Source organism: Phycomyces blakesleeanus (genome assembly GCF_001638985.1).
Source record: "Phycomyces blakesleeanus NRRL 1555(-) unplaced genomic scaffold PHYBLscaffold_13, whole genome shotgun sequence".
NCBI lineage: Eukaryota > Fungi > Mucoromycota > Mucoromycetes > Mucorales > Phycomycetaceae > Phycomyces > Phycomyces blakesleeanus.
In genome coordinates, this window is record NW_017265146.1 from 1018810 (window position 1) to 1140782 (window position 121973).

Sequence of the window (121973 nt, forward strand, 5' to 3'; positions counted from 1 at the left end):
TGTCAAGGTTGGCATTGAGAGTCTTCATTTCTTCTGCATTCTCCTGTCTCAACTTCTCCATTTCTTTCTCGAACTGTAGTCTTTCCTGGAAGAACTTGTCCTCGATCTGCTGAATGGAAGATTGAGCGATCTCCAATTGCTGCCTGTATACCTTGTTGTCATACTGGAGCTTCATCTTTTCTTTCAGAACCAACTCCTTTTCTTCTTCGTAGGCTTTCTTGTGGTGCTCAAACATCTCAATGTCTTCTAAGAGCGGTCCCTTGTCTGTGCGTGGTTTTTTTAAAACAAACCTTTTCTCATTGATACAAGTATCGGCCACCCTAGTGCTCTTAACATCCTCCTCTAGGCCAGTCTTCTTCTTGTTTTTGGCGGCCTCGAGTTTTATTTTGTTGTCTAGTTGTGAGATGCAGTTCTTAAGGCTGTCAATTTTTTCATTGAGTGCCAGGACCTTTACTTCGTTTGCTTCCGCATGGTGTTTAATCTCGTCTTGGAATGTGTTGTGGGCACCATCCATCTTGTGTTTGAGAATCGTGATAATGCTTTGGGATTGTTGTAGTCGCTCCTCGAGAGTTTTTTTGTCGGCTTCGTAGACTTCCTTGTTTTTGATGATTTCTTTCCCCAACTCACGGTGTCTTTTATCAGATAGCTGGGTATTATTCTGGGTAGTGGTATCAGAAGCCTGATTGAATTGTCCGTGATTATTGTTTGAGAGAGTAGATGGAGGTACCGGTGTAAAAGTGGGGAAGACTATTGAGCGGGATAGGGTTGCCTCATAAGCTTTACTGTCTAGCAGTCTTTTGAGTTGAACCACCATTGATTCTGAAAAATCAAATTTGGATAGCAATGCACTGTTCTCTTTGGACGCTTCGTCCCTTGCTAGCTGAGCTTTTTGTTCTGCGATCTTACGCTCGATAATAATCTGATTACTGAGTTCGGCGATCTTTGATTCAGCCTCAAAGATCTTTTCGGACGCCTTTTCCTTGTCTGACAAGGCCGCTTTCTTTAATAGATTGATTTGGACCAACAACTTGGTCCTTTCGGTAGACAGATTTTGCTCCAGGTTTTTCATGTTTAGGTCCGAGGCAGCTAATAAGGATCTTAGGTTGCTTTCAGTGTCGGACGCCTGTTTGTGTAGGGCCTCGATATTGTTCTTCATTTCGGCTTTTGCTTGCTCGAGCTGTGCGTTTAGCATCGCTTTTTCGTTTCCATTCGCCTTTTGCGAAAGCTTCAGGGTCTTTACGGTTTCTTCGATCTTTAACTCGAGGTCGATAGAGCTTTGGCGCAGTTTTGAAAGCTGGTGATCTTTTGCGACCAAAACTGCTTCGGAAAGTTTTGCGTGCTTCTGCATGTCTTTTATGGTCTTGCTATAGATCCGGGTCATATTCTTCAATTGGAGCATATCGGTAGAATTTTGTTCGACTGTATTCTGTGCCTGGCCGAGGACCGCGCGAGTCTCTTTTTGGCGCACAGACTCGGCGAGTCCGTTCTGGATGCGTTTGAGAGATTCTTGGTATATGTCCAGTCTTTCTTTCAGTTGTTCAATCTCTGCCTTGAACTCTTGATTTTCAGCTGGGTCGAGCTCTTCTGTTTTGATAGTGACACAGTCGAGTTCTTCTGGAGTACTGTTAGATTGAACTTTAAATTGAGGCTGGGACTGGGATAAAGACCGGGACCTGGACTGAGGTGAAGAAGGCTGAGATTTAGGTTGTGATTGTGGTTGAGGTGTGTGCATGGGCGTGGAAGTGGAAGTAGTTGGAGTTGGAGGGGAAAGGGACATCAGCTTTTCCCATACAGTATTTGTCGAATCCATCTCTTCGTTTAGCTTTCTTGTAAGATCTTGCAAGAAAGCTTCTTCATTTAACTAGAGTTTAGATTGGTGTCAAAAGAAGATATAAATATACACAAGTTAATAAACATGTATAGATTTTTAGAGTGTGTAGTGTGTATATCAAAATATAAGATAGATGGTTATTTTGAAATTCAAATCAAATCTCACCCGCTTTTTTCGCTCTATGTCAAGTTCCATCTATACACACAGTGTAAATATATTTATTTAATAGATATATATATATTGTGGTACGATAAAGTATATTGTTTTTTTTTAAAATATTTATGCCTTACCTCAAGGATATGCTTCTCTCGAGCAACTTCTTCCCTAGCTTCAGTGAGTTCTCCATACTGTGCCTTGAGCCTTTTTATTAGGTCTATGGATTTATAAAGGTCAAAGTAAATTAAGTAAGAAAGTAAGATTTTTTTAAAAAAAAAAAATCAATCAAAAAACCAGAGGAATAATATAAAATATAGTCAGGAGAGTACTGCGTGTGTATTTTTACTTCTTCTTTTTTTCATTATTCATTCTCGTTTGGTAATCTTGGTTTTTTTTTTTTCATTCCAAAGATGATAATGATTGATAATAATAACAGTGCAAGGAAAAGGTATGGGAAGTTTGGCATGGAATCCGCTAAGCAAGAAGGAATAACAAAAAAGAAAAAGAGAAGGTATATAATTAAATACTGACCTTTGTATTCATGTAACATGATTGTAATTGTGATGTCAATTTCACACCGCAATTTTCTTCTTTAAAAACAAAAAGAAACAGGTCAATCAAAGGTGTAATAAATTTGATGCACATTTGCCAATAAAATATCATTTATCTTTTTTGAATACACACTGACCTTTAAATATTGTTCCATTTTGAGAGCGTGATGAGTTAGTCATTAAAATACCAGTTGTACTTGTGCTAGAGCATCTCCACCAGTCCCTTTTAACTCGACTTTTATCTTCAATTGAACAGTTGGTTGAAATGATTCTTTCTTCTCCTTTTAGCTAAAGTTGCAGTGTTTGGTTTTAAGTAAAAGTTAACTCACTGTTGGAGATGCTCTAAAAGAAAAAAGGAGATACTATACTACGCCTCTGTACCTTCCCAAGATCATTCCATTTAGTCAAGTGTAACAATACCTATGATTTATTTCTCTAATTATCTATGTATTTGTAGTTTCGATAAAAAATAATAATCGAATATATAGTCCCACCTCTCCCTCTTTCTTTCTTTCTTTCTTTCTTTGCTTTACTATTATGTTGGCTGCAGACCTGCCTTTTGAGATTCTTGTGCAATTGTCAGGCCTTCTATTAGCAGAGGACAAATGTGCTTGTGCTCTTACCTGCAAGAGATGGAAAACACCGTTTCAGGAGTCGCTCTGGAAAAGCATAGAGGTCAAGTCTATGGAAAATCTTATCAAGCTCTGTACTATTGCAAAACGTCAGGCTAGCGAGTTTCCCTACAGTGTAGTAACCCAAAGTGCGTGCATAGCTGGAAGCTGCACCTTAAGCGACCTGTTTCAGAATGATTTTCCCGGAACATTTATGAATTCGAAGCATCTCTATATGAAGTCTATATCTTTTGAAGATATCGACACACATATTCCAATCAATAATAATCCTTGGAAGTCACTGGTCAGACTTAGGCTCTGTATACAGCCTATGAGATATGAAATATCGATGCCAGCACTCATTAGCTTCTTGACAGTCGTTCCCAACCTCCAAGAGATAGAAATATTTCCGGTTTCACCAAAAAGTTTTCTTTATTTTAACTCGAATGATTTCAACACCCTTCACAAAAAATTACCCCAACTTACATCTATCAAGGCTGGTCTAATACTCAAGGATATTCACGAAGATGACGCGTATATAATCCCTAATACTACACAGGCCATAACAGTAAAATCGCTTGATGTCAGCCTCAAAGAGTGACAAAACCTATGGCTATACTATCTGTGGCTCTTATACTTTAGCTACAAGTACCCAAACTTACATACCTTGCGATGGAGAATTTCATGTGGATCTAGTGAATGGATTGTTAAAGACTTAAATGAAAGAAAACCATCACTCTCTTTTTCAATTGCAAATATTTTTCCGCACTTGGAAACAATTAATTTTCATACTAAAGATCCTACTGAGATGTCTCCCACTGTTTTCTGGGACTTCCTTTGTCAGTCCAGTCTTCCAATCAAGAATTTAAAGTACAGGACCAGATACAGCTATTCTGGAAGAGACTTTCTGGAAGAAATTCTTCGTCAATTTGCACGGTCCTTTTCGAACACTCTCGAAACTCTCTCAATTGAAAGGAATATATGTTTCAATCCTGAAAATATTGTAAAGGCAGAATTCTCTTATTTTCCACAGATGGTGGATCTTGAAATTAAAGAGTGTGGTGTGTCGATTGCATTTGATATTGTAATAAATAGTTGCACAGCCTTGCGACGACTGAAATTTTCTGGGGGACAGTTGTATATTGATCCGTCCACAACCATCAATTGAGAACGGCATGGACTACAAGTATTGGAGCTAGAGAGAGTTTATTCAAGTTCTCGTACATTAAGTTACATTTCCCACCGATGCAGATGTCTAGAATACCTGGATCTGTCCTTTTCAAAAATCAGTGGTCCTATTGCTTGTGGAACTAAAAGAATGTATATTGACATGGCCTACACCAAACTTCAAAAGCTAAAAATCCACCGCGTTCAATTCTACTCGTCCAGCGAATGCATGAATGAAAGTACTAGCCTCAGCCTGCGATTAGTGTCCCAGATAACTGGCTCTCCTCTAAAACAAAAAAGGAAGAAGAAGAAGAAGTAAACATAACATTTGATATTAATAACCAAGCTTGGCTTCACACATTCCGTGGATTTAGCTCTACATTTGCCTATTCGCAGCAGATCAGACAACTGTCACACCAAGAAGTTCTCAATGTTATCGATTATTACAAAGATTACCGGTTGAAAGAGACTACAAACGCACAAGAGACAGAGAGATCTTTAGACGTACATGGTATCATAGAAGACTGGATAGAAGATCTTTGTAGAGGCTATGTTGAATTGAGATGTAGGAACATAACTAAATGCTTTACACCTTCCCTTTTGAAATATATGCATATTGATGGTTTATGAAATCTATTTTATAATAGCTTTATACAAATATCTTAGCTCTTTTGTTCTTGCTATTAAAAAAGATATTACTAAGCACAAACCACTTGTATTTTATCAAAAATATACCAGACACAGAACTTTTAAATTTATCCTAGATATACCTTTGTTTTTTTTAATGAAGACATAAAAGTATACTTTAATAGTGAAAAGTATACAGCTTGAAAAATATGGCTATTTCTTTTTTTAGGGCATTCAGAAAACAAAACCAAAATTTCAACAGAGAAAACACAAAACCTTAAAATATAAGAGTGGGTGTTGTGCTGTGGCAAAATCAACTCAATTTAAGTAACCAGATTCACTCTTGTGTCTGCAAATCTGAGTCCACAAACCTCTATTAAATTATTTAAAATCTCTGGCGTCTTTAAGATGTCTAAAGCCATTGTAGCCTCTGTAGAACTTAAAACTCTTAAAGCCGTTAGGGCCATTAGGACCCCTATAACCCTCATAACCTTTATAACCCTTAAAGTATCAAAAATCTTCCAAGTCTCTAAAGTCTTTTAAGTCTCCAAGGTTTTCAAAGCCGCTAAATTCTTTGAATTATCTGATACTTTTGATATAGTCAAAGCTTTATTTAGTAGAAAAATAAAATTTTCATCCCTTTTTTTTTAAATTTAAATAGCAATTTAATTTTCAATGATTATTATACAGTTTCTTTAGTTGATGTGATTTAAGAAACAAAGTAGAAAATCAGAAAATCTTTAAATTTCTATGTTTTTAGACAATGTCATTAGATTCTTTTCAAACGAAGAAAAAAATTAGTCAGTGAACTACTTTATTCATACCTTTCAAAAAGTCATTAAGACATCTTTTTAAAATATCAAGCTAGTTTAAAGAAGATTATTGCTACTTTGGTTGCACCTATTGTTCATCTCAATTGGAAACACAATTGCATTGTAAGTCACCTGTGAAAGAGTAATTTATGAACTTGTTTTAAAAAATATAGAAAAACCAAATGTAAGTCATGTACAAAAATATTTCCTTTTCTTTTTAAAGATATAGAAGACGGTAATAATATGTATGATGATATGATTTGGAAATGTCACTATTTTGCACTTAAAGCCCTATACATTATCTATCTCAAACACTTCTTTTGTATTATCCTTCAACTACAGATAGGTTTGCGAGTATAGATGTGTAGATGTGAGTGTGTGTTTATGCAGATTTAAACTATGCTGTAAAGTCAATTGGAATATCTCGTGTTCTCCATTCTTTGCTTATGTGTTTATGTATATATAAAAGAACGGAAAATGAGAATTAAAGATATTTCATACATTAAAGAATTAAAAAGAAGAAAGAAAGAAACAAAGGAAGTAAAAAAACAAAAATATTGTACGATGCTCTTTAAAGAAGTCATTTCCAGGCATAAAATAAAGTATCCAACTAGAAATTGTGAAGCTCTCCTTGCAGTTGATGAATTAACCTACAAATTGTTTGATTAGCTCACCCATATATATAGCAAAACTCTGACTATTCAATTTCGACTCACTTCAACATCTGCTCGTTTTCGTCCTTAAACTGATCAAGCTGTACACGAAGTTTTGTGTTTTCCTCTTCCAGAACTTTCATCTTATCATCCTGTATCTTGGTTTTATCCTAAGAATACACACACACACAAAGGAGGTTAAAATTTTCAATTCATTTGTCTATTTCAAGTACCCAGAAAAATAATATTTCCTTCTTTACATATCTATTCTTATGCTTCTTATGGTACTTACCACTGAGATGGACATTTCCTTTTCAATAAAGCGCATTTCTGCGATAATAGACTTCAACTCTCTGTCCCGTCTACTAGCTTGCTCTTCGGCATTGGCCTTATCCGATTGATGAGTTTCTGTTAAGGTCTCGAGTGTCTTTTGGTGAGCTGTCTTGATAGTCCTCAATCTATGGGAGAAGCTGTCAAGCTCTTTATCTTTCAAATCAAGCATATACTGGAATTGAGTTCTCAGGACTTCCAGTTCCTTTTGGTGCTGAGCAACTACTGCTCGTAATCTTTGTTCTGCCAATGCCTAACAGTTTATGATCCAAAACAAAACAAAAAAAAAGGAAAAAATAAGCATATATATATATATAATGTGGGCTTATATTGGTATTTAAAGTAAGCAACTAACCTCTTTGTTTGCATTGTTTTCGCTGGCTGAAATATTGGAAAGAGCAACTAGACGTTCTTCAGCAGCTTTGATTTGCTTATCTTTGGAAACAATCATTTCTTCGTACGCACTCTTCATCTGCTTCAGATCTTCATCGTTGGTCTTTGTATCAACTGTGGGCGAAGTTTCTGGGTTATCCAGTTTCTTGGTGATGGTATCCAGTGCCATCTCCAGACGCTCGACTTCAACTGTCATCTTCTCAATCTCTGCAGACTTTGCAAGAATCAAGCCGTTGTCCTGCTTGATCTCTCTTTCTTTGGACTCCTTCATCAAATCAGAATGTTTTTTCTCGCTTTCCAAGACCTTTGCTTCCAAAGCCGCCAGGACCTTGATGTGCTCATCTTGTATACTAGTGAGATGCTCTTTATGAACAATATGTGTTCGCTATTTAATTAATTTTTTTTTAAAAAAAGAGTGTAGAATATGATTGATTCATTGTTAGTGAATATAATCTTTAAATGCTTGTTTATTTATGAATATCTTACCTCAGCTTCCGCACTTAATTCGCTTGTTTGGCTTAAGGCATTCTTGAGTCTTTCGTCTAAACTGTTTATTGCTTCTGTGTGGTCCTTTTGTAAGGCTATCAGAGCAGCGCTGTGTGTCACTTCCAATAGCTCCATCTGCGCCTTGTGTTCGGCTCTTAGCTTTGCATGGCCATCTTCGGCCTCTTGTTTGATTCGCCTGAGATTTTCTTCCTTTTCAAGTGAATTTTTCTCTTCAGCTAGACGCTGAGCCTCAACCTCGGCAAGGGATTCAATATGGTTCTGCTGGATAGTTTCGAGCTCCTTGTTCTTTTGGATTTCAATAGCCTGGCATTCCAACAGAATCTTCTCAAGATCAAACTCAAGTTTGGTTTTGGCTTCCGTGTGTTCTGCAATAAGTGCCTGGTTTTTGAGTTCAAACTCTGCAGCCAATGCAGTCTATTCAAACCAAAAAGTTTAAGTCATTCACATACAATGATTAAATTTACTCATTTATATTTTATCTTCCTCGAATAACAATAATTATGTAAAAAAAAAAAGTGTACCTCAATCTCAGTGCGTACAGATTCGGCGTAGATCAGCACAGCTTGTTCTGCTTGCTTCAGAGTCTCTTCGTGTTCTTTTTGAAGCTGAGCCATGGCTTGTGCATGTTCTTCCTTTAATTCTTCTACTTGATTCAAAAAACTCTTGTGTAGGGAAGACTTTTTTGTATAAAAAATGAAAACAAATGTTAAGAGGGGAAGGGTGTTTTTATATTTTATTATTAGCCAATATTCAATATTCAGTATAGATATCTTTACCTCTATTTGAGCCTTGACCTGCTCCGCATTTCCGCCAATTCTTGATTCTGCTTCAGCAAGAGCTGAAGTGTGAGCAATAGTCAACTTTTCAAGTGCTGCCTTGTGGGAATTCTCCAACTCCTGTCTGGCTTCAATCTCTTTGGTATTCTTTAATTCCATCTCTTCCAAGGCTTTGATATCTTGAGCTTGTTTCAACTCAAGTTCCTTGATTTGTTTATTAAGCTTTTCATGAAGAGCTTCTACTTCCTCTACATTTCTTGCGCCAAGATTAGACTAAATACAGTAATAATAAAAAATAAGAATTTTGGTTAAGAATTCCACGTATTACTTTTATTATATATAATCTTTATAACAAGGAAGAAGAATAAATTACTTGCCTCAATCTCTTCGTGTGCTTTAGCCAGCTTTTTTTCATGCTCGACTTGCAATTCTCGAATGGCCAAATTATGATTATTGTTTGCCTGTTCAAGCTCTTCTTGGAAAGTAATCTTCATCGTTTCATTCTCGCGATCACGCTGCAAGATATATTCACGCTTTGTTTCATTAATCTTAGATTCGTGTTCGGCTAAAAGCTTAACGACCTCAGCTGCATGCACATCTGCCAAGGAAACCTATTATTGTTATTAAGAATAATAAATACACATGTACATTCACATGAAAAATACTTTAATTGAATTCAACCGAATTCAATCCTAGATTTCTTTCAATAATATCCTACTACTCTTTTTTTTACCTCGACTTCTTTGCGGATCTCTTCCATATGTCTGTCTCTTTCAACTGTCAAATGATCCAACTCTTCTTGGTGTTTCTTCACCATCTCATTCTGCTTCTCTGATTCTTCCTTTAATGACATTTCGAGTTGCTCAATACGTCCAGTATGATATGCCTGGAGTTCCTCCATAGCTTGACGGTGGCCAGTAGTATGGGTTTCCAATTGTCTTTCAAACTCAGTTCTGAGCTCACGTTCAGTTTCTGTACGAGCCAAGGAAGCACTAGAACTCTTTGCATCATTAAGAGCTAATTCGTGAGCCGATTCGAGCTTTTGGATAGCCAACGTGTGCTCTGCTGTAAGCTTCTCGATAGCACTCGCGGCTTCTTCTTTGGAAATAATAGCCTGTTTGTCGACTGTGCCCTTGCATTTTTCTTCGAGTTCAGCAATCTTTTTGTCATGTTCTTCAATCAAACGAGCCTTTTCGATATTAATAATAAAAGCAGAATTATGAAATATTAGGTTAACTTTTTGATACAAGTAAGCTACCTAGCACACCACAATTTTTTATATATAGAGGTCTTAAAAATCACCTTTTCTAATTCTTTCTCGTTATCAATAGTAGTTTCGTATTGCTGGTTGATAGTTTCACGATCCTTTGCTTCCTTAGCTTTCAAAGCCTCAATCTCATTCTGCACAAGATCAAGCTCCTCTTGTTTCTTGGACAAAGCGGCCTCGTGACTGTCCTGTGTCTTTTTAAGGTCTTCCTGGTACTTGGCCAAACAGGCAGCCTACATACACAAATACATTATTAACATTAGTAATCTTTTTCTCCTATCTATTTATAATGTTTTTTTTTCCTTTAAAAAAACACGTACACAGGCTTGTTGTATACAATTATTTATATCCACAAAGCTTTGAAATCTTACGAACCTCAGTCTCTGACTTGACAGCATCAATTGCAGCTACATCTCTGGAGAGTTTGATCTGCTCTTGCTGAGTTTCGTGTTCTTCTATCATAGCCTTGAGCTTATCGTTGTGGGCTTCTTCTAAAGCCTGGATCTCTTTCTAAAAATAAGATAAAAACCACGATTTTCATTAGCTAAATTTTATCCTAAATATTACTAAAGAAAAGAAAACTAACTTGAAAGGATGACACTCTTGTATCTTTTTCTTCTCCATGCTCTGTGTTAAGGCGAGTGATTTCTGTCTCGTATTCCAACCGTAACTCTGCAAGTTCCTTTTCATAGACAAGCTTTGCCTCAGTAGCGTGTGATTCCAAATTCTATTTATCAACCAAACCAAACCAAACCAAACAAACAAACAAATAAAAAAAAACTTAGTATGGGAAATGCACTCAAGCCCTTTTCCTTGTTGGTTAAGTTCAAGTTCAAGTAAAATACCTCAATCTTCTTTTCAAGCTCGGCCCTTTCCTTTTCAGCCTCCAGTTGAATACTAAGGTTAGGATCTGGTAATTCTTCGAGCTTGTTCTGAAGTTCTTTGATTTGCTCTTCGTAGTCTGCTCTCAACTCATCGGTTTGTTCGGCATATTCTTGCTTCAGCTGGTTGGTCAGCTCTGTTAGACGACTCTGGTGTTCCTTGTGCACATTCTTTTTTTTTATCATTAGAAAAAAGCATAATAAAATGAGATTTGCGTCGTTCATATTAGCTTCCAAAGCATTCTTTCTCATATTTTGTTTGTCTGCTATTTTTCTCTACCCTTTCTTATACACATTTCCAATAGACACACAAAAACAAACACATATATGTGTATCTGTCTGCTTGCTTGTATAGTTATGTGTATGATTCTTACTTGAAGAGAGTCACGCATGGAATCCATGTCATTTTTGAGCTTTGATATTTCGCCTTCCTTGGCTAATATCTGATCCTGAAGTGCTTGTTTCTCTGTCTCCAATTCCTCTCGCAGAGCCTCCATTGTATTACGCAGAACTCGCTGAGCCTCTTCCTGGGCTTGGACCAGTCCAGCCTTTTGCTCGCCGAGCTTAGCTAAAGATGTTTCATACGTCAACTCGGCTTCTTTAAGAGCCGCAGATGATTCGGCTTCCTGTTCCTTAAGGTCAGCTCTGAGGGATTCTAATTTAGCCGTTTGCTCTTCATGTTTCTTTTCTTCTTCGTCCTTTTTAGCAAGCGCCAATCGACTGGCTTCTTCGGCAAGAGCAGATTTCTGGGATGCTTCTGATTCAAGAATGCTAATCTTTTCCTTGAGCGCTACAAGTTCTTCTTCGCGTGCGGCAAGGGCTTGTTCGCTTGCGGCGAGCTGACTCTTGACCTCTTGATGCTAAATTATATATACAAAAGAAGAAGAAGTAAAAATCAGTCCAAAATATATTCAATTTCGTTAATATTATTTCTTTTGTTTGTTAAAAAGGAAATTTGTAAATATGCTGCTTATCTCTTCTTTCTTCTATTATTATTATTATTATTTTAAAAAAAACATATGGTTGTTTCGGAACCAAATTAAACATTTCTTTTTTTTATTATGTTTATTGTAGAAATTTACCTTGTCTCGCAGACCTTCCAACTCAGCGGTTGTGCTGGGTGAGACAGGTCTGCTTCCGTTTGTGGGTTTGGAGCTTAGAACAGGAGCGCGCGAACGAATAGGTGAAAGGGTGGATGATCTCTGTGTTGACAATGACGTCGGAGGAGCGGATGCTCTGTTGCGGGTGACAGGTGGTTTGGTTGTCGAAGATGCTGTGACGCTGGGAGAGCGACGGGCAGTTGATGCGGATGTGGGGGTGGGTGGTCCAGCTGTGGAGGAAGTGCGACTGACGGTAGATCTGACTGTCGAGCCACTGACGGCTGGTTTTGTACCCGTGCGAGTCAAGGTTGGTGATGGTGGCGAAGGTCGGACGGATGCGGAGGGCTTTGTAGCCAAGGGCGGTTTGGCAGGAACAGTAAGAGGTCGAGGTGTCGGACGCGTAGAGGCTGTCTTAGCTGGCGGAGTATCGAGAGAACGGACAGGTCTTTTTACAGGTGCTCCTGGAGAGGTGGGGGTAAGGACAGAGGGCCTTCTGGCAGATGCGATGACGCCTTCGGTCATTAGGGAATCAAGAAACCAAGAAGAAAGGGGAGAGAAAAGGGAATAGATTTACAGACGCACAATATCGGGTCTTTCTTTTTAAGTATATATTTTCCACTTCAAAGGTTCGAACTGAGGGAAATGAAGGGTATATGAAGATGAAAGATATTAGATTCAAAGAGAGAAAGTAGAAAGACAAACAGAAAGAAAGAAAGAGAAAGAAAGAGAGAATAGAAGAGGGGTTACTTTCAAGGGAAAAAAAATTAGTAGATTTCCTTTCTTGACATCGCACAACTTTTATAGTTGACGGGCATCGAATTAGCCACGGACAACGTGCGACCCTTGTTGTCTCTTGTGTCTCGGTAATCTCTAGTTCTGATGCTTAAAAGAAATGAAGACAATAGCTGTTGATCGCCCAAGATACTTCAAAGAAAATCCTTATGTGTATTTTGGGTTTTTTATATCCATTATATAAAAACACAAGAAAAATAAAGACAAGGGAATCAAAAGAGAGTAAGAGAAGGGGTTTAGTTACTAAATTATTGTCATTATCCAGATATCACACTCTTTTTTTTTCTGTCTCAGAAAGGAACTCTAAATCAAACAAATTATGTACGACCAGGTGGTCAACAAGATAAACCGATTGACATGTCAAGTCCATCATCTCTCACAATCAGACTCATCAGATCATACAAGCTTAAAACCAGAAATACTCTAAAGCGCCATAAATTGTATAGGTAGTGCTTATTCTTTGCATAAATAAGAATAAAACTAAAGAAGTGAATGTCTTTGTTTTTTTTTTTTTTTTTGGTTGCTTGGTTAGTTGGTAGTTAAAACGCACCTGTATGATTTTCCTCTATCTATCTTTAGTTGCTTTATAAGGATCTATAACAGTCACTACAGTGTGAAGTTGAGGCGCAGCCCAAGTTAATGTTTGAATACAAATCTTGTATGGTATTTTCAGTAATAAAATAAATAATTCACCAATTGTCAACGAAAATTCCAAGTATCGGTACACAACGGTTAAGCGATTTACATGCATATACATACATATATATATAAAGGACTTCGTATTTTACACAACGACAATAGTATAATTTATGTATTTAATTAATTAATCATTAGTATTACAACAGGGTGCTTGAATTCAATCAACATCAGACTAGCAAGGTATATTTTATATGTTTCTTTTTCTTTCTTCCTTTCTTTTGGTGATTTCAGCACATTTACCATCTTGTTTGCAAAATGCTTAGGGCTGTATTGATAGTACAAAGAAATTTGATCTGGGTGGTGGTGGTTGTAAAGGCTAATTTCTGTTCATGCTAAAATACGATACAATTAATGCAGTCCAAGTATTCATTTTTTTTTTCTGTTAGCTTGAAAGGAACAAAAAAAATTGCACTTACATAAAAGTAATGCTGGTAAAGCTTATAATAATCACCGGTAGCAAGAGAGTCCATAGAAATAAGTACATAAGAACTTGCAAACAAAAATGTTGATATAAAAAACCAGTCCCAATGTTGTTGGATAAATGAGATACTGGCACAGCTAATATGAAAGGCGAAAAACCTGAAGATCGGAAGATGTGAAAAAGAAGTATGTTACCAATTACAAAATAAAATCCACCCAATCACACACCCACTCACACACACACACACACACACACACATTGGTTATGCTAGATTTACAGTCGAAAGTAACAGTGTAGGAGTTAGCGACATCATAAGAGCTGGCAAAAGATTCAAGGAATATGTATTGGGAGAAAATGGCTGTAGGGTAGTGTGACGATCTGAAGCTGTTCCTGAACTGGTTGGTTTAAGAGACCCCCGGTGTTTCTAAATGACAACGTAAACTAAATCCAATACGTGAACAATTCGACCCAAAATCTTCCTCCCTTGGTCTCGATTTTTTTTTCACAAAAACAGAACAAGTACTTCTTTGTTCCAAAAAGACAAAGCCAGCCTACCATACTGTGTCATATTAAATGTGGTGAAAAGACAACCCATGAAATTTTAGAGTTTAACCACTGGACAGCTCAAATCACGGTTCTCAACCCCACATTGAAAATCTTTGGTGGACGCTCGATAGATGTATTATTGATAAGAAGTGTCAGTACCAGCAGCATTTGTGCTTTTAAGGATGTGATGTAATGAGAGTGGAAAATAATATGTATCAAACTCGCATTTGCTTTGGCAGGCAGCATACAACATCAGTGTCGGGTTATAATGAAGGCATAAAGGAGGTCATATTCTGATGAGTAATTGCATGTTGAATACATGCCTTGATTTTTGTCATATTTTTATGGTTCAGAGGTTGAAATGTTTTTGACTGTGACTATATCACCATTAATATATATATATAATAACACTTGAATATTAATCTGTCAAGTAGATCTTGTATTAGACAGTGTTTGTATATGTACACGTTTTAATGTACACGACTTACTAATCTTTAATGCATGAGATAAAGGTGATTGATTAACAAAGCTGAATATCGATTTGCTTTGTTTTACTGATAACTTTATTAATTAGTTTCATTATCTTTTATATGATTTGAAACTGATTAAACTCATGGCTGTTATTTATTTATTTTTTGTTTAAAATTGCCATCAAATTATTAAATTACTTTGATGTTTTAAAGTGACCAAGACAGTAGTGAAGTCAATCTATAATTACATGTTCACAGCTAGCCGATAAATTACAGGGCTATATATATATAAAGAGGTAAGAGGTGTCTTGCTCTACCTCTGAAATTCAAATATCAACTATTGGCTATAACAAAGCCTCAGAGAAAGAAAGAGAAAAATGGGCTGGTTGTTGCAATGACTGATCTTTCGGCTATGCGAAGAGAGAATTCACTCCTATTTTCTTCTTCTTTCTTTTCTTTCCTAGTCTTCGTTTATCTATTTTAGCCTTTTACATATGCATATAGACATATATGCATTAGACTAATGTATATGTATACTGATATCGTCTAGAACATATCGTATTAGGTTCTTTATTTGATCCCAAGTCCAGTGCTAAGATAAGAGGTAATTTCTACATATTAAAAATCAAGAATAAGAAATTAGAGGTTATTTCTTTCATTAATTCTTTCATTTATTCATTAGTTTCAGTCAATTTGCTGTTACTGAAATAATCAAAATAAAATACAAAAAAAAGGGCGCATGTGGACGAGATCCAATCACAATAGTGTAATTGTGAATGGGTCTATCTCGAGTTGAAATCACGTATTGTGTGGCTACTGACCAATCAGCACAAGCTGGGCTGCAATGATAGACTGGAGTTAATGATGTGTTTTATCGCATGGTTAACCTAAATTACCTATACATATTATTATTATTATTATTTTAAAAAAGAAAAAGTATTTGCGATTTATTTAGAGAATATACAGGATAATATGTGAAGAAAGAAAAGAAAAAGAAGGTGAAGTAGTGATGATAGTTGCAGTAATAATATATATTGTTTAGCGCTGTTTGTTGTAGATAAACACTCCGGTCGCAATGGCAGCGACACCAGTAGCCAAGGCACCCCACAAAGCGTAGGGTCTGGGACCAACAGAGTCATTCTTCTGGCTAATCGAAATGAGCTTATTCGCCTGCGAGAGCTCATGAATCTCATCAAACACTTCGATATTGAAAGCAAAGCATTTGAGAGCTTCTTCGATTATAAGATCTGTGTATGTAAAAAGTAGATTTTTAGTATTTTTTTTTTCTAATTAAAAAGGTAAAATAAAGTTGCTGCGATATACACTTACCCTTGGTCTTCTGGCTTACTTTAGCACCGTCTAATCTCTCACGGTAAAGCGCCTTGAATTCATTCTGGTTACCAATGTGATCGAAATAGTAGAATTCTAATCCCTTGGTTGAGTCCCATTCGCTGTCCTTTTCATCAACTTTGAGTACTGACTTCTTCAGGCGCTTGGCCAGGATCTGTCCACCTAAAATAATAGAAAAAAACAGAAGCGTGAGAATCAAAAGTCTATATTATTGAAATATATATATATATATATATATATAAATTACCACTGAGATCACCCAAGTAACGGGTGTAGCTGTATGCTACCAATAAGGCAGGATTTACTTTACAGGCTTCTTCCATAGCATCCACGTAAGTCTTGATAGCAGGTGTCATAGCAGAAGGCGCGATAATCTTTGCAAGACGCTCTTTGCCATAATAGTGTGTAAGATCTATATAAATATATGCACAAACACAAACACACATACAGAAATTATTAATAATTGGATTCAATTATTATCTAGTCTAATCTAGTATATATCTATCTATATATACCTTTCAATAAGACCTCCTTTCGATTAAGCTCCTCAGGGAAATAGATATTCTCAACTGCAGGGTCATTCTTGTACTTTTCCAAAAGTGACTCCATAGAACTGCAGCACATTAGTGTTAGTATTACCAAACAAGACCATTAGATGGTTGCACGCATAATGAAGAATTATGTAGCTATATAAATAAATCTATGTTTTACCTGTATACATAATACAAAGAGTTGATATATCTTCCGTACTCGTCAAGGGTGATGTCTCCCTTTAAGAACTTCCTGAACACAATAAAGAAATATAGATATAGGAGGTTAGAACTTTTTATCACATTATCATGTTATTATAATATATATATATATAAAGAAATAACACAATAACTATCAAATTAACTTACTTTGTAAATACACTTTCTTCAGCAGCCTTATGAATTGCCTTTGTCCCCTCGCGCATAGCACTGGCAAGCTGAGGGTTTTCAAGGATAGCATCCTCTATTATAGTGAATGAGATTCCCAATTTTTTTTTGGATGTTGTACCTGGATCTCTAAATAGAAAATTTAAAAGAAAAAAAAAACTTTGGGATGCTTACCATCGAATGGGGATGAAGTAACAGGAATAGATCCAATTTCCTCGACGGTGGTAGTGGTCTCAGTGGTTGTGGTCTGGATAACAATTGTTTCGCTCATAATGAAAAATAAAGTGTGGATAAAGTAGGAAAATAAGAAGAAGAAGAAGCAGCAGAAGTAGAAGAAGTCCTGGAGATAACCTTTACTCTACTCTCGATTCTATTTGAGTAAAATGTGACAGCGAATCTGATAAGCGTAAAAAAAGAAAAAAACATTCAACCCCCCAACTTCCGCTCAAAGTTAGCTTTCCCCCCGCAAACCTCCGCGAGACAAATTCCGATTTCCAAACATCTTGGTAACCAGCCCCACGTTAGATTATCAGTCGCGTTTCTTTATTATTGCTTCTTGTTCTTTGTTTGATGATCAATGAAAGAAGGGGAACCTCAAGGGTACTTGTCACTACACGCGCGCACATACAAAGGAAGAAAAAAAAACATATATTTAAGTAGTACACAAATAATCAGTTTTAAGATGATAGACATGATATAATGATGGGTACCATGAGGGAAGGTCAATTGTTATATAAGAATGTCACTGGATCCCATTTGAGAATCAACGGAAGGCTTTGGTTTTTCTATAATCTCCCAGACTCTTTTGATGTTCCGCAACCAATTTGCTCCAGTAAGCATACACAAAAAAGGTTCCATGAAATAAAATAAAAAACACACTTTTGGTTGTACAATTGTTCCTCAAGTTCGTCACCTCCCCCTTTTTCTTCTCATGGCATGGCAGCCGACAGGAACATATGACTTTATATATATCTTTGTATACATGAAAGTGGTAGAGAGAGAAAGACAACCGATAAAAACAAAATATATGTATATTTAAGCAAAAATAATGAAGTGCTAATCAAATTAAATCTTTTAGCGATATGGTACAGATTTTATAGGCTAAAAAAATTAGGTTACTCGGTTGACAGGGTAAATGGTTTATGGCATTTATAATAAATAAATACATAAGAACATAAATCAAAATAATGTGTTTTCCTGCACAAATGGCCTGAATCACACTTTATTTATCTATTGACCTGATTTGAAGAGCTTATCTTTTCAGTAACAGCAATAATATAGGTGTAAATTAAATATTAGTATGGTGTATTTGCTGTCTATGAAAAGATGATGCAAGATAGCAAGGGTAACAACAACCATGGGAATTCGGTAATTTATTGGGCTAAGCTACAAAAAAATAAAATAAAAAAGGGTCTCCAGGCTAAGTTTGGGATCTGATAACGAGTTTGTCATTCTTAAATGTCAAGCCAACCCAAGCCAGCAAAATTAGCCCAATATATGTATATATATATATGTGTGTGTGTGTTTATTTCAAGGCATTTCCTTTTTTTTCTATAAGTGATGCACAGCCTTTTATTCTATTCTCTTGGAGGTACAAGAATCTTATGGCTATTTCTTACACTAGATTCTATATAAATTATTCATAGTTTCCTATCTTGTACTTTTGTAAACACCATGGCAAAGATAAAAATAAAAGTAAAAATAAAAATAAATAAAAGATCAGATAAGATTATCGTATAAATTACATATTCAAATCTGTCTGGAATGCGAAACATATATAAATATATCAGATCCACCCTTCTCACTCTAATACAAACAAATATTATCAACAGTTAAATACATACATACATACATACATACATACATACATATTTATAGGCATAGAGGCCGCACTATAGTAATAATAAAAAGAGCAACTTTGGTAGAGGATATTCGCAAGTATTTATTTTTATTTTTTTGCTTCTGTGTTTCCAAAGGTAGATTTATGGTACTATTTCTTCATTTTTAATAGAGAACCCGTTGGGATGTGATATTTTCAAAGACTGCTAAAAAAGAATTATTAGTGAAACCCAGTCAAAAAAAAAAAGAAAAACTCAACCACAGTTGATGAAAACATAAGTACTGTGACAAACATAAGAGAGAAGAGAACCCGTTGTCGAGTGAAAATTCTAAATTTTCACTTACTTTTGCTTTACTCGGCGATTTAAATTCCAATGAAAATATGTAAAATTTTATTGAGGGAGGCCATTTAGTGATGAAATGGAGTGAAAAATTGGGAGTTTTCTAGTTTTTCATTCCATTTCATCACCAAGCCGTTATTAAGAATTGAGCTCGTTTTTTCAACTTCAAATATAAACATAATATAGTCAAGAGTCGTCTCTATATATCTACTTAAGAGAATAAGTCTTGGAAAGCCAAGTTTATTAAGATCTTCCCCCCGAAGGTTGGCACAAGAACTAAGGTTTCCACCAACGGGGGTTGAGTTTTTCTTTTTTTTTTGACTGGGTTTCACTAATAATTCTTTTTTAGCAGTCTTTGAAAATATCACATCCCAACGGGTTCTCTAGATACATCTTAATAAACTTGGCTTTCCAAGACTTATTCTCTTAAGTAGATATATAGAGACGACTCTTGACTATATTGTGTTTATGTTTGAAGGCGGAGAAACAAGCTCAATTCTTAATAAAGACTTGGTGATGAAATGGAATGAAAAACTAGAAAACTCCCAATTTTTCACTCCATTTCATCACTAAATGGCCTCCCTCAATAAAATTTTACATATTTTCATTGGAATTTAAATCGCCGAGTAAAGCAAAAGTAAGTGAAAATTTAGAATTTTCACTCGACAACGGGTTCTCTATTTTATTTTATTTTACTTTATTTTGACTGTAGTATAGTGTAAATTCATGACTCTTTATTTCATTTCACAATTAAGAGTTTGGTTTTGCAAAAATAAATATCATAATCAGAGTTTCGTAAAAAAACTTGTTAAAGGACGAGTATTTTTTGCTGCTTTTCTTTGGTCCTCAGACTTTTTGGTTTTCTATTATTCAAACCACAAAGGTTATTATTTCTAGAATACCAAAGTCTTCACAACTTTATTACAACTCACCTTGGGAGGAACAACAACTTCTGTCTTTGTTGAAGCAGATTTAAAAAATGCTGATGGAGATTGGTGAGTGGAGTCCTGTGCTGTGTACTGCTCGACTTCTTTAACTTCTTCTATTAAACTATAAGCATTGTCAGTACAAACAAATCCAATTTTAGTGATATAGATAAAGGAGTAAGCTTACTTGTAACTATCCAACAGTTTTTGACGCCATGCTTGTTTCAAATATCTTGCTAGTATATTGATGGATTCCCTTTGGAAAACACTCGTTTTATCTTTAAAGAATACAGACAGATACAAACAGAAAATATGAGCTAAAAAATTATACTATGTTCTTCAATCGCGCATATATATACATACCTGTTTTATCGTTTACTGATTCTAATTCATCTTCAACAGCATCAAGAAGCACAGGTATTGTTGAAAAATTATCAACAAGCACATCTACTTTCTTACGTAACCAATCAAGAGCTTTTTGATCGTTGAAGCGATAAACAAAAAAGGCACCTTCTCCAACATCTTATCAAAAGTATTTATTAGTATAAACCCAAATAAGTTCAACACCGTGTCTTATTTATTATTATTTTTATTATTTACCTTGAGTATCACATAAATGTTTGATTCCTTCTTTTAAACCAGAAATATCACTCAATTGATGAAGCCCAGTATTTTTCACTGTCATTTTTATATCCTCATCAATGTCGTTCAAAATGTTTTCACTGCTAAATATGTCATCGAGTTTACGAAAGTTGCCACTATTGCTAGTATTCTATTTGCAAAAGCCCCACGTTAATATATATATATATATAGAATATTATATATATATATATATATACCTCGCGAGCTTGTTCCAATAGTGGAAGGGCGATAAACAATGGGTCCATTGGTGTCAAAAGTCTAAATTTTCCATTCTTGTGAATAGTATTGTCGATCATCCAGCATGTTTTTCTTCCTGGTCCTGTAACTTGCTGTAATTCGAACAATTCATGTTTGTCATTGTACAAATAGGTGATCCATTTTCCAGATCTAGGACAGGGTAATTGTAATGGAGTAAGATCATTGAGATCTATAATCGAATCGAAGTTTGTTTTTTTGGTTTTTTTTTAAAAAAAAAGAAAGAATTCTGTTCTCATAGATCCTCAAACAAAGACAATTTTCAAACCTTGATCTCGATTATGGGTAAACACAACTTGAGTCATTCTTGGTAAGAAATCAAATAACAATAAGTAATTATAAAGTATTTCTACCTTGAATTCAGACAGCTAGTTTTTTTCTAGACGAATCAAAATTAATTTTCAGACAGTCTGTCTACCTTTTTTAGACAAAAAAGCACTGTAAGAAATGGCGGACTTTAAAACAAAACCCTTACAGCTTTTTTTGGCCAATAGAAATGTAGTATTTAAGCATTAGTATTACAATAGTTTTCATGTACATCTGGGAATCATATCCTTATTAGAAAGTTACAAATACTCGAATTCATTTTAAAAAAAAGAAAGCACCATTGAAAAATAGAAAAATATTAGTGTAGTTAAAAAGCACTTTGTGTTTACTTTTGAGAAAAAGAATTCTAAGCCGCAGTACGATAACTGAATATCAGTATTAAACCATCGTAAATTCTACCAAGTTGTTTTTTACTTCTAGGATTGCATTGCGCTTTCATCTATGAGTATTTGTACGTTACAGCATGTTTTATTAAGGTGATTTATTTTAGGGAACATTACGGACATGCTGGCGGGGCGCCGGCAGGACATGTTAAAGAGACCAAATTGAATAATGATGCGTGCTGTCACTCGAAATTACTTTTTTTTTGAGGTGAGGGTCATACTTTGATATTTGGTAAATGTTTCAAAAAATCAAATGCTAATCCTACGAGGCCAACATTAGAGAGCTTGCTATCTAGCTTTAAATACTGTATACCAAAAGTAGCAAAATTCTTATATCTGTGTTTAAATTATTCATCGACTTAGAATAGGGAGACGATGGTTGTGATGAGAGAGAGAGAGAGAAAACAACCATAATGACCTTGTTAACCTACATTTTTACGAATAATTGGCAAATATAATATCTATATTTTTTAGCAGCCCCATTTTTTTCCATTAGATAAAACCTCCTCTAATAAAGATTGGACAAACCCAGTAAAAAACAAAGCACTCCGGCAGCAGTTGTGGAAACTTATCAATTGATGAGAACATTATACTGTGTCAAATATAAAGAAAATAAATCTTCGTAAACTTCAATCTTTTTTTTTTAAAAAAATAAGCTCGATCTTTAAAGATCAAATAAATTAATTACATATATAATAGACACTCCTGGCTACCCTATCCCTTGATTTGAAAGCGAGAGAATAAGCTTTATTTCGAGGAAACATTTAATGGAAAATGTATAACAATTATTGGAAATTAAATCGCCATTTACATTAAAAAGGGATAAAATATTCTATTTTCGATTAGATAGCACCTCCTCTATCATCGACGATATAGGTACTGAAAAGGTATGCAGTAAATATAATTTACGAAATAGGCTTAGTAACAGCTAGATGTGTGCATAGAATACAATCGAAATATAGCAGGTATTCTTGTATTTAGCCTAATAATGAACCTGGTCCTCTAAAGAGCAACATTGCTGAAGAGCACCATTACTCAACAAGATTTTGAGTAGTACCAAACGTCTTCTCCTTTATTCGGAAAAGAAAAATATCAATTCACAGAATTACACAGAACAAAGAAGATTTAGACCTATCATATTGCATTGGAGCGACTAGCTACCATAATTGATATTAGAAATCCTTTGTGGTGAAGGAACCAAACATGCATTCTCTTTCTGGTTTTTTTATTATGTACAGTGTTTCACGGAAACGGGGTTAATTTCAAATGTGTTCCTCTAGTGCAACACGGCTTACCACACCCAAAGACTTTTGATCTGTTTATGGTAATTATTTCTCCAAATTTCAAATACAGAGCGCTCATTGGCTATAGTAAGGTGCAAGCTCAAAAATAAAAATAAAAATAGGAAAAACAGAAAAAAAAAATAGCTCTAAACTATTTTGGATGGCTTTTGTGACAAAGAAAAAGAAAAAGAAAATAATCGCGATAGAAAAAAGAAAAAACCGAAGTTTTGCAACAGAGAGAAAGAAAAAAATCTATTTTGCGACAGAGAAAAAGCAAAAAAGAAAAAGGAGATTTTATTGGCTACATATATTCATATTGGACCAAAGACTGCCAAACTTGTGAACATTCAGTAACCTGCGTTCAGCATAACCTGTGGGATGGAACTTGGAATGCATGTAAAAGGGTTGCGTCAGCTGAATGTTTTCTTTAAAAAACTCAGTTTCTTCAATAGATTTCATAAATAGGTTATTGTCTAGTGTGATCAGAAACTGGTAGAATAAAGGACTTCTGTAACTACAAAAATAACGGGAAGAAATTGCAAGGTCAAATGTTTCTATGCCGTATTTTTGGATAGTATAGTTATCCCTGTCCACTCTTGTAATCATTCCGAAGAATGAGTTCGTTCCATTGACTGTATTGACGAGAAATATGCCAGATATCCCTATACGCATATTAGTTCTTGTAACCTTCTGGTAATCATTGTCGGCAGTATTTTCAGATCCATCGAGATTAGATACAATTTCTTCTATCCCGGCCAAGCCATCAAAAGGAGCGATGTTGTTAGCAGTTGTGTCAAAACCAGCAGAAGTTTCATCAAGGGCATAAAACATATCGGTCATCTCCTCGTAAAAATCCTCATTTTCGTCATCAAAGTCAGAACTGGAGGAACTAATAAATTTGCATAATGAGATTAGTATTTTGCGCTGTCTATGTTAACCCAAAAATATATTCTTACTGTTCATCATTTTCAGAAAAAGGAGGGTCTTGGGGATAAGCAGCAATAGAAAGGTCGTCATCAGGTACATTGTTCAAGCTGTCTTCAAAGTAGTAGTCGTCAACTGTGTCCACATCAATGTCGTCATCAAAAACAGAGGCAGATGTAGAAGCAGTAGCGGGGGGAAAACAGACACAGAAGAAGAAGAGGCAGTTGAGCTGTTTAAAGAACAAAATGAGTTACTCATTAGTTAAATGCATCAGTTTAGTCGTGCTCTTACATCAGTTGGTTTTTAAAACTTGAGAGAGCTGCATTAGGAGCGAAGCGAGTGTTACTTCTTTGCTTGCATGTCTTCTCATATGCATTGACTTTGTATTTCTGTGAGTTGCTGTACACTTTGCAGAATGTGCAAAAATATTTGTCAGGTTTCTTTTTCCTACAATTAATCACGCCAATTAGGCCGTGATTATTTACACTCATAGTAAAGTTTGTTGTAATGTAGAAAGAAAGTCTATGAAAAAAAAAACCCCAAGAAAATGCTAAGTTACCAAAAGTGTCTCACAACCGATGTCACGCACTTGGCGTTTTAAACGAAAGACTAGAATTTTCCTTTTTTCCCTATTCTTTCTTTCTTCTCGTTTTTAGTTCAAGTAAGTTCTAGTAAATATGACACATACTTATTTTGTTTTTAGATACCCTTTTACTTTTGTATAAGGTATTTTGCTCAACAGACTAAAGTACCAGACTTATAAAACCTTTACTAATACTTTTTCTCTAGATTACAGTCATTTTGAGGAGCTACATCGTGTGGTATAACAAAGGTAAATATCTTTATTTTAATAGCTTGAGTTTTATTCAATTATTAACTTTTTGCTTCTTTTTGCTTTAGGTAAGTCATAGTGGAATCTACTCTTTATTCTTTACCAAGAGGTAACTTTCAATGATTGAACACGTTATGCTTTATCAATAATACTAATCTTTATTTTTATTTATATAGCCCTTGGTATTTTCCATCTGTTTCTACTTCCTTACTTTCTCTGTCCCTACCCCAGTGTACTACTTCTATTACCACACTTTTCTGCCTATTATTATTAAGCGCTACTTTTTTGTATTGCTTTCATTATTATATGGTATTGCAAGGGTATTTTTGCTCATATTTTACTGTTGCGCTTTTTTGCGCTTTTTTTTCAAAAATAAAAATCTCAAAAAATTTCAGAGCAAATTTTACATAATACAAATTTTACAAATAAGGAACTTTTTTTGCCCATTTCTCAGAATGGGGGGAGTAGTGAGGGAGGTGGGGGGTCCTCATGGTTGCTGTGTGCTATATATAAGGAAGGTAAAACCTACAGAAAATGTACTGTTTATAGAATTGTACACTATTCCGAAAACAATGTTAAGGCTTACAAAAAATCTTTGGGTGGGACAACGATAAAAAAATAAACCCCCTCCCTTTTCTCTCTTTTTTATATCACTGTTGCAAGCTGCCACGTGTCATATGCATTTTTTCCCTCTTTTTGACCGGCCTTTCTTTGCATTCTTAACCTCCATTAGATCGAGGTCCAGCGCGTGCTCGAGGAGAAGAAGGAGAAAAGTGAAAAAAGGATGTAGTTAAAGCTGGGCTTTACATTCGTGTGACTGTTCATTGCAATTACAGTGAACAGACTGGGTTGATGAGTAGAGCTTCGAAAAGAAAAGAATGGATAGTGAATAAATGCAAGTTTTGTTTGTATAGAAGAAAAAGAAATGAAATTCAAAATTTAAAATTCAAAAGATTGAAGACTTCATTTAACTTGCTTTAAAACATACAAGGAAACTGACTCCTATAATAATATAGAAGCAAGTGTTATTTTTGTCCTATTAATATTTCTTTAAAAAAAAAAAAGGAATTTTGACTATTGACAGTTATTTATTAACAAGGGCATTTTTTGATATGTGCAAATGTTACCAATAATACAAAAAGTTGGGATAAAAGAGAGAGAAAAAGCCAAACATGCCTTTGGCTTAGGTCTTTTTAATTATTTTTACTCTATTTTCCATTCTTGCTCTCGCTCGCTACCTCTCTCTCTTTCTGTATGTCTATACACATATGCATATATACCTTCCTATTCGCTTGTTTTTTCTTTCCTATTCCATTTCTAAGTGAGTGTGCGAGATGCTGTGCCAGTTCCAGTTCCAGCGAGTCTGTGTGCCTTTGTCTTTTTTGGTATTTTTTATGATTTTCAACATCGCTCCACCAAAGGGCTTGTCCTCTGTCTTTCTTTTTTTCTTTCTTTTTTTTTCGGACCCCTTTTTTGTTGTTTTCGGAACCTCGGTAGCAAAAAAAACTCCCTTATTTTTTATTCCCTTTTCTTCTCTTCTCCATGGATACAGTACGTGCAGAAAACGGAAACTACATGCTGCCGTCGGCTCGAGCGCTGCTTTTTTCTACAGCTCATCAACCAGAAAGAAGACTTTCTGCGGAGGATGGAAACTCAATGGACCGAATGGTCATCGATGAACCTTACGAATCATCCGAGACCAATTTAACATCCTTCAATCAAGGTAGTCTCGAATTGTACCTAGAAATAATAATAATAATAATAATACATTATAATAAAAGAAGAAGAAGAAAAAAGAAGAAAAAGAAAAGGGTCGATGGTAAAAACAAGGCCTTTTGTTTGGTTGCCTTGGTAACTAAGCACAACAATTGGATTCACGCACTGGCCCTCCCCACGCCCAAAACACACACACACACACACACAATATATATATACATATACATATACATATACATATACATATACACACATTCAATTGATGATTACATTCAGACTTGGGGAATTATAATAAAAATACAAAGCGGAGTGGAACTAAGCAGCGTTGTCTTTCATAGAGAACACACCCAAGCCTCACCTACCGCCCATCACAAACATACAGGCCTACCCCTCCAGCGCCCACTCTCAAATTCAACCTTCACCTTACCATGCCTCAACTCTGGGAACCCACACATCCGATGAGCTTCTTCGTCATCGCATGTCCGACATGTCTGTCTCTGGTTCCCATCATCGAGCATCTGTAGGAATTCGCAGTCCACGAGGCATGTCACCCGCACGTGAGGCAGCTATTGCCAGAGCACTCTCTCCATTGGAACCAAACTCACAATATGATCTATATTCCCGGAGAGGATCGACTGCAGATACCATATTTCCATCTATGGAATACAGACGACCCTCTATCACAGACATCGGTAGTCTACCACACCCAACCTCGGCCAATGTGAGTCGAAGAGGTTCGGTTGCTACGGTTGCAACCGAATACGATCATCCTTCCCGGTCCCCATCGCCCTCTCCGTTTGGAAAACGGTTCAGCCATGAGCCTGCAGACTCTGGATATTACATCAACCGACGCGACTCTCTTCCTTTGGCTCCTCACCCCGCAGTTGCACAGGTACAAGCCTATGATCCTTTTCAAAGAAGACATTCGATTGCCACAGCCGAACCAGCTTACTCAAACGGTTCAAATGGCTTACCAAACGTACGACCGCCAATGAACAATCCCAAAATTCGAGGTTTGATTAATATAATATATACATATACGAATGTAGATGATTTAAAACTAATAAAAGCAATGTATAATCTTTGTAATTTTTTCTTTCTTTTTTTGTATAAATTAATGCACACACAAACGCACAAACGCACGAACACACAAAACACAAAAAACATAAAACACATTTTTTCTGTTTGGTAGCCAGCTTCAGATTTCCTGCGACAATCCAAGAAACCCCTCATGGACCGTATTCTGCTCCCTCTAGTCCTCCCCCTTCTTCTTCCACGCCCACTCTGCATGATCCCAGCAACACTACCCTACCGCAACCCCCAAAAACCCCGGAAGCAATCAGCAATGCCACTCGCTACCCACGCCATGGCATGCGTCATATCTCCTCGTCTGGAACCGATAATCACTACCAACAGCAGCAGCAGCAACAACGTAACCACGCCCACCCTTATGCTCCGACCGGAAATCCTCTGGTACACAACCGTCGCAAATCCATCATGACTGACGAGGCTGCCTTGGATTCCAGCCCATCTCTAGGCCGCCGTGCGTCTATGCCAGTCGTTACCATGCGACGTCACCCAAGTACCCAGGATCTCCCCCACCCCCACCCCTATCCCCCAACCCCTACTCGCCTTCAGCACAAGATAATACACGACGAATCACCTGAACCTACAGATTCAAGTCTTGGATATTATCCCGACAACTCGGACTCATACCTAAACCATGATGACATGGGTGGGGACCCAAGTGAAGAAGATAAGTCTGGAAACAAATCAGAGACCCCGTACTCTCGTAGCCCTGAATTGCGTGTCAGTCACAAACTAGCAGAGCGAAAGAGACGAAAAGAAATGAAGGAATTATTTGATGAATTACGAGATTCACTTCCAGTCGAGAAGAACCTCAAGACAAGTAAATGGGAAATCTTAAGCAAAGGTAAAATATTTTATTTTTAGAAAACAAAGGAAATGAAAGACATGATTACTTGGGGGGTTCGAACGAGAGGGGGGGGGGGGGTATTCAAAATATTTTATATTTATATTTATATTTATATTTATATTCATAATTATAATTATAATTATAAATTATTAGCTGTCGAATACATTGCTCAGCTTAAGCATCGTGATTATAATATGGAAACCGAACTTGCGGGTTTGCGCCGGGAAGTAGCATCGATGAAACGGGACCGAGGGTAAGAGTTACAAGATGTTTTCTCAAGGAACTTCCTGCTTATTGTTTATATGTTATATACATCTGTGTATATGTGTGTTTATCTTTTGTATCTTTAAATTTTCTGGGGGGTCTTTTTCATTTTCTTAGAAGCAGCAGTAATTATGGTCCATCTTTTTAGCCAAAGAAAAAAAATGTGGACCCAAAAATACGACCCTTCTTTTTGCTTTTGCCATTGCTTTTGCTTTTCATATATATCCTCAAAAAGAAAGAAAGAAATATTATATATATATAAAAAAAACAATAATACGACAAAGTGAAGAGAGACAGAAAGAGAGAGAGAAACAACCAGATCAAAGGAGAGAAAGAAGGAGAGAGATATAATGGGCCTTGTACACAAAAACGCCACTACAAACTACCGATTACCACCTACGACTAAACAGATCAACCACCACCAGCCACCAATTCACCTACCAACCTACCAACCTACCAACAAATCAACCAACCAATCAATTGCCGTAAACCTTTTTTTTTTTTTAAAAAAAAAAAAGAAAAACAACCAATCAACCACGACGACAATGGTAAGAGAAAAAAAAAAGAAACAGATTGTATTGTCCTATAGTTCCTGACGTCCATTTTTTTATTCTCTTGATACCCTTTTTAAAATTTTGTTTCCTCTTGTCCTTTTGCATTTACCTTTGCGTTTGTATTGTATGCCATATTATATCGATATATATTTGTGTGTGTGTGTATTTTTGTTTTGACTGTTGAAAAAAGAAGTGCCCTTTTTTTTCTATATTTTTTTTTTGTTTTCAATATATTTCATCTTCATTTCATATATATTCTTTTCTTTCGTTTGATAAAATAACTATAATAACTATAATAATAATATTAATACTGATAACAGCGACAACAATAATTCCTAATTCCTAATCCCTATTTCAATATTTCAATATCGTTGGTAATTTATGGATAATTAATATTGGTTTTTTATTAATGATTATTGTTGTTATTTTTTTTATTATTATATTACTATTACTATTACTATTATTAAATATTGTGTACATTTGTATAGATATATATATATATATATATATACATAGATTACAGGGTGAATTTGAAATCTAAACGATCGCTGCCCTTGTGCTTAGTGGTCTCAGAGTAAATTTTGCGCTCTTCTGTAGTCATACTACTCCACACACGAGCACGTCTCTTGTTGGTAATAGAGTATCTAAAGTACTGAAAGATGAAAAGAGCAGCAGCGAGTGTAGTCAATCCAAAATTGATCCAATTGCCAGTCTTAAAACGAGGAGAATCGCTAGCCTCTGTAAGAAAGAAACAAAAAAGAAAGAAAGTCTGTTAGTATGGGTCTAAATAAAATTCAAATAATCATAGTAATAGTAAAAGAGAAAAAAAGATAACCTACGATAAATCTGAGATCCAGGTACACCACAAAGGTTAGCAGCACCAACAACTGCTCCTAGAGCAATTGTACGTTTACCAATCTACACAATATATATTTTAGTTAAGCTTTCTTTCAAATGTATATGTCTATGTGTAATATAATATTCTTACTGGTGCAAGATTCGATGACATCCAAGCAATTTGCATGCCGTGCCACACTGGGAAAGAGGAAACGAACAAAACGACGCCATAGAATGTCCATCGACCAGAATCATCGGGCAAAAATTCGAGGGCCAAGAAACCGGCCATTGACCAAAAACATCCAAACAAGGCATGAAGAGAATAGTTTCCATGTCGCTCAGCACTCTTTGCGACAAGTATGGAAAAGAACAGTCCGATAAAGCATGCCGGGACTGTGAGAAGGTTACTAGTAGTTACAGGGAATCCAAAGCCTCTGATGAGAGTAGGGAAATAAGTTCCGATCTTTAAAAAAAAAGCATAGATAATAAGATGAATTAGTATTCTTTCTAGAGTATACACACATGTATTCTTACAGGAGTATTGGGCATAAGTCTAAGAGATTCGATAAATGAAAAGTTAGATTAAAATGAAGTAAATGGTTTTGTTTTATATAAACTTACCCAGAGAAAGTAATAATTAAATGAGTCCACATCTTTGAATCGAAAAGAGACTGTTTGACATCCTCCCAATGGAGTACATCATATTGCTCCTTTTTGTAAGTATCATCTCGGATGATTCGAGTTACTGCGATTTCACTTTCACGGGTCGTAAACCACCCCTTTCCACGAATCAGACCAGCTGTTCTGCATGCATTGACAGGTAGATAAAAGCTAAAAGTCAAAAGAGAATTGTTAGGATTTTTGTCTTTCTATATGTATATGTATATTTATATTTTACACATACAATGCAACGAATCCAACAATTTGAGTAAAGATTCCATCAATAATGAACAGCCACTTCCATCCAGGAAGACCAGCTACACCAGAGAGACGAAAGATGCCGAATGAAATCAATCCCGAAAAAGCAGAAGCAAGGGACTGTACACCCCAGAATAAGACAAGTCTTGTAGCAAGCTCATTTGTCTTGTACCATCTGTTAAGATAAACAAGCGAAGCTGGGACAAAACCACCTTCTGTGATAGCAATAAGTGTTCGAACTGCAATAAACCCTTGAAAGTTCTAGAGTAAAGTAAAGTAAAATGTGTATCAGTTTAACTATGCTTGTGTATGTGTATATTTTGTTTGTCTGTTTGATTTCTTACATGGATCAAAGCATGAGCCCAGGTAATTACAGCCCAAGCGCTCATCAAGACTGGAATCCAGATATGAGGACCAACTTTCTTTACAATTGCATTTGTTCCCAATGCCATTACAGTAAAGACAAAGGAGTAGACGAGCGTTCCAGTATTGATACCAGTAATACCAAAACCAAGGTCACCGGCCAGATTATCGGATATTGCGTTTGCTATTCAGTATTATTCAGAATTCGCACTCTTTATATACTAAATAAGTATTAATATCATCACAAACTTACCAATATTGGTACGGTCAAGATTAAGGACAAAAGATGTGAGAAGCAAAAAGCTGAAAAGGTAAAAATCGATCTTGTGAACCACCTTTCGTTCTTCTTCGACTGTCCATTGGAGATCATTTGAGAACCCTTCAACTGAAACATCCTCAATCTGTTGAATGGCCGTGGTTTCGCTAGAAGTCTCGGAAGTTTCATTCTTTGATTTGAACTCGAGGACAATCTTTTCAGAAGGCGGATCCACCGTTCCTTGTAGCTTTTGTTCTTTAGACATACTGATAATATGTTGTGGGTTAGAAGGGGATAGTTTGAATGTAAGTACTTGTAATGGTGATAGTAATGGTAATGATAATAAACCGAAGATATCAAACTCGCCCTTATATACTTATTTTTACAAAGTACAAGACAAATACATCTTTGAGTAATCACAGAAGATGACGCATTATTTCGTTTGTGTTGTGTTCAACGGATAGATGCTTTGTACACAAGTTAGAACAGTCCTACGGAGGTTTCTTTAAAAAGCTATCACCAACCAACAATTTACTAACCAGAGTACGATAGAATAAGGGAAAAAAAAACATAATTCTAGATAGTCTGATGAGTAATTTGAAAACCAAATTGTGCAATCGCTGAACTTGAGATAAAAAAAAAGAAACTTGTGAAAATACAAATATTTTTTTGTACTTGATTATATTCCGGAAATTTGTGTTGGCTTTATAATTAATGTAGTCCAATACATAGCTTTCATAGTAGTAGTATTGGTATAGATTATACTCGGCTCTTGATTGCTATAATTTTTCTGTTACACTACTCTTCATGAATCCTGATATCTACTTGCTGACAAACACAGGGGATCATGTATTTAATTTTATTTATTGAAATCAATGTCATAAACATTTTGTAAAATTTTATCAAGAATATATTATTAAAGCCAATTTTTTTCTGATTAGGTTTATTAATCTGTAGGTAAGTGGCTATATATCTAGATAAAAGATATATAGAAACAGGGGAAAATAAAAAACAAACAAACAAACAATTCATGTCGTGCTCGATCAAAATTATGTGCGATTTGTCTGTCATTGGATTCAATTTTTTTGGTATCTAGTGTTCAAATATCTTTGACATTTCCCCAAAAATCGCGAACATAATCAATATCGTAGGCGTGCCTAGGCTTTTGTCTCACTTACCAGAGACCACACATTCTCTGAAAGGGAGATGATATTATATTATAATATGGTGTAATTGGCCTACGATACCGTTTTTTTTTGGGTAATGAAGGTCGACCATGAAGAGAATGGCGCAATCTGTACTCTAGGCTGTGTACAACGTAATTTCATGGCTCTATTATGAACACAAGCTTGATTTGGGCAGTAATGCATAGAGTACCACTAGTTGATGGTCCTAAGTAAAAGATTTTTGGTTTTAAGTATCGACTTTTTTTTTCTTTAAAAAGAATATATATTTATATAAAAATATCCAAGTTCAGATAAGTACAAACGATAAGCTCGAGTTTATACTTATAAATACTATTTTATAAGCTCAGTATATCATTATGTACTGATTGAGTATTATATAGCATAGTTTGTGTTAATATCCAATCAATCTGTAAACCATTTACTGGCTCAAAAAAACATGCTTATGTATCGACATAAAGTTCTTTATTTGATATTTACACTTTTGTAATGGATATATCCAGCAATTGTGTTCAGCACAACCAATACGAATCTTCCCACTCATTATGATTATCGGGATATATTGCATCTTTTCCACGGAAGCAATTGATTTCAATTGGATAAAGTCTTGTAATATTTTTTCATATATCTAGATATTAGATCGTGTCGTTAAAAGTTTTAACTTATTGCTCCAAAAAAATAAGGACAATTTCATGTTTCACATAGTTTTCCTGGCATATTCTGTTCATCTTTCCTCCATGATACATTAAATAAATAGACTGTATCTCCATAGGAATATATTTAGAGTATCTATAAATTATGTTTAATATAGGGAAGACATACACTGTAGGAAATGGCAGCACTTAAACCCCGAACCTGCAACAAAGTTGCCAACCTGCAACTTTCTTCTAGGCCAATAACATGCCAGACATTAACTTATAAGCCTTACTTTTGGGCAGATACTATTTATGAGATTTCAGATTATGTCAAATATGATTTATGGAATTTCAATTATTTTTGCATCTAATCCAATCAAATATTCTAAATATGGCAAGTCTATACCTTTTTTTAGATATCTCTATTCTTATAATTGGTTCAACAAATACACGGTCTTATATTGGAATTTTATAGTTTTTATTGATCAAAATAATACAAGTTGAATATAAAGAAGTATGGAAAGAAGAAGTACTATTTTTTATGATATTTAGTAACAGTTTAAGCTATAAAGTTACTAAATAATATACATATATCTATTTCTATGTAATACTTTTTACATTTTTTATCTAAAAAAAAAGGCTATTCTCTAAGTACTATGATATTGATGAAGATATGTATATTGCTTAATTAATTCTTTTTATCAAAGAGTATAAACCTGCTTTGTGTTAACATTGTCATGTCTCATTCCTACTTTTGAAAAACAAGAAGACACATTCCTTGCAATTCTCAAAATCTACCGAGATCTCTAATGAGCATGTGAGCAATCTTGACAACCAAATTGTACTTGATGCAGATATTTTTCTGTCAATTCTTCTCAAGTTACTTTCTTTTGTCAACTTCGCTGATTCGTATTTTATTAATACTAGCCTTGATAGCTATTAAGTATGTTTCTTTTAAAGACATTTAATAATTTTAGACTTTGTGAAAAAAATAGAAACAAGTCCTTTTAGATGTACCAATCTAAATTATTTGGAGAACATGGACGGGTCAGAGGTTATGCATCGTTTATGGAATCGGGATCTTGCTGCTGTCCTGAACTTCCGACATATACTTAACAATCTGAGATATGATGGGATTATACCTGTAAGGTTCACTCGCGTCATTCGGATTGGACGTATCAGAAGACAAGCAGAAGAAGATCTCCAGGAGGGTCGTCGTTTGAGACAAAAACTGACTAGAATTCAAAGATGAAAAAATTCCGTCCTGGTCACCGCTTAGGACCCACCCAAGCTACCGCTGGTAACCCATTAGATTTGAATAACTTGGTATTTAGTTTTGTAACGGGTTGAAAAAAGCTAAGAAAAAGATGTTTTGCTTTGACTGCAAAAAACATGGTGGGGTAAAAAAAAAAGTAGAATATAAAAGAGAGCGAGAGAGAAATTGGTGCTTAATTAAAACTCAAGTACAAGACACTTTAAACCCCGGAAAACTTGCAACAATTCACTAAAATCGCCTATTTTTTTTCTATAGGGTAATTCAGGTTTACAACAAACAAGGATCTTATCTGTAATAAGTGTTAGCATTACATAATACTTTCTAGAGACATCATTGTTTTTTTCTTAAAAAAAATAAGGTTTTAGAAAGGCCTTGGCTGAATAAATGTTTTAATAAGTATTCATATTCATTACAATCTATATCAATTAGAAAAGGTAGCATTTAATACGTTTGTTTCAGACCTTTCAATTTATTCTAGCCTTTGAAATTTTGTTAATAATCCATTGGCTCCTTTCATTTAGTAAAAAGTAAAGCTCTTTTACGTTTATTTCTTCTCACTTTTTTTTCTTGGAAAATTAAGAATGAAATAGTGCGAATACATTTCTTATAAAAAACAAAAATGAAAAAGAAAATAAACAGCAAATAAATTGATCAAGTTAAAGAATCGAATATATTTTTCCAGAATATTTCTGCATCAGTAAGTTCAGAGCCTATAACGTACTTTGCTACATCACCACATTTCAGTACAGCATAACCTCGAGGAAGATCCTTTTTCCATCCGTATCTAGTGGTTTGTCCATCTATAGATCGTATATCGTCTAATTTTTTGGCAGCGCTCTTATTGCGTTGAAAGTGACGATAATATTTACGAGCTTGATTGACTTCCTTTTTTCTCATTATTCGGGTTGTATGTGCTCCTTTATCCATATCCTTTTCATCGCAGTATAAGTGAAACCACGTTGATTCTGTGAATATTTTTGACTGCTTACTGCCAAATACAGTGGCATTTGATGTATCGTTTTCGGGCTTTTTATTGCCAGGTATCGGCCGAGAAAAGACCATGATATTGACGACAGTGTTGGGATTAATATTGTCTTCTGAAGGGTAGAGCTGTATGCCAAAAATATGTAAAATTTCAAAGGAACTGTAGGACATATTCAGGCAAAGACTCCCAGTCTTTGGAGATACTTTTCCAATTGCTTTGATATCGGTTAGGCTCAGGTAGTTTAGATGCCTACAGTGAAAAGAAAGGTAGTCAAATGTGTCTGTATCGATAGTTGAGTCATATATCTCTATCATCCGTAGTCCATGCCTTCCTAGACTGTTGTGCGAGTCAGGACTGACAGAAATCCATCCACAGGCAAACCTTAATCTCTTCAAAACCACGCACCGATCTAAAAGTTCGTCCAGTATTATAGAAGCATCTGACTGATCAATATTTAAATAGACCAGATGAGGAGAATAGACAAACAACTCTGTAAGCTTGTGTGGAATATTGAATCGATATCGTCCCTTAATAGATAGTGTCTCCACTGTTCTTGAGAATGAATCCATACACATCCTAATGATCTCTTCTAGAATCTCAGGCTTTCTTGTTTGTAAATAAGGCCTGCATGAAATATTTCTGATTTGTAAGCTAGAAGGACAGAGGATCTTCCAAAAGAATAGATGTAGCCAATCTGAGGATCCTGCACTGTGTACGTTAAGAGTTTTCAAGCGCTGAAATGCATATCGAACACCCTTGAGTAAAAAACTTGTCTCTTCTTGATAATCGTCTGTCACTCCGTTTTTATCATATGGTTCCCATCTTAGAGTGTGTATGTTAGGGTACTTTTGAGCAAAGTAATATAGCCATCGGTGGTCTGCAATTTTAGTGTCAACCTTAAATACTGTAAGATTTGTGGCAGGATCTACAGTTCTGGCCTGCAATAGTTCTTCTCTTGATAGACTACCAAGATCGACACTGAGGGTTAAGTATTCTAGCCGTGGTAAATGTTTGTGAAGAGTCTCGAAATCTTTCATTGTAAATGCAAGCTTGGTTTTCCATGAGTGCCGTATAAGATCAAGCCGTTTAAGGCGGGGTAGGCATGATACAATATCGAGAAATACTTTCTCTGTGTCTTCAATCCGTAACTCGTCCAGGACGATACATAGGTCTTCCAGGTACTTCCACAGGTTCCAATCCGCTTGCTTTCCAAAGTCAGTCTCATTAAGGCAATTCCGCTTAATGTAGAGGCGCCGTAAATTCTGAAAACATAGCTGAAGGGCATATAGTTGAGAGTCGGTTGCTCGGATCTTTCCGTTCAGGTACAAGTCTCGTGTGTTGTGTCCGTTTAAATATATATTATCCTTAATAGCAGAAGTACTACAGATAGCCTCTAGTTTCTTTTTATCCAGTATACACACTTTTCTCCACATGGATTCTTGAAATGGTATTTTCCATGCTCTGCAAATGAACATGCAATGAAACTTGTCTTTGGTGTGGAGGAATCTTGAGATATTTAGAAGGATCTCAAATGGTAATTCGGATGCTAGCATTATAGAGTGATCAATGTCAAAAGTAATGAGGCGATCATCAGTAGCTTTTTTAGACTTATCCTCCAATAGAAGGACAACTAACCAAAACGGTAATGACGTGGTCTTTGACCTGACTTGTGGTGTAGTACGGTTTGACAGAAAAATGAATTTTATGGTCCTCTTTTTATAGAAGTAATATCCCCCTTTAATTTATTTTTTATAATTTTGCGTAGGCACCTCATTAATGTAAATATTAACATATGAAAATATCTGTGAAAATTCAAAGATTTATAGTGATAATAAAGATGCCTTGTGAAAAAAAAAGACAAAAAAGAAGAATATATCTTGCTCTTCAAATACAAATTTCTTTTTAACTAATGTTTTTGTACTAAAGATATGATCTCTAGACAGGAATCATTACTATCTGTGTAGGAAAGACCTTTATTTACTTTTCTTCTTGTACTTGATTTTATATATGTTCTCTATAAAGGCCCTAAAGGAATATTTATATAACTTTCCAAAGAGATATCTAATTCGAAAAAAAAATTAGGTTTATATTAAAGTCAAACAAACTATAGATATATAATCCACCACATATAATGATAATAATTTAAAGGTGAAGTCATTCAAAGGTATCATATATCATTTCCCAAGTATAGTGATTAAATTCATATCCAGGGCTCATATCATAATTAGATATGCTACCACATTTAAGCACAACGTACGCAAGAGGGGTATTTTTGGTACACCATTCTTCTGGGACCATTTTGAAGTCAAGGTATTCATTCTTTCCATTTATAGTATTGATATTCCCGGAGTCTTGGCGCCGAAGAAGCTCAACTACGGTTGTGATGTCCTTTTTAGACATAATCCATGGAGTGGAGCTCCATCCTTCTGAGGTAAACATTTTGTAGGTAACAAAATACCAAGTATCTTCCATCGTAATGTCCGAATATATATCCCAAGCAGAGTGGTCATGGTTGCTGTCGGTTATCTGGTAAGAAGAACTTGGTTGCGACAAAACTACGTAATTGGCATTTCGATCTTTGTTTCCGTCTTTGCCCTCAGAAGGTAGAGTAAACCGAGAATCATTAAGTTGGAGTTTCTTGAAGTGAGTGTAGGACATATCAATAGAAATGCGAGAGTTGTTACTAGAGTGTTCTCCGGATATTATTGACCTAACGAGGCACATGTAATTAAGACGTCTGCAACGGGCTGATAGGTATTCAAGTGTGTTGCAGGTGGTGATAGAATCCAAGCCAATTAACATTCGTAGTCCATGATTTTTGGGGGTTTCATATTCATTCGTACTAAGAAAAAATTTGGAATCGACAACCTTTAATACCTTAAGTGATACACACCGATCCAAGAGAACGTCTAATTCAATGAATGAGTGTGGAGCTTTGATGTATAAATCTACCAAGGCAGGAAAATATTCGAGATGCGTTGTAAAGTCCCATGATTTCCGGTAATCGAAATCGCACAGAAAATGAAACGTCTCTATGGTCTTTGAAAATAGATTCATACACTCTTTAACAATGGCCTCAAGGTATCCAATATCAGTCATATCACACCACACAGCCCAGGTTATGCGCTTGAGCTTTATATTGAGAAAATAAAACTGTTTCCATATATCAAGATGTAGTTGCTTTGGATTTTTTTTTGTAATCACGTCGATCCATTCTAAGTATTGGAACGCAGGTGGAGATAGAGAAGATATAAATGCTTTTTCTTTTGGATACTGTTCAAACTCTCCATTGTCAAGGAGCTGTAATGTCACCATTACTTGTAGATTGGGATATTTGATGGCAAAATAGCACAACCACTGATAAAGCGAGTTAAATACATTGAGTTGCAAATGTTTTAGTTTTGTTGCTGGCTTCACATTTACGATTCGTTCTAAGGCATCTTCTTCGTTCTCGAAAGCAGCAGGGCGCATATCTAATACAAGATATTTCAGTTGAGGCAGGTTGGAATGAAAGCTTTCGAGTTGGTCAAGGGTCACTACAACCGGTTGATTTCCATTAAAGCGGTTTAACATCAGTCTTTCAAGATTGGGTAGTCCCAAAGAGATATTGAGGAATGCATCGGCTGGGTTGTCATGGCACCAGCCTGTTATATCGACATTTAATTCTGTGAGTGATCCCCAAAGGTTCCAATCAGCAATAGATCCAAAATTTGGTCCACCCAAGCAAGAGTGAGAAATAATAAGACAATTGAGATTTGGAAAGTGTTGTTGGAGGGTAAATATTTCTTGGTCGTCTATATAAATGTTTGGCCAAATAAGTAATTCTCGTACGCGGTACCCATTTTTTCTGTAGAATGCATGTACTCTGGTAGACACGTCAGACATCTTGTCCATCATCTCATCATTTTGTAAATCGATCACATCCCACATTGAATCCTGGAATGGAATCTTCCATGTTCGACACACTAGGCATGATTCAAGTTGGTCAGGTAAATAGAGAAAACGTCCAATATTACGGAGAATCTCGAAAGGTAATTCAGATGCCAGCATGAGGAGAACAATAAATAATAGTCCAATAAGAAGAACAAAAGATGGTTGATGGTATCTTATGATCTTTTAGAGCCTTTCCTTTTATTTATATTTTTCTTTTAATTTGGCGACTATCAAGAGAAAAGGAATATACTTTGACTGAGTGGCCTTAAAAGACTTGAACACCAAACTTGGTGATTACAGTAATCTCTGCCTGTGAACTCAAAGCTACATAATGACCAAACATGGTTATTTTCACTTACACAAAAAAAAGAAAGAAAGAAAGAAATAAAGAAGAAATAAAGGCTATTATTAGGAGAAATCTAATACAAGTCAATGTCCTTTTTACAGTCCATTTTACACCAACAGATTTTCCTTGTTTTGTATTGTACTTTTAACATCTTACTCTACCCTTTATTTTCTAATTAATTCGGTTCCAAAAGATACTATGGGCAAATAAGTTATTCTACCATTAGATTTATATTTATATTTATTTAGTTTTGATATATGTAGAAATCAGTCTATATATTATCATACAAATTCTGCCAATATTCATTGCTGGCTATTTTAGATTCTTGAAAAGCATAGTCCACTACTTGCTTACATTCAAATGAGACATAGCCTCGAAAGAAATTCTTTTTCCAGAAATGTTCACGACTTGGGTTATTAAAACTACTGTAGGAAGAAATCCAAGCCATGTGTGAAAAGTCCTCTGTGTGCTTGAAACGATGAAAATATTTGCTGACTTGGATGCATCTTCTTTTTGATAGTGGATATGCAAAGGTAGAAGACTCAGGCTCGTTTATTTTTTGGAAGTAGGTCAGGAAAAACCAAGCGCGGTTTATATTGTTTTTCTCCAAGTTGGTTATGGAATCAAGATGGCTATGATATTGGGTTCGTTTCGCTCATTTCCCAGATTTGGACCAAGAAAGAAGAAATAACTCAACCTTTGAGTCGTCTCTTTGGGAACATTTGTTTGAAGTAAAACACACGTTGCATAAACAGAGAGCAGTGAAGTGGCTGTAAGCCATATTGATACGCATATCTCCAGTAGTCGGAACTATGGCTCCTATTATTTCTGTTGTGTCTAGTTTCATGTAATTTAAACGTCTGCAACGAAGAGAGATATAATGAAGGACGTTGGTGGTGACTTTTGAGTGATAGGCGTGTAGAAATCGTAAACCGTGCGATGATGAAAGTCTGAATTGGTTTAATTCTGTACTAATCATACATGAGGAAACCTTTAAGCTTTTCAAAGTAAGGCAGTTGTCGAGAACAATGGCAATGTCTAGAGTTGCACCACTAAAGTTGATGTTTGCCTTCGTCAAAGAAGGGAAAACATTTATTATTTTAGAGAATGACAGATGATTGGAAATATCCTTGGTATCAGTATTTAAAATTATATCAATCTTTTTGAGGGTTCCAGAAAAGGGATTCACATAATTTTCAAAGAATTCTATTTGTGATCCGAGTCCATTATATTCGTCAACTAGACATTTGATGGTCTTAAGTGGCGTAGTTTTGGGATCGAGAAATTCCCAAAAGGTGAAAGGATTCCCTTGAAAGCAGTTTTTACAGTGCGTGTGTACCGTTTCCAATAACTTAAACACATCGATACTTTGTCTTATAAGAGAAATGAAATGACGGGTCTGCTGATTGCAGTCTGAATCGCCGGCGGTAATATTTACATCAGCACAAGATTTGTGTGAATAAGAGTTCCACATGCGTAGATATGGGTACTTGCAAGCAAAATATCCCACCCACTTGTAGTCAATAAGATCGGTGTTGATATGAAATAGTCGCATTTCGACCGCTGGATTTATTATCAAGAAACTTGGCACATCATTTATGTTGTGGATAAAGGTCAGCGTGTATAGATAGGGATACAAGGCGTGGTAGACTTTGGTGAATAAAGTCCATATCTTCCATGGTAAATGGTATGAGTTGCATTTCAATACATTTGCCAGTTTTTAAATTTATCAAACGAGGAAGATGGGAGAATGTGGCAAAAATATTATTCTTTGCTGCAAGACCGTCTGTTTTGTCAAACTGAATATCCAAGCTTTCCAGGTATTTCCACACACCCCAGCCAATCTCTTTGTTAATACATCCTTTAGAAAGCTGTTGGCTTCTGATAGAAAGAAATTTCAAGTTTTTAAAGTACTTTGGAAATATTCTTAGCTAGGAAATGCCTACTTCGAGACATTTTGCTAGAATTAGCTTTCGAACATGTCTTCAGTTTTCCGTATAAAGTATGTGCTTATATCTGGTAACATTGCAAAAATCTTCCAACTTGCTCTGCCTGGTTATGTTTATGGTATTCCAAAGATATTGCTGAAAGCACATTCTCCATAACCTGCAAGTTAACGAGCATTGAGCTTTGTCTTGGGCTGGTAATAGATATGCTATACGAGCTGTGATTTCCAAAGGTAAGCACGTAAGATCCATTATAATCAATATGGGAAAAAATTGCAAAAACAAATGTTCGTTTTAAAAGTCTAAATCTGTTTTAAAGGCTTGCATTCTTTGTTTTTAGATAAAGTAGCGTATAAATGGATAGCAAACAAGCTAAACTTAACTAATATCTGTTGAAGCTCGGTGAATATTCTAGAAGTATTTCATATCTAGAGTAAGTTATTATAGTATACGCTTGTGTTTATATCACTTTTATAGCATAATAACTTCCAAATATTACAATCTATTTATTAAATTATAATTATGAGCGTTAATATTACTCACAAGCTATGGTGCAATCGGAAATAACTTCTATGTATAAGGAAAATTTTCAAAAGTTAACTAGAGCTCTAAATAATAGATAGCACAAAGCAAAGTTAAAATGATTTAGTTATTTTTTTTTAAAAAAAAAAAACACACACACACACACATCAAAGTGCAATATTATATGTGAAATCCAACTATTTAATTTTCACTTGCCGACCTTTTTTTGCTACTTTATTTGTAGCACATAAAAAATAGGCCGTTTAGTACAATTTTTTTCTAAAGTAAGCTTCTAATCCCGAAGTCATAAAATTTTGCTTTTTTGATTATACGACATTAGGAGAAATAAAATATTGAAACACCGTCGCATTTTTTTTTGTGTAGGAGAATTGCTAGCCTCACAAAAATGCCACGCTCCTAGGTGTTTTTAAATTACTAAAAACAGCTTAGCCTGTTTGAGTTCCAAAAATGTCCTGCAATCTAACAAAAAGACTGGGCATTTGAAAATTAATTATTTTATTTTATTTTACTTTTTTTTTTGCTTTTTTTACAAGTTTTCAATTAGTCTTTGATTTTTTATTATTATATTATAGCAAGTAATTGATCCTCTTATTTCAACTATAATTTTACTTAAATATTATACTGCATTTCAATTAAGGTATTTGGGATTGATTTTGGATTAGTATCTCAATATTAGAAAAAATAGATACTGTAAGAGTGTTATTTATTAAAAAAAAATTAAAAAATATACGAGGTGTTCGGAACTGATCTTGGGTTTGTATCTTAAGATTAGAAAAATTAGATACTGTGAGAATGGTATTTATTAGAGATAGAATAATATGTTTATATATATCAATCGATAAAGACGTTCTTTTTCTTACTATTCAATTTGCCTCTCTTAACATTTGTACTTCCGCTGTGCCACGTCTGGTACTCAAAATCCACCCACGCACACACATAAAATCCACCCACGCACACATAAATCTACCCAGGTACGCAAATCTACCCAGGCACACATAAATCCACCCAGACACACATAAATTCACTCGGACACACACACTATTTTTTTTGTGACAAATTCATAGACCTATATAAAGAATAAATTAATAAATAATTAGCATACTTTTTGAAAGTAGAGCTCCCAGCCTCCCCTCAAGTTTTATATATTTCTTCCCTATGAAAAGTTTAGTTACTATAAATTACAATTAATGTGTAAGAATGAGTTGAGCAGTTTATTGAATGGATAGTAGACTTTAAGTGATTTGGTTGTAAAATTATAAGAAGATTTGCAGAGAATTTAAAGGCAGATGAATCGTATGCTTATATTCCAACTTTTTAAAGATATATATAGAGTGTTTGAATAGGGTCCACCTAAAAAAGAAAGACTTGTGATCATATAACCTTTCTATATATAAAATATCACACAAATTAAAACAAATCTAAAAACATATATACTGATGCCCAATTACACTATAAATGCTGATTTAAGAATTTTGTAAAGAAGCGCTGCTGGAAGCTTTATGTTTTATTGTGTATGATAATATTAAAACATCAGTAAAATAACAGATGGCTTAATCAAAGCCAATACTCAAAATTATATATTAATATCAATTGCAAAGTAATATAACAAGAGGTCAATTGACTATCAAGCTCTTCATATGATCTAGTTACTGTAACGAATTATTTACGCAACTGAGATCCACTCCTGCCCCTCTTTTTCGTTACATCATATAACAGCCTATTTGGTACTATTGACATCTTATTCGCCTTTCTTGTCATCACCTTGTTGTTGACTGCCGATCATTGGGATCAAGAGGTTTTGTTTTTACAGTAATATCAAGGGTAAACAGTTTATTAAAATATAATTCTTACTTTTATTTCAAACTAGAAGAGCCAATTAGTTTAATTTACATTACAGAATTTAAATAATATATATACATGTATATACATTGGTATTTATGTATCAGATTTATATTGTTCTATATAACCGCATTTAAATGTGACATAACCATCTGGTACATCTTTTTCCCATCGCTCTCTACGGTCAGTATGTTGGTTGCCTTTTTTGAAACTTCCTGTAATATCATAAAAATCCCTTTTTTTTAAAAACTTGCGGGAACTGTCATGAAAGTCGTTATCACTACAGTCAGATCCTTCACATTCATAGTTGTTATAGCATCTGCTGCATTCTACAATGTCGCTATCGGGATCCAAGAACTCTCTTTGCTTTGCTCTACGGCGTTTAAGGAAAGCCCTACGGCCCGGATAGTGTTCCATTGGACCGGTACAATCATCGATTTCATAGGAGTTTTTGTTGTCCAAAGGTAGGTTGAAATGTTTACGAGCAAATTCAATCTCATGCTTCCGAAGTTTCCACATAAAAGAGAACGTGCCGCCGCTAGTTTCTTCTGCATAGGATATATAGTACCAGGTGTTTTTGATGGGTGCTTTCGAAAGGGCATTGTTATTAACAATTGCTTTGGATCTCTTCTTATTTTTTAACTGAGGGTCAATCGTGGACTCAGAAAGAACCATAATGCTGACATCTCCTTTTTTATACAAGTCAGATCTAGGTTTTCCGAATCCAATGCAACGTATAAGTAGATATTTGAAGCAAGTGTATGACATGTCGATGCAAAGTTTCTCTGGGCCTTTTGAAAATGTATCGAAAATTATTGCACTGTCCAATGACATGTGTTCCAAGTCCCTGCAACGGTAAGATAGGTAACCTAGTACGGAAGTATATACATCGACCAGCATCAAATCTATATGTTTTAATCCATGTTTGGGATCGTTTGCTGAACCGCCTGGACTAATATAAAGCCATGCGTTAGAGAAGCTTAGTGTTCTCAGTTCCGGACATGAATTCAATATAACGTCAAGACAATAAGACGCATTATGAATTTCAAGGTATAAGCTAACAAGGCAGGGGTAACATTGTAAACTGTAAAGTGGCATGAATATCCGGGGCGACATAAATTCGTCTTTCATATTGATACATAGACTTTCTACAATATTTGCGTGTGGTGTAACAATTCGATAAAATGTAGTTTCAGAATCTTCTTCTTTATATCGATCACCCCGTCCAAGGTCAAGGCCGATGTTCCTCAGCTTGATATTTAGCAAGGAAATCTGCTTCCATATTTCTAGATGATATTTTGTCGAGGTTTTTGTCGCTATTCCAATATTTCTCAAAAATGAAAATCCATGAGAAAGTGTACCAAGAGCATAAATAAGTTTTTGCGGATCAAAATTACTGCTGTACCCCTTTTCAAGCGATAGTGTCTTCAGAGAACGTAGATTTGGATATTTGCGTATTATGTACCACAGAAGGTGAATTCCCGGGCCAGTCACGTTTAACTCGGTTAAGTTTATTGCTGGTTCTATCATTGCTGTTGGATCATAATCGTCATCGTCAAAATCAGTGTGGTTAACGTATATTGATAGACTTGATAGACGCGGCAAATAACTGTGTAGCTTATCAAGATTATTGGGGCCACGGTTTTTACCCCAAGGCATACAGGTTTCCGCTAGATCCAATTTTACCAGACATGGCAAGAAAGACAAAATTTCTAGGAGTCTATCCTTCTCACCGGGACTTTCCATTTGTGAAAGCTTGAGTCCAAGTACTGTCAAAGATTTCCAAGGCTTCCAGTTTAGTTTACCAAGATCAGGAATTGACAGACAAAGATGTTCAATATATAGACATCGAATATTTGGAAGGAGTTTCTGAAGATGTGTAAATTGAACATGGCTTGTTGTAACGTCACGATCCAATGTCAATGAGCGTGTGCGTTTGCCATTGCTTTTGAATGGCTTGTGTCGAGAATGCGCAGGATCGCATATGTTTTTCATTTCCTTTGTATTCTTTATTGTAATGCTGTCCCATAACATGCTTTTAAAGGGTGCTTTCCATGATTTGCAAACATTCGCGCAGCACCGCTTGCTTTCGATCGGAAGAAACCTCGCAATGCATAGTATGATTTCAAAGGGTAATTCTGAAGCAAGCATGTAAGAGAGAAAAAGAGAAAGAGAAATGATGTAATCCGCACATTTTTTTATTATTAAGTGTCTGGTTGTGAGAAAGGTTGAAACCCAGTAACTTGCTTCATCGTTCAATCTCTATGGAAACATATATTTGTGATATAATAGGCAGCTTGAAAAAGTAGATATTAAATTATATACTGGCTAGTTAATATCTTGAAGGTAGAATATAATGATTTGAGAGGTTATTAAAAGAAAAAGACAAAGAAAAAAAAGAGATGAAAAATATGTCAAACACAATAAATTTTCTTGACTTTTGTTACCAAAAATTAAGCTTGAAAATTAGACAATAATAGAAAATGTAAATATTCATACAAATCTGCCTGCTGTTAAAAAGAGATTATAATAGTGATATTTTGCTCAATTCAAGTAATTTTCCGTAAATGATATACTACACACGTCTCCTCAAAGAAGAAATATAATAATATTCAATATATGTATGTATGCATGTATACTATTTAAACATTTTATCTTTTATTGGATATTGTAAAGTATCCACTATCTTCTTTAAAACACGTTAGTATTAAACAGAAACTTCTTTGGTTTTGCAGTTAACAAAATGAGAATGGAAAATGTAAAATAGAAAAAAAAAGTTCTTGAGAAGTAAATTGTGTAGGATATATGCTGCCTTTGCTTAAACAAAGTGCGGTGTGTTACTTTGTAGCATCGGAAAATTTATAGTGAAATGTATCGTGGATTCTACAATTGATTTTATTGGACTATTTGTGCAATAGGAAAAGCGTTTTTGGTAAAAATTGGATAACTCAGTCTGATTTCTTCTTCTTGGCTGTTGTACATGGCTTGTGCACACTTGGTTGACACCCCGCATTTGTATTCTTTGTGTGAAATAATGACAAGCCTTTATATATATATATATGTATGTATGCTTTATCTGATTCGAATATTTTAGTCAACTCTCTTTGTATTCTGTGGTACTTGTACTTAACTTAATGTCCCCAAGAGGTCCTGAGGACCATCAAATGACCTGTTTCTTCTAACGTTTCCATAAGTTAATATTTTGTTATTTGGTGATGGGGCTGTGGTTTCTCATATTGTATGTAATGTCCTTTTGCCCCGTATTTCTATTTGATGTAAATAGTAATGCATGTATTTATACACAATGATTATAAATAATAGCCTGCATACATTATCAATTTCTTTTTGTTTATTACAAATATTGATTTATTTATTTTCAAAGGGGGGGTTTCTGTCACTATAAAGAAAAAGACTGCTTTTCTGTATCAAACAAATAGCATCCCAAAAGTAACGTATTTGTTATATATTTTCTGCCAATTCGCTCCAGAATGTTTTACTAAACATGTTCTTATAGCCAACAGAACATTCACCAATATACGCGCACATCAAGTTTACATAGCCTTGTGAGAGATCATGTTTCCAATTGCACATTGTTAGTTGTCCATGATAAGACCGCTCAACCTTTGCAGAAATCGTGCTTGTATTACGTCGAAACTGTCGGAAGTAATTCTTGGCATATTTGGCTTCTTTGTTGTCTAGAACTCTCATTAAATAAGCATCATTCTCTAATTTAATATCGTTGCTAAAGATATGAAACCAAGTATATTGTATACTGCGTTTTGTAGTTGGTTTGCCAGAAAAAAAGGTCTTAATCAACTTTGTGGGTTTGGGTTTCTGTAAGACTGCGGTCGGTTGAGAAAGGACAATAAAATTGACCGGAACCCCATGATGAGCACCATTATTTGACGAACAAAACCGTACACCATGCATGTGTAAGATCTCAAAATGAGTATGTGGCATGCTGAGGCAAAGGCTCCCAGTCTCTGGAGATATGGATCCAGTTACTAACACGTCCGTCAAGTTCATGTACTTTAACTGTCTGCAATGCAGGGATATATAGTTGAATGTATTGGCTGTCGTTGTTTTATAGGCTATCTGCAACATGCGTAATTTGTGCTGTACTTGTTGTTTCATGCCTTCTGAACCGACTGACAGAGTTACACCAGACAACCTAAGCCTTATCAAAGACGGGCACTGTGTCAGGAGAACATCTATTGAGACCTGAGCGTCAGCCACGACAAGGTTCAAGTTGATTAGATGAATGCAATAATCAAAGTATGCTGATATGTCTCGGGTCATGGCAGGTTGATGCGCTGTTATTATGGTTAACGTTGTAAGCGTGGATGAAAGTGAATGAGTGCATTCGTGAATAATTGTCGGTAAAAGCTCTGGTGAATCATGAGAGGCAGAAAAGGTATATTTTAGATTGTTGAGCGGCACTTTGAATTTACGAAAAAGTTTCCATAGCAGGAAATGCTGTAGGTCTGCATCTTCTTCAGTATACATTTGGATGGCACTTAGATTAGGAAAAGCGTATGGAAGGCCCGAAAATATAGAGACCGCGTCATTTGAAGATTGTTGAATGTTGTCGTTCTTGATGAGAATCCAATTAAAAACGCTTAGGTTTGGGTATTTTTGAGCGAAATAACACAGCCACCGATTATCTTTTACATCGGAAGAAAGATTAAAAGTTACTAGGTTTTTTGCTGGGGTTGTGGATCTGATGCGCCTGAGATCATCATTAGATATGGCGTCAAGTTCTAGGGCAAGGCTTGCATCTCTTAGCTGTGGCAAGTGTTGATGAAGAAGCTCAAAATGTTCAAGTGTGAATACAAGGGATCCGGGATTTTCACCTTGATCTATCCCTAAGTTCTCTAGGCGTGGTAGACAAGATAGTATTTTGAGAAGCTCCATTTCGTTGTCAAAGACTCTGATCAAATCCAATCTGATCTTCAGCTCTCGTAGCGTACTCCAAAGAGTCCAGTCTGCTGCGCTTCCAAAACTGACATGACTTAAACAATATTTCTGCATGTAAAGACCCTTGAGACCCTTAAAATGTTGCTGTAGGGTAAAGAGCTGCCTATTGCTTATCCGGAACTCTCCGTCCAAAATCAACTTTCGTACATGTCGACCATATCTTTCATAGGTGATATACTTGTCATCGAATATATTACAGATCCCATTGATTTCTTTCTGATCAGTTATCCTTATTTTGCTCCACATTGACTCCTGAAATGGCGTTTTCCATGCTTGGCAAACAAGAATGCAAGGAAGTCTGTGTTTGAGCCGGAGATATTTTCCAATATGAACAAGGATCTCGAATGGCAAATCGGATGCGAGCATTATGAAACAAATATAAAAAAAAGAGAGATAGAGATAGATAGAGGAAAGAAAGGAGTTACATTGGGTTGCATACTGTCCATTTGCTTTTTAAAAAGAATCCAGTTCCTGCGAGCCCCCAAAAAAGATAGCTTTTACTGAAGGTGACGCAGATTAGGACTATTATATGGACACACAAAACAGAAACATGGTTAAGGCAAGTACAAGCTTAAATGTATAAATGTTGATACATAAGCTCGGTAACAGTGTATGACAGAGTACAACCATAGAACACTCAAGTAGGATCTAAAAACATACTTAACACCTTTTAAGAGTATTTATGTTTCCTCAATAGAGCAATTTTTCCATAAAAATATTTTGTAAATTCAGCTTTTCCTTTACAAGTTGAATATACTTCTAAGCCATTCTCCCGGTAACAACAATCCGTTATAAATATGCTATTGACTAATATTAGTATTTTAGAAGTGTAGCTATAAATACATGTGTAAAAGGGCTTGTTAATTTATTAAAACAAACGGAACCCCCCAAAGAAAGACAATTACTTGACTTGAGATAAACATGCACTGATAAACTCAATTAAATCAATGAAATGCACCATACAGTTGAGACCAATTGAGCTCATGCCACAGTGGTACACTGCTATTTGGTCAATACATTTATGGTTCTTCGTTTAGATAGAAACCAGTAATCGCAAAACTAAAAAGAAAAGAAAAAGATAGAAAACCTAAATTAAGAACCAAACCTTATGTTTACACACGATCCAGATTTACAAGAAAAAGGATTGTACCAAGAATAACTACGAATTGAATTTCACTTCAACATGGCTTGCATATGTAGGTTAAGGGCCATATGTATTCTCAAATAAAAGAAGAGCAATTGAGCATGTAATTTGATTATACATATGAGCTAAAGTATGTCTTGACAGTCAATTCAAATAAAATTACCTTCTCTCATCATCACACGTAGTGCACATACTGTTCTGAATCATACACGTGTAAATTCAGAATCGATTGATTTGCTTTAATTTTCTGCCAACTTTATACATACACATATAATTGATCGTTGATAAATTCATTGTAGATACGGTAAAACTATTAAGACCTTGCTAAAATAATACATATAAAATTGTCTTCCAAATAATGTTTAATCCTTGGCAGTTTTTAATTAATAAATTAATAAATTAATTATTTGCAATCGAAAATATATATATATATATATATGTATTATTAATAAAGAAAAAAAAATCCTTTTACTAAAAATGTATTGAGTAGAATTGCATAGTATGAAATAGGATATGTTTACCCTTTTCACATTAGAGAGCTATAAGTGAGATATTAATTGGTGATAATGATGCTCTTACAATACAAAGTATATCAAAAACAATAATCAAGGCTTGAATCTGAATTCTCTTCGTTTTTTGTTTATATATATATAATTTTAAAAAGGAGCAGTTTATATTGTTGACCTATCAGTGCTCATTTAATTTATATTGAGAAAATAAAGGGGTCTGTGATTAAAGATGTGTGCCAAAGCTTTCTGGAAAGCTGAGATTATGTAGTAAGAAAAAAAAACATAGTTATCTGGCTCTTTCTTCTCGCAGACACCATAGTTGTGCTATCAATTGTATAAAGCCAAAAAGTAAACGATTGTGTGGTGTACAGTAGTAATGATATTTTATAAAATCAAATCTTGTTGTCTTTGAACTTGAGTGGCAAAACTTGTAAAAAAGCTTTGCGAAAACTCCTCAACACTTAATGTGGATGTATGCTGTGTTGATAGCGTATTATTTGATAAGCGCTCAAAGAATTCCTATTATCAGCAAAAAATAAAGGTTAAAAATATATATTAAATTCCTTTAAAGCAGTATCTTAATCATAATCATAAGTATTAGTTATGTCACTCACGTTGTCGAACCTGGTACTTAATCTCACAAGTTTACCGCAAAGCCTTTTAATAAAAACTAATAGATCAGGTGAATGTGTATAGCGATCTTTAAGTTCTTTTAGATCATTTAGTCTTGTCTGGATTTCATGTTGAACTAAGTTTGTAGCCACTGGATTTCCGATTGCAAATGTAACTTTTTGGGAGAGTTGCTTCAGTGATTGGTATGTGCTGAGAATAATAAGTCCATCCCCATCTTGTCCTGATTGATCAAGTTTTAAGAGATATCGTATACCCAGATCGTCGTTTTCTGTAATAATTTCTTAAATTATCATACCATATATTTGACCTTCTAAAGGTTTGTTTGATACACTATACACTTACTGGATAGAAGAGTGGTGGGGACAAGATTGTTGAGGATAGCATACTTTGCTTTCTTAAATTCGTTTGCCTTGAAGTACCAGTCAGCCTCAGTAGCATAGTCTTTAATCGAGTGAGCATGTATGGCCTGTGACAATAAAATTTGTTATAAAATAAATACACGGAATTGATAGTTTCATTTATTCACACAAATGAAGTATATTTTTTACCTTTGCTTCTTGTATCCATAACATCGGAATATTTAGTTTATTAACAAGATACTCTTCATCTTTCCATTCACACTTATTCAAGATTGACTTGGCTAGCTTTTCTCTGTAGTTTGGACTATTATCAAACCCATACAGCTGTATATTAGCTACCGGTTTTTTTTTTAAAAAAAAATCTTTAAAATAAACTTACGATTTGAGAAACAATGCTGCCAAAACAGCCTGGTCAGCAAGTGAGCTTTCTTGGAGCGTATTACACCATCTTTCGGTGCATTGGTAAATTTCATCTTCTGAAAACCAGTTTGGGACCACAAGTGTCAAAATCCACGCAAGATCGGTCGGCCAGCCCTTCATGAGGAGCGTGTCTTTATCAGCCGATCGCCGCCTTTCACGCTCTTTAGTCGCTACAAACATAGGCATTTTTGACGCCCATAAGCGCAAAACACCTGCCCACAAACAAGATGGTGGTGGCGAGGCAGTATTTTTGTTTCCAATTAGATAATGTGTTCCAGGCAGATGTGACATGGCCTCGTTGTAAAGCTGAACTGCGTGGTCTAAACTCTGCAGGGGGCGTACTCCACTCCATATGTAGAGCCCCAATACACGTTCCCAATCCAGATTCTCTACTACCACAATACGCTTCTGACTACAATAGCTTAATTTTCCAGCCAATATGTACCATGCCTTTTGGTGACAAATGGTCATTTTCTCGAAACTACCGTCTTCCTGTAATTCTCTGATTCTATCTCGTGCACTCTTTTGTGAATTGCATTCTTCTGGTCCCACAATTAGAGCTGCGAAATAATGGTCTCCTCGTGATCGTGCCAGCATTGATGCTTCGATCGTCTCTCCATAAGACAAGGCAATTATAACCTTTGCCCATAAATCTCCTGAATGTTTTGATTCAAGATCTGCTATTGATTCAAGTTTCATACTGTTGTCTGAGTTCAGCCACTCGTAAAAGCGATCAATAAGAATTTTTGGATCTGTGTTCATCAAGATGTCGCATAATTCCAAAGCCTTGTATTCATTGTTAGATAAGTCGAATACTTCCGGCTTCTTTAATAATTCGGTTAGAATTGTAGTGGGTTTTGAAATGTTTAGGCAGGCGTAAGGATTTTCTTTGCAATCGATCCTAGAAAGGCGCCGTATAAAGTTCATAATTGACGTATAAATTTTGGCAACCTAAGAGACATTATAATCCATATGTAAGAAAAAAAACGGCAAATAATGCGCTTTGTTGTAGTTTTTTTAGTTGTTGTTGTTGTTGTTGTTGTTGTTGTTGTTGTTATTATTGCTGTTGTTGTTGGTAGTAGAATATGATCGCGACATTTGGCATCCTTACGTCTATACAGCTGTATTTTGGAGATTATTAGAATCAATATTGCGAGATTTTGTTATTATTATCTTTTTTTTTTGCTATTAAGCCTACTTGTTGTGAGATACAGCTTGTTTCTTACAGATGCTTTCTAAATCATCTGAAGATCGTTTACTACAAGTTTAATATGTGATTATGTTAAAGTTAGTTCAAATGTACATGTAGATAAGATGTACTCTTACATACACTGAAGGCATGTTTGGTATATTATTTGATAGGACTTATTTATTTGTTGTATGAAATAATAAATATGTAACTCAATATATTATACAACTAAACTCTATTACTTTATTTTATTAAAATAAAAAAAAGGAGCTGTTAACATGGAACAAATTGACCCAAGATCACGTGAGCCATTTTATAGCTGACAACAAGTAAAACTGGCCACATCTTTTAATTCGTTTTGATATTAAACGTAATCGACAATCTTATGGGGACGACGTTTCTATCTGACCGGACTAATCAATTGTGGCTATCTGTCCGGTTCCTGTTACTTTTCATTAATCTTTCTGGGTAAAATGTCGTGTCCTGTGAAAATACAATATATTCCTTGTACGTATTAGCCTACTGCTTTGTCTCCACACTTTGTGTGTTCACTAATATCTCCCTAGACATCTAACTCTCATTTTTTTCGGAAGTACAGCCTGTTTTCGGGCAATTTAATAATTAAATGTTGTCTCATACAAAAAACAAATCCTGTGTATTTGATTAATAGGTGTTTGCGCCCTAAATTTAGACTTGACAATAATTAAATAATAATAATTAGTCACAAATACACTATATCATTAACTAGTTATGCAGAAGATTATAAAGAGTTGTTGTCATTAGCTTGTGACGCAATATTGTTGAATATCTTACCATTTATTGACCGTTTTACCCGTAGGATGTCTTTCTCTTTCTTGCACCTATTTTACTTATATTTCCAGAGTTTACAAGCGCCAACTGGTAAGTAATCGCCATCCACCATTTTATTTTTTTCAAAACACAAAAGAAAACCTTGATACGAACATTCTGTATCCTGGCTCTGTATTAATTATTATAATAAGAATGGATACATAGAGACCAGATATGATTATTCAAAGACAGCAAAGAAGGCACAATTTGTGATCCGGTAGAATCAAAATGTCGTCTTCTACCAAGAAATATCATGAGCCAATATGAAACGTCGTTCTCCAAATATCAGCAGTCTTCATCTAGGGCTTACATATGATATTCTTACCGCTTTTCTTCTTCAGTTGAAAAAGCTAATAGAAAATAAATGGGGTACAGACAGGGTTTGATTATTATGAAGAACGAGTTAATTGAGCTTGGCATAGCGGAGAAGCCACTAGATAATGATACAAACAAGATAATCGACAGAAGGCTTAGGTGTCCAAAAGGAATGAAAGACGTTCAGTTAGAATTATTCAAGAAAGTTAAACACGATCCTAAAATCATGAGCAACCTTAATCTGGTAGAGATTACAACATTCGGCAAGTTCTTTTTTTCAGTCTTCTTTCTCGGCTGTGTATTTAATCATTATACATGTAGGTATATCACTATATATCGATATTTTGGATTTCCCTGCCATTTTTATTTTGCGAATAACCAGGTTGACTGATCTCACTGTTCCTGCAAACGTGGAATACGTGCACATTGACTTGCTCCCATTAATGGCATCCTTACTCAGCCTTAAAACAATCATAGATGAAACCTCAGCGCTCTTATCACAGGCAGATAAAGATGCAAACCTACGCTCTTCACTCAAGCGTTCCTTTTCAAAAGATAGCAATAGTAAGATATCCCAGATCACTTGTGCCAAATGCCAAGTCACCCGAAAGCAACAGAATCAAACAAATAAAAACAGTCGAAAGTGAATTTTCCTTTGATATCTATGCAAATAACATTATAGTACATTGATTATTTTTCTCCTTTATGATTCGATTCATTAAATAAACTTTATTCTCTGCTTATCTTTATATTAATATGACCTTAATATAATTGAACACAAATGGTACTGGCTAGCTGTCTATTAAAAAAACACCAGTCGTTATATATTTCAATTGATCTATATATCTATCTTTTTCTTGTACAATAATTTATTATTGATATAAAAGAAACAAATCATAGATAATAATAAGCATACAGAAGAGTAGGCGTAAAAGTAAAAAGTTAAATGATAAATCCTTTACACTTTTACTAGTAAAATTATCACATATTTTAGCAGCAATTTTTTTCACAAATTTCGCCTTTTACTTGGGCTTTCTAATTCCGTACACTTAATATAGAGCGCCAAAAGTATGTAACCGGTGAGATACTCCAAGACACTCTCTGATATAACTATGGAATATAAAAGCATCAGATTGAAACAAAGCAAAAAATTTATAGTTCTGTTTCTTTTTTTTGGGGGGGAGTACAGTATATTATGTTTATATAATACAAATGAGCTAATTGAGAGGGGAACAGATATGGAATAGGAAAATGGAGATGGCACACAAAATTGTCTGGGTTAAATAAAGATGAGTTCTTTTTGCTGTAGTACCTGCAAGCTATAAGCTGATGTGATTTTGCACACGGGTGTTTCTTACTTTAAAAGATATGGCGAGAACCGTGTATACAGCCGGTACGGTGGATATTGTCACCAATTACAAAATATTAAATAGCTTGTTGATATATTCGATATTTCTTCTGCCAAACTAGCAGCCATCTTTAACCAATGATTGGATGATTTTATCGACTTTGAACCATGGTACAAGCACCATACTTAACTTTACTGCATAGTAAACATAACGAGATTTACAGAGAACGGATTTATATTTCAAAAATATATTCCAATATATGTTAGTCAAACGTCTTTTTATAGATATTATCCAAGAATTATTCCTAATGAATTGTTGTATATGACTTGGTAAATTTGTAGGATAAGGTTTCCGTTATTCGACTTAAGTCAAAGTAGAGAATTTAGGCTTATCAAAAAAGGAAGCTGTAGTCATTATAAGAAAAACATGCACTTCAATACGTCTGGTAGTGGTGCTAGTATTACGCTGGTTTCCCTTTCCAAGGGACTGAATTTGTTCACTAATCCGCAAATCTGAGTGCCCAAAGGTCTCTAATATCCATCGTATTGGCTGTATTTATGTCTGTCTATCTTTATTTAGATCTCGCACATCCCGTGCTTGAGGTAATTTCATTTCTTCTTGTTAAAGGTTTAAGATACTTGAAACATCTAATCTATATAGATTACTTTCTTTATACGAACAAATACACACACATGCCACCTAAAGATTATTACAGCTCTGTCCGTCTTTGTACATTGCTCATAGACCGTACGCAAAGGAAAGAAGGAAAGAAAATTCGAAAATTGCTTCAGAGCAATTTGCATTTTCGTTGACATGTTAAAATATCTACAGATGTCTTTGATACTTTAACGTATTGTAACAATCAGAAGTACATACGTACGTACTATATATATTAAGCTTTGTCTTCCTTATTTATGCGTGTGATGCAAGAAAAATTGTGTATTCTTCCGATGGGAGCCTTGTCAAACATAAAAGTTTAAGTTTCTGCCGCAACGGTTCCTGTCAAACATTACACAGACATGAATGAAGTCATGGAAGCTTCTTTATTTTTGGCTTTTTTTTTATACATTTATTTCCAAAACAAATGGGTTTCCTTTTGTTATTAATAAAGTCAAATAACTAGTCTTGGCTACCTTGGTAATTTTCAAAAGAATATGTTTTTCTTTGCTCTATATGATTTATAAGAATAAAAGAAAAATGAGAGGATATTTTATTGATTTATTTAAAAAGTGCAAAAATAAAAGTATGAAAAAAAAAGGTGTTTCAGCAGCTTTTGATTCTTGACATTTTGATTAGCGGAGATTAATATTGCTAATGATTGGCTTAAATCAATTAAAAAGAAAAATTAGAAAGAGAAAGTCTCTAAGCAGTTACATTGGTTTCTTCAAAGCTTAAACATCATATGGACTTTATAGCTATTTTCGATATTAGCTATTGTTGGCTGGTAGCTAAACTACCATCAATAGTAACAATAATAATAAAAAAAGTTAAATAGCAGGTATTCAAAGCTACCAAAATAGTTTAATAGACAAGATAATATTGCTAGTTTGGAGGTGGGGTTAAAACATGATCAATACAAATTGACAGAAAATAAGAGGAAAAAGATTCGCAAGCAGTAAAACTCAACAGGCAATATTGGACGGAACTTTTACTGCTAAAAAGAAAGAAAAAATCATTGTAAAGTGTATAGTAATACTCAAACATGGAATACTGTGCTAGTCTTGAAGCATCACCATAGTAAACCAATATACTCAAATTTTCATTGTTCCCTTATATATATATATATATATATATGTGTGTGTGTGTGTGTGTAGTATAGTTTTGCTCTAACGAACCCAATGGTGTACCAGAGCATGAATAATATGTCAGCTGGTAAAAGATCAACTAAAATGTATGAAAGGAGATAATACCTTTCCCCCCCTGAAGAGCTCGTATTCTGTAAGCTCTAACGAAGAATATCATGCTATATCATAGTAGATGATTTTGTACAATCCAATATCCTTAGACAACTTCCTTGATTTTGTTTTGGCACTGAGCTTAATCACCAAAAGTGTTATATATCTGAAAAACATCAAAGCAAAATAACGAAAGAAAGAGAGATAAATAATCATACGGAACTGGATAATAGTATAGCCCGAGTACATTATACTATGCTTGATAACTTTGCTTTATTAATTACTGGTTAATAAAGTATGTATTTTCAAATGTTTTACACCATTTTGCAAGCAAAATTACACCAAGGCAAGAAGCCATAATCAAACAACTAACAATTCTTATTTGAAGAAATCAATATTCGTTAGACGCAATTTTTGATAGATACCAAGTTATTTCAGCGTACAAAAGTTTATCCATTAATCATCGCTATAATCTTCAGTATATACCCCCCTCTCCCCCTCTCCCTCCTCTTCTTCCGCGCACCCCCTTTTTTCCGCCTATTAGGATATCCTGGTATTTTTCTCTATCAATATGATTGGATGGAGATAACGAATACAAAGCATGTACTCTATACTCCAAAACTGATTCCGTTTTGGATAAAAAAGGCTAATTGTCCTAGTGTATTGTAATTTGTAGCCAAGTCCAAATATTATACGCGTAATTCTGATTATTTATAGAAAATATAAAAGTTTACTAGGAAGAATATAGAAGATTGAAGATGTACAAGTACGAGATATATATATATAAGAAAAAAATAATAGAAGAGAAAGGGCAATATTTGAAATTGCTATTCAAAAACAAGAATATAAGATAAAGTATAATATAGGGGGGAAAGGAAAGTGAAGGGAGTATATATTATATGCAGGATGGTTAATTTAATCTATTATTTTAGTTTCCAATAGCTGCCTGACCCACAGATAGTAAGCTGTGACCGGCTGATGGTGGGATATAATAGAATCCAGCCACCAGAACACAGTAACTGAGGATAAGGATTGAGCCCTTGAAGTAATTGGCCTTGCCTTCTTGGTAAGTATAAGTCAACAAAAACACCGAGAATATAACCGAGATGACATCCCAACGAGGAAATACCAGACTAATAATGATAATGATAATGATAATGTCAAAACCAATTCAGTCACTCAGTAAAACACAAAACAACCAAGTAAACAAACTTACCTAAAGGTATAGCGAGCAACTTCTTCTTTATCCCAGTTGTACCAAAGGGAGAACCCAACCATGGCTGGGATCTGCAACAGGCACACTTGAAGTGCATACGCCGAACCAATTTCCATACTATTTATTCCCCAGAATATAATCAAATCAGAATCTTGTTTGGTTTGGTTTGGTTTGTTTGTTTGTTTGTTTGTTTGTGAATTAACAAAGGAAACACACGTGTGTATTCCTTTTTCTATCTTCTTTTTTTTATCTTACCTGAGAACAATGTTTCCATTCAAAGCAAACGAAATAGCGTTCATAAACTCGGTAATGTTTGGTACCAACGCAAACAAGGTTAATCCCAAAAACTTCTCATCGACTACCAGACTGTCCATAACCAGATCAACTGTTTCGATCAAGATCTCGGCAATAATAGAATACAGCAATGTGCAGCCGAACAAAACTGTGAAACTCTTGGTCTTACTCCAATTAGGCGAGTCGTGTCCAGCGGCCTCTTCTTCATCCTCATCCTCATCAGGTTCTTTGGCGTGGATAAAAGTTATAGGAGTAGCTGGAAGGTTGTTTGGTCCAACAATTGGTATAAAGTTAGGGTTATGAGGGTTATAGAGAGTTGTATTGCTGCCAGCAGTAGAGTCCTGGATTTGAGCAGTAGTAGGTGGAGGAGAATGGGAAGGAAGAGGGGGAGAAGATGTTGTATGCGGCAAGTTTTGTGTGGCGCTATAGAGAGCCAATGAAGCTGGTCCAGATGTTGTTACTGGTATAGTCTGAGACGGTGCAACATCCTTGGCAGTTGCGGGATGATGTGTGAGATGAGAAAGGATATGAGCAGGCAATAATCGCTGGTAGTATGATTGGTGGGGTTGTTTGGGGGCTTTTGGAGTAGAGCTCTTCCAGACCATATCCACATGTGTGTGCAAACTAAACACTAATCCTATAAAATAAACCTTTTGGAGTACAAGAAATCAATGTCGAGTCCAAAATCATTGTGTGAATTTACTTACCGAAGGAAGGATAGCGGCACATATCCACATGAGAGGCTTGACACTGTTCTGGTAAACTGGATCCAAGGTCGGGTTCATCTGGTCATAGTAACACTGGGAACAAGCAATCACACCTGTACCATTGCTCGACTCTGGACACCCGGTGCACCGTAGTTCAAACTAGTCTCAATTTGTAAGCAGTCTATTCCCACTAGGGTACTAAATCACTAGCTAGCTGGCTAGCTTACTGGCCAGCTAAATAAATCAAATAAGTATATAAAGAAATAAGACTTACGGATCCTAACATTTGGTAAAACAATGTGGGTGTCAAGATGCCAATGATGGCCATAATAAGCATAGTGGATGTAACACCGGCACTTTTAGCATTGAAACGCTGTTCCTTTCGTTTTACACCAGCACTTATCATGGAACAACCTGGGAGTAAGAGAACACCGGCCAAGATACTTCCTATCAGGGAACCTTCAACCAAAGCACTCTTCCCACCCATCAGGGCCACAGAATAGAGAATGATTTCGATGATACTACCAAAGGTAGCGTTGATTACTGCACCCACACCCATACTACTCTGGGCTGACACAGAACTGACACCCATTCCGATAAAGTATGAAAGTGGGATGACAGACGCCAAGGAAAGTGAGAAGATGGCTGTTGGTGATGTGACGATAGAGTCTGGGAGATATTTTTTGAGAACATGGTCGTCAAATATGACAAAGAACACGATGGGTAGTAAATTGATGAACATGATATTGATGCCATCATAGGTGTATTTGTAATACTGCAATCCGATGGCCTGGTATGTACACAGCAAGATGATGATAGGCTTGCCGGTTGCGTTCATCTGGGACTGACCGGATGGACTTGATTTGAAACGCAGTGTGAGTGGATGACGGTAAAGATGGCGCAGGAGAATGTAATTTAGCTTAGCCATTGGAATGGTAACGACACACAGCCAGCATATAGTAGACACAAGCAGCAGAAGTGGAGCTATTTAAAGAATATATATTCCAAAAAGAAAAATCATTAGTTTCAAACCAAAAAGAAATTTACTTATGTGTGTGTGTGTGTGTGTGTGTGTGTGCAATGTAACTTACCTGCGATTACAAAAAATAAAACATAGTAGATCCAACCAGCCAAACCAAGCCGTAATACACTTGAGATTCTTTGTTTCAGAGTTGGCTTATTTCTCTGAGCTGTATCATCAGCTCTTTGGTTCTGCAACAGCCCTGACTCCTCATCTACGGAAGCAGAAGGATGTCTTGGATCAGATGGAGTGATCTCAACATGTCTTTCGATGTATCTGCCAAATGGCCACAGAAGATATGCTGCTAGTTCTCTGAGCACAAGTGCATAGGCACGTCCGTTTGTGGGGATTATTATCATAACAATTGAGATGATAAACATCACCAAAGCTAGCCACCATCCAAATACTAATGTCCATGCAATGTTTCCTGGGTTAAGAAACAGTTCTGGCGAGGAAGATGGGGAGGCATGAAGGGAACTGTTGGCCTTGCGGACCACCGAGCGTGATTTTTTGTACAAAGCAGGTTTCCAGATTGGAAGACCAAATGGATGTCTCTTATTCATTGCCTACAATAAAGATAGGAAGAAGACCAAAAATACACATAAGAAAGGCGGCCGTTTAATCACAGATTTATATAACAGCAAGAAACAAAGACAGGCTTCTTTATCTTACTTCTTGGATATCTTTGAGTGTCATTTCTCGGTCTGTGCTGTCAAACGACTGTCTGTCAGAGTCGCGGCGATGAGTGCGTCTTCGCGGTTTGGCATGCTCATTAGCCTCATCCGAATGAGGTCCATTTGGAGACCTGTCGGGTTCGTCTTCGGGCGGACTATCAGTCGCTCCATAATGCACCTTTCGGGTTCCATCCTTGGGAGGTGGGTCGTTAATAGACGAAGATCCCATAAATGTCAAGAAAGAGAATAAAACAAAGAGTGGGAAGATTAAAAGAAGAAGAAAAGGAAAAAGAAAAGGAAAGACAAGGGTCGTTTTCTTATTTCTTTGTGAGGCATTTTTATTTTATTTTATTTTATTTTTTATTTTATTTTTATTTTATTGCTTTTTTCTTGTGTGTGTATGGTTTTTTTACAACTATTCTTATTTTTTTATTTCGCTTTTTTCCTTTTTTGTACAAATGAATACCATATATATACATATAATATATATATATATATATTTTTGGATGTCGGTATCTAAAAATCTATCAGTCTTTAAGACTTGCTAATGCCTTTTTGTAGTTTTCCTCATAACGGGCAAGGTCTTCTTTCTCAACTCTCAGTGTCTTGACTTGCGACAGGTGACTAGCATCTCTCAGAATTTCCTTGAAGTGACGAGCCTCTTGTTTCTCTACAATTGTGTATGCCTGACCCTCTCGGCCAGCTCTTGCTGTACGACCCACACGGTGGATATACTTGTCCATAAACAGTGGAACATCGTAACTTATCACAGTGTCAACACAGTCAAGATCAATACCACGACCGATCAAATCGGAACAAATCATCCTATGGGTGGATTAAGACAAAGAAACATATATATATATATTAATAAATTAATATATAAGTCAAAATTATACTATTTTTTTGAAACATATATGAAAAACTTACAAATCAATTTCTCCGGCACGGAATTTCTTCATCAAAGATTTACGCTGAGACACCGAAAGGTCACTTGAGTACTCTGCCACTCGTGTCTTTTTACCTTCATTAAGCTCTTCATAGGCTTCAATGAGGAGCTGTAGACGCTGGGTAGATTCAACAGACTTTGTGAAACACAGGCCAGATGTGATGCCAACCTGGTGCAGCAAGTAGATCATCATAAGGGGTTTCTGATCGGCATTACAGACCACCATATGTTCCTTAAGGCCTGCTGGGGTAGTGTACTCGGGTCTGGTACTGTCGTCGCCTATGACCTGGACCGAAATGTATTCAGGATCCGTCAAATGCAAACCCGCAATTTTGGCAGGATCCTTGGTTAGGGTTGCAGAGAACAGCAGTTTTTGGATCTAAAATAAATAAATAAATAAATACAACGTTTTGTTTAGCTTTCTTATGATTATTACTATGAGTATTACTATTTGGGGGTCTTGTTATGTTGTTCCTATATACATCTTTTTTTTAATAGTAAATCTTACTGCAGGTGCCTTTGTCAAATCAAGATCGGTCTTTGGTAGATTGTAATGGGACCTCAGGTAACTTGGTGCAATGGCATCTGCTTCCGGGACACTAAAATAGGAAACGTGTCAGTGTACACAAGAGTAGGACAATATTATATAATTTTTTTTCTTTCTTTCTTTCTTCCTTTCATTCTTTCTTTTTCTTTCTATCTCTATCTCTATCTCTATATATCTTTGTGCTATTTATGAATAGGCGTGTGTGTGAATAGATGTGTGTGTGTACCCGTATGTGTTGGTTTTAAATTCAAGTGGTTCCTGGCTAGGGTCTCCTGGACGAGTGGCCTGTAAGACTTGGTTCAACCAATCCTGGAAACTCTGGTTTAAAAGTCGATCGGCTTCATCAATAACCAGGAACCGGAGATGTTCCAACGAGAAATTGGGTGTATCTTTGAGATGATCCATCAAACGACCAGGAGTGGCTATCAAGATGTCAACTCGGCTAGAACCACCAGGGTAACTATTATTTTTATACACAAATGTGCGTATTTGTACATATATTTTAAGCTTATCTTTTTCTTTTTCTCGTTTTGGTTTTTGGTTTTATACTTGTAATTGTACACACTCGTACATAAATACAACTATGTATATATATATATATATATATATTTACCTGTCTTTTGTCATTCCAACTAAAGATTGTTGTTCATGGGCAAATGATTGTTGACCAGTTGCTGTACCAACCTATATTAGAAAATCAAATAAATTGATAAATAATAACCATTAATAAATAAATACATACATACATACATACATACATACATACATATATATATATATATATATATAAGTATATTATTAAAAAATATTGTAACCGTCTTACTTTGAGATCCGTGCCTTGTACAAAAGCGTCAAAGGTTTCTTTTACTTGAACAACCAAATCACGGGTGGGAAGAATAATCAGGGCTCTTAGGCGAGTGACTACGCGCTTGGACAAGATATCCACAATAGGCAATACATATGCAAGGGTTTTACCGCTTCCTGTAGGAGCTGAGATGCACAAGTCTCCCGGTGCCCGTCTAGTGTCATACAAAGTCTGTCTTCTCAAGAATACGGGAATGACAGCCATCTGAACTATAAGTAATTGCCTTTGTGTTTTAGTTAAATTGGATTACATTTAATTGAATTGAATTGAATTTGAGTTGTAGTTTTAGCTGTAGGCTACAAAGTATTTATCCTTTCGTCATTATTGTAAATAATATGTGTATATAATTACCTGCAAAGAAAGAGGACAGCCCAAAATCACCACATCTTTTGATAATACGAGCGGATAGGCCAGCCTGATCCAACTCGCATGTCTCTTCTGGTGAGACAACTGTGGGCTGTAATAACCATTCGGGAATACCCATGCTACGCAACAATTTAATATCTTCCTTGCTTTGTTGCGCTTGGGTTCCAATCATATCTGGGAATGCTTCCAGAATAGACTCATCTTCCTCTTCCTCTTCCTTTTCTTTTTGCTTTCCTTCCTCTTCTTCCTCTTCGTCTTCCTCCACTTCTTCCTTGTCGTCATTTTCTTCGTTATCTTCTTCTTCTACTACTTCTTCCATTTCTTCGATTTCTTCTCCTTTTTCACTTTCTTCAGTTGTGTCTATTTTTTCGTCTGTATTTACTGAAACTACATTTTGTTTCTTTGGTTGTTTTTTGGACTTCTTCTCGACGACTTCCTTGGTAATAGTTGTGTCGGGTTGTTCCGTTTTACGTTTGCGATTTACTTTTTCAAGAAGTTTGTTGAGTCTTTCTTGCTTCTTGTCCATGCTACGACTGTCTGTCGTCTGCTTCTCGTCTTCTCCATCATATCGTGAAATTGAGAACATTGCAAAGGATCGATGAATTAATGATGAGATCTCCTGCACACAGACTACCACATACAATACACACACAAAAAAAAGAATAAAGTCAGCTTTTTTTTTGGAGTATTTTACCAGTCACGGAATTAAGCAAAAAAAAAACACACACACACACATAGAGAATTTCGCATTTAAAAATGAGAAAATTAAACCAATATTTTGAGGTAGTCACAGCTCAAATTTGAAAAAGACCAACTTTCAAAAAAGTGGTCCGTAATTCCCAAACAACAACATAATGATGATGCTTATACATTATCTACAGCTACAAATAAAAATATATAATGTATATACAGTGAGTATTATATAAGCAATCTATTTTATTTTCAAAATTCCAGTTTCTTTTTTATAGCTACTAACTGAAATACATAAAAATTACTATCTCAAACAATGGATCTTTTGCTAAGAATACAAGATATAAAAAAGCTATATGCTTACATAAAGCAATTAATCGTCGATTAAGTTTTGAAAGAAGGCCAAAGCAAAAGCAAAATATCAAAACTATCTAACTTGAGCTAAACAACTATCGACAGTATTATCAAACGCCATGTAAAAAGAAGAGGAGTGAATAGAAATATATATAAATATCAGATAAGAACATGTTTAGTTTACTCAATATACTTTAGACAAAAAATGCCAGTTAACCACCGGGATAGTCAATGGCAAGCTGTTAGAGCAGTTTCTTGCTCTTAATGATGAAAGAACCTTTATCTTAGCAAATCAACACACACGCACACACACACATATATATATATATATATATATATGAGAAAATTTAAATCACATTAAAAAAGAACAAAGTCTGTCAAAGAGAAGAAAAAACACATCAGATGCGACTCAAAGTAAATTAAGGTCTGTTAGCACCTTCTAACAGCTTTTAATATCTTACAAAGCAAATTGTATTTATGTTGATTAAGCAGAATCCAATGCCAGCTTGATAAGTGGGAGAGGATAATGCAAAAACAAACAAACGAACCTTGGATCTTACAATTACGGCAGTCATATCATATCAAAGTGTTGAAATCAGTCGCAGGCGGCACAAACCCACACTTGTATTTTGAATTCGTCAAGCAAATCGCAGCGAGCTTAGACAGAGACAATGTCGCCCCAAATTATTTTATTACGAACACTGCTGTACATACGACTGAGCTTTTAAGAAGTAACTTACGCAACTACACAAGGCACAAATTTCATTTTCTTCCTTAATATAGTTCATTCTTAAAACTTATAGAAGAATGTTCCTTTCAAAGTTAAGAAGTTTGATTAGAAGAAACCCTGGTCGCTCTGCCGATTAGATTGTAAATTATGTTGCTGGCTATAGTAAGCAAATTTGTAAAGGCAGCTATAAAGGTTGGGTTGATGACAATGTAGTTTTTTTTTGGAAAGATAGACTTTTTCAAATTTAACCTGTGAGACTACCTCAAAAAGTCGATTTGATTTTGTCATTTTTGAATGTAAAAAGTCGCTTCATTTGCCAATAATTGAAGTCTTTAGACAAGCAGTCAAGATAAACAGTTTTAAGTCGACAGTCATCGCCACTCTATTCTTTTCTTTTTTCAACCCTGTACCAACAACAACTTCGCACTGCTTTCAAAGTCGACAATACCAATCATACTATCTTTCTTATTTTATCACTACTGAAAAATAAAAATAAAAATAATAACCATATAATCAAACTTCAGCACTCGGAACCCATATACTCTGTTCTTTTATATCTGAAGTGACATATACTACTATTCTCAGAACTGTCTTTTTACTTTCGCATGCACATGATATCTATATACTTATACCTTCAACACCTTCTTCAATGAAAATGACCCCACCCTATCACACATAATTTTTAAAAATTCTTACTTTTAGCATATCTTTAAATATTCAGTTCTAGACCAAATGTTATATTTTTAGAAAAAGAAAGAAAAACAAAGTGCAGACGAGAAGTACGGTGAGACTTTGTTTACTGATGAAAAAAGAGATCCCCTTCTATTGCTATTTGCTATGTGAGTTTATATAGACATTGCGTGTGTATTTAGGATAATGATATGAGTATATCATGTGATGTCTGTTCTTATATCAAATTATATAATATCCTAGAGAGATATCTCTGCACGTGACTTACGTTCGCACTTTTAAATCACTAAGAACATAGGAAGTTATAAATCACATGACTTACATTTGGTCCTTCTATATTTCAAAACAAGTACATGAATTACTCTCGCACATGTAATCCACGATCGTAATTGTGTGCCCAATTGAGATTAACAATAAGGACAAGTAAACATTTAATTGTGAAGGGAATATCTGAATCTCGCACATATAATCCACGATCGTAATTGTGTGCTCAATTAAGATGAACAATAGGGAGAAGTAGGTAAATTTAGGGATTAAATGACACACTATATAGCAATTGAATTTATACAAGAAAACTTCTGGCTATCAAGACAACTATAGAAATTTGAAAGGCTTTCAAAAATTTAGACAAGCGGGTAGAATAAACGGGTAGAATAAATGGGTAGAAAAAACGGGTAAAATAAACAGGTAACATAAACAGGTAGTATAAATGGGCAGAATAAACAGGTAGTATGAATGGGTAGTAAATACCTAAAATTGATAACAGTATAAATAGCACATAAGAGACTTTAGGAAGAAGTGTTATCATAAATATTAGAGGATGAGTATATACAAATTATAAAAAAAAAGAAACTAAATCACAAGAGTGCTATTATTGCCACTTTGCTTTAATCAAAGTTTTCAATTTTTGCATGGATCATTTTCAATTTTTCCTTTAATACAAAACCTTTACAAGAATAAAATATTGAAATAAACTTAGACAAACGGGGTTTTCTTTCTTTTCATAGTATGGTTATTGCTTCTTAAACTGTCCCAATGGGGACAACCGGTCTACCTTGTCAAATTATATAATATCCTAGAGAGATATTGTAATGTGCGAAAAGTCACACAATAAGATAATAAGATGGAATCAAATATGAAGATAAAGATAATCTTTATTTGTGATAATGTTCGTGATATTTATACTAATGTAAGAGATGCCGCAGTCTTCAATATTATATGCTAAGTGTGTTTACTGCGGTTTCTTGCTGAGCAATGGTTGTCTTCTTCTTCTTGGCATTGCTCACCCAACTACTGCGGTTGGAGTAGTTGCTCCTGATTGGAGAGGATTGGAACTGAGTGTTAATTCCAATCCGCTCCTGACAATATCTCTGCACGTGACTTACGTTCGCACTTTTAAATTACTAAGAACATAGGAAGTTACTAAATCACATGACTTACGTTCAAACAGTTAAAAAGAAAGGAAGTTATAAATCACATGACTTACGTTCAAACCATTAAAAAGAAAGAGAGATACTCTGCACATGAGTTATATAGAATCTAATCATCTTTCGATTGCATTCAATATCTTAATTATTGATAAATCTCTATTTTAATGTAAATCATGGCCATATAACAAAATGTCTTTACTATTAAATCACTGTTTGCTTTGAACATCTTTAAAAATTATATTTTTTTTCTTATTACTACCAACTATTATTATTATTATACTTATAAATTATATATAAATAAATAAAAATCAGATCATTTTTAATTGTATTGTAATCGTAATAAAAATATATTAATTTAAAGAATAAAGAAAATATATGTATATATCATTTTAGTTATTACCAAAAGCTATTCAATATAAATAATAAATAAAAATAAAATAAAAATAATGATTTATTTGTATGTTACAATTGTGCTGCGCCCTGATACCTGGATTTGAATTAATCTACAACAAAAAAAAGAAAAACGTGTCGGCTATTACTACTTTTTAATTTAAAAGCAAAGATCATCAATATTATATATTACATTTTATAATAATAACTGATAAAATAAAATGAAACATATGATTGTGCATTGACAATTGGATATTCAAGAATTTATATATACTGTTACTCCAAGAAGCTATATTGAACTGTGCACTTTTCGCAGCATTTGTAATTCGATACACATGGTAATTCCAAGAGGCTATACTGAACCGTGCACTTTCTGCAGCATTTGTAATTCGATACACATGTTAATTCCAAAAGGTTAACCTATGCTACTTTGACAACTGACTGTTCCTTTTGTCACCTTACTTTTATTACTTTAACAAGACATTCTAATGAACTTTTACAGCTATACTCTACTTAATTTAGCTACTATTACTTGAAGAAGTCATCTTACTGCGTCTTGACACATGGATTTTACTCTATTATTTAATATTACTTGAAGAAGATATTCTCTTGAATTTATTCTAATTATCATATTACTTCAGCACATTGTTGATTTACATATGATTCAAATCTATTTTAAATTATGACAAGTCTGTCATTATTGGTATAATCATTATTTTGAAAAAGAGTATATATAGGATGTCTGTAAAGTTCATGTCTTTCAGAAAAATAATAATCTTACATATACTCTTTACTATTTTTCTATCCCCACCTTAATTGCAAAACCAATTGCAATTTATCAAATATCAATATGACTCCTGCTGGACCAGTTTGTGCTTCATGTAAACAATTGGGTCAGAGCAGAAAATCAAATTTATCCTGCCCTTTGAACCCAAGAAACAAGACTCTCTTGATCCCCCGAAAGAGAACCAGCGATAATCTCTCTACCCAAGAAGAATATCAGACAGAGAGTAGTAGAGGTAACATTAAAACAGATTACTTTAATCCATTGGATCGACTTGCATAGTTTCTAACTTATTTGCTATCATCTGCATTTATATGATTATTTAGCTGGTGCTTCGAGACCAAGGGTGGAAACTGTTCAGAATCCTGTGGTTCTTACCATAGCAGAAATCATTGCTCTCTCCTGTGCTGACCAATATTCTGCAGAGAGTAGCCGAGGTAAATAAATGGAGCAAAATTGATTAATATTCAGCAAAAATTCTAATAATTGTTTCTACTCTATATATTTCTCTATTTAGCTGCTGCTTCAAGACCAAGAGTTGAAGCTGTCCAGAATTATGTTGTACCGACACAACCAATGTCAATTGACCTCTCCTTCACAGAACAATATATTGCAGAGAGCAGCAGAGATAATTTTTAAAATTATATATCAATTGCCACAATTATTAATTATTCTTTAATATTTTTATCATAGATCTAACTGCTGCTTTTGAGGCTTTGCAAGTTTCTGCTGTTGAGAGAGTCTTGGATTTGACAACCACCACTGCCATTACCACTGCCACTGTTATTCCCCGCTGTTCCAGCTGTAATGGAATTGGCCACCTACGGAGTAACAGCTTGCAGTGTCCTAACAACAGACGGCACCACACTTTTGTCCCTGGCCAGTTAGCTGTCACTCATAACATGGCCTGACGTACCATCACCCCATTACCTCCAACTGACAACAGAGGTGTCATGGATGAACAATGCCAATTCTGTGGAGCTCTAATGTGGATTCATGAGAAAAACTACACGTCCAAGGCAAACAACATCAAGTTCTCTATGTGCTGCAGACTCGGGACTGTCATTCTTCCTCCCTTTGAACCCACCCCTCCTGGAATTGCAGAACTTTTGGTACACACCACTCCTGCTGGAAAAGATTTCTTCGAAAAAAGATCAGACGGTACAACAGCACTATAAGTTTCACTTCCATGGGAGTCAACATTGATCAGTCTGTTGCTAACAATATTGGTGATGCATACAACTTCCGGATCCATGGGACCATCTGCCACAAGACTGGGTCAGTCCTTCCAACGACCCAGACTCAGATGGATCAGCCCAAGTTTGCCCAGGTTTATATATTTGACCCAGCCTCTCAGGTTGACCATAGACATTGCAATGCCCCGGAATTAGACAGGGTAATCTTGGAAAAGATTCAGGCCGTTCTCATGGAAGTTAATCCATTTGTTTCCCTCTTCCGTTCTATGCATCAAGTTGCACGGGATAATGATGGAACAGCCGACATGACCTTTTGCCTGGCAGAGTCTGGCTCAGCAGACCAGCAACGGTACAATACTCCCACTGTTGAGAAAGTGGCAGTGTTGATGAGTGATACTGAGCATAATGAGGCAAGAGACATCATTCTGCACACCCAGACAGACTATCTCCACAAGATCAATGAGTACCACCACAACTATGATGCTTTGCAGTATGTTCTACTCTTCCCTTCTGGTGATTTTGGCTGGACCATCAATAGATATACTCCAACAAGATCAAAGATCTCCACCATGGACTGGTACGCTAACCATCTCATGTACCATCCCAACTTTATGCACCTCCTCCACCGTTTTGGCTGCCTCTTTCAACAGTATATTGTTGATATGTATGCCAAGATTGAACATAGCCGTCTTGGATATTATGTCCTGAACCAAAAAAAGATGTGTGCAGAACTTTACAGTAGTATCCAGGATGCAGTCCACCTCAATGACAATGATATGACAAATCTTGGTTGGCCAGTGATTCTTCCTTCCTCCTTCCTTGGCAGCCCACAATGTATGCGTGAATTGTACCAAGATGCTATGGGCATTGTGTGCCACTTTGGCAAGCCGGATCTCTTTGTGACCTTTACCTGCAATCCTACTTGGCCAGAAATCACAAATTCTCTGTTGGGTAGACTGAGTGCCAGTGATAGACCTGATCTTTGTTTCCGTGTGTTTCACATGAAGCTTGAGCAACTCATGCACGACTTAACAAAGAAGTATACCTTGGGGAAGATCGTAGCACATGTCCATGTCATTGAGTTCCAGAAGCGAGGTCTCCCTCATGCCCATATTCTGTTGATCCTAGCTATAGCAGACAAGCCAGTTACAGTAGACAATTATGACAGAATCGTCTCTGCTGAGTATCTGGATCCTGATCTTGAGCCAGAAGCATTTGCAATCATCAGCCACCATATGGTGCATAGACCATGCGAAGAGAAGGTCCGTCTTGCTAATGTCCCTCTAGCACGTTGCATGAAGAATGGCTGCTGCCAGAAGCATTATCCAAAGAATGCCCAAGACGATACAATTGAAGATGGTGCTGGATACCCTTTGTATCGTTGGAGACAGAACGGAAGATTGGTCATACAGTACAATACCATCCTAGACAATCAATGGGTGGTTCCTAACAACCGCTATCTATGTGTAAAGTACAATACACATATCAACGTCGGGATCTGTACCTCTGTTGCCTCTGTAAAATATCTTTACAAGTATGTATACAAGGGTCATGACCGTGCCATGACAGTCCTGCAGCCTGGATCCTCATCCACCCCCCAAGAACCCATCAATGAGATCCAAGAATTCCTTGATGCCCATTATGTCTCTGCGTCCAAAGTTTGCTAGAGAATCTTTTTTTTTAGGATTCACAGTGAGTCCCCAGCTCACCAGAGACTTGCTATCCATCTTGAGAATGCCGAGACCGTTTACTTCTGTGAATCTGACTCTCTTGAAGAAACATCTGGGTGGGGCTCCTCTACCATCTTGACTGGATAGTTTGCTCACAATACATTGAATATTTCGTCCCGCAAGTATCTTTATTTGGAATTTCCTTCGCATTTTACATGGAAAAAAAATCAGGGAAAGTGGACTCCACGTGGCAAAAAGAAAAGCAAAACCCTTGGCAGAGTCCACACTGTTTCACCAAGAGACCCAGAATGGTACTATCTGAGAATCTTGCTGCTCAATGTCCCTGGTGCCACAAGTTTTGAGTATCTGCGTACTGTCAAAGGCCGCATATATCCTACCAATCAAGATGCTTGCCATGCTCTTGGGCTGTTGGTGGATGACAGTGAATGGAACTGCTGTATGGAAGAAGCTGTAGGCTATGAGATCCCATCATCATTGCGTCGCCTGTTTGCCATCCTCTTGGTCTTCTGTGAGGTGTCTGATCCCTTTGCTCTCTGGCTGGCCTACCGCTCTTCCATGGTTGAGAACTATCTCCATGCTTTCCAACAGGCAGAGAATGACTTCTCTCTTGAGCCAACTGAAGTCATGTATGACAGATGTCTGTGGAGCATTGAAAGCCACATGTCAGCCAATGGTCTTTCCCTCACTTCCTTTTCTGGGTTTGTTCTCACCCCACTGCTGGACTCCTCGGATGCCCAGATCCCTGCCAGTGAATTGAGAACATTGATTGATGAGCAAGAAGCCCTTTGTATTGAGGCTTTGTCTTTGCCTGATTCGGACATGCTCTCATTCAATGAGGAACAGCAAGTAGCATACCATGTTGTCATGGAAGCAGTTGACGCAAGCTCTACAACCCTAAGATTGTATTTTGTTAATGGACCAGGTGGCACTGGAAAGATCTTTTTATTCAATGCCATGCTCAGAAAAGTCCATCAACAAGGCAAGATTGCTCTCGCGGTAGCTACCAGTGAAATTGCAGCTCTGCTTTTGGATGGTAGCCGAACAGCTCATTCCAGGTTCAAGATTCCCATTAACATTGACGTCAACTCTATTTGCTCCATTCCTTCCAACTCTGAGCTTGCAAAGTTGATCAGGAAAACAGAGTTGATTGTTTGGGATGAGGTATCCATGGTCAGCAAGGATCTTATCAATGCTGTCAATCATTCTATTCAAGATGTTATGAAGTTGGTTAACTCCTTGCTCAATACTGTTCCTTTTGGTGGCAAGCTGTTCGTTTTTGGTGGTGACTTTTGCCAGGTGCTTCCTGTCATTCAAGGAGGAAACAGAGCCCAGATTGTTTCCCAGTGCATCAAGGAAGCACGTCTCTGGAGCCATGTTCACTCCATGAAACTCACAAGGAACATGCACATTGCCAAGTCCACTGATCCCTGGGAAGTGGCACAACTTAATGAGTTTGCTGCCCTTCTTCTGACTGTTGGCAATGGCAGTCTTCAGACGACTGGTGGTCCAGACACCTTTCAGATCCCCCCCTATATGCTTATACGAGGCCGTAATATCAATCATCTGGCCAGTACAATATTCTCTAATCTTTCTAACAATGCCAGCAATCCCAGCTTCCTTATAGGCCGTGCAATCTTAACCCCAAAGAATACAGAAGTTAAAAAGATCAACAACATCATTATGAAACTGTTCCCTGGACAAGCAACAGAGTTTAAGAGTATTGATAAAGGTCTCAGCGAAAATGATCAATTGAGTTACCCAAATGAATTTCTCAACAAACTCGACCCTGGATCTTTGCCTCCACATACTCTATGCCTCAAGAACGGATGTCCAATTATGCTACTAAGAAACCTGGACCCTAAGAATGGCCTCTGCAATAGTACCTGCCTTATATGCAATGACTTTGGCAGATATATCATCACGGCCACCATTGTAACAGGATCAAGTGCTGGAAAGGTGGTTCTTATACCCAGAATCAAGCTGAACCCAACTAGATCAACCATGTCTATTGATTTCAAGCGATGTCAATTTCCAGTCCGCCTTGCCTTTACTATGACTATCAACAAGTCCCAAGGCCAGACCATTGACAAAGTTGGTCTGTGCCTTCCCGACCATGTCTTTGGTTATAGGCAGTTGTATGTTGCTCTCTCCAGGGTCTGAACTCCAGACTCAGTAAAAATTATGGTTGATATGGACAGTATTTCTACTGAAACAACTAGCAATGTCTATATAAACAATGTTGTTTATAAGGAAGTTGTTCCTAACAATTAACCAATCTGTTCCATATCATACGCCTTCTGCCATATGTCTTTATCCAAATATGCCAATCTTTTTCTATATGCTTTATTTTTATTTTCGTATTTTTTGTATTCACGTTATTTCTGCTTATACTTATGCTTATGCTTATGCTTATCTTTATCTTTATGTTTTTTTTTTTATTTTTTTTTCAAATATTTTAATGTTTTTTTTTTTAAATTGTCAATACCAATTGTGTATATGACAAAGTATAACGTTTTTTTTCCTTTTTGAAAATATTAAAATACAAACCCCCCAAAAAATATGGCTTCCAGATATGTTCTTTACTATTATTTTATTACTATTATTATAATTCAAGTTAAATAATTGGATAACCAAGTTGTATCTGTGTAATTTGTCTAATAATAATTATTAGCACAAAGTTCTGACTACTTGATCAGATTGCTTTGTACCTCTCTGACTCGGTATTTTTTTATGAAAAAAGAATAATAGTAATATAAGTCATCTATATATTCTTTAAGGTTCCGAGACTACCCGCTTTTAAAGTTAGATTTTATAATACATCTTGCTTACACTCCAAAATAAAATATAAATAAATAATATCTCCCTGCTTTTTTTTGACAATTTTTTCTCTTTCATTATTTCTTACATTTTATACCAACATGAACTACACACTTCAAACTTCTTTCAAAACCTTGCAAAAAAATGTCTACATTTCATCTGGTGTCTCTGGAGCTATGCTAATGGCTTTGGCCAGTAGCTACAAAGAGGTGGCAAAAATAAATAAATATCATTTATCAATCAACAAATAACACAATATATTAAAAACATATTTTGATTAATAGATCTTTCAAAAAAATCGTTAATGTCCCTAACCGGAGCATTAATAATGCAACTATTCAGTATCTTGGGTGCAGTGCCAGGAAGACAACATAAATGTCATCGATGTGATCATCTTGATTACAGACCGTACTCCAGGCCCGCCCCCAAGATTTTACCTTTTGGAGGATATCAAGCAACAGCTTGACACAAATATAATATTCACCAAATAACATAGCTATCGTTGTACAAATTTTCCGTAACTTATCAAATATATTTGAATTAGACTCCACTACCAGAGATATTCTCTATAATCCTGGATTTGACAGATTATAGAGAGTATCTCCGCAAGGAATTTGTGGAGTCTTTTGTGTCTTGGTGGGAGAATGTTGGAAAACTTCCCACAAGGGTTATGTAAGTACAGAAAGTACGCTCCATATACTGTGCTAATCTAAACCAATATCTATATAATATATATATATATGTAATCTAGCTCCCCTGACCAAGACCCCATCATTGGGTTCTTGGAGGCTGTTGCACTCGGCCCCGAGCAACTCAAACTCAATGCAGTTATGAAGGGGTATGTTTTTTTACTATAATACACAATCGATAATTAACTATACAATTTCTTTTAAAATAATAATAATATGAAATAACAGAAAGTAACAATAAGCACCCTTCATAACTCCAAAAATAATTTATTTGTTAATTTTTTACAAGGAACTTCTTAATTTATTTGTTTTTTTTTTAATTCTCTATTTTTTTAGGGCTCGAGTGACCTTGCGCCTTTGTCTGTGCTTGTGAGGGGGGGTCGTCCCACATTCAAGAGTTGACTCATGTATATGGCAATGATCCAGGCCAAGTGTAAGCATGCTCTTAAAGCATGGGTATGACCAAAATCTCAATTTATTAATTTCTTTTTCTTTTTCCTTTCTTTCTCTTTATATCTGATTTGGCTTTATGTTTTTATTGGGTGGAGTCTGGCAAGAACAGCATCCTCCACATCAAAGTGAATTTCCAGACGGATGCCTTATAAATTATAAATACAAAAAATAAAAATAAAATACATTTGATTTTACAAAATTCAATCTTTAAGCCATTATGTAGATGAGATCTCAAAAAAATATTTTAAATTGAAAAGACTTTAAAATCATACAAGAAATTTTGGCAGCAAAGATTATAATATATGTTACAAGATGACTATTCAATATATAAAATAAAGAAAAAAAAATAAACAACAGGTGCAATTATTGCTCTATTACTTCAAAGGTTTTCAACTTTTGTATGAGCTACATTTGTTTTTGTTTTAGTATTAAATCTTTATAATATTAAAATATTCAAATAAACTCAGACAAACAATTTTTTCTTTCTTTTCATAGTATGGTTATTGCTTCCTGAACTGTCCCAATGGGGACAACTGGTCTACTTTGTCATAGATAATATATTGTTAAGTTATTACCCACGCTCTTGTTTGAGTGATTAGTGATGTTGACTAAGGTATGTGACCTTGTTATCGGTATATTCTTTATTTAATGATAGTGTGAGAAATAATATATAGTTGATACTGGTTGCTTATTCAATATATCTTTGTCTTATTGTCTGTGCACTCTATTTGAATCTACGATTATATTGGATACAACATTACCCCCCTCCAGGTTGGAACAACCATTTGAATTGCTTAGGGGAGTATCTGTACATGTATGAGAGCAAATGTCTTTATTTGCGTATACGTTTGCTAAAGCGTGTAGGTTTTTGTGTTGGATGTGTATGCTTGTTATGTATAATTGTAGCTTTATTGGTGGGTTTCTCTGGACCTCGTCTTTGCCAATATTTGTCAATTATGCTCAGATCGTTGAAATTGCTTATGGGCTCCCAAGTGTCTTGATCTGGTACATAGTTTTTCCAGCACACTTTGTAAAGGTAGTCACCTTTTTCTTGACAATGATCAATGATGGCCTGTATCTCGTAAAAGCTATCTGGAGATATAACAGTATCTTATGAGATCAGCTTTACCTGCGAAGATGGGATGTTTTGTGATAGAAGTGCCCCCGTTTTGTCTTGCAAAATGTAGCTGCCTCCTGTTGTTCTGCCCTTGACTGTGAATGGTCCTTCATATCTTGGGTCCGTCTTAGACTTTCTTAATATGTTCTTTACCATCACGTTGCTGTCGTTTGGGAACTCCATTATTATTTTATGGTCTTTGTCGTGTTTTCCTTTATCAGCAGCTTGTGTAGCTTTGATGCGTTCGCAGATTGCTGGGAATACGACAGTCTCCATTTGTTTAATTCTTTTTTTCATATCTGGTAGACTGTTAGGAGCGTTGTGCGTGCTCTCTGTTTTTCTGTAATCAGCAAAATCGTTTGGTTGTCTTGCAAACATTAGAGTGAATGGCTGTGTGCCATGTAGCTTAGCATGTTTACTATTTATTACTAGCTGTGTGCTTGGAATATATATGTTCCAGTTTCGCTTTGCTCCCTGTGTTCTCTTGTTGATGACTTCCTTGGCTGTGTGTACCCATTTTTTAGCAACTCCATTTGCTCGTAGATGATAGAGTGTTACAAGCCGATGATCAATTTCTGCTGTATTTGTGAAAGTCTTGATGAGTTCGTTGACAAACTTGGTATCATTATCTGACTGTAAAACCTTGGGTAGGCCAAAGTCACAAAAGATTTGAATGAGTTGTTTTGCAATTGTTAAAGATGTCTTATCTGGAATTGCGCGGAGTATGCAGAATTGGGAAAAGATGTCAACCATTACTAGCATGTAATGATTGCCGTTGTGCGTGGTGGTGTATGGGCCAGCTAAGTCTATGGCCCAGTGTTCACCTGGTTGACTGGCTGTAATAGGCTTCAGCAGATGATAGCTGTGTTTTGAGACTTTGAACCATTGGTAATTCAAGCAGCGCTTTACTGTTTCTGTTGCCTCTTGCTTGAGATTAGTCCAGTGTAGTCCATCACTATGTATAGCATTGACAATAGCATCTGTACCAAAGTGGCCGAGTAGATGTGCTTGGTTGAGTAGATGTTGTCTGTTTTTGATAGGTGGTGTTATCATATCCCCTGTGTTGTGCATGCGTTAGATAGCATGTGTATTTTGTGTGTTCTTTGTTAGATGATTCGTAGAGATTTCTATGGCTTTACCCTCCCCCAGCAGTTTTTCTGAGGTGAAAAGGCGCAATAAAACATCTCGCAATATATTGTCAATGCCAGAGCGGTGGACTATGTCATAAGTATAGTCGCAGAGTACATCAAGCCAGTTTATTATCATAGGGTTAGCAATTTCTTGCGTATGAAGGTACGTGAGAGCCTTGTGATCCGTGTACAACGTGAACTTGTTACCCCACAAGAACTTATGGAATTTAGTCAAAGCATAAACGATGCCCAAAAGTTTGCATTTGGTGACAGGATAGTTGCGTTCAGATTTGGAAAGTGACCGTGCCATAAAACCGATGTAGCGATATTGGTTGTCTATGATCTGATAGAGCACGGTGCCAATACCTGTGTTGGAGGCGTCTGTGGCAACCAGAAATGGTTGAGTTGTGTCAGAGTGGCTTAGAACTGGTGCGTGTGTAAGTGCAATTTTGAGCTTGGAAAAAGCTTGCGTTTGTTCTTCTGTCCATAACCCGTGTAGTGAGTCAGCATTGTGTAGTTTGTCCAGAGGAGAAGACAGTTGCAACAAGTTGGGAATGTGCTCACAAAAATAGTTGACGAGATCCATGAAGCGTTGAATGTCTTTGCCAGACTTGGGTTGTGGCCACATGGTAGCATTGTGAACCTTGTGAGCATCAAGATCAATACCTCTAGTGCTTACAGTAAAACCCAGTAACGATACAGAAGTTTGTGCAAAGTGACATTTCTGCGGATTGAGAATGAGATTGACATCCGTGAGCTTTTGAATAGCCGTTTGGACATGTTTAACATGGTCAGACATGTTAGTGGAAAAAACTACAATGTCGTCAACAAATGCAGTGACATATGGAGTATTGTGATAAATCAAATTGACTACTCGCTGAAACTTAGACAACAATGACTTGAGACCAAAGGGACATCCTCGAAACATATACTGATTGCCTTCAAACATGAATGTAGTCCTGCGTCTATCGTCTTTATGAATTTTGAATCGATGAAAGGCACTCTTGAGGTCTAACGTAGTGAAGATTGTTGCACCCCGTAGCCTGTGAAAGAGTTCAGAGATGAGTGGCAGAGGGAATCTGTCGTCAGGTAGCAGAGTGTTGATGGCTCTGGGATCTAAGCAAGGACACTTGCCTGTGGGATTACCAAACTCATCTTTTTTAGGAGCGAATGTAAGTGGGCTGTTCCACTTAGTATTGACGGGTGCCCTTTGTATGGTGCCATCAGTAAGCCATTGGTTTATATGTTTGGCCATCAGTGGAACAAGTTGTAAAGCAATAGGATATTGTCGTCTATAGACTACTTGATCTGGGGGCGTTAGTAGTCGTACAATAGATTCCTTAACTATACAAAATGAAGTTATGGGTATGGCTTCATTTGCTTTACTAAAGACTAGTAGAGCCTTCATGAATTGAGAATGATCAGTGGGTGTACCGGCTGGTGAATTATTGGGCTTTTCTATTTCAGCTATGGGTGTAGGGATCTGAGGTGTATTAGAACCGTACCAACTCTCTGCTAGTCCCAGTAAATGTATACCAAGACTTGGCATTAAATCTGTACCAATACTAACATCTATATTCTCAGCGAGATCCAAAAATTCAAAAGAATGTGTAATGTGTTTGTTGTTATACAAAACTTTTATTAGTTTTGTTACTCCTAGTCTATGAGCTATAGCGTTACTAGTGGCCAACACGATTTTCCCTTTGTGAGGAATTATTGACCACCCAAACTTGCTACAGAGCTTGGTGTTGACAGAGCTGATGGTGGCCCTGGTGTCTACCAGTGCCCATAGTTTTTTCTCTTCTAAAGAAATAGGAACGAGATAGAAGTGAGTAGATCGTTTACTAAGATCTACATAAGTGCCTGTGTACTTACATGGGGAGCACTGTTCAAAGTCCATGACCATGGACTAGTCGTTTTCAGAGGAGCTTGCCTCCGAGGGAGTGTTGTTGCTAGTAACAGCGTGTGCAGAACGGACGGCAAAGTGGGGGGCAGATCTCTGAGAAGAGCCAGACACAGAACCCGAAGAACTGGAGGAGCCAGAGACAGAAGTACAGCAATGTTTGTGAGACCAAACTTCACCACACCAGCAACAAGGGGTAGAACCAACATATTTGTTGATGTGGAGTATTTTCTCCACCCAGTTACCTCCCTTGGTTGCCAGGGCTATCTTGAGGATGTGGCAATCCTCAGTGTCATGATTGCCCTTGCCATGGAGTGAACACTTCTTGCTTGAGGAGCGTTCACGGCTCGGTGTAGTTTCGTGGGAAAAACCAGAAGAGCAAGCAGAAGAAGAGTGAGTAAGTGTGTGTGACACCTGTGCTTGACCAAGTGTGCGGGTCCTAGGAGCAGAGTCGTTGTGTAGAGTGGCAGGGAATACCGTGTTGTAGATTGACCTAGCCAGAGAGGCTGCCTTGTCAATAGTGTCCCGTTTTTCTCTGTACATGTTTACTTGCAGGAGTGGGACTTGGTGGGCCATCTCTGGCAGGAGGGTGGCAGTATAAGCTATAGCGGCTTGCATGTTGTCAGCTATCTTGGCCTCTTGCCGGACACGTTGGTATCTGTCCGTGTAATTGCTTATGGACTCCATGGCTCTCATTCTCATGAGCATCAGCTCATGCGTGAGTTATACCTGGCGTTCCAGATTGTTGATGCCATAGACACAAATAAATGCATCACGTGCAAAAGACCAGGGGAGCTCAGAGGAACTATGAAGGTAGTTGTCATACCAGGATTGTTGCTCTCTTGATAGAACAATGGGCAGGAGGTGGTGCCAGTCCACGTTGAGATCCAGACTGTACAAATGGAGTACATTTTCAAATTTGTCAAAGCATTCCTCGATAGAGGAGTACACCTTCTGAGTGGTGTCTCACTCGTTTCCTTGCCACTGGAAGATGGGCAGTTCCCTGGGCACAACACGGGATTGACGGGTTTCTTGCTCAGCAGGAGGTAGGCTGGAATGCAGTAAATGACTATGCGCCGAGATGAGAATAGTCAAGTCACCTTTCATTGTTGTAATGGTTTGCCTGATTTGATTCTTCCTTTCCTCAGATAGATTCTGCTCAATGGCATCAGCAAGGGCAGTGAAGCAGGTAGCCAGAACGTTGTGGATGCAACTAATGGCTTGCAAGGAAGTGTCAGCTTGGGTGTTGGCAGAAGCATCCATTCTGCTCAAGTCGGTCTGAGCAGACAAAACTGGAGATTTGCCATTGAGATGTTTGGAAGACATAGTGGTGTTTTTGTTATAGGGTGTAAAAGAAAAAGAGTTCACCATAAAAAATGTTATATTTTTAGAAAAAGAAAGAAAAACAAAGTGCAGACAAGAAGTATGGTGAGACTTTGTTTATTAATGAAAAAAAAGATCCACTTCTATTGCCATTTGCTATGTGAGTTTATATAGACATTGCGTGTGTATTTAGAATAATGATATGAGTATATCATGTAATGCCTGTTTTCTTATATCATAGATAATATATTGTTAAGTTATTACCCACTGTTGTAAATGAGTATTGACTACTGCTGTAATTGAGAATAAGTCTTAAGGAAATAATATAAGGCCTCAGCTATTCCAGTCAAAGGTGTCTACCGATTACTTTATTATTTAACACACAGGTTTGGCATGCATGATAGTGATTATATTTCATATGATGATATCACCATAATATGGGATACATCAGTGGATTATTATAAGCATAATTATAACTCATAAACACATTTACTTTTGATGTTAATACTTCATTGGGACTACACACATTTATATAATTAATCATACATTAATTATCCCAAGATCACGTTGCTCTGATTAAGGCTCAGATAGGATCGATTACCTGACCCCAGTCATATAATTTTCCCAATCCAAAACAATATAAATAGCAGTAGTAGTTCAGTGTAGGAACCTCGTCAAACTTTGATAAAAAATCTTTCTCAATAAACAAAACCTACACAAGTTCTCACGAATCTTTGTTCCTTATTTCAAATCTTCAATTCTTCCTCTTAAAAACTTCTTCAACTTCAACCACCACAACACCCACGCTCTTGTTTGAGTGATTAGTGATGTTGACTAAGGTGTGTGACCTTGTTATCAGTATATTCTTTATTTAATGATAGTGTGAGAAATAATATATAGTTGATACTGGTCGCTTATTCAATATGTCTTTGTCTTATTGTCTGTGTGCTCTATTTGAATCTACGATTATATTGGATACAATGTCAAACAGCCATTGTCTAACACAAAGTTCTGCCATAGTAATCTCTCTTTATAGATGCACAACATAATCCTTGAACCTACATTATTTAAAAAAAAACATATATTGGGCGTATTTCAATGTTTTAATTCTTCAACTAGATTAGCTATTAATATAATAAATATTATAAAAATATGGTGACATCAAAGACATATCATGAAAACCACTAGACAGAGCAATAGAATAACCATATCATATTTTGCAAGCACCAACATGTATGTGTAACATATACACATGTGTTTTTTTTTCTTACTTATATTTAGGTTAAGTGGTTAGCACCATTACTATTTCAAATTGGATCTGGAGTTCAATTCTCAATAGAGTACTGTTTGTTTTTTTTTGTTTTATATATCATAATAGAATCTTGACTTTTTTTAAAAAAATTGGTAAAAATTATATATTTTAGTAGGATTATATCTTTGCATGATTAATTATTCCATATATTATGCGAGAACAATTAATAGATTAGTATTGTCTTTATAGTTCTGGCAAATGTTTTATTTTTATACTAATCATACAAAATGATTAATGTATTAAATAATGAAGCTATAAAAGTTGTTGCTTTATTCAAGTATATTATTTTCAGTCGTGACTCTCAACAAAATAAAGTAAGATAAAAATTTTCAAAATCTGACTTTTATATTAATAAAAGTAAAGCAAGTGATAGAAACTCAAAAAAACAATAAATTTGATTGCTTTATAGTTTAAATACCAAGTTAATAGTAAAAAAAATCATTTAATATTTTCACTTTTATATTTTTTCATAACAAGTATTTATTAAAGACAATAGCATTTTTACCTCTTATTTTTCTCATTATTTTCTTTTTATTTTTAACATTTACTTTTTATTGTATATAGAAGTAGTCACATTTTTTTTTCAGAATTAAAGGTAAATGTTTGATCACTTGGTGTAGACAGACTAAAAGCTCAAAAAAAAGACCAAAATTAATTAAAACTCTTGCCCAATAATATAACTTAAAATTCGTTCTTCTTTTGTATTTTTTTTGAACTTTTAGTCTGTCTACACCAATTTTTTTTGTTTTAATATCATTTTATCATATAGAAGAAGATGTGAGCAAAGACATGCACTGTTTTATAGATTAATTCAATTTCTTCTCCTTCATCTAATATATATAGTTATTATATTCTACTTTAACAGCAATATATTTGATTCACTTTATTTTTCTACCAACCTGCCCACTATACCAAAGAACGTCTATATTTCCTGATATGTCATAAATATTTAACCGAAAATGAGGTTTACATACCAGAAAATAAGAACTTTCATAATTTACTAAGTCACTTTGAAAATTGTTTCAATTTACAGAAGGTTTTTTTTTAAAAAAAAGAGAAATAATTATATTTTTATTGATTATTTGATCGACGAAAATATACTTCATATTTATCTTTTAAGAATTGAATGGAACGAAGTAATTGCTGCTGTATGTCATATATATGCTTTGCTTCATCATCTGTTGTATACTGTGCTAATGTGGCAAGGTCTTGATGTGATTGATGCAGTGTTTGATTTGTTTGAATGCACTGATCGAAGAAAAGGGAGGAGCAATTATTTGTGGTGATGGATTGAGGGATTGGGATGACATTGTGTTCATAGGTAGGGTTTAAAGGAGTGGTTGAGAAGTGCAAAGAAAAGGCAATGTGCATTTTTAACAAATACATATGCTTGCATGGTTTTTGTCTTCTTTCAAAATCGAAACAGGTACATTTCATTATCAGCCTATCTGTAACCTCAACTACATATGCTGTGTTCTCATCAACAACTGACTGCACTTGCCAGCTACTGTTTTCTGCTGATACTGAAGCAACAATCATTGTCTCTCTTGCATCATCATCAACTTCTTCTGCTTCCATCTCTCTGATACTTTGCTGTCTAGTAAAAGAGCTCATTGCTCCATTGTTTGACATAACTCTTTCGTACTTTTGTGTTAGATAGTACTCAACATCATGTACCAAGATAAAGACAAGTTTGTCTAATCTCTTATTTCTTGACCTCTTCATGAACACGGTTTTAAGCTGATTATGCCACGATTCAATATAGTTGTTTGTGAGCATATGAGAGAATTGCCGTTCATGATAAGCACGGCTCCAGATCTTAAACTTTTCTTCAGTGCACCAATTTTTTTTAAGTAGTCTAAGAATAATTCTTGGACACTGAATTCACTTTTGAATTCCACAAGTTTTTGATGGAACTGGTCCAGATCGTCTTCATACACAATATCTTGAAGATATCTCATCATTTCACCACAAAGAAGACGAGCCTCAGAAGGCAAAGCATCTTGAATCTTAACAGAGTCAGACAGCTTTTTGTTTCATGCTTGAGTGATGTGAAAGATGCAGAATTGAATCTGTGTGGAAGGGAAAGTGGTCTGGATTGCATATACTTCTGCAGAGCAGCAATCAATAATAATTTGCTGAGGATTGATCAGCAAAAGGGAAGACTTCAAAAACTGTAGCCACTGTACAATAGGGCCAACACCCCGGTCATTTGTTACCATGAAAGCAACAGGCCATCCTCTATTAATTTCTTTGTCACGAACAAGAAGGGTATACAAAATCTTATCAATTTTGTCAGAGATAGCATTTGTAGCATCCAAACAAAAGGAAACGGCATTTCTCATTTTAATCTGCTGTGTTGGTGACCTAAAACTGTAAGCAAATACATTTGTGTTGGGAGAGTAACTCATATTGCCCTTAAAAATCGAAAAATTCATTGCAGGAAGCTTCTCATTTATCCATATCAAAAAAGAAACCATTTGATCTTTGTCAAAATGATACAATCTCTTGTTTATCTATAAACAATTGGTTAAATAAAATATTATTTGAAATAAATGGGGTTTATTTACCTTGTTCATCAAGTTCCAAATATCATAATACTTGACCTTACGATCAGAACTTCTTTCATATCTATCAATAGCTCTCAACATGTCAATACGTATCTGGCTGGCAGATTTAGATGATTGCTCTAATTGCTGAGACAGTTCATACAGATACATTTTGGCAAGAGGAAGAGTACAAATATCCTCACGGATATCACCAGGAGTATGATCAGCATGATCTTTAGTCAAGGTTATCTCATACCACTCAGGTATCTTAAAGAATTCTCTGATGCAAAGAAGAGCAGGACACTTATTTTTCTTAGTTCTCTTTTGAACTACTCGCATCTCTGCCTTAGATTCATAAGTTCCTGAACGATGACACGAGTACTCCTGTGAGAAGCACATCTTAATGCCACTGTTTTTGGGTATCTCCTTATTTTATCCTACGGAGAGTTTGAATTAGTATTTAATTTAGTCCTGTGGCTTTCTAACTTTAATGACAGACAGTGGCTTTTGCATCCCACACATGGCATTTTTTTTCAACAAATAATCACTTCCCTCTTTCTTAAAAACAAACTTCAATTATGTCTAACAACAATATAAACAACACTATTTATGATATTTCCACCGTTCAACAAGTCTTGATCAACTCGCCTTTGGAAGGAATCAAGATGCTTCCTTTGAATTCGACAATATTAGTAAAAGCTAGTGAATGGGAAAAGTGTCTGGAGCGAATCAATGTCTTATGCTCAACAAAATGGAATAAAAAGCATAAATATTCTGGAAAAGGTTTAGTTTTTGGAGAGACTAAAAAATGCCACCGTGCTGGCCAATATATAACAAACCGCCAATTACGTCTTGCCCAGAAAGATATGAAGGCATGCTCTTGTACAGCTGCCTTAAAAATCATACAGCATCTCGACAACCCCAATGTTGTTACATTTTGCCAAACAAGGGCACATGTAAACCATGTTCCTGGAGACTGGGACGAAGTCAGAACTCTTCCTTTGCCTTCTGAAGCCATAAAGATTATTGAAGATCAGTTGAAAAGTGGCAGCAGCTGTAGAAGTACAAGAATTTCAGTTCTTAGACAGATTGATAGTTAGGGAGTTGGCGTTAGAAAGCCTAATTATGAAGAAATTTACAACAGAATGAGAAAGGTTTGTCAATGAATATAACAGAGCTTTCGTATTAAATTAATATTTATATATCAAATAAATACTCGTATATAAAATAGATGACTACTTTGTTATATATGTTTGCTTCTGATGAAAATGCATCTATTTCCATCTGGTTAAATGTAAAGCTAGCAGAACAAAACTATTGCATTTTTGAAATCAATCTTTCTGTTTATAATGACGGTAAAAAACAATTTGCCTTTGGATTTCAATCACCAATGCAAGTTTCAATCATGAGAATCTCGCAATCTTTTTGTCTCGATGCCACCCATTCCATTTCGTCCAGAAGCAACGAAGTATTATATACTTTGGTCACTCGCCATCCTCAAACAGGAAAGGGATTCCCTGTTGCATACATGGTGACAAACAACCAGACAGCCATACCCATCAAACTTTGGCTTGACCACCTTCGCATCAAAAGCAGCTTCATACCAATGAATATTACCATTGACTGTAGCATTATGGAGGTTAATGCAATCAAAGAAGCATTACCTCATGCTACAATTCACTACTGTGATTTTCATGTTCTTCGCACTTGGCAGCACAACCTTGACAGCAAGATTAAACTTAATGCCTCTTATACATCAGAACAACTTGGGAATTATAAGACTGCACTGAAGAACTACCTGAGACACATTCTCATCGAGTCCAACGAAGACGTGTTCCTAAGAGCAATTGAAGATTTTAAACTGATGGTTCAGGATCAACCTCAGTTTTTGAAATATTTTAAGAAATGGACCGAGAACGAAGAATTGTTGCGAAGATGGGGGCGCCCGTATGTTAGCCAACAACATCAGAGATATGTGACAAACAACTATGTAGAATCATGGCACAATCAACTCAAGACAATCTACTTTGGTCGTGCACGCATCAGAAGATTGGATCGACTGATTTTTATCTTGACAAATGATGTGGAGTTCTATTTTGAACAAGAGGTTGAGCGTATTCACTTCAACAATGATAAGATGGGTCCCATTGATAATGAGTTAGCAAGAAATTCTTTTGTTGCTTCAAAAATCCAAAATGACATGCTCCCTTCCATGATTCTCAACCCTTTGGGTAAGACTGGTAACAGCATGGATGATTATAATGGTGAGTGGCAAATAAGATCTTTCGTAACAGAAGATAAGTGGTATACCGTCAATATATCAAATGACTTGATACAAAGCTGCACCTGCCCGAACTTTCTGACCCGCCAGATCCCATGCAAGCATTCACATTTGTTGAAGCGTAACTGTGGGGCAAAATTCAGCTTCATCGAGCAACGGGAGATAGCAGGAGTGGTATTGAACCGACAAGACGCTGTAAATGCAAACGAGAACGAAGTTGAGGAAGAAGTAGAGGAGGAATTAGAGAGTGGAGGTACTGCTGAAGATAGAGGTGTATATGTCTTTGACGAAATTGCAGCTTATTCTGCAACGATGCATCACGGCTTTGAAGATCTTCAAACTTTGAAGACAATTCCTGGCTTAGATCAAACAAAGGCAGATCTTATAAAAAGAGCACTCGCAGATACTTTGAGGTTGATGGATGAATATAGAAGTGAGAACCCTTCATATTTTAGAAACTTGAATACTCAGAGATAATAATAAAAATAATAAATATATATCATTAAAAGATCTTAAAAGTACAAGAAAAAATATTTCTGATTGATATAAACAAATACAATTCTAATTGAATTTACCAAAAGTAAAACCTGTTACTACCTCAACGGATTTTCAAAATTCAAACTCTCCGTAGGATAAAATAAGGAGATACGTTTTTGGCTTCTTCAGCAGTGATATCAGTACGTCATTTGTTGGAGTTACAAATAGTTCATTTCACTGCACAGGATTCACCAAGTTCTACAAGGCATTCTTTCCACTCAGATGTTCTAACTCTAATAGTACAGTTGAGTCTAAGTGTCATTACTCCGGGAATAGATGAGCACTCCAATACTTCTGAAATTGTTGGAAGAGTGTAAATGTTTTCATTTGTTAGTGTAATATTGACAGTAGACATGTTTAATAGCAATATGTGTAAATAAAAAAACGCGCTTTCAGGGAATATAGAATCTTTGTTTCAAACAAACAATTTAAAAACAAGAAAAAATATTGACAGTCACTATTTTGGTTAAATATTTATGACATACCAGGAAATATAGACTTTCAAAGATATAGGTGTCAGTGAATTTCTCAAAAGCCTTTTATATCTTTAACCAGCTCAAATTATTTAGCTTTAACTACACATATACTTCTTATATAAAGCAAGTAGTACTGAGTGATCAAAAATTGTTGTATACCTAGAATCCATACCTAAAACTAAAGTTTTAATGTTTAGCATTAAATATGACTGTAAGGTCCTATGGAAACAGTATAAAATAGTTATTGAAACAAATACATATGCAGATATATGATATGCGAGCCCGAAATCTTGATTATTGGGCTTGTCTGTTTAAAATAATATACAAAAATAATTTGTAGTAATATATTCAAAGAAACTGGTATACCTGTAACCCTTGATAGAGACTGAGTTTTTTAGCATTGGATTTTGCGGTCGAAATAGTAAAAAAAGACAAATGAAAAAAGACAAATGAAAAAAGACAAATATAGCTGTGGCCCACAATAGAGAGTAGAATACTGATACCTGGTATCAGCTGTAAAAAAAATTAGTAAATACAATTTTCAGTGAGAAAATTTTAAAAACCCCTCCTATGTCTTTAATCCTTAATAAAGAATAGAACCATGATAATTGACCTAAACTACGAAGAGAAAAAAAAATAAGCAAATACAAGCATCATTCAAAGAAAAATAGGCAACTAAACAATGTATACCTGTAACATATGAATAAGAGTTAGACAATGATCTTTGACACCAACTGTGAAATTATAAGTATTTATAACCATCAGTGAATAGATTCACAAAGAGACTTGTATACCTACGGCCCATGATGTAGAGCAGAGCCATAAATTTTGGACTTGGCGATTAAAAGACTAGACAAATAAAAGCGACAAGTATTAACTGCTTAAAGAGTCATGTATACATATAGCCCAAAATGGGCAGCGGAATATTGATCGTTCGCCCTGGTGGTAAATAGACTAAAAAAAGAAAGCCAACAATAAGTATATGTTCAAAAAGAAATATATATCTGTGATTATGAATAAATATTCAAAACTTGATCATTGGCTTAAAATATAAAAAAAAAGCTAGACAAAATAATAGTTGATAGCTAAATACTAAACGAGACATGTGTATCTCATACCCTGGATATATGGTAGAACCTTAATCGTTGGTTTTGACTATGTCAAGATAACTAAAAACAACAACCAGTAAGTAGATGCTCAATATATATATATATATACTGGAGAACCTGGACGGGCAACAGAGGCTTTATAGTTTGGATTTGACTGTGTAAACACTAGAATAATCTAATTGATAGTAAGAAAATATTTAAAGAGCTTTGTATACCTGAGGATTTTTATGGAGAGTGAAACCTTGATTGCTGATCTTTGCCGTAAAAAGTATGGGAATATACAGCTTAAAGTAACTAAAGGCTCAAAGAGACTTGTATGTCTATGACTGTAAGAAAATGTCAGAATATTAATTGTTGGTCTTTACTATGAAAACACTGGAAAAATATACCTAATAGTAAGTAAATTCTCAGGAATATATATATACCTATGGTTGGAGATGTAGGTCAAAACCGTGACTGTTGACATGAGCTGTGAAGATTCTGGACATATAAAACAGGTTATAAGTAAATGGTATAATAAAGATGTATGCTTGTAGCCCTGGATGGAAATCGGGCACATAATCATTGGTGTGAACTGTGAAATTACTAGAAAGATTAAAACTGATAGTAAGAACATATTCCAATAAAAAAAACCTTGTATGTCTATAAGCCTTGATGGAGACTAGAGCCATGAGGGCTAGCATAGAATGTAAAAAAGAAAAAGGAAAAAAAAAGATTAAATAGATAGAATCAGTAGTAAAATAATATTAAAATACACTTATATATCTAAGACATTGAATTAATAGCAGGATCTTGATCGTTGACCAGGACTCTAAAAACGCTTAATAAATGTCATTGGCTGTAAAAAAGTAATCTAAGAATCTTATATACCTTTACCCAATAATGTTGAGTGGAAACTTGATAATGATCAAAGACTTGATCAATGGACTTGAATGTGCAAACGCCAGAGAAATTCAGTCGATATTAAAAAAAATCAAAGATACATGGATATCTTCAACCCTTCCTGGAAAGCTGAAGCTTAATCATTAGACTCGAATTTAAAATACTAATCAAATGTAATTGATAATAAATAAATATTCAAAATAAACGGTGATATGTGTGGCTCATGGTTGAGAGTAGGAAATTTATCCCTTGACCTATATATTAAAAGCAATAGGCAATAGCAGCCGGCAGTCCTAAAAGAACAATTATACTTGAATGTCTATGAACCTGGGTGGAGACTAAAATCTTGAATCTTGATGTGAACTATGATATGACTAGATAAATATGATAGATGACAGAAAGATATTCAAAGGAGGGTGTACGCCTATTACCTTGATGAATAGCAGAAACTTGATCATCAGCGTTGACTGTAAAATTATTAGACAATTTCAACAAGCAATGATTAACTATTAAAAAAAACGCATATATACCTTTTACCCTAGATGAGCAGCAGAATCTCAATTAGTAGCCTTGACTATGAAAAGACTAGACAAATATAGCAGACACCAAGCAAATGCTCAAAGAGATATATATACTAGTAAACTTGCATGAACTATAGAATCTTGGGTGTTGACCTCAATTATGAAAAGACTACCAAACAAAAGCTGGTAATAGGTAAATACCCAAAGATACTGGTATATCTAACATCGCACCACTGTAAAAAAAACATCCTATAATAAAATCTAAAATATCTGTAATAGCAGACTTAACACCATGGGAGATTTTAGATATCAAATTTGGAAATATTTTACTCATATACATTTTGATTAGTCTATATAACTCAGATTAATTGGGATATCGAATTTGACCCATTTTATGAGACTTGTCAACTACATAAGACAATTTTAAAAGGACAAGTATCCATAAATGGACTCTCTCAATATTTTGGCAAAACCGAAAAATGACTTGGTGAAAATCACAATTTTTTTTATTGAATAATTTTTTTTATTAATAAAGATAAAAAAAAAATCAATATTGTCGATTCGAAAACAAGGAAACAAAGAACTAGTAGGAGCCAAATTTACTGAGATTGATGACAAGCTTGTTGTCAAATTCTGTGTGTATATTAAGCTTACATATAATCTTCAGCTGATCGAGTGGAGTAGATGCATCATTGGAAACCCTTTGCGTGAGGAGGTAGTTGTTAACTTGAGCGTGGGGACTACTCTCAACTCAATAGTGTTCTACTCTCAAAGAGGGGACCTTTCCAATAAATGGATGGGCATGTTGGTCTCTACTCTCCTTGAGCATGAACACCGCAAAGGTATTGTCACGGAGTGCTTTTGCTGTAATGTCATCAGTGTCGTTATTATCAGCAAAGTCTCTTGATCCACCAAACAGGATATTCTTAACATTGTCATTAAAGTTTTCTTTAAGAAATTCTGCCGTGGAATTACCATACTTCTCTGTCATTTTGTATTTGCTCATCCATGAGCCACCATCAATACTGTGTCTCATTGCAGATTGCTTGGCAAACTTGAGATATACATCTGTTGAGATATTTAACCTATTGGTATGTATTAGGTGTTCACAGATGTGTTTGTTAAACTGCTCACCTTTTTTGGTCTCGTAGTGTAGAGCAGTTCCAAATCTTTATAGATAGTCGGGCAGATGTGTGAGCAGGTGAACCTTGGGCTTCGAGGAATATGGATTATGTCCTTCGATTTCACAGGTAATGTCATAATAATGCAGTTCTTAGATAAGGCTTGTAACTGTCTTTTCAACTTCGTCAATGTACATATTATAATCATACCTTACTGCTCTAACAAACACCAAGGAGCAAAGACGGCCAAGATGGACAAAAGATGGAGTTATTAGAGACAGTATACTATCATTTGCAAATTCTGTAACTAAGATAGCGGGTAGAATTTGCAGAAGAACTTTGTAATCCCTCCCAAGGAATGAGCCACAATGTCGTAACTCTGGAGTGAACTTTCTTGACATTCCTTGAGAGTTTTCATAATCCTTGAGGGCTTTGGACAATCTAGCCATTTGGTTAGGATTTTTCTTTAGTACAACCTTTATCAAATCATTGACTAGATACTTAGCAACTCCAAGAAGTATGTTATGCAGAACTTCAACTGAAGTATCTGTCAATGAATCGAATGACTGTAGTTCCAACAATGCATCTGTTGCCCTATTTGCAAAGCATAGGTCGCTTGCTGTCAGAGCATTTCCAGTCAAAGGAGCATCTAGAATAGTCAATCCACATCCTGATGTAGACGCAGCAGCAAGATAGTGTGCCTTTGTTCTTGCTGTATGTCTACCAGTATAATACAAAGAGCTTTGGAGGTTGGGCATGGATCTTTGTAAACGAACATAACATTTGTGGCATGGGTACAGACTTGTTGGCACGCACAAACCACATAGTTCAGAATGGCATGGAGTGTCTGCCTCGATCCAAAGGAGTGGTGATGCTACTAAAACGTTTTCGTTGTCTTTGGCAGAGAACATCACCAGTCCGTTTTCGAGCCTTTTAAAATCTTCAACGATTTTAGGCAACAAGGATATCCCACTTGCCACCTTTTTCTTGGGAATAGCAGAGAGAAAGTGGATGTTTTCAATTGAAGACCTCTCTTTGTAGAAGAGAGCAGCAAACTTCATTGACTAGCTTTCGTATGGGTTATATTGCTTTGATTGGTTTCTGGAGGTGTCGTCGGTGAAGAGTATAATAGGCGATATCCTCACCTTGTAAAACAACTTTAGATCGATTGGCTTTCCAGTTTCGTCTAGTACGTGTTGTTTTAAAAAATGAGGCTCTTCCAGCAAGGACTTGTGGCTGGCAATCAAATGAAAGACTTTCTCAGGTGAGACGCTATAGCATAGGGCAACATCAACAGAGGTTGAGTCAAAACCAAGAAGAGTTTCAAGCTTTATGCTAGTAGATTCAACTTTGATGCCAATGAACTGACCATCTTCCAGAATATAAACCATGTCGTCTTGAACAAAAACGGCTGAGTTATCCATGGTATGAAATGATTCTACTAGGAAACGGGCTGGAGTAGAACCATTCATAAAGTTAACAATATCACCAGACCAAAAATCTACACCGTTGTGGGTGAGTATAGGTTGTTGATCATACCAATGTGTTCTCCACTTTTCGCCTTGTTGTAGACAAATGGACTGGTTAGGAGTGCGGTCAGGGAGGGAAAATATGTTTCTTGCTTTCTTGGGGTTGGCAGCAAGAAACCGGACATGGTCTGAAGGCAGGTTGATATAAGCAGACATGGTATTGTTTTCCGGCAACTGGATATCGACTTTTGTGGATGGAAATACAGGAATCTTGAACTTTTTCCTGGTCTGATAGTTTAAGAGGGCATCCAATGAGGTAACTTGAATGGGGACTTCTTTCGGATAGCTTCCTCATGAAGCTTAAGGACAAGACTTATGGTAAACAGGTTCTTTTTCAAGATCCTGCGAGATACCATGTCATTATCACCATCAACAAAGGCAAGCAGTACCATAGACTAGAGATCAGGGAACGGGTGGGTATCTGATGTATACTGGTTCCATGTCATATGCGATCCAGTTGCTTCTCTCAGTAAATCAAGATCTTCATCCAACGATGAGCTGGTATTGGATGCAGAAGACTACATACTATTTCTTATATGCATGTATAGCACTGGAAAAATAGGGTAATTTCATCTGGATCAAATGTACCAAAAATGTAGATGATTGAGCCGATATCATCACAATTTTTGTGATATATCATTTTGAGCAATGGTACGATATCATCTATGGTGCTGATGCGTATCATCATAACAACGGGTACACGAAAACCCAATGTAGAACGATTGTCAGTCCGCAAACTATGGAAACTGAATAAATATTGTAGTTACGCTTTACTCCTATCGAGTCTACCTCTTTATGTGTTATATTTTGAGGTCTATAAAGAGCTAGCGTCCCATATTATTATTTTTACCGGGTTTTTTTATTGGCTGCAGAAATGCTTTAAAAACTATCAAAGAGATGATTGTAGGTTTTTTACAATATAAAGAAATGATGATAGTTGGTTTTTTATACGTGCTCAAAGTGATGAAACTAGGTTTTTTATACACACAAAAGCAATGAAACTAGGTTTTTTTACAATGGAAAAGAGAAACAAAGCATGGGTAGATTTTTATAAACAAGCCTCTTTGGTTTGTTTATTTATTTTACTTTTATTTATTTATTTTTTGGAAAAACATTGGGTTATACATTTTTTGTTCAATTTTGTTTTATTTGATAGGAAAATCTTTTCTAGATAAAAATCCTAATTTCGCGACAGTTTTGATACTATAGCTATTATAATCGCTAATACTTCTTGCTCGCTATATATAATTTAAAGCCTTCCGGGAGTAGACATGGAATACATACTTTAATAGCGGGAATGCTATTAAAAAATGATTAATAGAAAAGAAGAATTAATAAATGATTTAAATTGAAATTTCTTCATAAATACTTACAAGGCGGAGAAGACTTGACATAAAATTGATATAAACATGTTCTTCAGAATTATCAAGACAATACCAGTAGTCTTTGAATAGAGATACATTCTAAAAATGAATAATTATTAATATTGTGCGTAGTAAAGGCGTATTTATTAAATATATTGTAGTTAACTTACCAAATATTACTGATTATACGTCTTCGTGCATAATATTAGACATAACTAATAAATCATAATAAAAATAAATATATATCTATGAGGAAGACAAAAGAATAATTTGAATTTTTTTTAAGAAAAAAACTTACCATCATGTTCGATTAAGAGATGATGAGACTCAATGGAAATGAGTAGCAATGGCTAGACAAACAATATGATGAGTAACAAAGATCTGTAAGATAATGATATCTTACCTTGATATATCAGACAGAGTATAGTCAAACAAAGAGACACATATTTGGTATCGAGCTATAAAAGAAAGAAAGAAAATTGTAAGTGAAATTGTAAAAACATAAGCAAAAGAGAAACAAAGAAAATATCAATAATAAATGTTGTTAAAAGAAAAAAAAAGGAAAAAAAAAAGACTTGTCTTAAAATCCAGTTTGACCCTGACAAAATGCGGGCTGTAAAAAGTAATACTCCAAAAGAAGATGACCACCGTCATCTTGAAATACTACTTTGTGCCTCATTGAGTTAGAAAAGAAGTTGTCTAAATGTGGATCAAGCGGTTGGGAGATGTGCTTAAATATCAAATGAAAGGTAGAGAGTTAATCTGCACCGCTTATCCTCTTTACTAGTATGTGAATTTTAAATATGATATAACAAGTGTAGTGAATTGTACAATATTAGTTGAAAATTATTAATATTTATTTTATTAACAGAAAATGACAAAGCGTATTCCTACTGCTCCCCGCCGACCCAACCTACGCATGAATGCTGTTCTTAATAGCACAATTGCAGGTGTTGTTGCTCCAATTGATACACCAACTCCAGAAGTAGCAGTTGACACAGCCCCTGAAGTTCAAGTCGCTGTGACCCCAATGGATCACGTCCTTACCTTGTTGGCAGCCAACAATGTGTCGATGCAATCCTTGCAAGAAAATGCAAAAGGAGTGACTGATGCAATAACTCATTTGAAGAATGGCCTGGATTTGTCCAACAAGACAAATGAATTTTTGAAGAACTCGGTCCTTCAGCTCATGACTGAAAATGCTGAAATAAAAAAGGCAATGACCAGCCAAAATTCCGTGATGCCTTCTGCTGTACCAGCGGATTCTTCTTCTTCCATGGATGATGATCTTGACCTTGGAGCGAAACATCATCCCTTGATTTCTGTAAGTAAATTGATAATAATAACATTACTGATTAATATATCTAATACTGTTTTTATAGCAACTTATCAATAGTTACATCAAGAAACCGAACTTTGTTAGCACAGACCCGCTCAAAGTTGCTGAGAATAATAATAGATCAGCATGGTCAATGACTGGCACGTATGGCGACAAGTACAACAAGACACTTGCACTGGCTCTCTTCAAGTACCTGAGACCTCAAAGATGTTGCACAAATGTGTCAAAGAGTGTCATTATGAATATAATAAAGAATCACTACCAAAATCAAGTGCGAGTCTTCCGGACCTCAGCAGAGAAGATTATGGTTAGAAATAAAGCTGGAAGAAGACGCAACAGAAAGAAGACCGTAAGTTTTAAAATAAAGTTAATTTACTATTGATTTAATGTTTTAATACAATACTCTTTGGTAGCTTCTTGACCGTCGTATTATCACGTACCAGACATACACAGAGGCTATTCATGAGGGCATGAATCGATATGATTGCGGAAATATTCTTTCTATTGACGTGATGTCTGATGGCGAGTCGGATGGAGATAACAAAGTGCGGGCATATCGTCCCAGCTGGAGAACTGATGAGGTAATGTTAAACATCTATTTATGTTTTAAAGAAAATAATAATACTTTATTAATACTGTTTATTCTTTAAACCAGCTCCAGACGTTTATTAGTACTATTGATGAACTTACTGTTATCCGTTTGAAGAAAAATTCAGAAAGCTTGAAAAAGCGCATCCCTTATGAGAAAGAAGTGAGCATTCCCGAGAATTTGGCAGTCACTTTACCAGATTGGTGCTTTTCAAAATAAATCATTTTTTTCTTGCCAACTATTTTAGAGTCTTTTTTCTACTTGTTTATGTTTACGGATTAGCATGATGTATACAGATGCATGTATAGCATGCCAAGTACAAACAAAAATTTATAGAAATAATAAAAAATAAACGTGCAGCTATATATATTAGTCTGTATTAATTAATATTTCTTTTTTATACGTGTTTTATTTTTGTATTTGAATCTAAATATATATTTTTCGTGGCAAAGGAACTACACACATCTGAACTTCGCCTTCTAGACCAAGGTGCTCGCCTACTGCGACTGGATAGCAGATTCTATGCACTGGGAGAATGCTGTTCATGCTGTCATCTTCGAACCCCACCTCATTCACCTCAACTCCTTCTCCTGCTCTGGGCTGAAGTAAAACTTCCTTGTACCATCGTACATATGCAAATACATGCTGGCTCGCATGACCAGCAAACGAGTTTACAGCAGTATTGACAAAGAGGTACTGAATTTGGCCCGCGTATGGCTTGGTACTTCTACCATCACTTGTCTCAAACAAGGCTTGCATGAACGACCCACGCTGATTCTTCGTTTTGCTCTTGTAGATTTGCCCAAGAAGATTGATTGATTCAAACTTCTGTATCCGATTGTTAACAAAATTATCGGAATGACCAGCCTGACGATAATGAACAAGAGTTTGATCATCGTATGTCTCGCGATAGTATTCCAACAAATGCTCATACTCGGATTCATCCATGGAAATCTCCCCCTTTAGAGCTAAAGGAAGTGCGGAAGGGGGCAAAGGCTCGTTTCCCTTGACGATATCAAAGTTGATCTCAGGAGAATCAAGAAAAGCATTGATATCGAATTGGATTGAGGTGGCAGTGGAAGTGGAAGTGGCTATGGAATTGGCAGTGGATGCAGTGAGCTCAAGGATGATCGCCGAATGCTCAGGTCGAATTATTGGCAAAGTTTGGCGAATAAGATCTCCCTGGTATGCTTCTTCAAGATACTTCTTCATATAGGTTCCCTCAAACCCGTCTTTTCTATTTGTCGCATAGTTTTTCAAGATACCATTGCATCTTTCGAAACTAAAAAGCCAATAGCCATAAACCGGGCCAAAGTTCAGTACAGTCTCTCGCAGATGAAGATGGAGATGCATGTTTGGCGAAAGGAATGGGGCTTTATACAACTTCTCGCACTCTCTGCAGAAAGCCTCCAAAGATTGATGGGCTTCATCAAGGTGAGCCATGGATATGCTTGGCATTGAGAGGTACTGGCATGCATTGACAAACGTTGTCCAGTTACCGAGATGAGCTTCAGGTAGACGACCACGCAGGAGAACAGGAGAGTACACCAAGCACCAAGACTTCCACTCGTCGGCCTTCATGAATGGGAAGCCACGCCCGATCTTTGTCCCTAATGGCGTGTAGTCCTCTGGCAGTACAAGCTTGTCAGCATCCAACTGCATTTCGGCCAAGTGTGCATCTGTGATGAGACCTGAAGATCTCCATTTCTCCATTATCCTCTTTGCTGTTCCGAGGTACAGGTTGTGCATCGGATCGATGACAGTGCACTCCACGAGGTTAAAGTAAACCAGGTCATGCAATTCTGACCATCGGACACCATTTTCCCTCTCCAATCTCTTTCTCTGTGCATCACTGCTGGCCATTCTCCACAACTCAGCATCACGGCGGTTTTCGGCATCAGTGCGAGGCACCCACTCAGAAAACACGAACCCAGAGTAGTCCACAGCATTGGAGTCTGGAAGGCGAGGGAACTGTCGGTTGCACTTATTGCATGCACATGTGCTTGAATGAGAGGTGAACCCACAAGTCTTACGGGCAGCAGGAATGTCGCAGGCAACAAGAAGAAGGGCAGCACGGACAAGAGCACCAGATGGGCACTGTACGGTAGGCATCACCACACCGCCATACAACTGGTTGAGTTCCGCGACAAGGGGACGGAGGTAGTGATTGATCTCACTTGTCTTTGCTTCCTTGGGCCCTGGCATGAGACCAACGAGAACAACATTCTCCTTCTTGTACCGTTCCGATCTTGGCAAGTTGTTGATGCAAAGGTATATCGCACCACAGGAGTAAGTGACCCCATCGAAAGGTTGAAACCAATCGATGTTCATGGTAAGCATTATGGAGCGCTCATGATTCACAAACGGTAAACCATTGCTATCCTTCAGACTGTTCCACTTCGTACCGTCGTAAATGTCAAACATCATGCCTGGAACTTGCACTCTGATTCTCCAATGGTTGATGGTGTCTTCGAATCCAGGGCGGCAAAAAAGGATAGACAATGTTTTGATTATGGAGTTATACATGTAGATCTTTTTGGGGATAGTCAAGGCTCTTGATGTTGCAAAGAAAAGAGCGTTTCCACATTCTCTACCAGAGAGTCTCTCGAAATTACAGCACTCTGGAACAACATCGGACTCTTCGTATACTTTGTTACAATCGCCACATGCAACAAACCGCTGGACACCTCGAGTCACGTCGCTGAGACCGGTCATAGAGTTGACACCGCTTATACTGAGGGGAAGACGGAAAGACTGTCCAAAGTGTGCCAATACTTCGTTAAGAAACTTTAACAGAACAGCACCACCAGAATTGACAACATATTTGGATATGAAGAAGGCAGCAAAAGAAGCAATGAAAGCATGAGTAGGATCGACTGGCATATTGGATGAAGAAAAGTGCTCTATTTGAAAAAAAAATCAATACTTGTTGACTTTATTGATTTATATGTGCTTTTTGTACTAACCTCTAACATCATCAGATTCATCGTCAGAAATATCCAAAATGGTTGCTTCAATGACACCCTCATCTTCGCTTTCAGAATCAAACAAGGAATCAATGCCAAAAAGAGGTAAGTCTTCGGCTGTTTTGTTAGGTAAAAAAGAATCAAATTATTAGATATTATAAATGATTATAAAACTTTAATAAAAATACTATGCATACCTTCAACTTGATCTTCGGCATCAACATTGTATTCAAAGTCAATCTCCATGTCATTGTCATTCGACATTACTTCTATAACTGAGGCTATATTATATGAAAATAAATATTTAATTAAAATTGTCTCAATAATAATTTTCTTAAATTTGAACTTACAAGAAGATCCTGACTGATATTGTCTCACGATATCCTGTTGTGCATGTCTTCTGAGTGTTTGGGTAGACACCAAAACAAATCCCATGCTATTGGAAGAGCATTTAGAGCACTTGCATTCTGAATTGTTGTTGTTGTTTGACATATTGTGTGCGTGTGTTTTATTTTTTAAGTCTTTAGAATTGACAAGAATAGAAAATTGTTCAGGAACACAATTTAATATATATCTTTCCAAATTATACCAGCTTCCAAAATGACATAGTTTATTCCGGTTGTTAAAATGGGCAGTTCTCTAAACAGTAATTGATTGCCTCATTCTAAAATACAATAATACACGCTTTTGTTAAAACATGTCGTCATGTACATTTTATTGGCTGTAGAGCATATACAACAAAAATATTTGTAGTAATATCACGACCATTAACCTCATCATACTTATAAATAAATATTACAACAATAAAAAGCTTTATTATCTCACTCAAAAGATATCATTTGGTTTAAGTTTCCTACAACTATTGACTCTGCGACATGGCTACAAGTCCCAAAAAGAAATCTCGCAGACATTTTTTACAAAAAAGAGTAAACTCGTTTTTTTATCCAATAAAACAGACCGAGCATTATCATCGCCGTCGAAAATAAAAAAGACAAAAGTGATGGAAATTTAAGCTACCACTCCACAAATAATAGTACCCTACGCCATAGATGAAATTACCCTATTTTTCCAGTGTAGGTCGTTGCTGTTGTGGTGGTTGAAGTTGAAGAAGTTTTTAAGAGGAAGAATTGAAGATTTGAGATTAGGAATGAAGATTTGTGAGAACTTGTGTAGGTTTTGTTTATTGAGAAAGATTTTGTATCAAAGTTTGACGAGGTTCCTACACTGAACTACTACTGCTATTTATATTGTTTTGGATTAGGAAAATTATATGACTGGGGTCAGGTAATCGATCCTATCTGAGCCTTAATCAGAGCAACGTGATCTTGGGATAATTAATGTATGATTAATTATATAAATGTGTGTAGTCCCAATGAAGTATTAACATCGAAAGTAAATGTGTTTATGAGTTATAATTATGCTTATAATAATCCACTGATGTATCCCATATTATGGTGATATCATCATATGAAATATAATCACTATCATGCATGCCAAACCTGTGTGTTAAATAATAAAGTAATCGGTAGACACCTTTGACTGGAATAGCTGAGGCCTTATATTATTTCCTTAAGACTTATTCTCAATTACAGCAGTAGTCAATACTCATTTACAACAGTTGCCTGGACTTGGACTTTCAAAGGGGCTGGTGTCCTCATCCATCTTGATAATACTTTCACCGGCATTGAGTTCAATCTCGCAAACATTATCATCACCATCACTGTTCATGTCGTCAACATTGCTGCTGTTGTCATCCTCCAAATCGGATTTAACATGTAGGTCTTCGTTAACGGAATCGTCATTGTGATCAGAGGTGGCTGGCTCGGCAGTGTTTGTGGTCTGTCTTTCTGACACTAGGCTTCTATCGGCATATTGAGGGCTAATATCGTTAGCAATATGAGTTGCTAACTTATGATATTTGGTAAGGTGGCGTCATAGATTCCATACGCAATCGAAATCTTTTCCACAAAGTGAGCAGGTCTTTCTGATATCGTCAAAGACAAAATTGTGTTGACCTGGTCCTTTGGGAGCAGAAACTACCACCCTAGAATTTTTTGGGTAATTAATAATATGCTGCATCACAGAGCTTTCGTGATGTAATGTATTGTCTAACATGATAAAAGAGTATAGACGACCACCATATATTTATTTATTTCTGCATCTTGAAACAACAAGTCGATTTCTTTCAGGAACCAATGAAAAGTATTATTCATGTAACCAGTAATAAGCGTATAATGGTCTTCAAAAACCAATGAAATTCATTAATTTGTTACAGTTTAGCTTGACACAAAAAATAAACATTGAGTGCCTTTTTTTGTTTCATACAACTTTTTTCATTTTTTTAAAGATCAGGTAACAAATAGCACTTGATCTTGCTACTCACTAGCTAATTATACTACAGATCAACTCTGATCCTCTCACATGATTAAGATCTTAAAAGATATTGCTAATGATGTGATTCTATTACGAGTTCTGATTAATAAAATCTAATTGAAGTATAATAGGGCATGTGAATTCTTGACATAAAGAGGTATGTAGAGAATCTTGTTTGTATACTGATTTTATCCATACTAACATAAAGATATGTCTTCTTTTTTTTTGCTTTGTTTTTTTTTGTTTTTGTTTTGTTTTAGATTCAATTAATATATAGTAAGTCATCTAAAACATAGTAATCTTCATCAAAAGTCCATGTACTAATGACCTTTCTTTTTTTTGCAGGTTTGACATTTTTGCTCGGATTTGAAACTTGTTCTTCCAATAGCTTCTTTGCTTTTATTTTAAAAGCATTAATATGGTTTTTGCTTTCAAACATGCAATTGGGTTTTTCAAAATTCTACTCGCTTTTGTTTCTGGAAACATTTTCAGAATAGCTATTAAATATTTCTAGCTGCTAGTGCAAGCATACCTACTCTACAGTAGCAGCTACTGCAGGGTAGGTATGGGAAGCCTAAAATTATCTACCCCCAATATTTTCAACCCATAAAAATAAATAAAATCGTATTTTACCAGCCAATTTTTTTTTGCAATCCCATTTATCAATTTTGCGATTCTTTCGGATCTGAAACTTCAATGAAAAAGCTATTCCCAAAATAGTAACATAAACTCACGGGCTGAATTACAAAATTGTTACACAAAAAAATCTGCCGTGGTGAAATATAATAGGGAGTTTCATTATCTCTTTGGATAGAAATTCAGATTATGATTCGTAAAGTGGGGTTTTCAATGGTAAAATGATTGGCTTAGAAGAACCTGAGTAGAATTAAGATGTGTAGATTTAATCTGAGGAAAAAAGCTTTTGGGTTGAAATTGAGAATTGCTCATTTTGACATCTTGAAATACTTAAAGCAAGAATTTGTCAATTTATTCGTCTGCCTTACATATTTCTACTTTATATACAAACTTTAATAAGCAAAATTCCCAGTATAAGTGATAGATATTAATATAATCGTACATAATAGGGGGTTTCACCAGTTTTGAATGTTGACTGTTGGATATAGTGGTAGTTTAATTTGGAAAATGATTGGCTGTAACAAATCTTCAAAAAATGAAAAATGAGCATCCTAGCATCTAAAAAAATAGTTTGATACTCTAGATGTCGTGACTTAGCCAAAATTTTGTAAATTTTGTACTTTATGTACGATTGATGGCGAAGTTCATATAGAAGCAAAGTCAAAAATAAAACATAAATAATCTATATAAAAGTAGTTATCTTGATACTAAATTATAGAAGTCTAACTTACTTGTGAGGAATTTGGGCATAGGCACTATATTTATGGGTACTCTAATCAAGTGTATTGTACATATGAATTTTGACATATATAAGAAAAAACATATCAACCAAGGGTCATTAGGGGGTTTTACCAGTCTTTTTTTGGTACTTATTATTATTGGCTGGTGCTTAAACTACTGCTATATCCAACAGTCAACATCCAAAGCTAGTGAAACCCCCTAATAAAATATCAGGTACAAGAATAAGATGTTTAATTATTATTCTTCATTTGCCAGAGACTCTAGCTGTGTTACCATCAATTTTTTATTGAGACAAAAATTTTAAATAAAAGCTTGCTATTGCTATAATACTATTCTTTATCATCTCTTCTTTCGCTCCTGGTATTCAACCACTCAACTTTATCAAAGATCCAAGTTATGACAAATGATATTCATGACACTTTACAAGCTCTCCTTGCCCGCATGGAAGCTTTGGAAGCACGCTCTGCTGCTCCTCCTGTGGTGCTTGATGGTTCTTCTGCTGATGAAGACGACACAATGCTACCTACCTGCCATATTGTCAAACGACCTATCGCATCTGATCTCACTCCCTTCCACAAACTTATTAAAGCCATTCCCGGGATGGAGCACGACTTCTTCAGGCAACCCTTGGACGAAGCCTCTCGCCACCGATTCCTCCTTAACTGCCCACGAAATGTACTTCGTCAGTACCAAGCCCCTGTTCTCAACTACAGTGGTGTGGGACCTCACACCAAACATACTGATGCCCAACTCGCTGATATTCAGTTCTGCCTATCTGGTCTCACCCGTCCCATTGACCTGTTTGCACATGATGTGCTTGTGGAAGGATCTATCCAGATTACACAGGCGTTGGGTTTTGCCAACACTATACATGAATTACTATCAGACCTTGTCTCTGTTGTCACCCAGATGCGTAGTGATAATATCTGCTGAGATGGCAATCTACCTATCACACCAATTGTCACCAACTCTGCCTTGGAGCCCAAACCACTTCTCAACTCTCAACAAATTGTGGAACAATCTAAGCTCCAGCGTGCTTTGCACAATGCCGCACGACCTTTTTGAATGAGAAAGGAAAAACGCACCAGCAAATCTAACCAGACCAACAAACCCACTCAATCTGATCAGACTTCTGCTATCACAGTCCCATCTTACCAGCAATCTTCCCATCCCCACGACTTGAAGAAGGTTTTTCACAGTCGCCCACAGCTGTCCAAGTCTCAGACAACCAATACACCACAGTAGGTGAGCGCCTTCAACTACACTCAAGTGTAATAGGTCATTGGACGGTCTTCTAATTTTCAAAATTATTTTTCAAGCATATTATAGACGATATTTTCTTTTCAATAATGTTGATAATAAAATGTGCTCAGAATAAAGCAAAACTTAGAGAAAACATAGTTTATTATATATATATTTAAGAGAAAAGATATGAGCTCTAGTAATGAGTTGTGTCACCACCTCTCTCGATTACTTCTTTAAGCCTATCTGGCATACTGGTTACCAAAGTTTCCAGAACTTGAAGTGGTATCTCCAACCATGTCTTGTAGATTATCACTTCAAGTTCTTTCACATTGGTTATTTGTACTCTATTCTTGCGAAGTTTCCTCGCAAGATGAGCCCAAATATACTCAATAAGATTAAGATCTGGGCTCTGGGCAGCCCAAAAATCAAAGCTATCTATTAGACACCTCTCTTTTTTATACCATGTGGCTTAAGCGTCTGTGTGGTATGGTGCACCATCCTCTTGGAACAAAAACTGTTTGTTATTATCCCTGGACAGTTTCTTGTATCAGGGAAGAAAGTACTGAGCCAAACAGTCCATGTACTTGTCTTGATCGATATTTCCTTTCAATGTTACCAAGGGGCCAAGACCCCCACCCCAGAAACAACCCCAAATCATGACGGAACCCTTACCAAACTTGTATGTTTGAACAATATGGTTCTTGTCAAACCTCTCGCCAGTCTTTCTGATGACTCTGACTCTTCCATTTTTGTCAACTACCATGAATCTGGACTCGTTTGACCAGACAACTGACTTCCACTGCTCAACAGTCTAATTCACATTGTCAAGACACCATTTTAGCTTGTTTTCCTTCTGTTTCTTGGTCAACCCTGGCTTGCGAGCTGCTGAGTGAGAACTAAAGCCAAGAAGTTCCATGTTCTTACGGAATGTAGTCATGCAGATAGAGATTCCCACATCGACTAATCTCTGATGCTGAGCCGCAATTGACACAAATGGCTCACTACGAAATGAGCACACCATTGCAGATTGTGTTCTCTTTGTAACCTTTGGTTCCCTTCCTAGATGGGTCAAGGGCTTGGAAACACCTTTATCTCTGAAGGCTTTCACTACATTTCCAACAGTGCTCTTCAGAATGTCAAGGGCTTTAGAGATTTCTCCATATGTAGCGTCCTTCTCCCATTGACCTATAATTCGGCCCCTAATGAACACATCTAGTTCTTGTCTTTTGGGTTTTGTGATGCTTGAAGTTGGTGGAGTCATTTTGTGCTTTTCTTTTATTTGTTTAAGAGTTTTTAGTGGTTTTACAAAGAAAAGAGTATTTTGATAACGCATAAAAAAAATCAAAAAATCAAAAAATCTGTGACCGTCTAATGACCTATTACCCTCGAGTATATTTCGCAACGCATGGACCAACCTTACAAACAAACATTGGGTTCAATGGACTGTTGAACAAGGGTACAACATCCCTTTCACTCATCTGCCACCCATTTCCTTGTCTGGACCATTGACGAACCACAACCAGATAGACAGCAATGTGATCGAACAGGAGATCATGTCCCTTCTGTGCAAGAAAGCCATTGAGGAAGTACACGAACCAGGGTTTCGTTTGCGCATCTTCACAATTCCAAAGAAGACAGGCAACCTCCGGCCTGTCCTCAACCTACAACCACCCAATCAGTACATTCCAAAACAATCTTTCAAGATGGAATCCATCAAGCATGTCTGCCAGTTGATCCAGTGTGGCGACTACATCACCAGCATTGACCTGCAAGACGCTTTTCTGCACATTCTGATCGCCAAGTTCTCTGGCAAGTATCTTCAGTTCTCCTGGAAAGGTCTCATTTACCAGTTCCGCGTTTTGCCGTTTGGCCTGCCCTTGTCCCTATTGGTATTTACGAAGATGGTTTGCCCAGTACTTCGTTGGGCATGGCAACAGGGGATTTGTCTGTCAGCTTATCTTGACGACTTGATCGTGATTGCCCGATTCCCAACACTGTCCCTGCATCACACACAGTGAGTAGTGAACAAATTACAGTCACTAGATTTCTTGATCAAAGCGACCAAATCTCCTCTAACTCCCTCAAACTCCATAGAGCACCTATAATTTGTGATCAACAGCAAGGATATGACACTAATCATCCCTTGCTTCAAGTTGAGAGATATTCGGAGTGAAACATCTCACCTTCTCCACAACCTGACAATCACCTTGAGACAGCTTTCTTCATTCATCAGCAAGGCCCAGGCAACCACTTTGGCAGTCCTTCCCATGCGCCTGCAAACCCAGCAACTGATATCCATATGCAACCAAGCCTTGTACTACGGATTGCAATGGACCAGTCCGATACACCTCTCTTCCATGGCTTGGCAGGAACTTCAGTAGTGGATCGACCAGCTGAAGGCATGGAATGGACACTCATTCCTCCCAGAAGTACCTCAAGTCGAAGTGTACACCAACGCCTCAGAGACCGGTTGGCACATCGTGTACAACAACACCGTCCTGTCTGGCACATGGACCACAGACCAACAAATCAAGCACATCAACTACCTCAAATTGCTGACCATTGCCTTTGCCACCAAGCTTCCATGCCTTCAAGGGAAAGCCTTTCGCGTTTACTGTGACAACATGACCACGATTGTCTATGTCAATCATTTTGAAGGAACCCAGTCTGCCAAACTCATGCATCTGGCCACGGACATGTGGAAGCAATGCTTTGTCACTGGCACCCATGTCTGCCTGGTGTACATTCCCTTGCCCTTGAACCCTGCCGACCCTCCCTCTCACAGCTTGATTCAGCAGCTGGAGTGGAGTATTTGTCTAACGTTCTTTCGGCACTTGGACTCACTGTGGAGACCCCACCACATCGACTGCTTTGCATCGAGCCTGAACACCCACACTGGAAAAATAACAATAAATACACACCGGGAAATTCAGGCATACTATTGTGAATATTCCGCATTTTACAGTGGGGTTTTGCCTATTTCCACTGGTACCAAAGCTGATCTGGTTACATGTGCACAGACCTGCTATCTACAAGTGTAAAGTTCGATAGCACTAGTGAAGTTGGGGTCAATAGTAATTTTATATCTTTGTATATAATAGAGTACCAAGAAAACTTTATTTCAAACTTTGTTTTTTTGCTGTAATACAATCTGTTTCCATGTTAAAGGTTAATAATCAGGGACTACGTCGCATGTGTATTGTTGAACTATCCCTGGGTGAATAGTTAGAATCATGGACATTTTATTGCTTATAAGCCAATCATTAACACTCTTTATTATGAGGTCATAGATTATCTGCTCCCCCAATTACTTGATATTCAATTATTATTGGTTTGAATTATAGTTTATTTTTGTATTTATTAGAAAAAATAGAATGATTCTAGGTTGATAGTATTGGAATAATATTATATGCCTTGGGCCGTCTTCACCGGTATCCTTCATATGACTCAAATCAAGCAGTGCTTTATATATAATGTTTGTAAACCCTCATATTCAGTAGTTATCTTTGGCACAGATACTATTTAACATAATAGAAGAGAAGTTAGATGTGTATTTAAATATTTACATGTTGTGAGTGATATATTAATTTGAGGATACATACAATATAATGACTGAAGAAGATAAAAATAAAACTTTGAGAGTTCGAGGCATGGCGTCAAGTATAATTTCTTTAACAATGAAAATAATATAGAGAAGTTAGTTTGAGTGAATTGGGTGACAGAATATGTAATGAACGTACCCAAAGAAAGTCAATTTATTTGTAGACCTAGATAGTACTTGTCAAGAGTTGATATAACCTTTAGTAAAAAACATATATTAATATACAGTATAAATAATACTATCATACATATTAAGAGAATAAAAGAAGAAGTCTTACCATGTCAATGATAGCGCCAAGAGATAGAGGTTCTTGATTCATTGCGTGTTTGGCAGATGAACATTCATCTGTAATAAAAATTATATTCTGTCAGATACATATTAAAAGTAAATAAAAAATAAAATATTACCGTGTTGATGGTCTTGTTTAATTGTAGGGAATATTTTTGGCGATATTGTCTATAAAAAAGAAGGAGAAAAGTCAGAATAATTTTATATGATGATGACATGAAGTATAGTTACTAACCTGGACTAATCCAGATGGCCATTGTAAAGAGAATACATCAGAAGGAAAAAACACGCTAGTATCTATGACAACTGAAATAATAATTATTATTTAGTTATATTTGAAGAAAAGAATTGCTTTAAAAAAAAAGAAGATATGTTACCAAAAAAGTTTGCGAATATAGTAAAACACTAAGAGAGTATATATGTATCTATGACAACAGAATGTGTTAATCTTGTTGTTGTCTGTACAGAAGTATTTTTAAGAAGAATGTATCTTACCAGTAAAATTCACAGTTATAACAAAAATCAGAAAGAGAAAGAAAAGAAAAGAAAATGGTCGATAAGGAAAAATATGGAAAAATAAAAAAAATAAGTAAATAAAATACAAAAAACAAAATAGGTAATTAAAAAAAATGAAACTCAAAAAAAATATCCAAAAAGCATAATAGATATAATGGTGTAGTATCTAAAAGCAATCTTTGTATCAATTTACACAGTGTGTGTACAAGAAGTTACTTTAGATATATTTTTTTAACCAAGATCAATCAAGACTAGACATCCTTTTTTTTTGGAAATATAAATATACGTTTTTGCTACAATCTTACTCACTCTTGCTCACGCACTCTTACAATTATTCTTACTTATACTCACACTTTCTCTCTCTATCTCCCCATCTTTTTCTGTCTTTTATTTTGGTATGTTTGATAATAAATATAATTGTAGTGTATAATAAAAATTTATTCAAAGAATATAAAAGCATTAACAGTTAATACATATTTGAACTTATATTTTTAAATTAATAGAATATGTCTAACCAAAATGAAAGCTATCCCACTCGACGCACTCCTGCTGAGAGAGAGATGACAAACTCTCTTGCCATCTTGCGTCGTGACATGACCACTGTCATGAAAGACGTTGCTGATATCAAAGCAAAAACTTCGAACACTCCTGTGTCTGCTGTTTTGCAGAGTCAGCCGATGGCTTTAGTGCATGCTGTTGCTCCTGTGAGCATGGAAATGAATGTAGCTGGTTCTTCCACCATGGCTTCTGACGCAAAATCAGTCAACAAAACAAAAGCCTATGTATGTATCATACATATAGTAAATTATATCTTTAATAACTTACCAAGATTCAATAGAGACTTCTTCGGGAGCATTTGTGGGACCCTAAGTTCAAGTCAAAACATTTGGCTGAAATTCAAGCCAACAATGGCAAGCCAAGGTGGAACACGGCTGTCAACTTCAACCAGTCGCCAAACACTGAGCTGACAGAAAACCTCGTTGCCTACTTGGAAAGAAATTTCGTAGGAGCAGGACTGAGAAAAAGTGATGTTCGTGACTTTGTCTACACGAACTTCACTAGCAGAAAGCGTGCAGCTAATAAGTCTCAGGCTAAAAAGAAGTCAGACAATGCTCACAACAGAAGGAGTAGCCGCGAAAAGGAGGTAAGTTATACTTTATTTATTTATTATTTGAATAATTCTTATCTAAGTCATTAATTTAAAGCAAAAAAAGAAAACTAATTTAATATTTTCAACAGCACTTGAAACGTCGCAAAACAGCATACCAGTCTAACAAGACTGCTATTGATGACGAGATGAAAAGAGATTGCTCTGGTCTCATTATAGAAGAGGCTATGTCTGTTGGTGAGTCAGACGATGGCACTTCGCCTCATGTTTCTTATAGTGGGCTTCGTCTTTGTCGTCCAGGTTGGAGAAGTGATGAGGTACTTAGTTTTTTGAAAGTTGAAATATTTAATTTAGTTAATATATTATATTGTATTATACTGAATAAAATATTAATGTCTTTAATATAGTACAACCACTTCATCACACTTGTTGACAACAAAGTGGTAGCTGATTTAGGCTTAAATAGCCATCAATTGCTGTCACGTGCTTTTGGCGAAACCGTTGAAGGACCAGTCCCTGATGCAATTGCGTCACAGTTTCCTCAGTGGGCTCTTAGAAACGGGCCCTAAATAAAGTTTATATTTTTTGTTCTTTTTTTCTTCATTCATAACGTCCTATACTTTAAATAACCAAAAAAATGCATAAAGAGGCATTACTTGTTCTTTGTTTTTTATTTAATTATTCTCATAAAAAATCATAGTGCATAATTATTCATAAAGGCTTCAGGCATAGTATTTTTTTGGCATAGGAATGACCAGCATTCTTTCTTCGTTCATATCAGTTACATCTACAGCAGTTGCAACCTCTAAGTGTATGCGATGTACAGGCAAGATGCTGTGATAATTATCAGCAGAGAATTCTGGCAAGCAGATTGCAATACCTTCATCTCTGTGTTCATTGTCATTTGTCGAATTATACCATCGGATGTATGCAAAAACATGCTGGTCTTGATGTAATGTTGATGCTCGGTGGTTTGGATGAGGAGGCAGAGTAAATGAATGTATAAAAAGATACTGAATTTGTCCGGTATATAGGCTTGAAGTTCGGCCATTGCTGCTACGGAAGAAAGCTTGAACGAGTGACCCGCGCTTACCAGAACTGTTGTTCCCAATATATGTTTGGCCAAGGAGATCAATTGATTTCAATTTTGTGATTCGGTTATTTACAAAATATTGTGACAATCTGGCATCGTGGTAAGAAATGAGATTGGGCATGGCATAGGCGATTTTATAATAATCTAACAATTGAGGATAATCAATATCACTCATTGTTGATTCTTTTAAGGACTGTAAAGGAAAGGTGGATGGGGGGAGTGGTTCATTGCCTTTGATAGGTGCTGCTCGACTTAAGGATGAGTCTACAAATTGTTGCAGTCGGAAAGGTTGTTGGTTGGTTGGAGCATAAGTGGCATAGGTCATTATAGGTGCGGTCGTAGAGGTAAGTTTTTCGAAAAGAGGAAGGAATGGAATGAGGCTTGGACATGATAACGTATTTCGTACGTAATCAGCTTTGTATGCGTCTGCAGTGAATTTTGTCATATAGGTTGTTTCAAACCCGTCTTTTCTGTTTGTCTTGTTATTCTTTAACAAACCATTGTATCTCTCAAAACCAAAGAGCCAATAGCCATACACGGGTCCAAAATCACGAATTGTGTCATGAAGATGGAGGTGCAGGTGCATGTTGCAGGTGAGGACTTTTGGTTCATATGTATCTTCACAAGATTGACAGAATTCTTGTAGATATCTGTGTGCTTGGTCTATTTCGATGAAACTGATTGACGGCTTTACAAGTATACAGCATGCTTTTACATAGTGCATCCAGCCATTGAACATATTGGACGGAAGAACTGGTTTTAGAAGCACGGGAGAGTACACCAATACCCAAGACTTCCACTCATCTGCTTTCATGTGGGAAAAGCCCTTTCCTATCTTCGTTTTCAGCTTGGTATAGTCGCTGGGCAATATCATCGTTGCTGCAACTGTCTGCATTGCAAGCAGATCATTGTTTTTCATTTTTTTCATTGTTGTCCATGTTTCAATCATTCTCTTTGGTGTTCCCAGAAAAAGATTATGCATGGGATCAATGATCGTTCCACGTACTAGATCAAAGTATCCAAGGCAATACAACTGCGACCATCGAACACCATATTCGACCTCCAGCTGCTGCCTTTCTGAGGGTGTACTCGCACTATTCCACTCCTCAGCATGCACACGGTTTGCTCTATCACTTCGATGGCGCCACTGGTCACAATCAAATCCACGGAAATCGACAGAAGAAGTGCCTGGTAGACGAGAAAATTGATTGTCGCATTTGTAACAGGCGCATGTGCTGTTGTGCGCGGTGAACCCACTAGTCTTTCTGGCAGCAGGTATATCGCATGCAACCATCAATAAGGCTGCACGAACTGTTGCACCGTCTGTTTGCTGGTAGGTGGGTATCTGTATTCCAAGATAGAGCTGTATCATTTTGTCGACTAATGGCTTGAGATAATGATTGATCTCTTCTGATTTTGGCTCTTTTGGTCCGGGCATGAGGCCAACAAGGATTGTATTTTCTGCTTTAAACCGCTCACTTCTAGGCAGGTTGTTAATCACCAGGTAGATAGCACCGCAGGAATAGCTAGTACCATCGAAAGGCTGGAACCAGTCGATGTTTAATGTCAGCATCAATGAACGAGGATGCTCAACAAAAATTTCATTGTCATTGTCCTTCAAATCAGTCCAGGCTTCACCATCGTAAACATCACACAATGTATCAGTGATCTTGAATTCTTGGTTCCAGTGCATGATCTTTTGCTCGAAATCGGGATGGAGGAAAAGAATTTTAAGAGCACGTGTGAGAGACTGATATACATAAGACTTCTTTGCGACCAAACCACCAGACAATGATTGGACCATTAATTTGCAATTACAGGCGGTATGTGCACCAAGCTTTACGAAATCACAATTCAAAGGAGCAGGTACACTTTCCTCATACACCTTGTGGCAATCCTGACAAACGACAAATCTCTTAATCCCTTTTGTCATGGCTGAGAATCCTGTCATGCTTTGGAGACCAGAAAGACTCACGGGCAATTGGAAATCCTGCTCGTAAATCGACAAGAGCTTGTTGATGAATTCGATCAAGACAACAGCGCCCTTATTGACCACATAGCGGGAAGCAAACATTACCACAAAAGTAGCAATGAACCTGTGTACCGGATTTTCAGGCATATTTGGGGTGGCAAAAGGATCTATTGTAAAAAAAAACAAAAAAAATTAACACCCCCCCTTTTTTCAGATTTTTCTTTTTTGGTTCTTTTCCTTGAATTTTTTTTGGGTCTTTTTTTATTAGTTAATTAACACGGACTGACCTTCAGTATCGAATTCTTCGACTTCAATCTCAACAATATTCTCTTCATTGTCTTCACTTTCTTCACCGCCATTGCTTTCTTCGTCATTGTCATTTTCATCACCATCACTGCTTTCGCCATTCGACTCATTGCTAAAAGCAACCTCATCGTCAGAAATTGGGGCTCCTTCCCAAACAGGCGAGTTGGTCTGACCGTCCATTGCTTCTATGGGTCCGGTTTGTTGGTTTGATGTAGCTACATATAGAATTCAATTTTTAGTTTACTTCTCTTTTTATCACAATTAACGTTTCTTACTTTCAAAATCAATATCCATGAGATTTCTTTGAACAGATACATCTATTGAAATAAAACATTATATAAAATAACCAAAATGAAAATGAAAATGAAAAACAAAACATACTTCTTTCACTTCTTTCCATGTCTTCATATCTTGCTCTTTTATTGTGATGCTGGAGGGTTCGTGTAGAAACAAAGCTGTAGCCTTGTTGATTATCGCTGCATTTTGTGCAATAGCACTTCTTATTATAAAGTTCAGAAGTAGAGGACATGGTGTTTATTTTGTTATAAATGTTAAGATAAAAGGGAAACAAGTGTTACATTTACTTTATTTGTTCAAACTTTATAATAATAATAATAATAATGATAAAATAACTTGGATGGTTATTATATCCGAGCCAATAGAAAATTACAACATGACTTTATAAACATGTACACCAAAAAACATGCTGAGATGAAAAATTGCTCTAAATATCCACATGTAACCATGAACCTTCACACAAGGGTATTCAGGGTCATTTCTCCAGTGCCAGCTTCCGACGTACATGACATGGAAATGGGATCCACAAGCATTTGCAATGGACGTACTTTCTGTACCTTGGACAACCTGGCCTCACCTATATCTTTGTCCACTGTGGAACCTACTTCTCTACATACTGCAGAAACTACAATGAGAGAAGGTTCCCACTACATTGATAATGCCTAACTGGTCGAGTGCCCTCTGGTATCCTTGTTATGTATGAGGTAAAAATAAGATATAAAATAAAACAAGTGCAGACGAGAGTATGGTGAGACTTTGTTTTATTAGAAGAAGTGAAAGAATCAGAAAAGAGATGCTGTTCTATTGCTATTAGTATTGTGCGTTTATATAGACATTGTATTTAGATTGGTGATGATATGATGATATCATGTAATGTCTGTTTCTCTATCATTATCTTCTATGATTTAGTTCTTATGTTTTTAGTGTTATTGACTAGAGTCTTAGTATTTGTCTTAGTATGTTCTTTACGTAATTTCCTTGTATAAGGGAAGGTATATCTTTTAGTATCGTTACTAGTTGTCGGTAACTCAATGTACGTATTTATTGAGTGTCTGTACTTTTAATTTAAATCTACGATTATGTTGGATACAACACTGTTGACTACTAATTTAGCATATATATAAGCTGTTGACAGCTGATCTAGTATATATATAAGTTGATAACCACCAATTTCATATATATATGTAAGCTATTGACCACCAATCAACTATATATATAAGTGGATGACAGTCAGTCTGCTATATATATAAGCTTATAACTACTAATTTAATATATATATGTAAGCTATTGACCACCAATCTACTATATATATATATAAGTAGACAACAGCTAGTCTGCTATATATATAAATAGATAATAGCCGATCTCATACATATATAAGTAGATGATAGCCAATCTGATATATATATAAGTCTATGATTGCCAATCTGATATATATATAAGTCAATGATTGCTGATCTGGTATATATATAAGCCAATGATCGATGATCTGATATATATATAAGCCAATAATTGGTGATTTAGTATATATATATAAGTCAATGTTTGCCAATCTAGTATATATATAAGCTAATGATTAATGATCTGGTATATATATAAGTCATTGATTGCTAATCTAATATATATATAAGTCAATGATTGGTTATCTGGTACATATATAAGCCAATAATTGGTGATCTAGTATATATATATAAGTCAATGATTGCCAATCTGGTATATATATAAGCCAATGATTGCTGATCTGATATATATATAAGTCAATGATCGGCGATCTCGTATATATACAAACTATTGACAGTTCATCTGCTATATATATAAACTAATGACAGTCAATCGGGTATATATATAAGTCAATAATTGTCAATCCAATATAAATATAAGCCAATGACAGCTGATCTGTTATATATATAAGCTGATAACAGCCAATCTCATATATATATAAGCTGGTAATAGTCAATCTGATATATATATAAACTAATGATAGTCAATCTCATATATATATAAGTGGATGATAGCTGATCTCATATATATATAAGCTAATAACTACTGATCTGGTTTATATGTAAACTAATTATTAATAATCAGATCTATATGTAAATCAATGATTGTATATCCAATATATATATAAACTGATAATAACTGATCCAGCCTATATATAAATCAATAGTGGCTAATCTGCTACTTATATAAGTTAATAAAAGCTGATCTATTTTATATATAAATTAATTATAATTAATATAGTATTTATATTAACTAATAATATTTGACTTCTCATCAATATTAGCCAATAGTATTTAATCTCTCACTAATATTAGCCAATAACATTTGATCTCTCACTAATATTAATCAATAATATTTGATCTCTCACTAATATTAACCAATAATATTTGATTTCTCACTAATATTAACCAGTAACATTTGATCTCTCACTAATATTAACTAATAATATTTGATCTCTCACTAATATTAACCAATAATATTTGATTTCTCACTAATATTAACCAGTAATATTTGATCTTTCACTAATATTAGCCAATAGTATTTAATTTATAACTTATATATATTCATAACATTTAATATCCTCTAACTTATACATATTATTATCATAGCATATTAATTCACACTTATCTATACCAAATTCATATTTAATAATATACTATTTATATCTAATAATATCAAGAAATATAACTTAAATACTCTAATCATACTTAATCTTAAAATAATTATATATTCTCATCTCCTTTATAATTGTGTATATATCATTATATATAATACATAAATATATATAAAATATAATAAGTATTACTTAGTTGACTTGTTAATATATATTTTTTATGAATATATAATAATAATTTGGTTTTTATATGAAAAATTGATAAAAAAATATAAAAATTAATTTTTATTTATTCTGTACCTGCTCTTTACATATTTTGATACTTCTATATAATGTGACTAAATTTGCTTTATATGGCAAAATTTTTTAAAAAATTATTACTTAGTAAGAATTTGAACTTTTATTAAGGCAGACATATTTTATTTATTGTCGGAACGGCTTTTTGCCAGTTTAAGGTTCAATATTTTTCCATGCCAAGCTTTTATAACCCTGCTATTTATATAACATGCTGTCTCACACTAAAAATGCCAAGACTTCTCACACTAAATGCATTCAGACTAACCAAAAAAGGAAATTTTTTGCGAAAAAAGCTATTCTTTGTCATTTTTTCCCACGAATTCAATCTTATTGTTTACGTAGATCATTTATGCGAGATTATGCATGATTATGCATGTTATATAACAAGTATAGCCAAAGTTTATCAAATTTTTTCAGTAATGTATTTGTATTGTTTACGTTACGCTAATATACATAATGACATATGTTACACAAACTTTATTTTTTTATATTTTATATATATTCAAATTCTCTTATATATGTCTATATATAATTATGTAAGATTATGCAACATTATGCAACATTATGCAACATTATGCAACATTATGCAACATTATGCAACATTATGCAACATTATGCAACATTATGCAACATTATGCAACATTATGCAACATTATGCAACATTATGCAACATTATGTAACATTATATAAGCTGATAACAACCAATTAATACTATATATAAACTAATTATAGCTGATCTCATATATATATAAGATGTTGACCGCCAATCTTGCATATATATATGTATTTGACGGCTGATCTAGTATAAATATAAGCTGATAACTACTAATTTGATATATATATATAAGCTGTTGACCGCCAATCTGGCATATATATAAGTATTTGATAGCTGATTTAGTATAAATATATGCAAATAACTACCAATTTGATATATATATAAGCTGTTAACCACCAATCTGGCATATATATAAGTGGATGATAGCTGATCTACTATATATATAAGCTGATAATCACATATTTGATATATATATATAAGCTATTGACCGCCAATCTCATACATATATAAGTAGATGATAGCCAATCTAATATATATATAAGTCAATGATTGCCAATCTGGTATATATATAAGCCAATGATTAATGATCTAGTATATATATAAGTCTATGATTGCCAATCTAATATATATATAAGTCAATGATTAGTTATCTGGTATATATATAAGTCAATGATTGGCAATCTGGTATATATATAAGCTAATGATCGGCAATCTGGTATATATATAAGCCAATGATCGGCAATCTGATATATATATAAGCTAATAATTGGTGATCTAGTATATATATAAGCTAATGATCGGCGATCTGATATATATATAAGCCAATAATTGGTGATCTAGTATATATATAAGCTAATGATCGGCAATCTGGTATATATATAAGCCAATAATTGGTGATCTAGTATATATATAAGCTAATGATCGGCGATCTGATATATATATAAGTCAATGATCGGCAATCTGGTATATATATAAGCCAATAATTGGTGATCTAGTATATATATATAAGTCAATGATTGCCAATCTGATATATATATAAGCTAATGATTGGCGATCTGATATATATATAAGCTAATGATCGGCGATCTGATATATATATAAGTCAATGATTAGTTATCTGGTATATATATAAGTCAATGATTGGCAATCTGGTATATATATAAGCTAATGATCGGCGATCTGATATATATATAAGTCAATGATTGGCGATCTGGTATATATATAAGCCAATAATTGGTGATCTAGTATATATATATAAGTCAATGATTGCCGATCTGATATATATATAAGCTAATGATCGGCGATCTGATATATATATAAGCCAATGATCGGTGATCTGATATATATATAAGCCAATAATTGGTGATCTAGTATATATATAAGCTAATGATCGGCAATCTGGTATATATATAAGCCAATAATTGGTGATCTAGTATATATATAAGCTAATGATCGGTAATCTGGTATATATATAAGTCAATGATCGGCGATCTGATATATATATAAGCCAATAATTAGTGATCTAGTATATATATAAGCTAATGATCGGCGATCTGGTATATATATAAGTCAATGATCGGCGATCTGGTATATATATAAGCCAATAATTGGTGATCTAGTATATATATATAAGTCAATGATTGCCGATCTGGTATATATATAAGCTAATGATTGGCAATCTGCTATATATATAAACTAATGACAGTCAATTGAGTATATATATAAGTCAATAATTGTCAGTCCAATATAAATATAAGCCAATGACAGCTGATCTGTTATATATATAAGCTGATAACAGCCAATCTCATATATATATAAGCTGATAATAGTCAATCTGATATATATATAAACTATTGATAGTCAATCTCATATATATATAAGTGGATGATAGCTGATCTCATATATATATAAGCTAATAACTACTGATCTGGTTTATATGTAAACTAATTATTAATAATCAGATCTATATGTAAATCAATGATTGTATATCCAATATATATATAAACTGATAATAACTGATCCAGCCTATATATAAATCAATAGTGGCTAATCTGCTACTTATATAAGTTAATAAAAGCTGATCTATTTTATATATAAATTAATTACAATTAATATAATATTAATATTAACTAATAATATTTGATTTCTCATCAATATTAGCCAATAGTATTTAATCTCTCACTAATATTAGCCAATAACATTTGATCTCTCACTAATATTAACCAATAATATTGATTTCTCACTAATATTAACCAGTAACATTTGATCTCTCACTAATATTAACCAATAATATTTGATCTCTCACTAATATTAACCAATAATATTTGATCTTTCACCAATATTAACCAATAATATTTGATCTCTCACTAATATTAACCAATAATATTTGATCTCTCACTAATATTAGCCAATAGTATTTGATCTCTCACTAATATTAGCCAATAGTATTTAATTTATAACTTATATATATTCATAACATTTAATATCCTCCAACTTATACATATTATTATCATAGCATATTAATTCACACTTATCTATACCAAATTCATATTTAATAATATACTATTTATATCTAATAATATCAAGAAATATAACTTAAATACTCTAATCATACTTAATCTTAAAATAATTATATATTCTCATCTCCTTTATAATTGTGTATATATCATTATATATAATACATAAATATATATAAAATATAATAAGTATTACTTAGTTGACTTGTTAATATATATTTTTTATGAATATATAATAATAATTTGGTTTTTATATGAAAAATTGATAAAAAAATATAAAAATTAATTTTTATTTATTCTGTACCTGCTCTTTACATATTTTGATACTTCTATATAATGTGACTAAATTTGCTTTATATGGCAAAATTTTTTAAAAAATTATTACTTAGTAAGAATTTGAACTTTTATTAAGGCAGACATATTTTATTTATTGTCGGAACGGCTTTTTGCCAGTTTAAGGTTCAATATTTTTCCATGCCAAGCTTTTATAACCCTGCTATTTATATAACATGCTGTCTCACACTAAAAATGCCAAGACTTCTCACACTAAATGCATTCAGACTAACCAAAAAAGGAAATTTTTTGCGAAAAAAGCTATTCTTTGTCATTTTTTCCCACGAATTCAATCTTATTGTTTACGTAGATCATTTATGCGAGATTATGCATGATTATGCATGTTATATAACAAGTATAGCCAAAGTTTATCAAATTTTTTCAGTAATGTATTTGTATTGTTTACGTTACGCTAATATACATAATGACATATGTTACACAAACTTTATTTTTTTATATTTTATATATATTCAAATTCTCTTATATATGTCTATATATAATTATGTAAGATTATGCAACATTATGCAACATTATGCAACATTATGCAACATTATGCAACATTATGCAACATTATGCAACATTATGCAACATTATGTAACATTATATAAGCTGATAACAACCAATTAATACTATATATAAACTAATTATAGCTGATCTCATATATATATAAGATGTTGACCGCCAATCTTGCATATATATAAGTATTTGACGGCTGATCTAGTATAAATATAAGCTGATAACTACTAATTTGATATATATATATAAGCTGTTGACCGCCAATCTGGCATATATATAAGTATTTGATAGCTGATTTAGTATAAATATATGCAAATAACTACCAATTTGATATATATATAAGCTGTTAACCACCAATCTGGCATATATATAAGTGGATGATAGCTGATCTACTATATATATAAGCTGATAATCACATATTTGATATATATATATAAGCTATTGACCGCCAATCTCATACATATATAAGTAGATGATAGCCAATCTAATATATATATAAGTCAATGATTGCCAATCTGGTATATATATAAGCCAATGATTAATGATCTAGTATATATATAAGTCTATGATTGCCAATCTAATATATAT

At 35.4% G+C, this 121973-nt stretch overlaps 37 protein-coding genes across 37 annotated transcripts; 15 read left to right on the plus strand and 22 right to left on the minus strand.

Annotated features, from left to right (window-relative positions):
- Nucleotides 1-3075: 3075 nt before the first annotated feature.
- On the plus strand, nucleotides 3076-4946 carry PHYBLDRAFT_169684 (hypothetical protein; the record flags this gene model as incomplete). Its single annotated transcript, XM_018436132.1, has 4 exons — nucleotides 3076-3683; nucleotides 3792-4210; nucleotides 4319-4555; nucleotides 4663-4946. 4 exons carry the CDS (start codon nucleotides 3076-3078, stop codon nucleotides 4944-4946), a joined length of 1548 nt encoding a protein of 515 aa, XP_018290595.1.
- A 7865-nt stretch (nucleotides 4947-12811) lies between these two features.
- On the plus strand, nucleotides 12812-15301 carry PHYBLDRAFT_65401 (hypothetical protein; the record flags this gene model as incomplete). Its single annotated transcript, XM_018441449.1, has 6 exons — nucleotides 12812-12900; nucleotides 13289-13333; nucleotides 13846-13939; nucleotides 14089-14309; nucleotides 15139-15194; nucleotides 15273-15301. The coding sequence occupies 6 exons, from the start codon at nucleotides 12812-12814 to the stop codon at nucleotides 15299-15301; spliced, it is 534 nt and encodes a 177-aa protein (XP_018290596.1).
- Nucleotides 15302-15515: 214 nt separating this feature from the next.
- On the minus strand, nucleotides 15516-17143 carry PHYBLDRAFT_78066 (hypothetical protein). The gene is made up of 7 exons (XM_018443327.1): nucleotides 17032-17143; nucleotides 16840-16933; nucleotides 16652-16723; nucleotides 16456-16553; nucleotides 16188-16352; nucleotides 15920-16102; nucleotides 15516-15837 (listed from the first exon to the last, which is right to left on the minus strand). The coding sequence occupies exons 1-7, from the start codon at nucleotides 17126-17128 to the stop codon at nucleotides 15629-15631; spliced, it is 918 nt and encodes a 305-aa protein (XP_018290597.1). The 5' UTR covers nucleotides 17129-17143; the 3' UTR covers nucleotides 15516-15628.
- Nucleotides 17144-17556: 413 nt separating this feature from the next.
- Nucleotides 17557-18755, plus strand: PHYBLDRAFT_65399 (hypothetical protein; the record flags this gene model as incomplete). Its single annotated transcript, XM_018441448.1, has 5 exons — nucleotides 17557-17689; nucleotides 17936-17988; nucleotides 18157-18225; nucleotides 18504-18552; nucleotides 18736-18755. 5 exons carry the CDS (start codon nucleotides 17557-17559, stop codon nucleotides 18753-18755), a joined length of 324 nt encoding a protein of 107 aa, XP_018290598.1.
- A 995-nt stretch (nucleotides 18756-19750) lies between these two features.
- PHYBLDRAFT_78065 (hypothetical protein) lies at nucleotides 19751-21193 on the minus strand. The gene is made up of 7 exons (XM_018443326.1): nucleotides 21129-21193; nucleotides 20803-21032; nucleotides 20564-20735; nucleotides 20327-20485; nucleotides 20151-20241; nucleotides 19970-20087; nucleotides 19751-19900 (listed from the first exon to the last, which is right to left on the minus strand). Exons 1-7 carry the CDS (start codon nucleotides 21163-21165, stop codon nucleotides 19823-19825), a joined length of 885 nt encoding a protein of 294 aa, XP_018290599.1. The 5' UTR covers nucleotides 21166-21193; the 3' UTR covers nucleotides 19751-19822.
- A 592-nt stretch (nucleotides 21194-21785) lies between these two features.
- Nucleotides 21786-24686, minus strand: PHYBLDRAFT_65397 (hypothetical protein; the record flags this gene model as incomplete). The annotated part of the gene is given in 8 exon segments (XM_018441447.1): nucleotides 21786-21877; nucleotides 22543-22545; nucleotides 22561-22640; nucleotides 22866-22952; nucleotides 23176-23742; nucleotides 23810-24006; nucleotides 24124-24224; nucleotides 24656-24686. The coding sequence occupies 8 exon segments, from the start codon at nucleotides 24684-24686 to the stop codon at nucleotides 21786-21788; spliced, it is 1158 nt and encodes a 385-aa protein (XP_018290600.1).
- A 1465-nt stretch (nucleotides 24687-26151) lies between these two features.
- On the plus strand, nucleotides 26152-28673 carry PHYBLDRAFT_146750 (helix-loop-helix DNA-binding domain-containing transcription factor; the record flags this gene model as incomplete). The annotated part of the gene is made up of 5 exons (XM_018431715.1): nucleotides 26152-26332; nucleotides 26664-27338; nucleotides 27518-28258; nucleotides 28415-28514; nucleotides 28643-28673. 5 exons carry the CDS (start codon nucleotides 26152-26154, stop codon nucleotides 28671-28673), a joined length of 1728 nt encoding a protein of 575 aa, XP_018290601.1.
- Nucleotides 28674-29596: 923 nt separating this feature from the next.
- On the minus strand, nucleotides 29597-31718 carry PHYBLDRAFT_65395 (hypothetical protein; the record flags this gene model as incomplete). Its single annotated transcript, XM_018441446.1, has 8 exons — nucleotides 29597-29817; nucleotides 29919-29997; nucleotides 30068-30379; nucleotides 30451-30469; nucleotides 30538-30747; nucleotides 30821-31095; nucleotides 31179-31381; nucleotides 31451-31718. 8 exons carry the CDS (start codon nucleotides 31716-31718, stop codon nucleotides 29597-29599), a joined length of 1587 nt encoding a protein of 528 aa, XP_018290602.1.
- Nucleotides 31719-32790: 1072 nt separating this feature from the next.
- On the plus strand, nucleotides 32791-34524 carry PHYBLDRAFT_169691 (hypothetical protein; the record flags this gene model as incomplete). Its single annotated transcript, XM_018436133.1, has 3 exons — nucleotides 32791-32849; nucleotides 33912-33947; nucleotides 34284-34524. 3 exons carry the CDS (start codon nucleotides 32791-32793, stop codon nucleotides 34522-34524), a joined length of 336 nt encoding a protein of 111 aa, XP_018290603.1.
- Nucleotides 34525-35199: 675 nt separating this feature from the next.
- On the minus strand, nucleotides 35200-37086 carry PHYBLDRAFT_65393 (hypothetical protein; the record flags this gene model as incomplete). Its single annotated transcript, XM_018441445.1, has 1 exon — nucleotides 35200-37086. The coding sequence occupies one exon, from the start codon at nucleotides 37084-37086 to the stop codon at nucleotides 35200-35202; it is 1887 nt and encodes a 628-aa protein (XP_018290604.1).
- A 601-nt stretch (nucleotides 37087-37687) lies between these two features.
- PHYBLDRAFT_65392 (hypothetical protein) lies at nucleotides 37688-39583 on the minus strand (the record flags this gene model as incomplete). Its single annotated transcript, XM_018441444.1, has 1 exon — nucleotides 37688-39583. The coding sequence occupies one exon, from the start codon at nucleotides 39581-39583 to the stop codon at nucleotides 37688-37690; it is 1896 nt and encodes a 631-aa protein (XP_018290605.1).
- Nucleotides 39584-39731: 148 nt separating this feature from the next.
- Nucleotides 39732-42010, minus strand: PHYBLDRAFT_169694 (hypothetical protein; the record flags this gene model as incomplete). Its single annotated transcript, XM_018436134.1, has 5 exons — nucleotides 39732-39790; nucleotides 40167-40416; nucleotides 40555-41375; nucleotides 41464-41693; nucleotides 41919-42010. The coding sequence occupies 5 exons, from the start codon at nucleotides 42008-42010 to the stop codon at nucleotides 39732-39734; spliced, it is 1452 nt and encodes a 483-aa protein (XP_018290606.1).
- Nucleotides 42011-44236: 2226 nt separating this feature from the next.
- Nucleotides 44237-46291, minus strand: PHYBLDRAFT_146756 (hypothetical protein; the record flags this gene model as incomplete). Its single annotated transcript, XM_018431716.1, has 1 exon — nucleotides 44237-46291. The coding sequence occupies one exon, from the start codon at nucleotides 46289-46291 to the stop codon at nucleotides 44237-44239; it is 2055 nt and encodes a 684-aa protein (XP_018290607.1).
- Nucleotides 46292-47599: 1308 nt separating this feature from the next.
- On the minus strand, nucleotides 47600-49483 carry PHYBLDRAFT_169696 (hypothetical protein; the record flags this gene model as incomplete). The annotated part of the gene is made up of 1 exon (XM_018436135.1): nucleotides 47600-49483. One exon carries the CDS (start codon nucleotides 49481-49483, stop codon nucleotides 47600-47602), a length of 1884 nt encoding a protein of 627 aa, XP_018290608.1.
- Nucleotides 49484-51133: 1650 nt separating this feature from the next.
- On the minus strand, nucleotides 51134-51981 carry PHYBLDRAFT_159175 (hypothetical protein). Its single transcript, XM_018433930.1, has 4 exons — nucleotides 51952-51981; nucleotides 51746-51869; nucleotides 51385-51671; nucleotides 51134-51289 (listed from the first exon to the last, which is right to left on the minus strand). The coding sequence occupies exons 1-4, from the start codon at nucleotides 51973-51975 to the stop codon at nucleotides 51155-51157; spliced, it is 570 nt and encodes a 189-aa protein (XP_018290609.1). The 5' UTR covers nucleotides 51976-51981; the 3' UTR covers nucleotides 51134-51154.
- Nucleotides 51982-54611: 2630 nt separating this feature from the next.
- PHYBLDRAFT_169698 (hypothetical protein) lies at nucleotides 54612-55182 on the plus strand (the record flags this gene model as incomplete). Its single annotated transcript, XM_018436136.1, has 2 exons — nucleotides 54612-54856; nucleotides 54918-55182. 2 exons carry the CDS (start codon nucleotides 54612-54614, stop codon nucleotides 55180-55182), a joined length of 510 nt encoding a protein of 169 aa, XP_018290610.1.
- A 3570-nt stretch (nucleotides 55183-58752) lies between these two features.
- PHYBLDRAFT_96422 (hypothetical protein) lies at nucleotides 58753-61580 on the minus strand (the record flags this gene model as incomplete). Its single annotated transcript, XM_018443967.1, has 6 exons — nucleotides 58753-58912; nucleotides 58996-59112; nucleotides 59251-59939; nucleotides 59997-60155; nucleotides 60271-60980; nucleotides 61088-61580. Coding segments are annotated over 6 exons (2328 nt in total), but the record flags the coding sequence as incomplete, so codon positions are not given.
- Nucleotides 61581-62245: 665 nt separating this feature from the next.
- Nucleotides 62246-64217, minus strand: PHYBLDRAFT_97223 (hypothetical protein; the record flags this gene model as incomplete). Its single annotated transcript, XM_018444013.1, has 6 exons — nucleotides 62246-62516; nucleotides 62619-63016; nucleotides 63146-63236; nucleotides 63411-63644; nucleotides 63798-63868; nucleotides 64008-64217. Coding segments are annotated over 6 exons (1275 nt in total), but the record flags the coding sequence as incomplete, so codon positions are not given.
- A 5332-nt stretch (nucleotides 64218-69549) lies between these two features.
- Nucleotides 69550-75170, plus strand: PHYBLDRAFT_169701 (hypothetical protein; the record flags this gene model as incomplete). Its single annotated transcript, XM_018436137.1, has 6 exons — nucleotides 69550-69718; nucleotides 69810-69920; nucleotides 70177-70366; nucleotides 70621-71476; nucleotides 73214-73403; nucleotides 75148-75170. 6 exons carry the CDS (start codon nucleotides 69550-69552, stop codon nucleotides 75168-75170), a joined length of 1539 nt encoding a protein of 512 aa, XP_018290613.1.
- Nucleotides 75171-75303: 133 nt separating this feature from the next.
- Nucleotides 75304-76529, minus strand: PHYBLDRAFT_159176 (hypothetical protein). Its single transcript, XM_018433931.1, has 4 exons — nucleotides 76213-76529; nucleotides 75939-76025; nucleotides 75472-75859; nucleotides 75304-75396 (listed from the first exon to the last, which is right to left on the minus strand). The coding sequence occupies exons 1-3, from the start codon at nucleotides 76265-76267 to the stop codon at nucleotides 75738-75740; spliced, it is 264 nt and encodes an 87-aa protein (XP_018290614.1). The 5' UTR covers nucleotides 76268-76529; the 3' UTR covers nucleotides 75304-75396; nucleotides 75472-75737.
- Nucleotides 76530-77161: 632 nt separating this feature from the next.
- On the minus strand, nucleotides 77162-81805 carry PHYBLDRAFT_169703 (hypothetical protein; the record flags this gene model as incomplete). The annotated part of the gene is made up of 7 exons (XM_018436138.1): nucleotides 77162-77401; nucleotides 77459-77716; nucleotides 79778-80374; nucleotides 80452-80606; nucleotides 80725-81137; nucleotides 81209-81548; nucleotides 81580-81805. 7 exons carry the CDS (start codon nucleotides 81803-81805, stop codon nucleotides 77162-77164), a joined length of 2229 nt encoding a protein of 742 aa, XP_018290615.1.
- Nucleotides 81806-84185: 2380 nt separating this feature from the next.
- PHYBLDRAFT_146766 (hypothetical protein) lies at nucleotides 84186-86062 on the minus strand (the record flags this gene model as incomplete). The annotated part of the gene is made up of 4 exons (XM_018431717.1): nucleotides 84186-84943; nucleotides 85003-85141; nucleotides 85223-85531; nucleotides 85685-86062. The coding sequence occupies 4 exons, from the start codon at nucleotides 86060-86062 to the stop codon at nucleotides 84186-84188; spliced, it is 1584 nt and encodes a 527-aa protein (XP_018290616.1).
- Nucleotides 86063-86241: 179 nt separating this feature from the next.
- On the plus strand, nucleotides 86242-86763 carry PHYBLDRAFT_146767 (hypothetical protein; the record flags this gene model as incomplete). The annotated part of the gene is made up of 1 exon (XM_018431718.1): nucleotides 86242-86763. The coding sequence occupies one exon, from the start codon at nucleotides 86242-86244 to the stop codon at nucleotides 86761-86763; it is 522 nt and encodes a 173-aa protein (XP_018290617.1).
- Nucleotides 86764-86912: 149 nt separating this feature from the next.
- PHYBLDRAFT_146768 (hypothetical protein) lies at nucleotides 86913-88421 on the plus strand (the record flags this gene model as incomplete). Its single annotated transcript, XM_018431719.1, has 1 exon — nucleotides 86913-88421. The coding sequence occupies one exon, from the start codon at nucleotides 86913-86915 to the stop codon at nucleotides 88419-88421; it is 1509 nt and encodes a 502-aa protein (XP_018290618.1).
- A 777-nt stretch (nucleotides 88422-89198) lies between these two features.
- PHYBLDRAFT_169707 (hypothetical protein) lies at nucleotides 89199-90737 on the minus strand (the record flags this gene model as incomplete). The annotated part of the gene is made up of 8 exons (XM_018436139.1): nucleotides 89199-89264; nucleotides 89324-89470; nucleotides 89648-89691; nucleotides 89752-89806; nucleotides 89857-89911; nucleotides 90282-90392; nucleotides 90492-90546; nucleotides 90653-90737. The coding sequence occupies 8 exons, from the start codon at nucleotides 90735-90737 to the stop codon at nucleotides 89199-89201; spliced, it is 618 nt and encodes a 205-aa protein (XP_018290619.1).
- Nucleotides 90738-92220: 1483 nt separating this feature from the next.
- On the minus strand, nucleotides 92221-94511 carry PHYBLDRAFT_146769 (hypothetical protein; the record flags this gene model as incomplete). Its single annotated transcript, XM_018431720.1, has 5 exons — nucleotides 92221-92537; nucleotides 92604-92638; nucleotides 92801-93654; nucleotides 93736-94342; nucleotides 94393-94511. 5 exons carry the CDS (start codon nucleotides 94509-94511, stop codon nucleotides 92221-92223), a joined length of 1932 nt encoding a protein of 643 aa, XP_018290620.1.
- A 753-nt stretch (nucleotides 94512-95264) lies between these two features.
- On the minus strand, nucleotides 95265-96162 carry PHYBLDRAFT_169709 (hypothetical protein; the record flags this gene model as incomplete). Its single annotated transcript, XM_018436140.1, has 5 exons — nucleotides 95265-95357; nucleotides 95404-95419; nucleotides 95493-95582; nucleotides 95887-95941; nucleotides 96081-96162. The coding sequence occupies 5 exons, from the start codon at nucleotides 96160-96162 to the stop codon at nucleotides 95265-95267; spliced, it is 336 nt and encodes a 111-aa protein (XP_018290621.1).
- A 195-nt stretch (nucleotides 96163-96357) lies between these two features.
- Nucleotides 96358-97630, plus strand: PHYBLDRAFT_146770 (hypothetical protein; the record flags this gene model as incomplete). Its single annotated transcript, XM_018431721.1, has 4 exons — nucleotides 96358-96807; nucleotides 96866-97171; nucleotides 97236-97403; nucleotides 97478-97630. The coding sequence occupies 4 exons, from the start codon at nucleotides 96358-96360 to the stop codon at nucleotides 97628-97630; spliced, it is 1077 nt and encodes a 358-aa protein (XP_018290622.1).
- Nucleotides 97631-97837: 207 nt separating this feature from the next.
- Nucleotides 97838-100869, minus strand: PHYBLDRAFT_169711 (hypothetical protein; the record flags this gene model as incomplete). The annotated part of the gene is made up of 5 exons (XM_018436141.1): nucleotides 97838-99266; nucleotides 99936-100314; nucleotides 100378-100494; nucleotides 100575-100658; nucleotides 100728-100869. The coding sequence occupies 5 exons, from the start codon at nucleotides 100867-100869 to the stop codon at nucleotides 97838-97840; spliced, it is 2151 nt and encodes a 716-aa protein (XP_018290623.1).
- Nucleotides 100870-101982: 1113 nt separating this feature from the next.
- PHYBLDRAFT_146772 (hypothetical protein) lies at nucleotides 101983-102492 on the minus strand (the record flags this gene model as incomplete). Its single annotated transcript, XM_018431722.1, has 2 exons — nucleotides 101983-102285; nucleotides 102325-102492. 2 exons carry the CDS (start codon nucleotides 102490-102492, stop codon nucleotides 101983-101985), a joined length of 471 nt encoding a protein of 156 aa, XP_018290624.1.
- A 2031-nt stretch (nucleotides 102493-104523) lies between these two features.
- Nucleotides 104524-105814, plus strand: PHYBLDRAFT_146773 (hypothetical protein; the record flags this gene model as incomplete). Its single annotated transcript, XM_018431723.1, has 4 exons — nucleotides 104524-104980; nucleotides 105062-105160; nucleotides 105256-105398; nucleotides 105611-105814. The coding sequence occupies 4 exons, from the start codon at nucleotides 104524-104526 to the stop codon at nucleotides 105812-105814; spliced, it is 903 nt and encodes a 300-aa protein (XP_018290625.1).
- A 422-nt stretch (nucleotides 105815-106236) lies between these two features.
- Nucleotides 106237-106633, minus strand: PHYBLDRAFT_169714 (Homeodomain-like DNA binding domain-containing transcription factor; the record flags this gene model as incomplete). Its single annotated transcript, XM_018436142.1, has 2 exons — nucleotides 106237-106268; nucleotides 106297-106633. 2 exons carry the CDS (start codon nucleotides 106631-106633, stop codon nucleotides 106237-106239), a joined length of 369 nt encoding a protein of 122 aa, XP_018290626.1.
- Nucleotides 106634-106743: 110 nt separating this feature from the next.
- Nucleotides 106744-108597, plus strand: PHYBLDRAFT_169715 (hypothetical protein; the record flags this gene model as incomplete). The annotated part of the gene is made up of 4 exons (XM_018436143.1): nucleotides 106744-106828; nucleotides 107610-107818; nucleotides 108306-108409; nucleotides 108474-108597. 4 exons carry the CDS (start codon nucleotides 106744-106746, stop codon nucleotides 108595-108597), a joined length of 522 nt encoding a protein of 173 aa, XP_018290627.1.
- A 1686-nt stretch (nucleotides 108598-110283) lies between these two features.
- Nucleotides 110284-111454, plus strand: PHYBLDRAFT_169716 (hypothetical protein; the record flags this gene model as incomplete). The annotated part of the gene is made up of 4 exons (XM_018436144.1): nucleotides 110284-110559; nucleotides 110616-110921; nucleotides 111017-111202; nucleotides 111293-111454. 4 exons carry the CDS (start codon nucleotides 110284-110286, stop codon nucleotides 111452-111454), a joined length of 930 nt encoding a protein of 309 aa, XP_018290628.1.
- A 63-nt stretch (nucleotides 111455-111517) lies between these two features.
- Nucleotides 111518-112489, plus strand: PHYBLDRAFT_159178 (hypothetical protein). The gene is made up of 4 exons (XM_018433932.1): nucleotides 111518-111711; nucleotides 111920-112078; nucleotides 112170-112322; nucleotides 112393-112489. Exons 1-2 carry the CDS (start codon nucleotides 111636-111638, stop codon nucleotides 112036-112038), a joined length of 195 nt encoding a protein of 64 aa, XP_018290629.1. The 5' UTR covers nucleotides 111518-111635; the 3' UTR covers nucleotides 112039-112078; nucleotides 112170-112322; nucleotides 112393-112489.
- A 450-nt stretch (nucleotides 112490-112939) lies between these two features.
- On the minus strand, nucleotides 112940-113470 carry PHYBLDRAFT_102238 (hypothetical protein; the record flags this gene model as incomplete). The annotated part of the gene is made up of 1 exon (XM_018427693.1): nucleotides 112940-113470. A coding segment is annotated over one exon (531 nt), but the record flags the coding sequence as incomplete, so codon positions are not given.
- A 1530-nt stretch (nucleotides 113471-115000) lies between these two features.
- On the plus strand, nucleotides 115001-115330 carry PHYBLDRAFT_146779 (hypothetical protein; the record flags this gene model as incomplete). Its single annotated transcript, XM_018431724.1, has 3 exons — nucleotides 115001-115193; nucleotides 115229-115257; nucleotides 115322-115330. The coding sequence occupies 3 exons, from the start codon at nucleotides 115001-115003 to the stop codon at nucleotides 115328-115330; spliced, it is 231 nt and encodes a 76-aa protein (XP_018290631.1).
- Nucleotides 115331-121973: the final 6643 nt, after the last annotated feature.

Coding starts and splice junctions, on each gene's coding strand:
- PHYBLDRAFT_78066 (XM_018443327.1), bottom strand. CDS start 17,128: ATGAGCGAAACAATTGTTATCCAGACCACAACCACTGAGACCACTACC. Junction 16,353..16,455: donor AAAGGAGGTCTTATTGAAAG/GTATATATAGAT, acceptor ATATTTATATAG/ATCTTACACACTATTATGGC. Junction 16,103..16,187: donor TTACTTGGGTGATCTCAGTG/GTAATTTATATA, acceptor CTATTATTTTAG/GTGGACAGATCCTGGCCAAG.
- PHYBLDRAFT_78065 (XM_018443326.1), bottom strand. CDS start 21,165: ATGACTCAAGTTGTGTTTACCCATAATCGAGATCAAG. Junction 20,242..20,326: donor ATCAGTAAACGATAAAACAG/GTATGTATATAT, acceptor TATTCTTTAAAG/ATAAAACGAGTGTTTTCCAA. Junction 19,901..19,969: donor AAGTTGTTGTTCCTCCCAAG/GTGAGTTGTAAT, acceptor TTTGAATAATAG/AAAACCAAAAAGTCTGAGGA.
- PHYBLDRAFT_159175 (XM_018433930.1), bottom strand. CDS start 51,975: ATGTTATGGATACAAGAAGCAAAG. Junction 51,672..51,745: donor CCCCACCACTCTTCTATCCA/GTAAGTGTATAG, acceptor AAATTATTACAG/AAAACGACGATCTGGGTATA. Junction 51,290..51,384: donor TAAGTACCAGGTTCGACAAC/GTGAGTGACATA, acceptor TGCTGATAATAG/GAATTCTTTGAGCGCTTATC.
- PHYBLDRAFT_159176 (XM_018433931.1), bottom strand. CDS start 76,267: ATGTGGGACGACCCCCCCTCACAAGCACAGACAAAGGCGCAAGGTCAC. Junction 76,026..76,212: donor GGCGCAAGGTCACTCGAGCC/CTAAAAAAATAG, acceptor AAAAAAACATAC/CCCTTCATAACTGCATTGAG. Junction 75,860..75,938: donor TGGGGTCTTGGTCAGGGGAG/CTAGATTACATA, acceptor TTCTGTACTTAC/ATAACCCTTGTGGGAAGTTT.
- PHYBLDRAFT_159178 (XM_018433932.1), top strand. CDS start 111,636: ATGACCAGCATTCTTTCTTCGTTCATATCAGTTACATCTACAGCAGTT. Junction 111,712..111,919: donor TAAGTGTATGCGATGTACAG/GCAAGATGCTGT, acceptor TCCGGTATATAG/GCTTGAAGTTCGGCCATTGC.